This window comes from Lutra lutra, chromosome 11, assembly GCF_902655055.1.
Source record: "Lutra lutra chromosome 11, mLutLut1.2, whole genome shotgun sequence".
In the NCBI taxonomy this organism is placed as follows: Eukaryota; Metazoa; Chordata; class Mammalia; order Carnivora; family Mustelidae; genus Lutra; species Lutra lutra.
In genome coordinates, this window is record NC_062288.1 from 81222123 (window position 1) to 81366301 (window position 144179).

The 144179-nt window shown below is 37.4% G+C and overlaps 1 protein-coding gene, 1 non-coding gene and 1 pseudogene across 3 annotated transcripts; 1 reads left to right on the plus strand and 2 right to left on the minus strand.

The window, feature by feature from the left end:
- Positions 1–12522: 12522 nt before the first annotated feature.
- Positions 12523–80933, minus strand: WASL (WASP like actin nucleation promoting factor). 2 transcript variants are annotated; one of them, XM_047695162.1, is made up of 12 exons: positions 80464–80933; positions 45010–45144; positions 42786–42872; positions 41124–41220; positions 38221–38244; positions 31525–31693; positions 30423–30465; positions 28820–28973; positions 23702–24222; positions 19844–19952; positions 17221–17315; positions 12523–12746 (listed from the first exon to the last, which is right to left on the minus strand). In XM_047695162.1, the coding sequence occupies exons 1-11, from the start codon at positions 80578–80580 to the stop codon at positions 17254–17256; spliced, it is 1518 nt and encodes a 505-aa protein (XP_047551118.1). In that variant the 5' UTR covers positions 80581–80933; the 3' UTR covers positions 12523–12746; positions 17221–17253. The 2 variants fall into 2 exon arrangements, with proteins under 2 accessions (XP_047551118.1, XP_047551117.1); XM_047695161.1 differs by lacking the exon at positions 12523–12746 and having other exon boundaries at positions 14691–17315; positions 80464–80932.
- LOC125081565 (uncharacterized) lies at positions 36453–36564 on the plus strand (annotated as a pseudogene).
- A 55175-nt stretch (positions 80934–136108) lies between the features above and the next one.
- On the minus strand, positions 136109–136323 carry LOC125081584 (small nucleolar RNA U3). Its single transcript, XR_007121761.1, has one exon. It is a non-coding gene; the product is annotated as a small nucleolar RNA U3 (small nucleolar RNA).
- Between the last annotated feature and the right edge of the window lie 7856 nt (positions 136324–144179).

The window sequence follows — 144179 nt, forward strand, 5'->3', positions numbered from 1 at the left end:
AAGATTCATCACTCTCATCTCCCTTTGAACTCTCCTTAGATGAACCTTAGTCCAGTGGGCATCAACCTCTTTGTGCCCTACACAAATGGTGACGTGGACGTCCTCAGCACACATCCTAGGACGAAGGCACATGTATTTCTAATCCACAAATACTATTCAATCCCACCTCCCTCTCACATAAGGAAGGTCTGAATTCAAATAAGAGAAAGACATTTCCAAGATTACCTTCATCCCACTCCAGTGCTCTACTCCAATTTATGAAAGCTATAAATCTCTTCTAAAGTCTTTTGTATTAACTATGATTAGCAATGTTTCCTCTGTATCCTGCAGAGTCTAACAGTGGTCCTGGCAAGCTCTCTGGGCCACCCATTCAATGATTGTTTGCTCTACGTACAAAGCTTTGGATTATCTCCAATCAAGAGGATTATGTTTCACTAGGAAATTAGTCCAGTAGTTCTTGAGTCTGTTTCTTTTAATCTGTTTCTATTGTTCTCTTACTCGGTGAGGACCATCTATATAATCTCAGAAGCAGGGGGCCAGAGGCCTTGAACTAAGTCAGTGCCCTGCCTCCATGTGGGGAGTGACTAATGCTTTCTGAACTGTCTGTATTGTCTCAGGTGTATTTCCCCCTACCCCCCACCCCCACCAATTGTTGAAAGGCACAAAACACAACAAAGTATTATAAAGCCCATCATAAGACAGGTATGATGTGATCAGAGACTGATTAGGTACATTTATCATTCAGGAAAGACACTGCTAGAAGGTTATTGTAGAACACAGTGCTGTAAACATTCGAGGGGCTATGACTCTACTCAGCAAAGGACAGGGATGAGTTCATCCTGCCTGCAAACTCATAGAGTTTGTATGGAAACTAATTCGTTCATCCTCTATAAAGAGCTTTCAGCTCACTGGGAGAAGAGCGTCCAAGAGCAGATGAAGTGTTTAGGCTGTGATTTATACTTGCACATTAATCTCTTCAAGTACACATCATCCGGCTTTGAAACGAGGCCAGGATGCTGAGTCTCGCGGCGGGTCAGGAGCCCGGCTGCCCCAGGCATTTATAACTCAGTGTCAGCAGGATGTTGATTTAATACCTGCCCTGAGGTAGTTGCTCCAAGCGAGGGAAAGGAAGAGGTACTAACAGGCTGCAAGGCCTAGACTGAGCCGTACTGAGCACGGCAGCAAATCCGTAGGTTCTTGAAAAGGCCTCCCAACCACTTCCTTTCATGTCAGAGTTTACACTATCTTTTCTTGTTTTCTCTGAGGTTTGAAAGGTGGAGTCTTATTTTTATTAATCATCAAATAGCGTGGCCTAAAAGACTAAGAATTGACTTAAGAATTACAAAACTCAGAAATATGGTACAACATTAGTACCCTTGACAACTTCCACAAAGACAGATTTCTAAGTGCCTGCTGGGTTCCAGGCACTTTTCTGGATGCTGAGGACACACAGTCAATGAAGGAGATACAATCCCTGTCCTGTAATGGACATTCTCACTGAGGGAGCTTCCACCAGCCCTCAAACATCATGCATTCACTTACCAAGTGCCTCCCGTGTACTAGACCCTCTGCTCCTTGCTGGGGAGACCAAGTTAAACTAGAGAGTGTCTTCCACCCCAGAGCAGTGGGAATCCTGAGAAAACCATCCCTTCCTGAATATGTGGTACGAATTGACTTAGAGAAAGATTTAAGGTCGTACGTGGGCACTGAAGAAGCCTCATCATCTAAAGTTGGGTCAGGAAACTTTTTTCTGTAAAGAATTAAGGAGTAAATTCTTTAGACTTTGTGGGCCATTTGGTCTCTGCCGAAACGATTCCACTTTGCCCCTGCAGGGCAAAAACAGCCATAGGAAATATGTAACTGAGAGAGCATGTGTGTGTTCTAATGGAACTTTATAGATGTTCAAATTTGAATTTTATATAACCTCCCTGAATTGTTAACTTTCCTCTTTCGATTTTTTCAGCCATTTAAAAATGTAAATGCTCTTAGTTCACAGGCTGTTGGATAGATTTGACTTGGGAGTCATAGTTTGCCATAGACCCTTGACCAAAAGCAGATAGGGGTCAAGGAAAGCTTTGAGGGGGCGGAGTGTGACTGGGTGGCTCAGTGGATTAAGCATCTGACTTGATTTTTGGCTCAGGTCATGATCTCAGGGTTGTGAGATTGAGCCCCATTTCTGGCTCCACGCTGGGTGTGGAGCCTGCTTGGGATTCTCTCTGCCCTTCCCCCATCTCTCTCTCTCTCTCCCTCTCTCTAAAAAAGAAGGCAAGAAAAGAAAGGCTCCTCAGGAATAGTAACACATGATTTTTTTAGCCAGTCAAATGATGGGGCTAGGGAATAAGGAAGGATATTTAAGTTTGAGGAACAGGGCAATATAGAATAGTTGAAAATCAGAGGGTTTAATGTAATTCTGTAAGAAGGATTTGGTAAAAAGTTAATAGTTCAGTCTTTTTTTCCAGTATTGATAATTTTGGTGAACTAAAATTACCACTTATATTTTCTCTATGGGCTTCCTTTTTACAAAAATAGTATGTGATCATTAAGAAAAATCAGAATATACAGGAAGCAAAAGAACCTAATGAATTCCCATATCCCCACCCACACAGACCAACCACTGATGACCCTTTAGTGTATATCCTTTTAGATTCATTCTTCTTAATGCATACTTAAATATACATATTACTATGTTTTCTAGAAAAAAGGGAAGATAGCGTATATACCATTATACAACCCATCATATTTTATTTAAGAAAGTTCAATAACTGTTGGTTATTTAAGTTATTTTGATTAGTCCTCTGATGTTGGATATATTGTTTGTGTCAACCATCCCTTTGAGTTATTCTGACTTGAAACTCTTCCAGAAAGCCCTTAGAAAAACTGATTGATGAAAGACCACTATAAAGCCATTTCCCAGATAGACAAGGGTTGTGAGCCATCATTGTGGTACACCAAAACTGGAAATTAGGTTTCAACCAAATTGTCATGTTTACCAACTTTCTCACAGCCAAATTATATGCCTATCTGAACCACAGAGGCATGCATTAGTAGGATGCTTTCAAAAAGTTCATGCAATTTTCTGCTTCTGAATAAAAAAGGCTGGGATGAATTGAGCTTACAGAAACCCAACCTGAACAATTTAGTGCAAGCTAAGGAATGTGGACTTAATTAATGAAAGTCCTGGGAGCATCAAAGAATTTCAAGAGGAGGAGTGATGTGATGTTTATATGGGTTTTAAAAATATGACCTGTGTAACCAAGAGAAGGATGGATTCTGTGAGGGCCAGGCTGGTGGCAGGAAGACCAGACGGGAGACCATTATAATCACTTAAGAAGGAAGTGATACACATTTGAACTGTGAACACTGCATAAGTGTAAAGGGGTCTGAACAGACAGAGCAGAGAGAAAGTACCTACTCCACAGAATTTAGTAACTGGGTAGGTGTAGGGGGCAGGAGGCAATGAAAGAGAGGAGTCTATGTTGACACTTGTGTTCCTGGCTGGGCCTTCTGGGTGGATAGTGGTGCCAAAAGTGGGATAGGAGCAGGTGTTGGAGGAAGAAGATGACTTTGGTTTTAAATACATTGTGTCTGAGGTGCCTGTCCATTTGAATGTGTGGGTGGGTCTAGAATGATGGGGGTGGGATTCCTGCTGCAAATAAGGGTTTGGGGGTCACATGGCATGAGTGGCATTCAAAGATACAGGGTTGGAGAGCAGTGTCCCCAAATCTCAGAATAAAGAAGGCACATCCTCCTGGTATGTCATTTTTACTTGACATGAGAAAAAGAAGTTGTATTTTATACTCACACATATACACATATAATCATTTTTACCTGACATTAGGAAAAGTTATATTATATACTTACGTATAAATTTATATATATATTTTTATGTCAAGTAAAAATGACATATGTGTGTGCACATCTATATATATCTCCTGATTTTGTAAAGTTTGCATTATGCCACTTCGGTTTTATGGAAGACATATACTAGTACCTGTTTTCACTGACCAAAAGGAATCCAAAAAGGATTTTCACCTTTACAAAAAAGTGAGAATAACGTTCAGTATTGGTTTGGTTGCAGGCCGTTACAGAGGTAGCATGCACCTCAAGCAGTGAGAGGGCTCCCCAAGTCCCCTCCCCAGGACCTGCCCTTGGGATCTTAGCATCAAGCCTCCATAGCTTTGAAACATGTCTGTAAGCATCTGTGCTTTATCTCAATTTATTCTGTACATCTCTCAGGAGGAGAGACGTACATGTTTCACATTAGATATTTCACAGAAAAGTCGAATAGAGGTGATTTTGGGGTGTCTGGGAATACTTGCAAGTTTTTCCATGTAAATTAAATCATTGCTACTTTGCCTTAAGCCATTTCTGCATATGGAAGTTTTTATGGGAACACTAGGAGAGTGGGGAACTCTGTGTGTATGTTCTAGATAAAGTCAACTGGAAATTTCACTCCATCCCCATGACAGGCCATGGTCTTCTGCAAGATTTCTGAGAATTCCTGGGATGGAGGAGAATTCCTGCTCCTAGTTGTCTCTGGGTCCCTGGTTCTAAGCCCGCACCTTAAAAACCTATGATTTAATGGCCCTGTTTCAAATTATATTGACCTGTGGCAATTAGCTCTCTTTCTCCATTTCCACAGCCTCAGCATTGCATGAAAATTTGGGAAACGAAGGAAGGGTTGGCATTACAGCAACACAAACAACTTCCAATCAAACACAAGATGTTATTGTTGTGAGAAGTCCTCTGCCTAACCATCAGAGATTCCCACCTGCGCCCCCCCCCACCCCGCTCTCCACCCTCCAGCTTGGCTATTTCATCCCACTTCCTTGTCTGTATTTTCTTGCTAGTGTATCACTTCCTTCCTCTCCCTTCATGCTTCTACATCACCACTGTCCTCATATGTTACCCTTGGGAATTCCAGATCTGTTTCTCTCGGTTAGGCACTAATTCAGCTGTCTCTGGCCTCCTCCCAAGGTGCAGTTCCTGTCTACCTTTGCACCCCCAAACTCATTAGTGTGGTGCAGATGCTCAGGGTACTTTTATGTAACAGGAGCAACCCCTAGTCTTATAGCTCTGAATAGAACTTCTTCCTCCCTGGAAGATGGTATACGCTCTCCTTGAACACCACAAAAAACCCTCATAGTCCCTTCACAGTCTATTAGCTGGACGGTTGCCTCTGAGCTCGTTTCTTTCGAACTGGCTTCTCCACTTCCGTTCTCACTACCCCCAACTTGTCTTTAACATGCTAGAGGGATATTCTTTCCAAAACACAATTCTCATCACAGCAATCACCTGCCTGAAATTCTTCAGGGGTAGCCCATATTCTCCAGAATAAAGTTCAAATCGCTTAGCATGGCAAACATGGCCCTGATTATCTTTCTGCCTCAGTTTCCACCTCTTGTCCCCATGTACCCTGTGCTTAAGCCGGACTGAGTGACCTGTAGCTCACTGGACAAGCGGTGTCCCCTCTTGACACACAGCCTTTCATACCCCGTCTTACCTGCCTGGAGTTCCCCTCACTCTCTTTATTAGCACCTAATTCCTCCTTCCAAAGAGGCATTGAAAGACAAGTAGCTTATTGACCCAACTTGATGTGGACAAGAGTATCCTTCAAAAGAGCCTCTGTTCTTCACATTCCCCCAGATGAACTCATCCAAAGTGCTATCTTTAACTACTACTCATACTACAGGTCCCCCGAATCCAGCACAAATGAATGCCCCCACGATTTTGAATGCACCCATCCACATTCAGACACAATGTACTGAAAACTGAACTCATCTTCCTCCTTCAATATCTGCCCTTGTTATAATCAGTTTTCCACAGTCTCACGATACATTTTGCCTTGCATTATATACTATTTGCGTACATGTCTTAGTCTCCCCACTATCTTTACTGGACTATATATCTAGGAGCTTAGGGATTTTATCTTATCTTTATGCCCAATAAACACCAAGCACTCAATACATGTATTTTAATAGATGTATTAGCTACTCAACAACAATGAAGAGACAACATGACAGTATCTTCTCATCAGTCCTCGTGGAGTGCCAACAGTAGTCTGGGATCAAAAAGGACCATAGTTGAGAAATGATGTTCTAGAGGCAAGATTGGTCCCAGGTCCTGCATGTGGAGGCTAAGAGGCTCCAATGAGCACCCAATGCTACCATTTCCTTTGTGTACATAGTAGGGCCAGAGTTCTAAGAATATTAGCATCCACTCTTGCTGTGCCTCCTCCCTCAGAACCTCCACACTTTTTCTGTGTGTGGTCTGGGAGCAGTGGTCAGGCGATCTTCAGGAGTGGCTATGCAAGCTATGGTCAGGACAACATTTGAGCAAGTCAGAGACTGACAACTGGAAAATCAAAGTCCTGTTCTCTAAATGATGATCCTGAGGGAAAATTAGTCTGATCTTTAAAACCCTTAGGACAAATTTGCACTCTAAAGTGGAAGTTTTTACTTGGATACATAATCTGTTTGTATATTAGCTATGTTGCGCTAATTTTCAGACAACTAATCACTTGTTCCAGATTGAAACATTGTGTAATTAGCTATATAAGCTTTATTACAAATTGAATAGATTCCTAACAACACAACTTTTGTGGGGTTATATATTTTGAATTTTTAAAAATTAGACATGTAACGGAAAAACATACCAATCTGTGGTCAAACTAGTGTTGACACTAGCACAAACTGTTAAACTTTCTCTCTTCCTGAATGGAATCTCAGGTGACCCATCTGAGTGATCACTGTCACAAAAACACAGAAACAGGTGATCAAAAGTCAGGCTCAGTTCACAGTTTGCAAGTTGACCTCCCTGAATTTATCCTGTATTAAATCCTTTTCAAGCCAGTGGGGCGGGGGCAGCACCCCAGATTAAAAACCAGTGCATCCATGTGAACATAATCCAACAAATGGTGGCTCAGAGGAACTCTTTACAAACTCTTCAGCAAAAGTGGACAAATTAAAGGACATTTTTTTGGAAACAGTTTTTGGACTTTGGAAGGAGGAGTCAGAGGGAAAAGTACATGTATTTTATATATATTTATGACTGTCTTTTTAAAAGTTACACTTTAGTCTTCTCTGGCTTTACTTTTTGCCCACATGGTACCAGCTGGGAGTTGTGGAGCCTACCCAGGAGACCGGCAGAAAGCTGAAAATATCACATTCAGGAAGAGCAAGGTAATACTAACACCCTCATTTATTTTTCTCTAAATGCTGCCAAGAAATTTTTTGGGACTCTTTTCAGAGACACTCATAGGAAGTTGAACAGGAATCTTGACTTGTTAGGATAGATAATTATGCTTTTACCTCAGAGGCTATTAGTGGTCAATGTTGGTTTTAAAGAAAAGTGAATTTTTTAAACATAAGCAAAAAAAAATAGGCAAAACAAATCCAATTTTGTCTCCACATATGATATTCATAAATTAAAAGTCCCCATTGGGGGGATAAGAATATGAAATAAATGGAAAATGCTTAAGGAAAGGAGACACACTGGCAGAGATTACTTCGAGTTTAGAGAGAGGACTCTGAGGTAATTCCAAATAAATTCTTGTGTCATCATTTATTACACATTTGGGATTACTCAAACATGTTAGTTACCTAATCTAATATTTCAAATGGGGTAAAAAAAACTTTAACGCTGATGGAGGGGGAAGTGGGAGTTGGGGATGAGCAAACCAAAGACAAATTATAAAAATACTATATTCTATTCCCTGAATACTCCCAAAATATGAGCCTGTACTAATCTCACAACTTGCCTTGGGCCTTGGCGTGCTTCAGTGGCTGCTGGTTCAGCTGCATGACTATAACTTATTTTCCTTTCTGTCGAACTTTTTTTTTTTTTCTGGAAAACAGAGAATGACAGAATTTCCCTTTGGGCCTTTGCACATGCGTAAGCAGAACAATCCCAAGCCTTCTACATTTGAAGTAAAGCTGTTGGAGTAGTATTTTTATTTTTTAACCAGACTATCACTGATGACTTAATGCACCTGGGAGGCAGGGAATTGTAGTGATTAAAGGCACATCCTCTGTATTAAGACAGACCTAAGTCTGAAGCTCAGCTCTGTCAGATATCAGCTATCTAACTTTGTGCAAATTGTTTAACCTGTTTTATTTGCCTTGGCTGAAAAATTGTGACAAGTTCCTCATGTAAAATATTTCATGTAGTGTCCAACTGCATGTTAATAAGTGCTCTAAAAAATACTGGCTAGTATTAAAATGGATACTTTCAAATACTACTTTCCTCAAAGGAAAAGTAAATGGTCACGGAGTATGCATGGCCATGGGGCTTTGAAGACCCCTTAAATGGCTTCATCATTATCATCAAAAAGTAGCCCAGTCTGAAACTGGCTGAGTGTCCACATTACAGTTCCCCCTGCAGAAGGGAGACAGGGTTGGGAGTGTCTCCCTGAAGAAGTCAGAGAGAAGTGGACACTTTGGGAATTGCAAATTAATTGGGAAGGTACTGACTGTGTCCTCTGAGAAAAGTGTTTATTAGAAAAACACTTGTAGCTATACTATAATTTAAATTAAAACTTAATTTTTTTTTAAAAAAAGTGAAAGCAAAACCAAACCAAAACAAAACAAAACAAAAACCCAACCAAAACAAACCCAAAAACACTGGTACAGGTTGGTAAATGTATTGCCGGTATTTCTTCCTATTACTTACATGAAGTCCATGGGATCTTCACTGTGCTACTTCCCAGTATGAACTCGCAAGTTTCAAGAATACATATGTGAACCCAATCCTCTCCTGAGCATCTTATATTCCCAGCCCTCTTAATTACCTGACAGTTACTGTTCATTTCTGTGATGGGGGAAGGAAATAGAAGGGAATGACAGGAACCATACAACAAAAAATGGTATTAGATAATTTCTAGGAGGGGTAAGCACAAGGGAAGTTATTGCTACCTTATTAAGAGAAAGAGTAATCCTGGAGAGTGATTTAATGCTTTCAAGAGAAACAGTAACTTAGACAGGAAAGCAATCCCCATAATTTTCTGAAACCTGTTGTTTCTTCTGATTTCTTATTCAACATGGTGCAATAGTTTCTATCTTTGGGGGAGATGCTGTGAAAAATTGCCAATTGGAATTTAAGTCTGGAAACCAAACGACTTGAGAAAAAATTTTCCATATTTTGAACTTTACACAATATCACTTTTCCTTCTCCAAAAGATTTGCCAGAACAGCTCTGGTAAGTCAGTTAATAGCATTGTCAAGGTCACATTAATTCAGGCCCATTATTTTAAGAAATAGATCTCAGTCTACATGTTGCCAGCACCCACTCTTCAATGGACAGTATGTTGGATATTGAGAGCCTGCATGCCCAAAGTGCCATGCCTAAAGGTTGCTCCTTTTCCCCAATTTTAAGAGAAAAACCAGCCATGCAGAAATCCTGACTTAGCATTGATAACCCCTAAAGGATATATGTATATTTCCTAGATTACATTAGCGACTTTAGACTTTAAGAGTTTCTTTTTTTTTTTTTTAAAGATTTCATTTATTTATTTGACAGAGAGAGATCACAAGTAGATGGAGAGGCAGGCAGAGAGAGAGAGAGGGAAGCAGGATCTCTGCCGAGCAGAGAACCTGATGCGGGACTCGATTCCAGGACCCCGAGATCATGACCTGAGCCGAAGGCAGCGGCTTAACCCACTGAGCCACCCAGGCGCCCAAGACAGTTTCTTAAATAACGTAAGTGGCGCCAAGGCCCCATCTCCAGTGACCTGCTAGAGCAGAGCTTGTATTTTGAGACAGGCTTGGAAGGGGCTCACACAGGTAGCCACACAAGAGTATCACCAGCGTTCAGTGTCAAGGGTTTTTCCAGCCTCCTTTCCTGTTTCACCGATGCATGCCTTTCAACCATTCTTTCATGATGGGTCATGAGTAAACCTTCTATTCAAACTACAACAAGGTGATTTAATAAATTACCTGTTACCAAGCTGGCAGGGGAGGTGAGGAGTCTGACTTCTCAGTGGGTCTTGGCATTATGTGGCCACATGAATTTCTATTTTCCTGATCTAGAGATATGTTAGTACAGGACAACAGATTTGTTTTTTTCTGGGGCCTACTTCCAATTTACAGTAACAATAATTCATTTTAAGTAGTTTGGTTAAGTACAGGACATTAGGATAACACACCCACATCTAAGTGCACTCACCTAGTTGGTCTGAAAATAAGAAGTTGGAATTTTTGAAGCCTCAGGAACTTCATACAGGAGAACATTTCCTTACATTTCCATTCCTTCTTGCTTTAGCCACCAGTTCCTAGTAATATTTAAAAAAAACTTGTATATTTGAAAGCTTTTTTGGGAAAAACTCTGAAAAAATTCCTTCATAGTTTTCACACTGCCCATCCCTATCCTCAATTTTGTGGCGTATCTTGTCCACATGAAGATAGAGCAATGGCTTCCAAGTGTTGAAAGATACTTGCTTTATTATGTCAAACTGTTTTGTGTGTGGAGTCACTACTGCAATTCTAACTGACCACACATCACAAACCAAGACCCAGATACAAAGAAAATGCTACCTCTGAGTGTTAACCGGCCATGCGGTGGAAAGAATACAAACATGTTTCCCCCCTACAAGTTATCCTATCTTTTCCAATGACCCACCAAATCCCATTTGAATTCAACCGTCCATAATGATAAGAGAAGCAAGCTCAACAGAGTCAAGACTGAACTCAAATGCACAACGTCCTTGTTTCTCCCTGCCCGTCTTCTCAGAGGCATGATGCTTGGCTTAATACTTAAAGCGTTGGGAAAGGAAGAAGCATCTATAAAAAATAACACAATGACTTCCCATCAAAGCAGGTTTTCTATTGTTCTGGAAAACCAAGTAATGTAAGTGGAGAGTAACAGGAGGATGCTGAGCTGGCTCAAGGACTCACAGAGCTTTCCGCACACAGTCTCAAGACATAAACCACATCAGACTGACCCAGGCACGGTGGCTATGTGGACCCAAAGCAATCATTTGGCTCAGAATCAACTCAAACTTTCTAGACATTTTTAGGCAGCAGATCCTTACAAACATGTTCAACAGCATCCAAACATTCAATCAGGGACAAAGCAAGGTCACTTAAATAGAATCATAAAATGCTCCATTTACCCATGGCTTGGGAAGAAAATGGTTGCAGTGCTAGGCCTACACTTACTAAATCAGACTCCCTCATAATTACTTAACTGTTCGTGTTAAATACATCACAACCTTTGTCAAGTATCCACAGCAAAGTTTAAAAAAACCTGAAAGGACTGGTATAGATTTTTAGTCGACTATACAATAAAGAAGCTGGCCTCTCTACATTTATAAGCTTTTTATTTTTTTAGAATTTTTAAAAATTTTAAGATTTTATTTTAGGAAGAGAGAGAACGAGAAAGAGGACACATGAGGGGGAGGGGCAGAGGGAAAGAGAGAGAGAGAAAGAGCGCGCGAGAGAATCTCAAGCAGATTCCACGCTGAGAGCCCGAGGAAGGGCTCCATTCCACGACCCTGAAATCATGACATGAGCCAAAATCAAGGGTCCCATGCTTACCCAACTGAGCCACCCAAGTACCCCTACATCCTTGCTTAGTAAGCAAAACATAAACCAAATACCTGATTTCATCAGCTTCTTCTCAACTAGTCATCACCCTTCAAAATGGGGATTTTAACACACTTTTAATTTTACTTTCTGAATATTCTCCCAATCCCAATCTTAAAACATAAATCTGCTTGCAAACACATATTCTCCTTTCTATTCTCTATCTCCTTAGACTCCCACCCTAACTAAAAAAGTAAATAAATAAATAGAAGTTGTTTCTTTTTAGGCTCAAAAGCTGATTTAAGGAACTAACTTCTCTTAACAGATTACTACAGAATTGAGACATTATGAACAGCTTTGTTTCCCTGTAGTTAACTGGATCTGATGATGCCTTTTCCTTTCACTTAATTTCTTTCTTTCAACACCACGTGGCAACACTGGAATACAAGCTTTATTTTCCTGCATCTTTTCCAGTTAAGGGTGAAATACAAGCCACTAAATTAGAATCTCCCCTCTCTCACTAATAAGAAAACCAGGAAGTTGGATTTAAAGTGTTTGGTTTGTCCTTGTCCTCCTGGAAGAACTCCCGGTTTTTAAATTGACAGTGCAGCTGTTGCCTGAAAATTATACAGAAAGATTAATATATTCTCAAAATGATTTTCTGTCAGGCAAGTTGAGTTTTAAGGGCTTACAAAATACTTACATCTAAATAAAGGCAATGCTCTTTGTATCTATAGGAAACTAACAAAAATTATGTGGATGTCGATTATAAAGCTCAATTTTATTTTAACCCAGCACTAAATGACAAGAGTGTCCTGTGATGACCGACTGCTTGGACAATGTAGGGTGTCTGCCATCACTGAGCCAAAATACGATCACATGCTTCAGAGTCAGAGGTCGGGTCCTCAAAGCAAGCCAGCTCTCCCAGGCAGAGATGAGAACAGGATGCCGGTGGCTTCTATCAACACCCAGATGACAAGTGAGGAATAGTGAAATTTATAGCCATAAATCTTTCAGAGGCAAAATTAAGTCAGCAATTTATTGGTAATTTATGAAAATACAGAAAACAAGGATAAAACAGCATTATGGTGCATAAAGACGCAACTGAACTAGTAGTCAAGGCTGAATTCTAGTCTTAGCTCCTTCTAACAGAACTCAGGTGAGCCCCTCTACCACTCCGATGAGAGTTGTCTTGATGGAACTTGATGATCTGCAGCAGTCTTTCCACTGTGAAATAAGCATTTTAGATGTAAAGAGGGAGGGGATCTACCTTATTGCAATTATATTTTAATGTCCACCACCTATTTAGTCCTAATAAACAATTGTTTAAATATGGTGATATTGATGTTTAAAAATTCTTAGACTTGGGTTTGGATGAAAATCCTCACACATCTAGCCATAACCAAGATAAAACTGAATTTAGGTCAAGACATGCCCATCAGTCCAAGACAGAAAGTGATGTCAATATGACACCTGGAACTTCCAGTTCTGGAATGTAACTTAATACTGTTAAAATGGAATTTCCTCTAGAATAGAAAATTTAAAGAAAACCTTTACTAAAGTAAGTATAAAAATATTTTGTGGTTGCTAAAAAAAAATTAAGGGACCTTAAATTTACTAGAAATTTCCCAATACACAAATACCTAAAAACCACTCACCTATAAGCTACCATCTGTTAAATTTTACTCAAAATAATTGTGTGCTATTCACATCTTGATTTGTCAGTTCTGATGGTGGTACAAACCAGTTTAAATTTACACTGGACTTGGGGCGCCTGGGTGGCTCAGTGGGTTAAAGCCTCTGCCTTCGGCTCAGGTCATGATCTCAGGGTTCTGGGATTGAGCCCCGCATCGGGCTCTCTGCTTGGCAGGGAGCCTGCTTCCTCCTTTCTCTCTGCCTGCCTCTCTGCTTACTTGTAATCTCTCTTTCTGTCAAATAAATAAATAAAATCTTTAAAAGTAAATAAATAAATAAATAAATTTACACTGGACTTGAGTAAAATTAAATACTGCATCAATAGTTAGGATGACCACTGATGTAGATTTAAAAAAAAAAAAAAGCTATGGTTAATTTATGTAGACATTTTCTTATAAAGCCAAAATTTTCAACAGACTCCTTCATGTAATGGAGGATACATGTATCACATGTAGACAATCTTAGCACTAACTGCAAAGTATGTTCCCCATCATATTCATAAGAGCCCATATACTATACCTTTTCCAAGTGGCTTAACTAAAAAGAAAGCAAAGGTTAAAAAAAAAAAAATCCATCAATGAAAGACCAAGAGATTATAAGAGAATGCTGTATTTTGGAGGTAAGATATAAAAATGTCAATAAAATAAGTGTGCAAAGCAAAAATTTCTCTTTTCTTTTCCATAAAGAATTTTCTATTGTATATAAATAGACCTTATGTCTACACTTGTCCTTTAAGAACTCCATTTCTAAAGGACAGTAAGTTATTTCAGGAATTTCTCCTTTGATTAGATAAATATAATGTGACAAGAGCAATTCGGAGGCATTTGTATCACAAAAAAGTTTTTTTCTAAGTTTGGTTAATACATTCTTAAGTGCTCACATTTGTACAACAGAAACAATTTTTTAATGGAACATATTATTGAAATGTTTAAATTTGGCTAAAGCTTTTAGAAGGCATTTTGTAGCATCCTACACACTAGATTCCCTAACTTGGTCTAATCTTCAGACACCCACTTGTGCCAAAGTCAGCAGCACAGAAAATTCTATTTATCAAAATGGAGGTTCCTGTTTAAAGAACCATCTTTGATACCATTGATTAAGAACTACTTAAGTCCCACATGAACTCCTGTATCTGGCTTACTGAAATGACCAGTAAACTGCATTATCATTCTGATTTTAGGGAACCTCAATGTTTCTGGAATGCCAAGAGCTCCAGTTTGACCTTGCAATGTGAATATTCTGTGGCTTCCAGGGAGCTGCTGAGCAGCTGTCACATTTCCCAGCGGAACAGGGTGTAACATTCTTTCTGCTCACCGTGTTTATTTAATGGCACACTCTCTCAGGGCATGCAGTCTGCTGAGAACTTCAACCATCATCATTCACTGTTCTGTACCCTTTACTACTATCTGTAGTCAAAAAAATTGTTTTTATCCATTTTAATCTCTCCACAATAAAGAAAAACACAGTATTTTAGCCTATTTGGGTCAAATTAATTTTATTATGCTCCATGATGAATTGCCACCAGTGCAACATCCTATCACTATACATTTCAAAAAAATTCACATACTAAACAAAATTTCAGTTGATAAATGGAAATGAATGATTGAAAAATCTTTATGAATCTCACACATACAATATGTGGCTAGCTGAAATTGTCTATCACGTAGCATATAAAAAGCCTCATGCTAGTCTGTTAAATGCGAAGGCTATCAGACAATCATTTAGCTGCAGTATATATGGGAGGCTTTCAGACAACGCACAGCAATAGTGCTGCCCACGGTGCAAGGTGGTAGAGGACTGAAACATGCAACCTTTACATCTACAGTGGCTTTAGTCTTCATGCCTGGACTGAACTCCACAGCTGCTGTGTTTCAACCAATAGTAATTTAGACTTTGTGCAATAACGGTAACAGAAAGCCTGTTTTTCTTTTCTTCAAGAAAAATAAACTCAAGTACCTTTGGCAAATTTTGTTTAAAATTGTTTCCAACTCAAAGAATTGATATCCTTTTACTCAGAGCAGCTCCTGATAATACTTATCACACTGAAGTTAGCTGGAAAACCCTGAATTCCTTGGCCAAAAGTTAAGAGAGATCTTAAGTTGGCATTACCTTAAAGACATTTCTAGGATATTTAAAATGTTTTTTAAAATGCCAAAATGAAAAAAAAGAAGGATGTTTAATATTACTTAAAATAATTATAATGTTCTATTTACCATTTGCACAAATTCCTAACTCTATTGGTTAATAGCTGTCCAGCCTCATCCACACCAGACTCAGCGTCACTGAGCGCAAGCCATGATAAAAATGAGAATAAGCAGAAAAAGGTTTCTAGCAGCAGAGGGCACTGTTTTTGCAAGAAACAAAAAGTCGACTCTTCCCCTTGTGTTTAAATTACTCTTGCAAGAAAGGTAACATTCTTTGAATAACTTAACTATCTCACTGCACCACTTACTGCTTTCAGCAACAAAACCTTTTAAATTATTTCTTATGATAACTAGATGCATGATCACTAGAGGTTATGTGATAAATGGTTAAAATTCAAGCTGTATCTTGCAGGTCCAGCCTGTCAAGATCATGCCAATACTAGATTTTGGTCGGTACAATTCTAGAGAGCTTAATTTTTAGTTGGATATTGTGATTATAGTACTGAAATACATTTGGAACTACATTCTGCATATGACTCAATGTGAGAAAAATACGTGTCTGTATTTAAATCAGATCGTTTTCTACCTAAAATTTAAAGTAGGTAGGTATGATAATTAGCACTATAAATATGAAAACAACCACCTTTAGGCAGATTAGTGTACTGCAGAGAGGCAAGGAAACCCTAATTTTAACACATCATTTAGTATACATAACAAATGTGCAGGTTGTAAAGTTTTATTTAAAAAAAAAAAAAGAATCTATCATTCAGTTATGTGGTTCAAGAAATATAACGCTGGGGCCACCAATCTTTTAAGAAAAATGTAACCCTTCACCTGACATTTGACAAAAACCTTGAGAAATTATATAAAAAAATTTTAAATAGTGTAATTGGTTCAGCATTACAGTGTTTACCTTTGCCAGCTAGATTCAATTTGTATGGTGGATATTTCTGAATACCTCAATCCATATAGAGTACACAATAAAAACAATTCCACATCATTTTTAGAAATGTTCTGATTTTTATAGTGCATTTAACCAGATACTGAGGTAACCATAATGTATAGTCTCCTTCAGTTTATGTAGAGTATTACCCCTAAAATCCCCTGAACTGCAAAAAAACAACTGTTTAAGAGTAATACCAAAAATATGTTTAAATTTTTGCTAAAAAGAGCCTGCCACATTTGCTATAGCATAAAAATAATCTCAGTCAAGTACAGGTATGCAAGGTCTCCTTGTGATTCCAGCCTCCATATACCACTTCTGTCCAAGAACAGGCAATATTGTTTTAAGAGGTGTGTTACTAATTTTCCCAACTAGTGTCTCTGTAGTGACATTATGCAGGGCATATTGCTACAACTTGAGAAACTGCATCAGTGTAGTGATGTCTAGAGAACTGTGCAATGTGTCAGCTTCAACATTCATGTAGCATGGTGTTCAAAATGAAGGGGCTAAATAAACTAAGGTCTGTATCACTTAAAAAAGAATGTAGTGCTATACTAGATTTTAATAAGAAAATTTAGGTACAGAAAAAGTAGGGTATGAAAATAGTGTTTTCCTTCTGGCATTATAACTAAATTACATTAAGGTTTTTGTCAGTCTCACATATAATATTTAAACTCCCTTGTTGATGGAATGAAAAATATTCACAAATTAAGTGAGCATCCTGGTGTAAACTTGCACACAATAACAGGGAGTAGCTTTGTAGAGGATTTTGACAAACCTTTACAGATTAAATGAGGTATTGCACAGATTAATTAAAAAAAAAGCAAAAAAGGCAACAAAAATATACAGCAAATTGGTAGAACATTTACATGATAATTTTACAGAATCCATAGACAGAAAGTAGTGTTTAGTATTTCACCTTAAAAATATATATATATATATAATATATAGATCAGTCTTCCCATTCATCATCATCCTCAAAATCTTCTTCCTCATCTTCATCCTCATCTTCATCTAAAAGAAAATCATCAAGGCAAACATTCAAAATATATGTATAAATAAAATAACATTACATGATTCTTGGATGAATTCTCCAATTAACTTCTGAAACAAAACCATTCGATTCTGGAGAAATCTGGTAACAAAGACAATTTAAAATGAATCAAATAAAATATATTTAAAGAGTATAATGGTCAGTTGAAGATTAGACCAGGAGTCAGAAGACTTGGGTTCTAGTTCCTTAGTATCTATGTAGAGAATTTCAACCAGTGTTTGTTTATATGTAAACCTACATTTGGGTTTGTCTCTCAATTTTCACACATCTCAAATCCAAGAGAGGCCTCTTTAATGACTATTTTTAAAGAAAAGTTGTAAAAAATACACCTGACAGATTGTTCTACCACCAATTCCAGGTACAACTCCAGTGATAGGCAGGAAACTCATTGACACTGAGGACACTGAGCCACTAAGGAAACAGAGCAGGCAGACCAAATACCTAGCCTCCCTTCCTACCCTCCTATTCTATTCTGAACCCAATGACATTGCTCTTTCCAGGTCACCAATCACCTACTGTTCCTAAAGCTAAAGCTCAATTTCCTTTTCTCACTTTCTTGACCGATCACACAGATCTAACCCAGATCGTCACTCCATCCTACTTCAAACGCTTCATGTGGCTTCTGACATACTGTACTCTCCAGCCTTCAGACCTTATTACGCCTCTTCTCTGTTTACATCCACTTCCTTCATGATCCCATCCCATTCTGTAACTTTAAATACCACGCCTATTTTAATGACATGCAAATTTATTTTAACAGTCCAGACCTTGCCCCTCAACTCCAGGCTCATAACCAAATACATAACATCTACATTTGAATTTTTAGTAAGTATCTCAAATTTAATATTTACAAAAACCAAACTGCTGATCTTCCCTCTCAAACCTGCTCCTCCTAAATCTTATCCTACTCTGTTAATGAAAATTTTACCCCTTTCATGCTCAAGTCAAAAACCCTGGGAGTCATCTTTCACTCCTTTCTTTTTTCCAAACCTCACTCCTAATCCATCAGCAAAATCAAGGATCTCCACAGTCAAAATATACCTAGTATCCAACCCCCAGCTCAGTGGTGCTACCAATCTGATTCAAATCTTTTCTATCTCTTGCTTGGATCATTGCCATTCCTCTGCTAGGGGCCTTCCATGGCTTCCCATCATATTCATGGCCTCCAGAGTCTTAACCACTGGCCTCCTACTATCTCTCCTACTTCATTACCTTACTGTTCTTTCCCCTCCCTTCCTTACTCAGCCATACTGGCCTCACTGGTGTTCCTCAACCTCAGGGACTTTGCACTTGCTGTTCTTTCCACCCAAATGAACACATTTTCCCCCATCTTCTATATGGTTTACTCCCTGAACTCCTTCTGGTCTTTTTTCAAATGTCACCTCAGTTAGGCCGCATCTTATTTCAAAATGAACTTCCCTCCCACATCCTGTAAGTCCCTGTATCTCCCTTTTCTGCTTATTTTTTGTCCTTAGTGCATATCACCACTTAACATATTATATATTTTTCTAACGTAGTTTGTTTACTGTTTGTCATTCACCAGAATGCATGCTCCATGGAGGCAGGGATTTTTTTTTTTTTTTTAATTCCACAATAAATATCTGCAGAATGAAACAGCCTATTTTCTCTTTATCACACAGTATGAGAATAAATATGTCTATTTAAGGAAAATAAATATTGGTAATAGATCCTAGATAGCCACATCCTCACAGAGAAACAAAGAGAAGAAAAATGACATTTCTTGAGTACTTACTATGTGCTAGGTAATCTGCTGGTTAGTTACATATTATTTTATTTATTCTTCATATCGATCATGATTCATGAATTCTCTTCACATAGCAAGTAAGAAAACTGAGGTCCACAGAGAGTAAATAATAGATTCAAAAAGAATAAAAATCTGATTCTGGTACATCATGCCAGGAAGCTTTAGTAAACCTCAAGCATTGTATCAGCAAGACCCACTGTTTTTTCTCTTTTGAAAGTAATACCCACTTATATGGTGGCCACTTTTAATAATGGCCTCAGAATAGAGACTAGTTTTTTTCATATAAACCTTTCAGAAAGTCACAAAAAGAGGGACACAGAAAACTTCAAGATTCTTTAGCAAATCCCAGAAAACCCAATTTCTCAGCCCCGATTCTCACAAACCAGGGAAACCTGAATTTCTTATGTCACAGGAATGTGATCCAGAATCTCAAGCCTCATTTAGAGATTTGCCAGGCATTCTATTAGTATTTTCAGTATGGGAAATCAAATTGCTATTTTTCTGAAGCTGTTCTTCTAATTTATGGTTATGGCTATGGTCCTGGAATCCATTAAGCTTCAGACAGACTAGTCACAGTGGCAGTAACTTTTAAATATTGGCCCTAAAATCCACATCAGTGTTACTCAACAGCAGAGGAAAAGCTAGCAAAGACTATCATAAAATCAAAAGAAAACAGAACTTCAAATATTAAAATTAAATATACATATGTACATGTAAATATACCTGAAGAATGAATGGCTTTGCTCCTTTTCTGCATCACCTCCATTAATGCACCCACAATTCCTGAAGTGGGTGCAGGTGTTGGTGGTGTAGACTCTTGGCCATCAGATACCTTGGAAAAGAAAGTCAGCAAAATTTAGAAATAAATTTTTAGTAAAAAATGTTTATCTCCAGAAAGTCTTACTTTTTTAGAATCACTTCCTATTTAAAAAAAAAAAGGAAAGGGGAAAAAAAAAAAAGAGCACACGTGCCCAGGACAGGGTTAACTAAGAAGTTATGGTTGCCTTAAAATTATTCTTATACTCCCTAATGTATAAAGCCATCAACACATTTCCAAATTTAGAATAACAAACCTTTCCCTAAATAATACCCAGGCAGATGGATTACTTCTGTCCATTTTCATTCTAGTACACAATGCCTTAGCTGATAAAACTTTGAAACTATTATCAAGGAACATTATTTTAACAAAACTTAAGTAATATCCAGATTCCTAGAGGTATTAGGTGAAAAGGACACTTAAGATACCTAAGAGCAACTGAAGAGACTTCTGCTCTCCTACAAAAACTCAGCTTTACAAACAAGCTTTATAACTTTACATACTATATGTATAATTATACATTATATATAATTTTAACTCAAAATGAACCTTCATTCTTATAGCATATTTCTCTGCAAAGAGATTAGTTAGGTAGCTTTCAAAATGTACCTATCTCACAAGGCAATCAATTATCCCTAACTGAAGTACTTCTATCTAGTATAAACTACATTCAAGGGGGGAAAAAAAAAATCAACCTCAAGGGGTCTCATTAAAATCTAATTTCTATGCAAAATACTCTGATTTCAACTCTCATTAAAAAAGAGAGAATACAGGAAATCTGTAGAGATTCAGGGGAAAAAAAATTTAGAAACTACCTCCCTAAGTGTACTTTGGCTAAAATGAGCAGTCATTTATACAAAATACTGATTTTGTTAATTTTGTCTCTGGAATTATATTACCTATGTAAAGGTAGAATATTGGTATAATTAAAAATGAAATCACACAGCTGCTTTATTTCTAAGTCATTTCCCCCCCAGAAATTACTTTGTTAGGGCAAACGTCTTCCTTTGGTCTTAACAATTCTTCTTCTAATACTACTTGTCTTTCCGGACTTACAGATCTTTTTCTTTTAAAAATATTCAAAGTAATTCCCCATAAGATACTGACTCATTCATTGGTATTTAGGTTTTTGGAGACCAGATGTTAACTATTACTGGTATAGAAATACCATAAATGAAAAAGACAACAGAAATAGTTTCAGAGCTTTGAATGTCATCATGAGGCTCTCAAAGAACTGTAGCAGCAATAAGGAGAAAGAGACTCCCTTTAAGCAATCTGGTAAAACGAGGCAGGAAACACCGCAGGAGCACGGCAGCAGCACAAAAATGCTGTAAACACGTTTTCTAAAGCACTGACTTGGACATGCTGCTGTCTGAGGTACTATGAACACGGAATTCAAAATATATGTAAGTGAATACTTATACCCTTACCGCCAGTTCTTTAAAGTAAATCTGTGATCTTATGTTAGTCATTTTCATCACTGAATAATAAAGTAAATCTGTGATCTTATGTTAGTCATTTTCATCACTGAATAAATGATTTATATAGATTTAAAAAAAAAAAAAAAACAGAAATTTCAGCCACAGAAAGGTTTTCTTCTTTTTTTTCCACAGAAAGGTTTCTTAAAAAGGAAATAAAATTATGGACTCAAATCACACATATAACATGCTAATAATTCACTGACTTATGCACTCTAGGATAGCACTCTGTAGTTAATTTTTTTTTAAGTGATTATTTAGGGTAAGGATGGCCTACTCTTATAATGGAACACATTTTTCTCTCTAAAAGAAATGCAGAGATCAGTTAACAAGGTTTTTTTGGGCAGGGAGAGAGTTGGGATGGGATGGGAAGATGTAATGATGGGGAAAATAAATATGGTATTTAATTCAGCAACTTTTTAAATTAAGAAAAGAGGACACAATTTAATTCATTAAAAATAACACCTTATAAGTATCAGCAACTGAGAAAGAATCAAAAGTTGATTGTGGAAGAGAGAGGAAATATGAAAGAGAAACAAAAAGTAAGAGTGGCAGATGTGGGAATGAGTGACACAGAGATGGCACAGATTCTAAGCTACAAGCTTGAAAATGACTCCATTAAAACCTGTTATTCACCTCAGTTGTGGTCATTTTGACACTAATTCTTCCCACTAACAACTGTTTAAAATTCTTCAACTGCTCCTGAGAAACCTTTAGTACAAGCTAAAGGGGGAGAGGGAGCAGAGACGACTGCTCACAGGTTGATCATGTAGCAAGAAAAAACTCTAGATACATAGTAAAGATGAGAGTTTTTAAAACTGTGCTATGCCAATGTTTAGATGTTTTCATTCAGTTAGTTGTGTTCCCTATCCATCATTCTCTTCCTAGCCAAAGCTTTGGAGATTTAGAAAGTTACCCTAAATCCCTATGACACAAAATAATTTTCAATTAAAATCCCCTTCTTTCATCTTTATTTACTGCATAGAAAAATCTACCATCCATTACCCATCTGAAGCCCTACAGAGCAAATGTTTCTCTTTGGAACTGACAGACTACATGTGCTATCAGAAGGAAGTATGTAAATGCAAGCAGTTTAGGTTCTAGAAAAGGGGTCAGCAAACTATTGCCCATGGGCCAAATCTAATGTGTCTTATTTATGTAGAACCTTTTAAAGTGAAAAATGAGTTTTACATTTTTAAATGGCTGGAAGAAAATCAAAAGAAAAATATGTGTGACATGTAAGAATTATATGAAAATCAAATTTCAATGTCCCTCAATAAAGCTTTATAGAACACAATCATGCCCTTCAATTATGCATCATCAGTACTGCTGCTTTTGTGGCACAACAGTAGAACTGAGTTTTTGGGACAGAGACCACATAGCCTGTGAGCCTAAAACATTTACTATGTGGTCCTTTAAAAGAAAAAAAAAGTTGCCAACTTCTGCCTCATCCATTAAAGAGATTCCAAAATTATCTATCACCACTATCCAAAATTCTATTAGAACTCTTTCCATTATCGGGCACCTGGGTGGCTCAGTTGGTTAAGCGACTGCCCCCAGCTCAGGTCATGATTCTGGAGTCCTGGGATCAAGTCCCACATTGGGCTTCCAGGTCCATGGGGAGTCTGCTTCTCCCTCTGACCTCCCCTCTCATGCTCTCTCTCACTCTCTCTCTCAAATAAATAAAATCTTTAAAAAAATTAAAAACAAAAAACAAAAAACAAAAAAACTCTTTCCATTTTCTGCAGAGTCAGATTCTCTACTAATGTAAATTTCAGAACACAGGAACTTTAGAATACAGTTTAGTTTTCATAAAGGTAATGGTTTGAACTTACCAAGGTGATTATAAATGGTTATAAGTAGGGTTACTTCTCCATAGTTTGAAGATTTTTCTTTAAATTTAAGGTAAATTTTATTCAGAGGTGAAGTCTAGAATAACAGCCAACATGTTGTAATACTCCACTTACATGAAGTTCTAGAAGAGGCAAAACTAATCTACAGTGACAGAAATCAGATTAGTGATTTTTCTGAGAGGGGGACTAACTGGAAAGAGGCATGAGGGAACTTTCTGGGGTGATATTTCGTTTACAGAAGTATGGGTTACACTGGGATAGGTATAAATGTGTGTGTTTTACAGTATCTAAAAATAACAGAAAAAAGGGTTAAAAATATGAATACCAAGACAAAGTACAAAAAGTGAAATATAGACTTTCCAAGTTGTCTTATAAATTACTTTAAAATTCCATTACGACAGATAGTCTAAACAGAAAAGAACGGCTTACTTACAGATTTCAGCTGAATACCCTGTCTTATCTGGTCTAAAAGTGCATCCCTTCCGGAGCAGGATACTGGTCGACTGTTTTGTTCCACTTTTTTGAGCTGAGCACCCTCTCTAATCTGATCTAAAAGAGCGGCTTTGTTTCCTGCAGGAGTTGGGACTTGATGGTCACCATCGGAAGGGAGGCCAGGGGGAGGCGGCGGCCCGGGTGGAGGTGGAGGTGGCGGCGGCGGGGGTGGCGCCGCGGACCCCGCCAACGACAGAGGTGGAGGTGGTGGCGGAGGCCCTGCCGGTGCCGATGAGGGAAGGGCTGGAGGTGGAGGCGGGTACAGCCTATTTGGTGGCGGTGGAGGGACTCCTACACCTGGCCTGGACGGAGGCGGTGGTGGAGGTGCAGCTGTGGGAGCTCTTGACGGTGGCGGAGGAGGAGCGCCTCTCCCCCTGGCAGGAGGGGGCGGAGGGCCCGAGCTATGTGGAGGTGGGGGAGGAGGAGGCGGCCCTCCCCGGGACGGTGGCGGAGGAGGCGGTGCTGAAATACAAACAGAAAGAGCGTGCTTTTCCCCCCGCAAACGTCAGACTGAAAACAAACTTACTTCGACCGACATTAAAAAGAACGACACGAGGAAAAAAAAGGCCTCATCTCTGTTATTCTATTTTACAAAGGTACGCGAGCACAGATGATATCTTATCGTTCTATTTGGGAACACTCAAGATCACCTTCTTGCTGTTTCTTGAAAAATATTAGCTAAAGCTGTTGAATTTAGTTTTTAGGAATCAGCATCATTTTGAGAATACACACTTTCTTATATAATAACAAATATATCACAACAGAATTTGGTCAATTAGCATTATTTAACATTTTAATAAAAATTAATGGATACCTTCCCTCTTTAAAGAATTGAGTTTATTTAGTTACTTTATAAAATTAATTTACATTCAGAATTATATAGCTGGCGTAGCATAACCTATCCCCGTTTACTCAAGTTAATCTGAGCTAAACCCAAATTGAATACTTTTTCTTTTAAAATTTAAACCTTGCCACCTTACATTTATATTTTATGTCTTTACTTTCTAAAGAATATAGAATATATTAAAACATGTATGCTATAATATATAATAATATATGTAATATTCCATATTTCTCTAAGATGGTCAATAATTCTAGTGACGGCAGTAAGGGAGGCTTGCTCAGGTGAAATATTCAACTACTTATTCAGAAGACACAACTAACTATTAATAAATTAACTGAGAATTTCTTGGGGTACCTGGGTGGCTCAGTTAAATTAACTGAGAATTTCTATTCTGAAAAACTGAACAAAAGTTATTAATGAAATATTAAAACTATTTTGGTATTAATGATATTCATATTCTTTTTCTACTTAAGTAAAAGTGTAAGGTATAACGAAGAAACAAATTCAAAATACACATTTATTACATTTCTGAAGGCATGATTTTACCAACAGTATAAACAAATTTACATAATAATGAACTTCATCACTTCTCCATTCATTTAGAGACTGGAGAGAAAAATTTACTATTTTTAGAAGTAGAGAAATCCTAGAATTCATAAAAACTATTTGTATTTACTGATATAAATTATCTTATTGATGGATAGTTCTATAATCTTATGAAATACTAATGCCAACCCTAACTACAAATAACAACAAGCACCTTTCGATGTTCAACAATACAATGATACTGGGGATGGGGGGGAACCCTCATTTCAAAGGAGATAAAATGGAATCTTCCAATTTGGGAGGATCATGGGAAATAGGCTACCATATATAAATATTAAATAAAATATGCAGAAAGACCAATACTCATAGGGTATTGTCTCCTTGCATTCAAACTTTTATTTTTTATTTATTTTTTAAATTAAGATTTTATTTATTTATTTGACAGACAGAGATGACAAGCAGGCAGAGAGGCAGGCAGGGGGCGGGGCGGGGGGGGGGGGGAAGCAGACTCCCTGCTGAGCAGAGAACCCGATGCGGAGCTTGATCCCAGGACCCTGGGATCATGACCTAAGCCGAAGGCAGAGGCTTTAACCCACTGAGCCACCTAGGCACCCGCATTCAAACTTTTAAAGGTGAAAATATATCTGCAAATGGTAGAGTTACCCCACTTATATGTCAGCTATCACAGAGAATAGAGACAGTAAGTACATCAAATCCTTCCAGCAATTTTAATCACTCTGAGGTTTATATTTCAAAGAGTTATGATTTACTTGTTTGTTAATCAAGAGGAAAATATCCACCTCATTCTACTATAAAAAGTACTAGTAAATCATTTCTCATGGTCTCACTGAGCACTCTGAATCCACAATTTTTTATATGTAAAATGATGCACTTCTTCAGTAGAGAGAATAAAAGTTCTTTTGAACTTGTAGGTAAGTACCTTTATTGGAGTAATTTGTACTCTAGCTATTATTCATTGGAACAGTTAAGTCATTGCCAAGGGGAAAGGGAAGCCTTAACTGATTGTGAGTAAATTATTAACTGCATCCAGTTTGGGTACAGCAGAAGTTCAGCATTTCTATGATCTTGAAAAGTGACTGGAAATGTCTCTATATTTTTATGAGGAAAATCTCTATTACCAACTTTCTATTTTTTTATAGTCCATATTATTTCTACATAAAATAAGTATGTAAAAAACATGCCATATCCCAACGTAAAAATGTGAAAGAATTAAAAAAAAAAGAGGAAAGGGCACACTGGGAGTTAGAATGTTTCCATGCACAAATATGCCTGTTAAGCAGATACCACACACATCAAGAGAAAATCTGATGGTCTAGAGACTTGCAAAACTCAAATACCAGAATCAGAATGACAATAGTTCTTAGAGTTCTAAAAAAGAAATAAAGTCAAAGTTATGACAAAAGTCCCCACAAATAAAACTTCTTACTATCAAAGTTTAGTTAAAAAGGAAGAAAAACTGGCATTTACAGAAACTTGTCTTGAGGTTATACTACAAAAAAAGCTCATATACTTAAGAATTATTATTATTGCAGATCAACATTAAGAGTAATAGATAACTAATCTCTAGGTACTTGACATTTATAGGTATTATATGCAAAAAATATAAAGCAATAGAAATATAACTACATTAAAGAACTGCTCTCATGTACTCTCATCAAAATAAAGCAACAGAAAAATACTATTCAAGACAAATTTAAATTTATGGGAATAATGACAACTCCCAGAGTAGGCATGTATAGAGCTGTGTATTTATATTAAATTATATTAAATTTATGGGAATACTGACAACTCCCAGAGTAGGCATTTATAGAGATGTGTGTGTATTTATATTAAGTACCCCCTCCCTGACCCAATTTATATATATGTATATAATATATATATATATGATATATATATATAATATTGTATATTTTATGTAGGTTACTGAAATAACACCAAGTGTGAAAAGCAATCACTAGGAATAAGTATAATAAGCAACAATAAAAACAGTGGGGCTATGGGTAAGAGGTGTTTTTAAAATATCCACAGAATTTCATTACAATCATCTAAAGTATAGATGAAATATGAGCTCAGACTCATACAGAAATAAATTAGTTTGAGTAGAGGGCAAATAATCTTACTAATGTTAGATTTGGAAGCAGGATAAATGAACTCCAGCTTCTTTGACAATAAACATATCAAAGCATGCATAATTTAAAGCACTGGGTCAAATGACATCCCACATACATACCACTCCATTGTGGTGGACCTACACAGATTATTGAGTTAATGGCCTTCGAACAATTGCATAGACACACAAAAAATATGTTGAAAATCACAAGTCTACTACTTTTAAAAACCTGATTATATAATTTTGAAAAACAAATTTCAAGAGATTAGATTCAGTAGATTTTATATATATATATATATATATATATATATATATATATATATATTTTAACAAAATATATTTTAAGAAAACTTCATAAGCTGCTCTAATTTTTTTATACTTTTGAACACATATATGTTCTCCCTGGAAAACATTTCCTTAGTAAGTCATTAGTCTTTTTATTCTTCCTTTGAACAAATTTACCTTCTATAAAATCATTCTTTGGTGTCTAAAAGATTCCACACTGGGAGTTAGGTTCTTGAGTATGACAAGAATTTAAACTTGTTCCCAAAGCATGTTTTTTAATGCCTGTATATTGTTTTGTTTTAGGTAATTCAACTGAGCAAAGACTTTGCCTAATTTGATGCTTTAAAAGCAGCTAGAATAAAGAGCAATCACAACAAATTTTAAAAACCAAACCCAATCAAATTAATATAGTCAGCTCTTCTGTCAAAGGAATTCAGGTGTGAAGGCAGATGCATCAATGGCCTAGTAAATGTCAAGAGTGATTCATAAACTTATAAATTCAGAGAGCTCAGAGAGATGGCAGGCGACATCCGATAGAATAAAGCCAAAGTGTGTGGTAACAGTGGACAAAAAAAGAGTCAAGGAACATAATACTAGTAAATGTGAATTACTCTGGGAGCATTTAAAAACAAAAACGGTGCTATGCCCAAGATGTTTTTATCAAAAATCCATAGAATCTGGAAATATAATTTTTTCAAAAAATAAATTAGCATTCTAGTTTCATTAAAACTAACACTATGTTTCTACAATTGCAATTATTGACTGTATACTTGTTAAGTATCTGTTTCCACACTAGACTGTAAGATTTCCGAGGACAGAAACTGCTTATTTACATCTAAATATCCTGAGTTGAAATGAGTGCAGACATAATAATGTTTACGAATATATGAATGAATGAAAGACTGAATGAATATCAGTAGTGAAAAAGATACAGATAAGTCAAATATCAAATTTAAAATGACAGTTAAATTCCTCAGAAGAATGCTTTAACTGGAGTACACAAAAACTAGGAAGAAGCAAGCCCAAATGAGTAAGGTGGCAAAGAAGACTTTTTAATAAGAAAAACCTTATCAAATTATTAAGTTATATAAAAATAATGCAAAGCAGCCAGGCCAAGCTACTTAATCTATAATTTCAAATATTCTGTTTATGGAAAGTCCATATGAATGTGTGTAGTTGTTTCCAGGAAACTGACCTCAAAAGATTCACAAGGAAAAAAAGATTAGAATGCCTGAGTAGAAAAAAAAAGTTACCTTGCCTTCGTAGTTCATTTTTAACAGCTTCTACACCTCCTGTTTTTTCAATGAAGTCATATATAACTTTTGATGTTTCTCGGTCTTTCAGTTGTGCCTCTGAGATTCCACACATATCGAAAAGATTCTTCAATTCTGGATCCAAATTATTCAGCTATAACATATAAAGTAACTGTTAACTATAAAATCTATCCCAATTTCTAAAAATAAGCATAATCAAATTCAAATTTAGTTTTCACCTGTGCCCATTATGAAATTATTTTAAATTTATACACTTTTTAACATGGTTAGATTATTTATAAGCCAATGAAACTTTCTTATTTAAAAGAAATAGAAAAGATAAGAAAAAAGAATAAAATTTTCTTATTTTTTTTGTTCTCTCTTCAAAAAGAAGGCATCTCATTAGAGCTTTACTAACCCATTCATGATTCAGACATCTCCAACCTATTCGCCTATTACTAAATTTAGATATAATCACAAAGAAACGAGGAAACTCTGTCAATTTGAAAATCTGAAGCACCTCCTTATAACCTCAGCGTCCTGGACAGACCCCAGATCAAGGAAGCATTCAATAAATGTTGTGGAGTTAACACTGTAGTCAATAACAAAAAAATTTCTGACCCCAATCATAAATATTTCTCTTCAAAATAATTTTTCCAAACCCTGATTATCTGTTAAATGTGAAATACATATTACTTAAGCAACCAAAACAGATAAAATGTTAAAAACACTTATTTTTCCTAGCAGTTTCACTTACTTGCTCATAGGGCTAAAAATAAATGACAAAAATGCCAAAAAGAATGGAATGAAAAGATCTAGCTAATTTAAAAACTGGATATTCAGAATTTGATTATAATACTTTTCAGTACTATTACTTTCCAGTAATTTGGCATACATTCCCCTAAAATATCAGTTAGCAGAAATAATTTTCTTCTCTTGGCTGTCAACACACAAGAATTTTATATTATAGTATATAAGATTTTATTTATATATTTATTTATTTGAGAGAGACAGAGAGAGAGTGTGTGCGCTAGCAGGGGAGGAACAGAGGGAGAGGGAGAGAGAGAATCTCAAGCAGACTTGAGCACAGCTCTGATGCAGGGTTCAATCTCACAACCCTGAGATTATGACCTGAGTAGAAATCAAGAGTCAGACTGAACCACCCAGGCACCCCAGTATTACAGTATATCAATTCAAGGAGTATAAAACCTTTGCCTTATAGACATAGCCATAAATAACAGAACAATACTGAGGTTTCCAACCTCAGTGGTGTATGTACATAAACACATTCAAATAAATGCTAGAATTCACTAAAATGAATAATAAAAATCTACACACAGGCCACAGCATTACCACATATTTATTTATTTTTAAAGATTTTATTTATTTATTTGATAGAGAGAGAGAGAGAACACAAGCAAGGGAGTGTGAGAGAGAGAAGCAGGGTTCCCGCTGAGCAGGGAGCCTGATGTGGGGCTTGATCCCAGGACCCCGAGATCATGCCCTAAGCTGAAAGCAGACACTTAACCGGCTGAGCCACCCAGGTGCCCTGCATTACCACATATTTACAGCAATAATATTTATGGCTTGAAAAGACACTTACATCAAAGCCAGTATTCGGATCCCAACCAACATGTCCAATGTGCCTAAAGAAGTAGACCAAAAATATGTATAAATAAAAAACAGAAAATACATAAACAGCATTTAAAACATAAAATACATGAAATCCAATCCAACCAATAAATTTTGGGCCTGAGCTAATAATTCTCACAGACATACCCATATTCAGGGAAAAACTGTGTGAGGGGTCAGGAGGCCAGGACTGGCCTCAGTTAAACTGAGTTTTAATAATTTTGCATAATCTTTCTGAGTATCCATTTCCTCAATGGTCAAACTAGCAGAAGAATACAAGCATTATATATATATATTATATATATAATATATATATATATAAATGAATAGGAATTTTGTAATGAGCTAATGAAATGATGTATATGAAAATGCTTAAAATATGTCAAATAAATACCAAAGGTTTGATGCCTACTATAGACTAAATGTTTGTGTCCCCCCAAAATTCCTATGTTGAGACCTAATACCCAGTATGATGATAATATCTGGAGGTAAGGATTTGGGGAGGTGATTAGGTTTTGAGGGTGGATCCCTCAAAAACAGGATTAGTACCCTTAACAAAAAGGCCCCAGAGAGTTCTCTTGCCCTCTTCCAACATGTGAGGAAGACAGCTAGAAGACAGCTGTTAACCAGTGGAACCTCACCAGACACCAAATTTTGCCTGCTTCTTCCCAATCTCCAGAACTGTAGAAATAAATCTCTGTTGTTTAAAAGCCATTCAGTCTATAGTATTCCTGTTATAGTAGCCCAAATGGGATAAGACAGTGCCTCTAGGCAATTTCCAAATACCATTTATAAGGGAAAGTGAGAAATCATCTCCAACAATTAAAGAAACAACTTAATTTAGTTTTTCTTTCCTGATGAATAGAAAGGTAAATAAACTGTAGGATTCACAGAAAGTCTACTGAACAACAGCCTTAAACACACACACACACACACAAACAATTCCAACAAAATCTATAGAGAAAAAAGTATGCAAATGATAAATGTAGAAGAAAACAAAATTTCCTAACAAGGTAAAAATCAAGAGCAGGAGTAAGTTAATTGAAAGATAAGAAAAACAAAAGAACTCTTACTGGAAATTGCTTGGTGTTCCGATATCTGCCTTGGTTAATCTCTTCTTTTTAGCTTTTCCTTTTTTCTTTTCTTTGGTATGGGAGATGTTGTTGACCTGTGGACCATAAAATCTATTGGTTGTGATTTCCGGATTTTTTATATCAACTGTTGCCATGGGTAGATTAGGACCTGCAAAACAATATGAAAGGGATATAATTTAAGATAACAATTATTACATTCATAATTTGTAATTTAAATATCTTTCTCTGAAGTAGGACCGCTTCACTAATATAAATTATTTAAATTTTAAAGTTGCATGTTAATTTTTTATAAATAATGGATAAAGTACTACCGAAATTTCAAAAGCATATAATAAATTCTTAAGTACATAAGCATAGATGTTACTTCAAAGAGAATTTGTATTTTTATAACATTAAATCTCATGAAAAAAAATTTTCAGTAAAAATTTAAATTTAATTGGTTTAATCCCTTAAATTTTTATTATAATAGCCTCACATACACAACCCATTACTTGTTGGTAAAGTGCTATATATGGCATAATAAGAATAAAAATTAAAAGGAGCATATACTTTTAAAAAAAATCTGACAAAAAAATCTAGTATTACTTCTTTGTTTCAACTTTATTAGTCCATGAGGGAAAAAAAGTACTTACACAATTATTACTATTATTATTTCCAAAATACCGTATGTAAGTCCAATAATGTTTTCTCTATTGGTATACATAACACTTTGACTATTGGAAGTATAGGGCTCAAAAATGAGATGGAAAAATTCTCAAAACATTCATCTTCCACAATAATCAATAGTGAAACTATCTCTGGCATCTTCAGATACTATCAATAGCACCTTTAAGAGTGACCTTAAATATAATATACAAAACCTGTTTTATAATTCACAAACATATTCTTGGCTTTAAAAGCACGAGTCTAAATGAAATGTATTCAATTTAAAAATGCCTTATAAATTTAACTAAATGGCATCACATGTTCCTTAGAGAGTCCATTTTAATATAGGGTTCTCTGACAAAACCACTTATTAGACTAAATTCCTATGAGATAAGTACATTAATGATAACTTTCAAATGCTGTATAAAATGGAACCACTACTGCGCAGAGAAACAGTTAACATAGCAGGCCCAAGACTGCCATCCTTAGAAAGGGCTGCTTGTAAGGTTATTAGCTCTGAGCTGGCATCTGGAAACGGGGATTCCAAGAGGGTTTTTATCATTCCCTGATAAGATGGGCCCATTGTGCCTCAACTATTTGTGCTAACAATGTGCTGATGCTAAACACCTGCTTTCCTTCTAGGAGTCTAGTACCTTGGTATGTGCTAGACATAGAAGGCCTATGTGAGTAGCCCCCAATAAACTCTGGGCACTGAGTGCCTAGTGAGTTTCTCCTTTAGACAACATTTACCATGTGTTGTAACAACTTATCAAAGGAATTACGTGCATTCCCTTTGAGTCCAATGGGAGAAGACTATGGCAAAGTTGTATGTAATTTCCCTCAGACCTAAACCCTTGTGTCTCTCCCTTTGATTTTGTTTTATATCATTCCACTGTCATAAATCTTTGCCATGAGTACCCCAATACAATGGAATACAGAAATCCCAAGAAATTACAGGCTAACGTAAACTGGTGATAACTAAATGTCAATTTGACTATATTTCTTCAATTGCACTAAAACCTCAAATGTAGCCTATTCATTGAAGTTACCTGAAAGTACGTTTATCTAAATGGATAAATTATATATAACCCATGTTCTCTCTTTCAACTCTACTATTCAAGATGAAATAGAGCTAAAATAATTTACAAAAGCCATCTAACACCTTATCGGACGAGTAAACAATTTGGAAAAAGATTTGTATTTTTAGTATCACCAAAATTCAGCTCTTTTCCCTTCATAATCCAAGTCTACTTACATGTAAGCATCTAAAAGTTCTATTTGTATTTCATATAAAATTTTTTCATGTAAATTTCTAAAGGAAGTTGCTCACATTGGCAAGAAATAAAGAAATTGTTATCTGAAAAAAATGGAACCTAGTGAATAATATGGGTAAGACCATTAAAACAAGCTGATTCAGTGTCAAGGAATAATAAAAATAACCGGATTAAAAATTAAAGGTTAGTTATGCAATACAGAAGGCTGAAGAAATAGTAGATAAAGACTAGGATTTTCAAATTTGTTCACATACCAGATTTCAGTGTTTACTGTAGTTTCACAAAGTAAAGGACTTATTGAGAATACCCGGAATCCAAGTGTTAGAGGGTCAAATCTCTGTTATACTCAAAGGTTTATCTACTGATCTGTTTCTCCTTCTCATCCTTCCTTTTCTGCCTTCCCTCTTTTATTTATAACTTTAAAAATCAGTATCAGCTACACCATCCATGGTAAGATGCCACAAATCACTACTTACTCTTTTCTTCATATTTAATAGAATTTAAGGATTAACTTAAGACTGATTTAGGAGTATCAGAATGAGACACTCTCCTTGTACCTTACCACCCCTCCTGAAATAGATGTTCAAAGAGCAACTATAAAGGAGCAACCAGATTCACCATAAAAAAAAAAACAAACCAAACTATTAGTTTTTAGAAAAAAACAAAAATGAAAATATTCTGCTGCTTTAGGTTATATGAAAGTTATTATTATACCATGGATATTTTAAAGGGTAATAGAGTTGGGTAAAGTGAAGAAGCGTAATAGTTTTAATTATCCAAGTTAACAAATTCTTTCCTGGGAAATTTAATAAAGTTAAGATTCTTATAAGCCTGATACATATCTCACTAAAGAAAATAATTCAGCCATCTCTGAAGAAAGTTTAAGAATAAAGAAGACAGGAACAAAATACAAGGGGTATGTGGAATGAATAACAAAGTTTAATTCATACTGTAGTCAGACTGGGTTTCCCCTCCTCCCTCTACCCCAAGAGGAAGTGTGGATATACTATTACTGTCAAGCAGTTTATAAAGCCTTTGAATTAGCTATTTAGTGTCATTACACATGAATTTTTTCAGTACTGGTTAAAACATTATTTAATTAAGTCTATAGGAAGTCTAAGGAAAATTCAAATTATAGAGATAAACAGAAAATTAGTATTAGCTGCGTTAGCTGGGAAATTAGAGAGTTTTTCCACACTTTTCATCTTACAGTTGAAAACTAAGGATGAGAAGTGTCAGGTGACCTGTCTAAAGTCACACAATTAGGGACAAAAAGCAAAGGTGAACTCTGCTTTCTTGATTCCTAATCCATTAACTACTACTGTACTTTTTACACTAATGTCAAACCACAAGGTGACTGATAATGCTAACTTTACCAATGTTGTCATATATTATTTCCTTATCAATTAGTTCTCTCAATTTATATAGTTTAACAGTTTATCATTCAATAAATATTTACTAGTAACTTTCAAAATTTAGGGAAAAAAATTCCTACATAATCATGAGATTAGGTACTTGGTTACCTCTGTTGATAATAGTCATTTACTTTAGAGTTTGAAGGTGTTTGGAAATTAGTTTAAAACGATGTTGTAAAGCCCAATTAAATATTTGTTTCCAAAAGTGACAACTGGTGTAAGGCACAGTCATTTTTAAATGAAGTTTATGGAAGATCTGGTAATGGAGATACACCTAAATCACTTCTAGTAAAAATTAAGTATTCCATTTATAAAATTATACTCATCCTAAGAACATACACTAAGGGGATTGTTTCCCTTCTTTAAAAAAAAAAACAAAAACTAGTCAAATGACAAATTACCATTTTCTGATTAAAGACAACTGTTACAGAAAAGGCTTTTTAATATTCTCACTGAACAGCATTTCTAGTTAATTTTAAAACTGAAAGAACAAACTAAAGTCTTCCCCTTTATTACATAAAAAGCAGAGAACTCTCACCAAGGTAAAATAGTTGAGAAACAGGTGGCCCAGAGGCCTCTGATGTCAAGCAGTCATGAAGCTGAGAACAAATCATTGGAAAGCGTCTAAGCTAAAAGGTGAGACTGACCGATAAAGAAAAAAGAAAGATGTATGGATTAGGAGTTAGTGAGGAAGACACTGAATTGCATTTCAGGAATATATGCTACTCCTACATAAAGTGTCTTTTCAATAGTTACAATTTGAAAATGTCTACTAAACTGATCATCCATATGGGGATTTAAGACGAAGCACCTGCAGGGACACAGCAAGGTGGATAAGGTGTCCAGTGCACCTGGTAGTAGTGTACCAAATGCAAAAAAGTAATATGCTGCCTTCAAAACAGTGGTCTCCACATAGTGGGGAGTGACTGCACTGCAGGAAAAAAATATTAAATCTTCTTTTTAATAATTATTTTATCCTTTACTGTGTATGCAGTATGTTAATACCATATTATATGTATATTTTATAAGAAAATATACAAATTCTGGCAATACATGCCATATATTTTTGCCTTTTCGTGATACTTTTTAAACTCTCATTTAATGAAAAGACATTTGGGATCACTACACCAAAAGGGTTAAAACTACAGAACTAAATATTTAAAACCAAGAGCTATCACAGAGAAAGAAAGTCTTATTATGAGTACCTCTCCTACCAGGAGTAATAAAATTGCAAGACACCACTGTCACATAAAGAATATCCAAATTCATGGGGTGCCTGCGTGGCTCAGTCAATTAAGTGTTAGACTCTTGGTCTTGGCTCAGGTCATAATCTCAGTACAGAATCTACTTGTCCCTCTTCCTCCCCCTCTGCTCTCTGCTCCTCCTCCCACTCAGAGCTCTCTCTTAAATAAAAACATAAACAAATAAATAAAATCTTAAAAAACAAACAAAAAAAGAATATCCAAATTCCTTGTATTCATGGATTAGTACCTCTTCAGAAATACATTTTATATGTACTGAAAAGATTAAAATTTTGAAAACTCCATAAAATATTTATACTGTTAACTTTATTATCGCTTCTCGGCCTTTTGGCTAAGATCAAGTGTAGTATCTGTTTTTATCAGGTTAATATACTGTTAACTTTAATTGCAACATCTATACTTTAATATCTCAGGTTACTTTTCCCAAAGATGCCACTTCCAGGAAGCCTTCCCCATTGGTACTCAATACATGCTTACAGAATTCAAAAGGATTAAAATATTGAGCATGCAACAGGGAGAAAATTCTAACACTGCTGTAAGAGTTCATAGATGAATGACTTCTGAGTCAGTTGCTTCTGCTTCCTTTGCCTCTACCACGTTAACAATGGCGTTACTTAAGGCATGTTATTTACCCTGTCTAGGTCTCAGTTTCTCCTTCAAAATCTTATGGATGTAGCATAGTGATAAAGGGGCTAGGCTATGGAGTTAAGACTGCTTGAGACTGAATCCTTCTGTACCACTTACTAGATTTGTGACCCTGAGCAAGATACTCATCTGTGTCCCTGTTTGCTCTTCTATAAAATGGGGATAATAGCAGCCACTTCATAAGACTCCTGGACAGTGCCTGGCTGGTAGTAAATTATCATTAAATAGTAGCTGCTGTAATTATTGTTGTTACTGTCTTCATCATGATAGCTAGGTTTTAGTAAGTGCTATGCTAAGTACTTTGATTACTTCATTTAATCTCCACAGCAGTTCTATAAAATAAGTATTAAAATTTCTACTTAAAAGACAAAGCCAAAGTATACATTACTTGGCAGAGGGTAAGCCTTACTGAACGTAGGTTTTTTTTTTTTTAATTATAATAAGGTAAATAATCCAAAATTTACTACAGCAGTATTTGGTTCATGTTTTTGTATCAGGAAAAAAACTTAAGGACAAATCAGAAAGCAATGTATCTGTTTAAAAGAAACAAACCCTAACAATCCCCAACAGCTATCATATATTATTTGTTTCCCAGAATAAGCTATCTAAATTCTGATGAGAGGATGTGAGATGCTTTAAAAAAAAAAAAAAAAAAAAGGCCATACCCTCCATTATAATGAAGGTTCCTGGAGCAATAGTTCCATACCTCCACAGGGTCAGCGACCCAATTTAAATGTGATGCAATTTCTGCATCCTCTGTCCCCAAAGAAAATATATACACTTAAGAATTTAGTGCACTATATTTCAAGGAGTGTTTACAGAGTCCAAGATGCGAATCTCTGCCCTAAAGATCTGGGACTTTGTCCTTTTCATTTTGGAATTCCATTTTATTTTGGAATATATACTTTTCTGGTATACTTTTTTTTTCTTTTAAAGAATTCTCAATACTTCAAGTGCTCATCATGAAATTAAGGAGGATAATATAAAGCTACTATTATTAGTTCTATGCACTCCATTAAAGTCAGTGCTCATTCTCACAGGGGCTAGTTTTGTATTACCAGTGTGAAATAGTATTTGGAAATAAGAAACATAAATCTTAAAGAAAGAAATGAACAAATATGCTATACAAAATTTACTACCTTTAAGGAAGATATTAAGTCAAGATCATACAGTTTATAAACTTAATTGTCAATACAGAATGAAGATATAAGTAATAGTGATCTTCACCCTACATAGTCCTCCTTCATCCTATAAAAAAGCCAAAAAATAGTACATTTCTAAGACTCACCTTTGTTATTTTAAAATGACAATATAAACTACAGTATTTGATCACAGATATTAAATATTTAAGTATTAATGTATGATACGTGTTTCTAAAGGATAAAACAACAACCTAAAATCTTTTAGATCAATAATTTGTATCAAAGAGCTTACCATTTGGGGGGTCTCGTCTTTTCTCTGTTAGAAAATAAATCAAAATAATATTATCAGACATATGCAATACAAAAATCAACATAAAGAATTAATCTACCCAAACTCTGTCTTATTCTTAAGTCAATGTATAAGTGGCTAAAAAAGGTTTCTCTGAGGAACTGACATCTGAATAAAATAAGGAACAACATATTTAAAGGCCCTAAGGAGGGAACAGCATGAAGGAACATCATGAAGCTTGGACTAGAGTGAGCCAACAGAAGAGTAAAAGGAGGCAGTCAGGAGGAGACCCAGGGACTGGATCATATAGGTCCCACAGGCCATGGTAAGGAATACAGATTGTATTCTATATAAGATAGGAAGCTCTTTTAGGGTTTAATAGGGCCAACATAATCTAATGTTTTTAAAAGATAACTTAGGCTACTATGTAGAAAAGAGATCATAGGGGGCACTGAGTGGCAGCAGGGAGACTAGTGAGGGAGTTATGGTAGTCCAGATGACAGATAATGGGGGCTTCGATTAGAGGGGTAGCAGAGGTGATGAGAAATAGATCCAGGATATGTTTCTGAAGAGACAACAGACTCACTGATGGAATTTATAAGAGACCATGGTGAGCCAGAGTGGAGCCTTTTACCAAGTTGGGGAATACATGGGGAAGAGTAGGAATGGGTCTAACTGAGGTTAGGGAACATAGATCAGATGTTCTGCTCAGACAAGTTAAGTTTAAGGTTATCCTGATGCTCAGTTGAAGTAAACAAGTTTGAAGGTTGGGGGAAAGGTCAACAATGAGGACAAAACTTTGGGAGGCATCAGTGTATGGAGTTTTCAAAGCTATGGGACACAATGAAAGCACAAGAGTAATGAGAATACTCAGAAACATCTGATCACTAAAGCAGACCAAAAATAAAAAGCTATAGCAGATCAGAAAGGAGTAAAACCAGGAGAGCCATCAATCCTTTGTACTCAGACTCTTATATACGAATTTGATATCATTTTGGCTTTAAGAAATTCAAAAGTGGTTGAATAATTTTAAACAAATGTAATTTCCAGATTTTCTAATACAAAATTGCCCCAAATTATAAGAGAAATACCCATAAATAACGATATAATAATCAGTTTATAACAGTTTATAAAACAGTTTATAAAATAATCAATTTTATAAACTAAAATTAATAGGATTTAACTGGGGAATAAGTTAAAAAATCCTGGCAATAGGAAATACCAATTTATTACTCCATCTGGTGGTCTGATGAAGTAACTTTCTGAAACACTGGACATAAGGAAGTCCCATCTATGTGAATGAATGTCAATCTCCCATTTCCCAGGTGATGTTATCTCTGCAACCAGAGAGGAAATACTTTAACTGATAACACAGATATGGAAATACACTGACATAAATATAAAGTTCAGAGGATAAGTTCTAAAAAGTAATTTACAAATAAGATGCTAACCGGGCTTGAGAGCCATTCACATGAAAAAAAGGGAGGGTTTGGTTGAACAAAGAAGAATGGGAGCTGCTGGTATGAGGTATCTGCTAAAAACATTTGCAGAACAGTGCTTTAATCATATCAAGAGGTATTTTAGTACCAACTAGTAAAACTACTTGTGGAGTACTGTGTTCAAATATGACTACTATTTGAAGCTGGATCATTTCTTCAAATCTGGACCTTCTGAAGAAGACATAAAAATATACAGTGGCTTCAGAGTACAGTATTTGGGATGATGCATCTATAAAGTACATCATGAGAGGAGTAAGAAACTGAAACCGGTTAAGGTAAAGAAGTAAAGGCATGAGAACATGATAGATGGCTTCCAATATTAAATGGCTGCTGGGAGGAAAAGAAAATAGACTAATTTTTTATTGCTCCAGAAGTCGGATTCCATGCATCTAAGTTAAAGAGAAGAGAGGCTGGAGTTTGACTTAGCAGAAGTAGAATAGATCCCTACCCAGGTATCTATCAGCTGCCTCCCTAAGATGACCTTTCTGCTTCTGAAACACCATGCTTAAAAGTTTAGGAACTACATAAAACAAAATTCCTATACCAGCTGAAAGATGCCTTTAGGGACCTTCCTATTTCAAAGTCAATTAGTCTATACTTTAAGAAATATTTTTTACTTGTTTGATTTGGAAATGTCACATATATTGACTATAAGGAGCCCCAGAGAGCCCCTGGCCTAGCACCTGATTATGTCACAGAAAACTGATGTCTCTGAAACTGATCTTAAGATGATGGTTTTAGAGAGGTTCACCTTTCCTAATCACCCTTCTCCCACTTGACAACAGAAAGGCCTAGTATACTGTTGTCAAGTATTTCTATATCAATAAATTTAAAATTCTATACTAGACTAGAGCATTCTCTATTTTATATGTATTATAGTCTTATACATTAAGTTCCTTGTGGATTTATGATAGACAACATTAGGGACAAAATAGAGACAAAACAATGTTTACAGATTTTGTTTGCAACTTTGCTTATTTGCTTCTAGGCTTGCCTAAAAAGTCTTTGTCACAAAGTATTAAATATGCTAAGAATGTAAGTTAAGAACAAAGCCATAAAAATGCAAGTTTAAGAGTCAGTATATATGGCATGTTATCAACAAGACAGGTTATCAGAATGAATTCTTCAGTAAATCTGAAAAAAAAATAGTTCTTAATAAAAATAGTTCTTAAGTAAGTACTAGTGAATTTTTTTTTTTTTTTTTTGGTAAGGGGCCAGAGAATAAATATTTTAGGCTTTGTGTACCATACAGTCTTTGTTGTAACTACCCAACTGTTGTGTGGCAACAGACAAAATGTAAACCAATGAGCGTAGGTTTGTCTCACTAAAACTTTATTCATAAAAACAGGTGTGGGCCCGTTCTGTCCCATGAGCCAGCTCCTGTTTAAAAAAAAGAAAAAAGTTTACCAGATTTCCTTTGTCGCCGGCCCAACAAGTCTGTAACTGCTTTCCGGAATTTTTTTGCTTCTTCTTCATTGGCAAAATTAAGAGCAACTTGACAAGTCTGAAATATTTTTATTTAAAAAGGTAAACAACAGAAAACATGAATCTAGCTTTAATGAAAAAATCGATAACCAACAAAGTACATTTCTGAAGAAGGAAAGCTGAGTTTACCAGCAACAAGAGCTTAGTTTAAGCTTAGTTTTAATTTTATCTGAATAACTTAAGAATACTGAAAGCATGGAGAAGGCAAAGTAAAAGACTACTAATAGATAAGTTGCCTCTCATAACGGACATTCAAATATTAAATGGAATACTCCATCTTCAATGACGACAACAAAAATAGCAAATTGAATTTGATTTTTCAATAGAACTCTACAAAATAATACGGATTTTAGAAAAGGCAAACACTGGAAAAGTTGGTCAAATGCAGGTCAGCTCTATCTTTACTAGGTTATGTTTTTATTTTACAGCTCAACTGTAGGTATTATTTATATGATAACCTTAATTCAGATAAAGTGTTGAAAATACGAAAAGACTGACATTGATAATGGCATTTTATGCACACTTTTATGTATGTACATATATTTATATTTTATTAAGAAAAATGTGAAAAATAACAGCTAGAGAAGAAAATTTTTTTGAAATGATATATCATCTAATCTAACCTTTTTTCCTCATTATATAAAAATTTAGGAAATAAAAATATGAAAATAAAAAATTAAAATCACCTATAACCTAGTCACTCAGACAATCCTTGTCAGCATATGGTATGGAAATCCTTCTAACATCCTCCTCAAGTATATGCAATAAATTTTTTTATATTCTATTCTCCCCCTACACGCATTTAATGTATTTTAGCACTCTTCTAGGCCACGAACTATTCTTTCACAAAATAATTTGAATGGCAATATAACATCAATATTTAAAACATACCATGGATTAGTAGGCAATTAAGACTTCATTTTTATATATAAGAACACTAAATCCCAGAAAGATAAAGCTCTCTGTCCAAAGACAAAGATGACGAAAAAACAAATTTCTTTTCTACACAGCAAAAAACTTTTTTTTTTTTTTTTGGCCCCTTAAAATCTAAGCCATTTCTTCCTATTCAGCTATACTGTGAAAAAGCTTATTTTTTTTAAAAAGATTTTATTTATTTATTTGACGGAGAAAGAGAGACAGCGAGAGAGAACACAAAGCAGAGGGAGTGAGAGAGGGAGAAAAGGTTTCCAGCAGGGAGCCCGATGCGGGGCTCGATCCCAGGACTCCAGGATCATTATCTGAGCAGAAGGCAGATGCTTAACTGACTGAGCCACCCAGGTGCCCCTATGAAGAACCTTTTAAAGGTAAAATAATTATTTTTACTTTATATAGTGTTTACATGGAAAGCTCATAAATGCTTTCCACAAACAAGTATTAAAACAATTATGGGATCGAGCTCCACATCGGGCTCCCTGCTCAGCAGGAGGCCTGTTCTCCCTCTCCTGCTCTCCCTACCTGTGTTTCCTCTCTCACTGTCTCTCTCTCTCTGTCGAATAAATAAATAAAATCTTAAAGAAAACAAAAACCAGATGAACAAATTAAAAAAAACTACATTAAACAGGGCAATAAAAAAATATGACTTACATCTCCAGCAAAGGTATGAAAATATCCTCTAGGACTATTATATACAAAGTTATTGTATAGCTCTTGTTCCCACAATAGTTTCCCATCCTAGAAAAAGGTTAAAATAAGAGTTACCAAAAAGATAATCTCCAGGAATAAAACAAGATAGATGACTCATATTCAGGGAATTGTTTACATTAACAATAGCTTATACCTGCACAGAAAACACACACGTATAAAATATAAATAACATATAATTTAATCAGTAATTTCTTAACAAAAGAGTAAATTTTGGATTTTTCTTTCAAAAAAACTACATATCAAATGAGTTTAAGTCAGTATGCTAAGACACTATCTCATTAGTCTTGTATTCCCAAATATAGTTACTCAGTCAAACACTAACCTAGAACAATTACTAGATCATCAATGTTAGACAGAAGGCTAGAATACTGTTGTGCATGCACTGATTATCAATGCATAGTTCCATCAGTAATAGACTATGTGCCATCAAATATTACAGGAACATTTCATGTTCTTTTCCTCAATTTTGTAGATGCTGAGAGGGTCAAATATGCCCTCTCTGTACTATTCATTAACAATTTTTGAATTCCTAACTTTTACATAGTGGCCCTCTCATTAAATACTGGTAAGAGTAGTTAGTGTCAATCATGTGCAGAAAGAGACTGATAATTAAAGTGCACCAAGGTTAAAGTATGGTTGAGAGAACCATAGATGAATGGGTTGTCTTATCTATGGCTACAGTAGAAGAAATAAAATTAACCTACTACCAAAGGTGGCTAAGTGAAAGTATTCAGCAATGGTTATCTAAAATTAGAAGTAAATGGTTAGAGAAATTTAAGTATTATCCTATTTCAAAAGCAAGGTTCTACCTACACCATGACTTAAAAATATTTAGAAAACACTATATACATATACAATGCAATTCCTTTCTTCTCAGTGAAGCTTTATGTGCACTTGATTTCTGAATAGTGCTTCTCACTGGTGATGAGAAATATGTTAAAAAAAATAAAAATAAAAAACTAAAAACTAAACAGTTTCTTCCAAACTCTGCATGTGTTCCCTATCCCCCAGAATCACTGCCACAGTCAGCCACTGCTCATGGGAGTATGCCACATCTTGTGGTATGGAGAAGTAGATGTTAAGAAGCACAAAGCTACAAAGCACAGTAACTTAAATCTTATTTAATCTCAGGGAAACACTTTGCAATAGACCCAAATGGTTCTCCCATTTTACAAATAAATAAGCCAAGGCCCAGAGAAGTAAAACAGTTTAATTACAATCTATCTATTCTTAAGTATCATCCAGGAGAGTTCAAGAAAATTTTTTTGGTAATTATTCCATTATACTTATTGCCACATACAAATATTACAGAAGCCTACTTATAGAAAAGGGTCTTTTTTTTTTTTAAACTTATTTGTTAGAGAGAGAAAGAGGCAGGCAGAGGGAGAAGCAGGCTCCCTGCTGAGCAAGGAGCCCAATGCGTGACTTGATCCCAGGAAACTGGGATCATGACCTGAGCCAAAGGCAGACGCTTAACTGACTGAGCCACCCGGGGGGTCCCCTATAGAAAAGGTTTCAAAAGACAAATGGAGACTTCATCTCTGCACAAAGGTAATTACTTCTACAGTAACTGTAAGAGGGTGAATACCTGAGAATGGGCATCCAATCTAGAACAATGTGGATTTGTGTTTGAATGTGTGAGGTACAAAGCTGTGAAAATCTGAACATTGTTACTGTTGTCTCAACATAGGTATAAGTTGCAAATACATTATTATAGGTAGTATATCATGCTTTAAACCTAGACTGAAGTAATTAACAGTATATACTAAACTAAAATATACTTTTATAGTTCCCTGAAAGGATTATATATGTTTGGAATAAAGGAGTACCAGTAGAAAAAGAGAGAATACAGAGAAAGCTCAAGATGTAAAGGTATTAAAAGCAAAAACAAAAACAGAAAAATCCTTTAATGTGTAGTGGCTGTAGAAAGATAAAACAGGGAACTATTCACGTTCTGGCTTACAACCTATTCCTGTTTGGTTGCAATGCCCATGTTTCATTTTCTAAAAGCAAGCCTCACTCTTCAAATATTAAGTATAATTTTAAAAATACACACAAGATGAACAAAAATTATATATATAATAATATATTTAAATATATAAATAATTATAACTGAGGTTAAAAAACCTATTTACCTACAGTTTAAAGTGGAAATAAAACTCACCTTAATATCAAATATTCTTAAAAAATAAGATCTCTGTGGATTGTCCTTAACAAGACAAGCGACACCGCTGCACTTCTTTGACCACATACAGTTACGATCTGCTGCATATAACTGTACCACTGCTGAAGACATAGTCTGGAAAATATAAAATGTATAGCCATTAGGTTCAAAATAACATTCAGATGACCACAGCACCTCTGACATCTTCACTGAAACTTCTTAAGAGACATCCAACCAGAATCACCCAGCTAGGCCGCTCCTGATTCCCTGTCCCACAGAAACAAGGAGATGATAAACATTTGTTGTTACTTTAAGCCATTACTTTTTGAAGTAATTTCTCAAACAGTAGTAAACAACATAATAACTGCACTAAACGTAACTATAGAAAGCAAACATTTACTGATGCTTAGAATGTGACAAAAATTGTATTAGGTACTTTTAAATACAACTCCATTTAAATGTATTACTATTATAATCTCATTTAATGCTTGCAAAACCCAACATTAAAGGGATAAATAATCTGCCTCAAATCACACAGCAAAGTGGCAGAGTTCCAATGCAGGCAATTTATGACTTCAGATCCTGTAGTCCCCCTCTATCGATGGGGCGTACATTCCAAGACTCCCCAGTGGATGCCTGAAACTGCAGACACTACAAATCCCATATATACTATGTTTTTTCCTACGTATCTATGATGAAGTTTAATTTACAAATTAGGCAAAGAGATTAAAAATAACAAAAAGTAAAACAATTGTTATAACTATTGTAATAAAAGTCATGTGAATGTGGGATCTCTCTGAAAATATCTTATTGTACTATACTCATCCTTCTTGTGATGATGTTAGAGGATAAAACACACCTATGTGAGTGGATGAAGTGAGGTGAATGGAGTAGGCATTATAACGTAGTGTTAGGCTACTACTAACCTTCCGACAATATGTCAGAAGGAGGATCATCTGCTTCCAAACAGCAGTTGACTGATCGTGCGTAACTGAAACTGTGGAGAGCAAAACCATGCATGAGGGAGGACTACTATACCACCTTCCAATACTGTGAACACTTAAGTATATGAAGTAGTAGTGTTAGTAAAGGCTGACATCCATATAGCAGTTAATTACTTTAGTATGGTACTAAATCACACTTGAAAGCAAGATTTGAAGGTGCTAATTATAGTGCTAGACATTCTGAACTTATCATTATCCTAGAAGGCAGATTCTAAAATCATTTTTAAAAATTTTTTTTGAAGATTTTATTTATTTGACAAAGAGAGAGAAAGAACACAAGCAAGGGAGCGGCAGGCAGAGGGAGAGGGAGAAACAGGCTCCCCACTCAGCAGGAAGCCCAAAGCAAGCTCAATCCCAAGACGCTGGGATCATGACCTGAGCCAAAGGCAGGTGCTTAACCAACTGAGCCACCCAGGCACCCGTCTAATATCATCTTTTTTAAAGAGGGCAAAACTGAGGGAAAAAAGATATTAAGTGACTTGCACATGGCCATGCTTGAGAGCTATACTGAAGATATAAAGAATTATCAGTTATTATTGTACTAATTTTCCCAAGGATATACCTAACTAGTACCCTTTTAGATGTATAAGCGAAAAGCTAATTGCTACAAGCAAGGAACATGGCACATTAAGTTTTACCATGTTGCCACCTCCCTCATGACAGTGTCATGAAAAAATGGAAACTCCAGTTTACTTCTAAAGTTGTTTTTTTTTTTTTTAATGTTATAATCTTGGATGTAACTATTCGATTTTAGTTTCCATTAAGAGTGATACAAAGCAGTTACAAATCCTCTGAAAATAATAATCATGTTTTCTGGCCTAAATCTAGTGCTTTCACTCCAAAACCACAAATCAAGGAAATAATTTCAAATACAACAAAAATTTATTATTTATAATATGAATATGAAACAACATATCTATATAAATACATTAGAAAAGGAATTTAAATAACCAGATGATGGATAATTTAAATAAGAACAGTACAATGAATAGTGGGCAGTTCAATAAATAGTGGGCATTGTTAAAAAAATAGACTACATTAAGATTTAGAGATAAAGCTGTTTTGGGTTCCTTAACTATGGCTGGGGATTGCCCTCCTTTAATAAGAGGATTCCAAAGAGCTAATAAATAAATAAATAAAGATATATATATATATATATATATATATATATATATATATATGTCTTTTATAATAATAAAGTCGAAAATGTAAGATCAGTGTACTTTTGGGGACCAAAATTCTATGTATAAAAACTTTCCTAAGTAACACTACTCCAAGTTTTTAACTTTTTGTAGACCAAACTCATCTTTGAATTTCAGAGTCATGAATAGGACACAAAGCAGCAGGAAAATTTCCACAAGAGCCATTTAAAAAATTATGAAGATTGCTTAGAAACATAAAAAATGAATATAGTAGGACACTGGGCTTAAAAAAGGATATTGAAGACTGCTGAGTAAGCCTTTGGCCTGCTCAAAACATATTTTGTTCTTCTGCAGTTGTAATACATATCATCATCTGCTTGGGCTCCCTGACCCCAAACTCTAACACTATAACCTCAAAAAAGAAAAAAAAAAGGGGGGGGGATTTTGCAAATATTATCCAAAGGTATTAAAGAGTAGGCTGAAGGATTCAAAACTGGAGGAGTTAATTCATTTTCTAAGTCAAATTCATATAAATTACAGCTCTTTTAGTATGAATGATGCTGTCAAAATGTATTCATTTCTAAAAAGAAAAACAACTAGGAAACTAGATACCAAGGGAAAAAAAAAAACATCAAAAAGTCCTTTTAGGGGCACTTGGGTGGCTCAGTTGGTTGGGCATCCAAATCTTGATTTCAGCTCAGGTCATGATCTACGGGATCATCAGATAGAACCTGTGTCTGTTTCCCACTCTGCAGGGAGTCTGCCGGTCCCCCTCTCCCCCTGCTCCTCCCCTACCTTACTCATGCAGTAAGCCCATGTATGCTCTCTCTCAAATAAATAAATCTTTTTTTTTAATCCTTTTTTTTTTTTAAACTGAAAAACAAGAAGCGATAGCTTGCGAAAGAAACAACATATTATCAAATAGAGTCTAAAATTCCATTATGGAAATTCCCTTGCAAATGACCAAATATTAACATGTAAAATACTGAATGTATATGTGAACTTAAGAAAAAAAGTAACAAAAAACTAAAAATCCACATCTAAATATTTATATAAATTTAAAACAAATTCTTTTAACATATGCTTAAGAAATAAAGACACACGAAACAGTTCAATAACATTCCACTTAAATGTGGTTGGCACTATAAACCTTATTCTAAAACAACTTATAAAATTTTAATACTGAAGAAACCACCTAACCATAAGCTATTTTCAGTTACTGGATTTTCAAAATTTTGCTACAATCATATATCAGTCTAAGTATGTAACTTTCACTCCCTTTTATCTTAAACTAGCAAAGTCTGAAAAATATACAAAGCTCTTTCTGATTAACTTAGGAAAATTATAGTGAATGCAAGAATAGCTTATACACATAAAAGTTAATATATAAATGCTAGAAATATAAAAACAGTGACTATCTCTTAAGCTCTAGGTTGACGGCGGCTTAATTAAGTCTTTAAAAACATTCCTTCCATTCCTTTAAAGTAATTACAGCTAATCAACTCCATTACTTCTTGTCTTTCATAACTGAGAAGGTACTATTAAAAAAACAACTGAGGGACAAGTGCCAAGGAAGGGAAATCTAAGCCTAATAATGTTAGGTTTAAAATTTGTTAATTAAAGGGAAAAAGTACTATAGCAACTTTGTAGAAAAAAGAACCTATCCTATCTTACACATCCCTGATATTTCAGTACAAAGTTACTGCCATATCATATTCATCCTCAGAACTTTGTCAAAGGTGGAAATAAGATAAAGGATGAATTGTGGGATGTAAATCCCTCCCACTGCCCTTCAACAGGGCATTAGTATTACCTCTCAGGCTTGTTCTGCACTGTCAGGAATGACTTCCCTGATTTCCTATGTTAAATGACTGCTTTCTTTCTAGAGTAACTTTTTTTTTTTTAGTAACTTTTTGAATACCTTGTGTAAATCTTAATACCTCACAGCCCTTACTCTAAAATAGAATAATTTTCTATATTGATTTATTACCCATTAAGTAGGCTGTAATTCTCTTAAGCACCTAGTCTCTATATCATAGTATAGAAAGTATAGTTTCTAGACTATACTTTTCTTTCTTTCTTTTTTTTTTAAATTTATTTATTTACTTTTAAAGATTTTATTTATTTGACAGAGAGAGAGAGAGAGAGATCACAAGTAGGCAGAAAGGCAGGCAGAGAGAGGAGGAAGCAGGCTCACTGCTGAGCAGAGAGCCCGATCCGGGGCTCAATTCCAGGACCCTGAGATCATGACCTGAGCCAAAGGCAGAGGCTTAACCCACTGAGCCAGCCAGGCGCCCCTAGACTATACTTTTTCACCTATACTTTGCTCCAAGCAAACATTTACTAAATTAAAAATTACATATTCTGATTTTGATAATAATACTATGATAATGCCCTTGATTTTGGATCCACATTGTGGGGACGTCTGGGTGGCCCAGTTGAGTTGGTTGAGCATCCGACTCTTGGTTTCGGCTCAGGTCCTGATCTCAGGTTCGTGAGATGCAGCCCGGCAGGCAGAGCCTGGCATCAGGCTCTGTGCTCAGTGGGGAGTCTGTTAAAGTTTCTCTCTCCCTCTCCCACTGTCCCTCCCCTCTGCTTGCTCATATACACTCTTTCTCCCTCTCACATAAATAAATAAAATTTTTAAAGGATATGAATCTTGAAGTATTATTATAAAGGGGCATCATATTGGCAACTTACTCTCAAGTGATTCTGAAAATTATGTGTATATACATAGAAAGAAGAAACCCTGGTAAAATGTTATAAATGCTTTACAAATCTGGATGAAAGATATGCAGGAATTCTTTGTACTGTATTTGCAACTTTTCTGTAAGTATGAAATTATTTTGAAATTAAAAAAATTTTAAAGCCCAAATGACTCATAAAAGTGTAAGACTCAGCTTCCTTCCATGGCCATGTAAGTCTTGGGAAGGTGATTCTCTTCTCAGAGCCACTGCTATCTGTCCATATACAAAGCACCACCTACACTGATCCAAAACTAAGACAACTACCACTTCTTCAAATTCCTTCTATACTGACACCAACTTTGTTAAAAGAAACTTTATCCTGAGTAAGACTTAAATCACAAATATCCGCCACTTCTATAGTTTAAATTTTTTTTTTTAAAGATTTTATTCACTTATTGGACAGAGAGAGACACAGTAAGATAGGGAACACAAGCAGGGGAGTGGGAGAGAGAGAAGCGGGCTTTCCGCTGAGCAGGGAGCCTGATGTGGGGCTCAAGTCACCCAGGCGCCCCTATAGTTTAAATTCTTTTCACATTATCAGAACAATCATGTTATATAACAGGTCAGAGCAAGAATTTTAGATATGGAAAATAGATGTTTCTTTTATTACAGAATCAGTTAATAACAGGGAAAAGACTGGAAAATACTAGGTCTTATAGATTCTTGACAACCAACTGCCTATAAGTACTAATGGGACTTAATAGTGAATAATTGTCTACAACTATTATTATTTTAATAATCCAATAAATACACAATGCTGTTAAAGGAAATAATTTTTAAAGATATATATTTAATTAATATCCAAAATAAACAGTGTGGGGGGAAAAATCACATGATTGAATAACTAAGTTTTTTCAGTGGTCACAATAGCCTAGATTAATAGTCAAAATACTCCTCCAGCTTTTATGTGTGTGTGTGTGTACCCAAGTTCCTAAAAACTAATCCAGGAAAATCCATCCCAAGTTTTCTTATTATATAAAGCTATTTTAAATATTTTCCTAAATACTCTGATGATATATTCATGTGAAATGTCCCACTAGTATCACGAATATGAAATTTCAATATGTAGCTTTTATATAAAAGGAATTACAAAAGTAAAGGAAAATAATTTCTTTTTACTTCAATTAAAAATTAAAAAAATATTTAAACAAGGAATCTGGATGAATTCTTATAATTACTTTAACCATACAATGATCTCAAGGACCCATTTTCTAAATAATTAAAGTATAAAAACACCTCAGTTACATGGCCACCTAAAAAACCCAACACAGAAACCAGCAATTTAAAAAACAGAAGCAAGAGTCCTGATTGGTGAATACCAGAGAAAATTATCCAGGAAAAGAAAACACAAATAATTTGCTCTGGAAAGGAGAGATTTTATCACCTAGTAATTTCCACAATGTGAACCAGAAAAAGAAAGAAAAAACAATAGAAAAAGGTAAAGATTAAAAAAGAATACATCAAAGATAGAACACTCCACAAGAAACAGTGATTTTTAAAAAAGCAAAGTTGGGGATGCCTGTGTGGCTTAGTGGGTTAAAGCCTCTGCCTTCAGCTCAGGTTATGATCTCAGGGTCCTGGTATTGAGCCCCACACAGGGCTCTCTGCTCAGCAGGGAGCCTGCTTCCCTTCCTCTCTCTCTGCCTGCCTCTCTGCCTACTCGTGATCTCTTTCTGTCAAATAAGTAAATAAAATCCTTAAAAAAATAAAAATAAATAAAAAAGGAAAGTTGAAGGACTAGAAGAAAACGAAAGCAGTAACAGAATCTCAACATTGAAAAAAGTGGAGTCACATGAGAACAGCTGCTGTCTTACGGATCAAGCAGAAATAGTCTTTTAAGGCCTTAGTAGCTGTTTAAGAAAACAACCATGTTAAGCATCATTTACCAAATGTTTACTGAATACCTACTGAGTACATGGAACTGTGATAAATGGGGGTGGGTGGGAATGAAAGTGAGGTTGAGTAAAAAAATTTATTACACAGGCATGGTCCTCATGAAATGTGCTCTAATGGGCACACAGACATTAGTAACTGTTACAAATGCTATAAAGGAAAAATTCAGTATGCAGGAAAAATGCAAAACCTACCCAGCATGGAAAGGTTTCCTCAAAGTGACAATCTACCTAAAGGATAGAACTGAACCAGTCAGGTGAGCAAAGGGGTGAAGGGAAGAGGAGAGGGAACAGCATTCTATGCAGACTTTTCAACAAAGATCCTACCATGGGAAAGTGCTAAGGGGGTTTGGGGAACTGAGGAAGAGAAGAGTGGCAGGCAATGAAGTTACAGACTTCTTATTAAAGTAGTATCAAAAAACAGCTCACCTCTGTGGTTTAGAGAGATAAACGGCCACCTGTAGTTTGGAAACCTTATCTGGAGATGTGGTACAGTGGTTTATCGTTTCTATAATGTCTTTTGATGCCTCTTAGTATCCCAGTTCTGGTATACCCTCATCCCCCACTGACCCGGGGTTTGTCCGTATCACTTGCTTTGACCAACAGGACGTCTGCAGATTAAGTAGAAGCTTGAAAAATACTTGTGCAACGTGGCTTACCCTCTTGGAACTGCTGCCCTAAAATCTTGGCAAAAAGGGCATATGGAGAGCAAGGCCCCTGTCCTATTACTTGACTTTGCTGAGCCCAGTTCCCATTAGACCTGCCAGCTGAATGCCACTGCATGAGTGAGCACAGGTGACAAAGTAACCACCCCACCAAGCCACAGAATCATAAAAAATAAATCGATACTGCTTTAAGTCACAATGTTTTTAGGTGGTTTGTTTGAGGCAATACACATATTTTTTTTAATATAATAATAACCTGTAATAGATGGTGCTAGCTCCTTCTTCCCATTCATTCGTATTGAACATGTGTTTAAAATTACCAGTAAAGTCACCAAAATCTACAAATCGTAAAAGTTCTAGAGCTCACTCTCACTATCAAATGCATTTTCTTTTTGGGGATAATTTTTATTTTATTTTATTTTGGATTTTATTTATTTGAGAGAGAGAGCACGCACGCACGTGTGCATGAGAAGGGTAAGGTCAGAGGGAGAAGCAGACCCTCCCTGACGTGGGACTAGATCTGGACTCTAGGATCATGACACAAAGCACTTTATATCCAAAAGCCTTACTAAAAAATATGTACTGAACAAGAGACTAGGCTCACTCACTAAACCACTTATCGCCACACATCAATCTCATATGGTGCCTGTGATTTAAATTCATACATCAAAAAACTGTAAATTATGTGGCAAAGACCTTTAGCATTACCTACAATCAAAATTATAGATGCTACAAACCACAAATGGCACGGTTTACTGTACTCTTAATTTTCTACTTGAAGGATAACCATATATAGATAAAGGTGAGAGTCAAACTGATCTCATTACAGACTGAGTTATGTTTGCAAATAGGTGAGGACACTGTGTTAAAAGGGCAGCAAACAGGTGTTGGCTTGCTCTCCTCTGCCTCTCCCTCCCCTGCAGGGTAAGCGGACCTGCTTAAAGTTTTTCCTCCTTCCTCTTCTGTCTCCTCTTCCCTATGTCTGTCTCTCTCTTACAAGGTCAGTAAAACCTATGGTAAAACGTGAAGTGTGGGTTTCAATTTTCAGGGAATGAATGTGGAGGTGGGAAAGAAGCTCCCTAGGATTACCACCTCAGCTGATCAAAGGCTAACATTTACCAGCTGAGACCCAAGCCCTGGTACCAATATGTAAGTGTATAAAATGTATTATAAAATTATAAAATACAGAGAGTAAATTACATATACAGTATATTATGCCTCATAAAATATATATTACATACTAATTAGTGGTATATATATTTCATGTGTAAAAACATAAGTATATTATATATTTATGTTTATTATAAAACATACAGATTTATTTATTATAAAAATATATATTTTATTATGCTACCACTTTCCTGTCCAAGTAACAGTTTGGGAAGGGAAGGTGGAAAGGTAAGGTACTTTGGGTCATTGATAGGATTTCACTGTTCCCGAACCCAATATCATTTCACCATAAATTTATCCAGAGTATAATCCAATCCCCTCATTTTACAGAAGAGGTCAATTTATTTGCCAAAGGTCATCTTGGTCAGCTCTGGACAAATTTCACAATCAGATGCTCATTTTATATTTATCATACACTACCCACTGATTCATCTCAGTTCCGAATTTATTTTTGCTCTATCCCATCTAAATGATTCTCAAAGAACTATATATCCTTAATATAATTTTATTCCTCTACTGATCCCATTTGGTTTACCTTATTTTGGGGAAGAGTAGGGGGAGGTTAGTGGTGGTAGAAAACAGGATTCCTAGTGCATGAGAAGAAAGGATCTTTATGAAAAGAAAAATTTCAAACAGATGTAAGTTACATGTCCTGGGGACATAGGTAGATTTATGAAGTCAATGATGAAGTCGCTTAGTTTAGGCTTCAGGATCCTTTACTTGGAAGAGCCCCTTACAAGGTTTGGTTCATTCTCCTTTGGGGAGCACATGAGGTAGCAGCAACTCCACTTCCTGCTTAGGGACTCCCTCTCTAGCTACCCTTGTAGGTGATGCTGGTACTTCCAACAAGGATGTACTATCTCAACACCTGCCCAGCCCCAGCAAATAACCTGTCCCCCTCTTGGACCACAATATGCATCCAGACCCAATCTTTTTTTTTTTTTTTTTAAGATTTTATTTATTTATTTGACAGAGATCACAAGTAGGCAGAGAGGCAGGCAAAGAGGAAGGGAAGGCTCGCTGCTTTGCAGAGAGCCTGATGTGGGGCTCAATCCCAGGACCCTGGGATCATGACCTGAGCCGAAGGCAGAGGCTTTAACCCACTGAGCCACCCAGGCACCCCCCAGACCCAATCTTTAACCCCAAGGAAAAGGTCTGAATGAGTGCTGTCTAGCTCTGCTGGGGAAGGCATGCTAAAGCCAAACTTCACAAACACTTCTAGGCATTGGGGAATGGTCCAGCTAACTGAGCTCAAAGAGCTAGAGTTTTCCCCAGCAAAGAAGCACCCTCTCAACAAACTAAAGGAAATTAAAGATGTATTATTACCAGTAATTGGTTTTAGGAAATTTCTTTCAGCTTCACAACTATCAACATTTTGAGCAAACATACTAGAGAAAGCTTCTTTTAATGTAAAGTGCCAGACAATTAATATTTTAGGCTTCAAGGGGTATCTGGTCTTTTACCTCTGCCACTATGTGTTTGAAAAGCAGCCATAGATAATTTGGAGATGCATATGTTCCAACAAAACATCATTTACAAACACAAGCACGCTAGATTTAGTATGCAGGCTACAGTTCACAAAGCCGTGTGCAAAAGGAAAGGTTCCCTTGACAAGAAAAAGAAATTGTTGTCAAGTAAAGATGTTCCATGGGTATGCAGCCAAAGTAGAAGGAAATAAGTATCAAGGTGTATCAGTCAATTAATAATAACAGAAATAAATTATAATAATAAGTTATTGTTCTGGATTCTGTGATGGTTATGGTATTTTTTTGTGGGGGATCTTTTCTCATACTAAATAACTATTTGTTTTTGTATTTAATTTTGGATTCCTTTTTTGAAGAGTCCCTCCAAATTGTCTACATTTCAGGCCACAAAACCCAGATCAGCCTTATTTGGGGTAAGAATATGATGCATCAATTAAAGGAAAGGACTCTGTACCTAAAGAAAAATGAATTATCTAAGTCAAGATATTCCTTTTGCCTAACTAAACTTAGTGTAGTATCTTTTTAACATACAATGACCTTACTCACATAAGAAAACTGTGGCCATGCAACTTCAAAAAGTCACTCAATTAAAAAACGTGTGAAAGGCCAATGGGTATGTTATGTGTGTATATGGATGGGTTGCAAGTCATTTATAGTCAACCTTCTATCCAAAGTAAAAATCCTTCATATAATATTCCTAATAGATGATTAAATAACATTTGCTTGAATGTTTGCTGTAATGTAGAGTTCGAAACTTGAGGGGAAAAAATAAACTCTTATTGTTGAGCAACTCAGGAAAGTAATACTGAACCTAAACCTGTTTTCCTAGCAATTCCTACTCACAGGTATTTAAATTTTTAGTCATTCATTTAAGTATCTGTTGAACATGAACATGTGCTATGTGATAAGCACAGGGCTAGTTACTGTAACTATGATGCTACAAAACTAGAGATGCAAACTGTTCCCCACTAACTGCAGCATACTTTTACTGCATACAGTATACCATTTAATGGTAATAACATCTTCACTTTCATGAAGATGTGCTCTAACAACCCAACCTCTCAGGTCATCTCTTTTTCAGCAAGAATTTATTTTGATTATCTTCATCTGACCTGACTTACGGATTCCTTATCAGTCTGGTAAAATGAAATAGATAACATTTACATGTGATCTGAACACTGCAGAACTTTAACAAAATAATGGAGGAAATCATTTGTTAACAATTACAGAAAGAAATCCATGTGCAGCCTCATTCTCCTCGTGCAGCCTCATTCTCCTTATCACATGGTATACAGAAGACACATGGGACTTTCTCTAAATCATTACCCACTCTCATCCCGATCTTCCATTTCAATTCTGTGCTCTCCAAAACACCCTCTCTGACCCTCCATTTACCTGGCTAATTCTGTTCACCTTTCAAACCTCAGTTCAGATGTCATCTACCATATCCCTTCCCTGACTTCCTCAAAAAGTGTTATAACTTAACCAACTGTTAGTATCCCACTATTTATTAGAATAAGCAACATGAGCTTGCCTAACAAGACACTTTAGTTAGCTTCAGTCATCAAAACTCAGAAGAAGGGTGCCTCGGTGGCCCGGTGGGTTAAGCCTCTGCCTTCGGCTCAGGTCATGATCTCAGGGTTCTAGAATCGAGCCCCGCATTGGGCTCTATTTCAGGGTCCTGGGATCGAGCCCCACATTGGGCTCTATCTCAGGGTCCTGGGATTGAGCCCCACATTGGGCTCTATCTCAGGGTCCTGGGATTGAGCCCCACATTGGGCTCAATCTCAGGGTCCTGGATTGAGCCCTGCATTGGGCTCTCTGCTTGGTGGGGAACCTTCCTCTCTGCCTGCCTTTCTTTCTGCCTACCTCTCTGCCTACTTGTGATCTCTCTCTATCAAATAAATAAATAAAATCTTAAAAAAAAACCCACAAAAACCTCAGGAAGAAGTAATAAGCAGTTTTTCCTTTCACTGGGCCTTACCAAGAAGATTCTCATCAAAAGTCAGTGGACTGCTTAGGTCATTAATCCTCTCAAACTACACTAATGGTCAGGTTAAACATTTTTTAGTGGACAGGAAATGCTAGAGAATAAAATGAAATACAGACTTTAAAAGTCTGTAAGAAGCAAACATGTTGAAAAACAAAGCTCATTAAAAAAGAATATAGTCAATAGTACTGGGAATATAGTCAATAATATTGTAATAATGTTGCATGGTGATAGATGGTAACTACACTTTTGGTGGTGAGCATATATATGTTGTACACCTGAACCTAATATAAGATTGTATGTCAACTATACTTCAACATAAATAAAGAAATGAACACACACTTGGAATAGGAAAAATTATGATCTCTGATGTAGTTAATTCAAGAGTTTTCCCACAAGCATATATAGGTACTAATAATAATTCTCTGAAAGGAAGTCTAGTTGAGTGCTACTGGACAGCAGATCTACCACAAATCCTCTGCAACTGAGCCCACATGCTCAGAAAATACAGGCAAGCATTACTCAAACAATCTTGATTATACAAAACAGTAACAGATCTACAAAATACTGAGATAAAAGTATGTAATTTAACAGGAATGAGAAATTACATAAACAAAGATAATATACACTGTGAAAGAAGAGCTATAACTGGCAATAACACTAAAAAAGTTGTCTTAACCATAGGCAAAATGAATAAATTCATAAGATAAACCATGATACGACAACTTGTATCCTACAATAATGATGTATTTCCTTTGGAGCAAGGAAACATAGCATAATAAAATATATGGAACCCAAACTGTTAACATAGATGACCTGATTTATCATACAGAAGTTAAAATAAGTTTAGTTTAATAATGTGTTTGGTCTATTTACTAAACCATACTAAAAGAGTAACACATTTAGAAAGCCTCCCATCAAAATCACTGGAATACTTCAAATCTTACATTTGTTAATTCAGATATTCAGAACCTTAATATTATCCAAAATTATTCAAGCAACTGGAATTTTCTAGGTCATCAAGAAAAATAACCACTCAACTCATTAAATTCAGCTACACAATGAGATACTATACAGCTGCTAAAAAAAAAATGAAGAGGCTCTAAGTAATGAAAAAATTCTCAAGCAATATTGGTACATGAGAAGAAAGCAAGCTATAAAATGAAAGATACAGTATGTTAACATTTGTGCACAACAGCAGGAGCAAGATTCAATATTTGCCTCAGTATGCATAAAACTGGAAAGGGACACAGTTGCTAGCTGTTTTGTGTACGTACAGGTGTTTTGCAAGGGAAGAAAGGATAGGCAAATGCAAGATCGGATGGAAAATAAACTTTTACTATCATAGATTTTGATTTTAAACTATGTGACTCTTTTAGCCTTTCAAAAAACTAAATACTGATTTGAAAATACAAAAAAGAAAGAAAAAGACCTGTTCAAGTCATATCATGGTATAAGTATGGGGATAGTTAAAAAGGTCTTTGAGAACTGTAATTCAGGAGAATTTCTAGTAGCTTTTTAAAAAGCCTTCCCCTTAAAACTTAAAAGTGAATACTGCTAAAAATAACATATTATACTAACATAACATAGCATCTGAAAGCATAAAGTAATAAAAAAGCAAAGGCTTTGGCTACTGTAAAGAGATAGCCTATGACTGTAATGAAGGCCAAAGTCTACGATTTCTTTCACAAACTTTCCCTGAGTCTTCTGAACTCTTAAAGATGATTACTCAGGAGAAACAAGTTTAAATAAAATTCAATTGGCTTTGTTTTCCCTATTTGTTATTCTATATGCAGCAACTCATGATTATCCCAACTTTTATTGTCACAAGGATGTGTGTACATATTATATATACATACATATATATGTGTATGTACATATATACATGCACTTTTGTACACATTATATATTATATACATACACACATTTAATTTGCTTGACTTTCATATGTACAATCAAGGTGGGGGGAAAGACATGCAAAGAGAAGGTTAATCTGAGAGTAAACCAGCAGTTTAAATTCAACATACAACCTAAAGACTTTAAATTCAACATTTGAGACTCTCTCATACATTATGAGTAAGAATTAGAAAAGAAAAAAAAGGAAAGACAAAAACCTTCCTAAAGTTGTTTTTAAGATTTATACTTTATGTAACCAGACTTACTATGGTGATCCCTTTGCAATGTATATAAATACTGAGTTACTATGCTGTATGCTGAAACTAATATGAAATTGTATTTCAATTATTCTTCAATTAAAAATTTTATATTTATTAACAATTTCAGACTTAAAATTATAATGCAAAAACATTAATAATAATCTACTCAATAATTTGAAAAATCATTTATTTAATAAACTAGGTTTGGGGGCGCCTGGGTGGCTGTGGGTTAAAGCCTCTGCCTTCAGCTCAGGTCGTGATCTTGGGGTCCTGGGATCGAGCCCCACATCGGGCTCTCTGCTCAGTGGGGAGCCTGCTTCCTCCTCTCTCTTTCTGCCTGCCTCTCTGCCTACTTGTAATCTCTGTCAAATGAATAAATAAAAAAAAAAAATCTTTAAAACAAAACAAAAAACTAGGTTTTATATACTTCCTCAGAAAGCTCAATATTGCTAGTTTCAAAAGGCATTTTTTACTCAAATGCATGAACCAATATTTCTAACTCCAGTTACCATCACTGAAACTGAATGAACATGCCTAACTAGATGCTTGACTGCCATTAGCAGGAGTCAGGAGCAGACTATATTAAAATAAAAGGAGGATCATGTTATTTTTTCTTTTAAAACATCTTTACTATTAATAAACCATAAACTTGGGGGGCAGGGAAAAATGTTAGGATTTTATATAATTCTACTCTCTAATATTACACTAAGTGCAGCTATAAAGGCAAAAACAACAAGCTAATGATTTTCTCTCTAAATGGAATGGGTGGCCTGGATCCCATGTAAATATTTAATAACTTGAATGGTTTACTTTTTTAATGCTTAAGTTATTTGGGAACTAATTAACTTTGAGCCAAACAGATTTTACAATGTTACTGACCTCTCCAGGTGAGTGCCTTATCTGGTGGCTAGGCAGAAAAGGTGGAAGGGTGCTATTAGGTTCTAGATTCCTTTCTGCTCTTTGGAGCTGCACTAATAAGGAGGTCAATAGCCACATGTAGCTATTTCAAGTTGGAAACTCAGGTCCTTGGTCATACTCTAGCCACGTTTCAAATGCTCAGCAGCCATCGGTAACCACTTAATAAATGGTACAGAATATGCCCTTATTTTTTAAAAAAGGTTTCCTTTTTTCTTTAAACATTTTTTTAAAAGATTATTTATTTATTTATTTATTTGACAGACAGATCACAAGTAGGCAGAGAGGCAAGCAGAGAGAGAGGGGGAAGCAGGCTTCCTGCTGAGCACAGAGCCCAATTCGGGGCTCGATCCCATGGGATCATGACCTGAGCCAAAGGCAGAGGCTTAACCCACTGAGCTACCCAGGTGCCCCTAAAAAAAAAGTTTCATTGGACAGTACTGCTCTGGAAAAACCTAAGGAAGAGATTTTATATAAATACTTTCTTAAAGTAAGACACGGAATTTATAAGATCAAGAGTAGAACAGAGTTGGGATCATTAAACAAGGAATATTCATAATAAAAAGAATAAAACCATATTTATTCACAAAATGTCTGGCTAACTTAGAGACTAAGTTTGAACAGGACATTAAATTCAATTTAACTGAAATTTATTACAATTTAATTAATATTTATTACATGCTGAAATAGAAAAACAATTAAGAGATGGTCTCTGTCTTTGATGAGACAATAATCTAGTTAGGGAGATATGTTTAAAAAAATAACAAAGTATGCTACCAAGTAAAAATGTACCACCTATAATGTACCCAAATGAAAGCAGAAATCACATGCTCTGGGAAGGCTGAAAAGCAAACCTTGAATTCTCACTGGGGACAAGGTGAGGGCAGAGAATCAGAGATGTCTGAGGGAAGAAAAATGTGAGGACTAAAGCATACATTCTGGGATAGATCCCACCACTTATTTGCTAAGTGACTTTAGGTGATTATGCACTTCTCTTCCATATCCATTTCCTGATCTGTAAAATGGGGATAATATTACTAACTTCATTTTGTGTTATAGAGTAAATCAGTTAATTCATGTAAAGTGCTCTGAACAACATCTTCATCACAGGGTGATTAAAATTAAATAAAATAATACAGAAAGTACTTAGAAAATTGCAGGTCATTGTACTTAATGTTAATTATTATGACACTGCTATTATCAGATTATTTCCAATCAGATCATTTTAAAGCTCTACTACTAGCTTATAGAAACTAGTAATTAGAGGACTAATATTTCCTGTTTTTAGCAAGTTGGTCAATTAAAATAAGGAGAAACAGAAGAACCCTAAGCTTGCAAAAATGTGAAAGACACCCTTACACCTCTACAGTCTGCAAATCTAGGATCAGAATTATAACTAAAAAAGCACCTCAGTTACAGTAAAATTTTTTTAAGATTTTATTTATTTATTTGAGAGATAGAGAGTAAGCGAGAGTGTTCATTTGAGCTGGGGAAGCAGCAGACGGACAGGGATAAGCTGACTCCGCACTATGCGCAAAGCCCAACATGGAGTTTGATCCCAGAACCCTGAAATCATGACCTGAGCCAAAATCAAGAGCCTGACACTCAAACAACTGAGCCGCCTACGCACCCCCAGTTTAAGGATGGCATCTCAAATAGGTGTAGGTCAGTGACACACCAAATAAACAACCAAGTACTACATCTCAACAGAATTTTCACTAACTTTTACACACATGGTAAACCTATCTTAAGCAGGGACTGCCTGTCCCCATCCTGAATATTTCTGAGATTAGAAACGCACTGCCTCTCCACAGTATTTTATATGCATTTGCACTCATTCATTAGCTCAACTAAATTGAAAGGGGTGTCTATCTTAGAATCATATTAATTATTGCCACATTACCAAAATTATTTTAAATACTTTTTCAGGAAGGTAGAAATTGCTAATCTGTAGTATTTATATTATTTTTAGAAGAATGACAACAGTTCTTGTCATTTCCATTAGTCATTTTAAACATCAATATGAAATGGTGAAAACCCCAATTAATGCATCCCCATTTCTAATATTCACAAACCAGAGGAATTTGCTTCCATTTCAACCTCCATTAACAGAAGAGAGAGTCAAATCTTATCCATCATCACTAAATTGACTTGGAACCTTTTTCATAATGTCAATGTACAATGATCTGATTATTGTAGTTTTATCAAAATCTTAAAAGTCAGGGGGCGCCTGCTTGGCTCAGTTGGTTAAGCAGCTGCCTTCAGCTTAGGCCATGGTTCCAGAGTCCTGGGATGGAGCCCCACATCAGGCTTCCTGCTTAGCAGGGAGCCTGCTTCTCTCTCTCCCTCTGCCTGCTGCTCTGCTTACTTGCGTTCTCTATCTCTCTGTCAAATAAATAAAATCTTAAAAAAAAAAATCTTAAAAGTCAGGTATGCTGGACGAACATTTTTCTTTTTTCAAGATTGTTTTGGCTATTCTAGGTCCTCTGAATTTCCATCTAAATTTAAAAAAAAAGTGTTTCAACTCTTTCCTTCTAGGATTTTGGTTGGGACTGTGTTAAATCTATTGATCAATTTGGGGAGAATGCGTTTTGTAACAATACTGAGTTTTTCAACCTATGAACATGTCTCAGTATTCATTTATTTCTAGATATTTTTATATGCTATTATAAATGTTGTTTAAAATTTTTATTTTCTAATTGTTAACATATACAAGTATGTAATACATTGACCTTGCATCCTGAAACCAGTTAAATCTATTAAATTCAATTATTAGTTCCAGTAGCCTTTTTTTAATAGATTCTGTATTATTTTTAGATTCTGTAATATTTTTATGCATACAACCATGTCTTCTATGAATGAATAACGGAAGTTTTATTTTTTTTCCCCTCCCTATCTTTATGCCTTTTATTATTCCTGCCTTATTTACCTAGCTTAGATTTCTAATACAATCTTGAATATTAGTGGTAAGAAAAGACATTCTATCCTTGTTCTTGATATTGGTGCAGGAAAGTATGCTTTTGTCACAGATGTCCTTTTTCAAATTTAGGAGGTTGCTGTTCATGCTTAGTTTTATGAGAACTTTTATCATGAATAGTATTCAATTTTGTCAGCTGCTTCTTCTCCATCTATTGAGATGATCTACATGATTCTTTTTTCTATTTTGTTAATGAGGTAAAGTACATTGATGACCCCTCTTGGTCATGATGATTCTTTTTTATGAATTATAATTATTAAATGAGTAACTATATGGAAAAAAATAAAACTCTAAAGAAAAAAATAGCATTCTACCCATTCTGCATTCCATATACAACAATTAATTGGAGATGAAAAAATTAGAAATGAAAACCTAAACATAAAAAGTCAGCACCACAAAACTTCTAGAAGAAGCATTTAACTATCACTGTAACCTTGGCATAGGCAAAGACTTCTTAGAACACAAAAAGCATTTTCCGGAAAAAAAAAAAAAAAGGTAAATTACTTCCTCAAAACTAAAAAATCTAACCCATCAATAGACATGACTTAGAAAATAACTAGGCAAACCACAGAAAATATTTGAGGTACATAAATGGCCTTGTGTCCAGAATATATAAAGCACTCCTAAGTCATTAATAAACAGATAACTCACTAAATATATGAATAAGAGTTGAAAAGCTACATTAAAAACCAAAGATACATAAATGGACAATAAATACATGAAAGTTACTCAACATCATTAACTGTCAGGGAAATGCAAATAAAAAACCCTCTGAGACACTATTTCACACCTACTGGGATGGCCAAAATAAAAAAGACTGACCATACCTAGTATTGACAAAGACGGGGAATAATTAGAAGTCAAAGTGTGAAATGGTCAAAGTGTGAAATGGCACTAGCCACTTAGAGAACTATCTGAAAGATTGTTATAAAAGATAAATATGGACTGCCTGGGTGGCTCAGTGGGTTAAGCCTCTGCCATGCTCAGGTCATGATCTCAGGGTCCTGGGATCGAGTCCCAAATCGGGCTCTCTGCTGGGCAGGGAGCCTGCTTCCTCCTCCCTCCCTCTCTCTCTCTACCTGACTCTCTGACTACTTGTGATCTCTCTCTGTCAAATAAATAAAAATCTAAAAAAAAAAAAAAAAGATAAATATACATCTTCCTACCACGTGATTCTTCTCCTAGATATTTACCACAAAGAAATAAAAACATGCATGACATAAGAAACTTGTACAAGAACATTCACAGAAACCTTATTTATAACTGTCCCAAATGGGAAATAACTTAAATATCCATCTATAGGAGAATGCATAAGTAAACTATGATATATTCTTCAATGGAACGCCATCGACCAATAAAAACAAATACCTATGCAATAACACAAATGAATCTCAAAAACATGCTGAGTGAAAGAAGTCAAACAGACAAAACCTAAGCCATTGTGACAGAAATCAAAAAGTGATTGCTAGGGATAGGGGGTGAAGGAGAGGTAAGAATTAGAAAGTAATTGGTTGGACAGAGACACAGAAAACTCTTTTATTTTTTTTAAAGATTTTATTTACTTATTTGACAGACAGAGATCACAAGTAGGCAGAGAGGCAGGCAGAGAGAGAGGGGGAAGCAGGCTCCCTGCCGAGCAGAGACCCATGCAGGGATGCGGGGCTCGTCCCAGGACCCTGAGATCATGACCTGAGCCGAAGGCAGAAGCTTTAACCCACTGAGCCACCCAGGCACCCCTTAAGAGATATTCTTAATCTTTGTTTTTTAGGGGGGTGCTGGATACACAAGTGTATCACATGTCAAAATTCATCAATTTTAGTATTTAGGTATATACAAATTAAGTATATAAATCTGTGTTTTATTGTTACGTAAATTATACCTCAATTGTTTTAAAAGTGAAAAATACCTTACCGTGATGAGTTTTAAAAACAAACTACCAAATTACTTCTATGTTTGACACGAAGTTGTTTGCAAGGTGACTAGACAAAATAAGGGGAAAGTTGTAACAATAAATATTAACACAACTTTCTTGCTTTATTCAAGAAAAACCCATAAAATCCTACTTTATAAGGGAGATACATAAAACTTTGTTATACTTATTTTCTCATTCATTCACTTTCATTTTATTTTTATTTGATCTTTCCCCAAGATTTTAATTAAATTCAAATTGATTAATATATAGTACAGTATTAGTTTCAGGAATAGAATCTAGTGACCCATCATATAACTCCAGTGCTCCTGACAAGTGCCCACCTTAATGCCCATCACCCATTTACCCCATCTCCCCAACCTCCTACCCTTGACCCTCAGTTTATTCTCTATAGTTAAGAGTCTCTTATGGTTTGGTCCCTCTCTACTTTTATCTTATTTTATTCTTCCTTTCCTTCCCCTATGTTTGTTTCTGAAATTCAACATGAGTGAAATCATAGGATATTTGTCTTTCTCTGACTTACTTCGCTTAGCATAATATACTCTAGTTTCATCCGTGTCATTGCAAATGGCATGATTTCATTCTTTTTTGATAGCTGAGTAACATTCCATTGTATATCTATATACCATTTCTTCTTTATCCATTTATCAGCTGAAAGATACTTGGACTCTTTCCATACTTTACTGTCGATTCATTCACTTTCACTTTAAAATTGAAAAATCTCTAATACTTAAGAAAAATCATATCCAGGACTCAGGAAAATCATATCCAGGACTCAGGAAAATTTAAGAAAACAGAACATTTTTATGGAATTAAATTTTAAAAAACTATTGCTATTTATATTTGTTTAATGTTACTTAGTATTAATGGTCCCATAGGTAGGCTTACATAGCAATTGGGCACTTTGAAGAACTACAAAGAATACACTAGATTATCCTAATAAAAGGCACAAGGACAGCGTAATTTGGCAATATAAAGTCAAATCTTAAGTATGCTTATCCCTTTAAGCAACTCTATTTCTTTGAAATTATCACAGTAAAACAACAGATCAAGACAGATGGAATATAGGTATACACACAAATATTAGGGAGAATACTAGCAGAAATAAAAAGAAAAAAGAAAAGAGAAAATTAACTATCTATTCTAGGAAGCTGGTCAATCTTCTTTAACGTGTCCCTCCACTGAAAACAGTATATTTACTGACATGAAACAATGTTAATAAAAAATTAGTATCTATATTTGTTTGGGGGGTGTTTGCTGAGAGTAAGTACACCTTTTTATTTATCATTCAGTAATTCATGAAAAACAAAACCTAGAAGGATATACACAAAAATATTAACAAGAGTTATTTCTGGGTTTATAGATGATTTTCCATTTTTATGATTACTACCTAATGAACTGCTGAAGTATGCACTCCCCAGTAGACACAGTAAGTGAATCACATAAGCAATTTCAAATTTTCTAGTAGCCAATATGTAAATAAAGAGTAGATGAAATTAATTTTAATAAATTTAACTGAAAATATTTCTTAAACTGTCATTTCAGCATGTAATCAATATTAAAATCTTTTTTTTTTTTAAGTTTATTTATTTAAGGGATGCCTGGGTGGCTCAGTGGATTAAGTATCTGCCTTCAGCTCAGGTCATGATCTCAGAGTCCTGGGATCAAGCCCCACATCAAGCTCTCTGCTCAGCAGGGAGTCTGCTTTTCTCTCTACCTCTGCCTGCCACTCCCCATGCTTGTGCTCTCTGTCAAATGAATAAATAAAATCTTTAAAAAAAAAAAGTTTATTTATTTAAGCAATCTCTATACCCAACATGGGGCTCGAACTCATGACCCCGAAATCAAAAATCACATACTGTTCTGACTGAGCTAGCCATGCATTTCAATATTAAAATCTTAGTGAAATATTTTGCATTCTTTTTTGTACTAAGTCTTAGAAATCCAGTGTGTATACCATAGTTACTGTACATATCAATTTGAACTAATAATAGTTCAAGTGCTCAACAGTCACATGTGGTTAGTGGCTACCAGGTACATTATCATACAGTGAAGGTCTTAATCTCTATAATAAACACTATATTTTTAATGAAAAGGAGAAGTCATTTTTTAAATAGTCACTTGACTGCTATCAGAGACCTTTTCCCAAAGTCTCACACCTGAATATTACATAATTTTTTGAGTTATTCATACTGTTTCCTAGCATTTTGTGGGAAAATTCTGTTTTTAGAAATGAACAGGTTGGTCTGAGCTCATGGAAGAAAGGTACAATACAAAAATTTAAAAATGTAGCACTAACAGTCTTTCAGTATAGAAGTGGGTGTATGCATAAAACCAGTTCCCTGATTTCTACATGTCCTAAATAGTAAATTCCTGATGGTTAAATTCAATACATATTAACTGCTTAGCTATATACTATGAACATTATTTCAAGGTCTTTTAATGCGATATTTAAAATTATGCACAGTATGTTTAATTGAATAAAGAATTAAAATAACTTCTGCTTCAGAAACTTCTCTGAGTTCTCCTAAAAAATAAGAAAAAGATCATAATCATTAGATGCATCAAAACAGCTTGAAAAATTAAGGATTCTTTCAGTATTTAAGTAAACCTAAGAATTCCTACCAGAGGAATCTTCTCCTCCTATCAGAAGTAAGAACTGCATCAAATGTCTCAGAAGCCATACAAACAAGAGAGTGGTGTAAAATATTTAAAGTGCTAAAAGAAAAACCCACCAATCTACAATTCTGTATTCAGCAAAATTAGCCTCAAAAGTGGTTAAGTACTTTTTAAGACAAACAGAAATTGAATTTGTTCCCACTAGACAAGAAGCCTACCTACAATAAGTACTAAAAATTCTTTAGAGGGAAGTAAGTGAAATGTCAGAAATGTGAATATACTTGTAAGAAGAAAGGGTTAGAGAAAGAATAAATGAAGATTAAATAAAATCTTTTATTTTTCTTATTTTTAATTGCTCTAACACATAACAGCAACAATGTATTTAGTGATTATGGCTTATAGATCAGTGAAATGAATGAAAGCAATGTTATAAGGGATGACATGGAAGAATTGGGAGTACTCTGTCATAAGGTACTTACACTAGTCATGAGGCAATACTGTTATTTGATACTGGACTTAGAAGACTGACTATAACTGTATACTGCAGGATGTAGGGGAGCCACTAAAAAAAATTTTTTTTAAGAAATACAATTGATATGTTGAGAGGAAAGAAAATGGAATCATATAAAATGCTCAATTAAAACCAAACAACGCTTGGGGCACCTGGGTAGCTCAGTCAGTTAAGCCCCCAACTCCTGGTTTCAGCTCAGGGCACAATCTGGCACTCCTAACATCAAGCCCCACACTGGGCTCTGAGCTGAGTGCAGAGTCTGCTTCAGATTCTCTCTCCCTATCTCCCTCCCCCCACTCACATGTACACATGCTCCCTCTCTCTCTAAAATAAATAAATATCTTTTAAAAAGACAAAGCAGAAAAAGAGCAGAAGAGGAAAAAAAGAAACAAAGAACAAGGGCAACAAACATAAAATAACAATATGGTAGACTTAATCCAATTATATCAGTAATCACTTTAAATGTAAGTGGTCTAAATATACTAATTAAAAGGGAGTGACTGTCAGAGTGGATTAAAAAGGAGAGCCAAGTGTATGTTGTTTACAAAAAAAAAAAATTTAATTATAAAGACACAGATAATTAAAAGCAAAAAGAAAAATATACCATGCCAATACTACATGAAAGAAAGCTGGAGTAGCTATATTAATTTTGGGCAAAGCATGCTTTAGAGTGGGACACTTGGGTGGCTCAGTCAGTTAAGCATCTGCCTCCCACTCAGGTCATGTCATGAGTCCTACATCGGCTCCTTGCTCAGCAGGAAGCCTGCTTCTTCCTCTCCCTCTGCCTGGTGCTCCCCCTGCTTGGGGTGGGGGGGGCATGCTTTAGAGCAAGGAAGATTATCGGGAATAAAGAGGAACATTACATAATGATAAGGAGACCAATTCTCAGGAAGATATAACAATATTTAATATGTCTGCATTTAACAACAGAGCATTAAAATACATGAGGCAAAAGCTGACAGAACTGCAAGAAAAAAGAGATGAATCCACTATTTAAGTTGGAGACTCCAACATTATTCAATCAATAACTGACAGATCTAATAGGCAGAAAATCAGTGAGGACTCAACACTATTATTCGCTGGTAAGCAGGATCTAGTTCACATTTATAGAATACTTCATTCAACAGCAAAATATACATTCCTCTCAGGTCCACAAGGAATAATCACCGAGCGAGACATGATTCTGGGCCATAAAACACAACTTAAATTTGAAAGAGTACCTGGGTGGCTCAGTCAGTTAAGCATCTGCCTTTGGCTCAGGCCATGATCCCCAGGTTCTAGGGCTGAGCCCCATGTATGGCTCCCTGCTGAGCAGGGAGTCTGCTTCTCCCTCCCTGCTCCCCCCACTCCAATCAGGATCTGTCTCTTTCAATAGTAAATAAAATCTTTTAAAAAATAAAAATTAAAAAATAACAGAAATCATGCAAAGCAGACAACAATGTAGAAATCAATAAAAGAAATTTTCAAAATATTTGGAGTTAAACATATTGCTATATAACACAGGATTTTAAAAGGCTTTGAGAAATTAATTTTTAAAAATTATTTATTTGTTTGAAAGTGAGAGAGTGGGGAGAGAGAGCGAGCGTGCACATAAATGGTGGGAAGGGGCAGAGGGAGAGGGAGAAACAGACTCCCCACTAAGCAAGGAGCCCTAAACAGGGCTCAATCCCAACCCTGGGACCACGACCTGAGCCAAAGGCAGATGCTTAAACAACTGAGGCACCCAGGTGCCCCAGGTCTTGAGAAATTTAAAAAATAATGTGGAGTTAAATGAAAATGAAAATATAACTTACCAAAATTTGTGGCATGAAGCAAAACAGCACTTAGAGAGAAATTTATAGCACTGAATGCACATAAAAGTGAAAAAAAAAAAGGGCAACAGTCACATTAAACCATTAAGGAGAGTGTTATATGAAGCCTAACTATACTGGAGGCTTAGAGGGGTAAAAGAGTATTTTAACTTTTGATGCTGTATAGTGCATTGTGTATGTGTATGTTTTAAACAATGAGTGTAAGTGGACATGACTTTTACACTCTAAAACAACTTTAAATGGCTAATACATATGGTAAGAAAATCATAAAACTACAGAATGAAATAAGAACTAAACAGTAAATAAAAGACTTGCTTTGTAATGGGAAGCCATAATATGTCAATTCTTCCTAACTTCATCTACAAATTGAATGCTATTCCAAATCAAAGCAAATATTTTCTGGTGAGGGACAGAGATGGTAGGTAAGTCTTAAAAAAATACAAAGCATAGGCACATAAAAATAGCCAGAAGATACTGAAAAGGAGAGTAATGAGGGGCTTAATGATAATCAAACTCTACCATCATTATAAAGTTACATTCATTAAAACTTCTGTAACAGGCAAAGAAATAAATAGAAGAGAATGCAAAAACACATGTAAGTACATCTGGAAATTTAGTAAATAATAAAGGTTGCATTTCAAATGGATGAAAGAAAAAATTGTTCAATAAATGGTATTGGGACAACCAGCCATTTGTAAAAATATAAAGCTGGATTTCTTCTATACTCATTTTCCAAAGTCATTTCCAGAAAGATCGAAGATAAAATGTTCAAAATATAACCACAAAGGTAAGAAAATTGAGTAAATATTTTTGAAATTCTAAGCTAGGGCAGTATTAAATGAAAGCTTGGAATAACAGAAAGATTATTATATCTAACTATACAAAACTTCAAATCCCGTGCAACGAACAGAAACACCAAATATACTTCTGTCAAAAGATAAATGACAAATTGCCAAAAAAAAAAAAATACTGTAATATACAGTAACTATCCCTAAAGAGTTCTTCAAATAACTAAGGAAAAAAAAAAACAACAGAAAAACTGGTCTAAAGACAAGAATAATTCACAGAAGAAGTATCAATATCCAGACATGAAAAAATATTTAACTTCACTAAAAACTACAAATCAAACACAATTTTTTTTTTGGCCAGTAAAACTGTCAAGATGGAAATGATTTTGAAATACTAATATTGGTAAGAATATATGGAGTTTAGAAACAACTGCTTTGGAAGACAATCCAGCAGTATGTATTAAAATATATATAATTATTTTATTTATTTTACTTTATTTATTTATTTATTTGAAAGAGAGAGAATGAGAGAGAGAGAAAAAAAACAAGAAGGGGAGGGTCAGAGGGTGAATCAGAGGCTTCTCAGAGGCTGAGCAGGGAGCCTGGATGGCGACTTGATCCTGGGACTCCAGAACCATGACCTGAGCCAAAGGCAGTCGCTTAACCAACGGAGCCACCCAGGCGCCCAATACACTTTCTAAAGATTTTATTTATTCATCTGACAAGGAGAGAGCACAAGCAAGGGGAGCAGCAGGCAGAGAGAGAGGGAGAAGCAGGCTCCCCGCTGAGCAGGGAGCCTGATGTGGGACTGATCCCAGGGCCCTGGCTGGGATCATAACCTGAGTGGACGGCAGACGCTTAACTAACTGAGACACCCAGGTGTCCCTATAGCACTTTTTCTAAAGGCAAAAACTTGGAAAGTAAAAAATACCTAATGTCCAGGACTGAATTATGTCTCCTTAAAAGATATATTGAAGTTCTAACACCTGTATCTACAAATGGACCTTACTTTCAAAGTGCAGCTTTGCAAACGTAACAACGTTAAAATGAGTTCATTAGGGCTGACATTAATCCAATGACTGGTGTCCTTGTAAGAGAAAACACAGACAGGTAGAGAACACCATGTGATTACACAGGTAGAGATTAGAGTCATGAATCTCTAAGCCAAGGAACATCAAGGATTGCCAGCAATGCCAGAAGCTAGGAGAGAGGCATGAGACAAATTCTCTCAGTGCCTCCAGAAGGAACCAACTCTGCTAACACCCTGATTTCTGACTGCTAGCCTCCAAAGTAAGCAAGAATAAATTTGCCTTTTAAGCTACCTAGTTTGTGATACTTTGTTATGGTAGCCCCAGAAAACGAATACACCTATCAATAGTTACAATAAGTTACAAGAAACTCACAAAACGGAGGAAGTAGTAATAAAAACTACACAACAGATATATATGAAGATGGAAATATATGAAAGATATATTAATATAAGTGAAAAAATTAAGTTTCAGAACAGCATATATAATACCATTTTTCAGATAAATTAAAGAGAATTTATCCCTCCAACAAGAGGGAGAATCTTTCCCTCCAACTCCTCACTGAAATCCACCCTTCTCAAATACTGGCCAAGTCAAATATGGGTTAGACTACTTCCCTCTGTGATCCTGACCTGCACTGACACCTTCATAGACTGAATTCACTCCCAAGGCCTCAATAATCAACACTGCAAAGGAATCCAAAAGCTCTAGTCCTACAGTCTCTACTATTTAACCATTACTATCAGGAGTTTCTGTTGTCATCTGGAATTTACACAGCCAACTAAACATTGCCATTTTTTTTCTTCAAAATATTTTTATTACACAGCCATGGCACGGCAACTAGATTTCATCTTTGCGAACCTGGACTGATCGGTAGTGGCTGCCTGTAGGGATATGCTAAGTATTCAGAGACCACATGTGGACAAAGTAGGAAAAAATGCCATGAGTGATAGGTGGTGTCTGCCATATGCACAAAGACAATGGATTTACTCTACCTCATAACCCTTCTTTTGTTCCAGATGCTGCTACAATTCAGGTTCGTTAGCCAGGCCAGGTCAGCTGAGATAATGAATATGAGAATATTTACTAAACTTTAAACCATTACTGAATTATTTCCACTATGAATGTAATTTCTAGTTTTCCCCATCTCTAGATCCTTCCAGCTTGATACTTTTTGAATCAAAGATCTTTTTGACCTCTTACTACTTAAGAACTGAATCTCAACATATAAGTCTGAAGGTCAAGGTCCTTCAAAATCTGGCCTCAATTTACCCTTCAAACTTATCATTCGTTGTGTTCTCAAGCAAACACCATTTTAGCCAAGCCAGTCTATTTAATATTTCCTAATATTCTTGCAAATTATAGTCTGAACTTACGTTATTTCCCTCAACTTGAACTGAGCTGCTTCCTTGTTCCTGACAATTTAAGGACATTTAAAGTCCTCATGTTCAAGCTCCACAATGATGTACCAAAACCCATGGTAATCTAACTTTCCTCTTTATTATTTAAATCTTTGTATGTGCTGGCTTGTAAAACGTACCTTTTTGTGCATGATTTTTGTCTTTCCCAGCTAAGGCATAAGGACTAAATCTTCCTTACTCCTTTCATGTATTCTAAGATACTGAGAAGATGTTATGTTCTCAGTAAGTCCTCGGTACTTGATCATGATGACATTTCATTAATAAAAAGAGAGGAAGTCATCTGGGTTTCTAACTAGCTTTATGAATTACATACAAAGCAATCAACTCCTTCACTATAAATGAAAATTTCTTAGACATTTAAGGATCCTCTAATATTTTGCGGCAACAGAATTATTCATCACAGTGGAGGAACAGTATTACTTAAAATCTTTTATTCTGGAACCAAAGACATGATAAACAAACAATTTCACCTCTATCCTAATAATTAAAAATACTAGATTTAGCTTCTCCAAATCTAATATAAAATTTAACTTTAAAATGAAACTTGGAAAACATTTCATTGTCCAAAGACTACTGTATGTTTAGCTTATAATTTTGATCGCATATCATTTTTAATAGCATTTTATATTCCTAGGTATCTCTCATATTTCCCTTTTGTTTGAATTTATTTGGTGTTCAAAGAGCACCCCTTTCACAAAGACAGATTTCTATAGTAATCTTCAGATCAAGTTAAAAATAAGTTTAAAAAATCACTATGGCAGAGGAACCAAGGGGCCAAGGAAACTGAGAAACTAAGGAAACTAACAGAAACTCATAGTAACTGAACTATTAAGTCACTACAAATCTTTCATTTAATTCCATTTTCTAAAGGTGGCTTTTCTAGATTTCCCTCTTCAATACTATTCTAAACGCAATTATTTGGTCTCTTTAAAAAAGGGTCATAACTCCTCCACAAAACATTAACTCCAAAGTGAAACTAATGTCTAATTAATTTCACTCTATATTGATATTATAGTCATTAATCCTCCACTATTAAGAATGCTGATAGAGATACGATAGATATAACAAATAAAAACAGGATATATTTCTCTTACATGTATTTATGAAGAGTTAAATACACCAAATGTCTTCTAATTACTAATACATAACCACTTAAAAGTACTAGACTGTTCATTCATACACCACTAAGAGTTACAGTTACAGTTAACAATATATATTACAGTAGACAAGAATGTATGAACTTGTTTTGCTTCCAAAACCTTTAGTGAAAGTGACCTCTATCCTGGGTTCTATAAACTCCCAGACAGATCAACTTTCAATTAATTAATAACTTCTATCTGCTCTTTTATACCTCAACTTTGAATTCGTTTCTTTAAAATGACCAAGCCACGCGTGCCCGGGTGGCTCAGTGGTTAATTGTCCACCTTTGGCTCAGGTCATGATCCCAGGGTCCTGGGATAGATGGGCTCCCTGCTCTCAGCAGGAAGCCTGTGTGTCCCTCTTCCATTCCCCCTACTTGTGTTCCCTCTCTCGCTATCTCTCTGTCAAAACATAAATAAAAATATTTAAAAATAGTAATAAAATAATAAAAATAAAATAAAATGACCAAGTCAGTTCACTATAACTGTTGAATCTAACACTTAAACAAAAACTTTTTAAACTCTTCTTTACCTTCTTTCACATGCTTCTCCAAACAGCCAGAACACTTTAGAAGTGGCAGGTACTCCAAGTGCTATACATACATTATAGCATTATTCTCTGAAATCCTTGAGTAAGCCCATTTTACAAATCTAGACATTAAGGCTCATATTGGCTAAGAAACTTGACAATAAGCTAAGAATTACAAGAAATAGGATTTATAACCCAAATCTACTAGATTCTTCTAAATCTCCTCCTATACTTAGAGTTTATCCCATATGACACACACTTTTATAATCATCTTTTCCCACCATACTAGACAAGGTTGCCTTCTCTGCCTCGTATATTCCAAATCCCATAAATATTAACCTTCTTTCTCTTCCAATACTCAAGGCGAAATACATTCTCAGCCCTAACTTCCCACCAGTGCTGCCTTAATTCAGGCCTTCATCAAAACAATGATCCTAATAGGCACCTCTTCCTATAAACCTACTGAAGAATTTAAAACAGAAACAAAGTAACTATTGGGACAGCTACCATTACCACCTGTATTCAGCATCTGACTTAAACCATTCTGTTTTTGTTTTGTTGTTTTTTTTTTAAGATTTTATTTATTTATTTGACAGACAGAGATCACAAGTAGGCAGAGAGGCAGGCAGAGAGAGAGAGGAGGAAGTGGCCTCCCTGCCAAGCAGAGAGCCTGATGTGGGACTCAATCCCAGGACCCTGAGATCATGACCTGAGCCGAAGGCAGAGGCTTAACCCACTAAGCCACCCAGGCGCCCAACCATTCTGTTCTAATAGAGGAAGATTTAAGTACAAATACAACCTGCATCAGAAACTGAAGACTTTAACAACCTGAGCAATGAGAAATACTAAATGAGCTCCTAAGGAATAAAAGAGTTAGCAAGTATAATTAATTAATAAGTGTTCAGTGATCTGTATACTAGATGTTATAAAAATTATAGAAAACTACATAGGCTTAAGGTCTAATCTCCCAGAATTACATACAGGGTGAGAAAACAAACCGAAAAACTAACAAAAGAATATAAGCAAGTTAAAACAAGTACTGAGGAATCAAGAAATGAAGATTTAAAATGGTCAATAAAAATGGCTCCTTAAGCACCACTAAATCTTGAAATAAACCAGGTCAGCATGGTAGAAACAAGCAGCAGTCAACATTACTAACCTCAACCCAAAGATGGTTGTAGAGAGCTAGTATAAGGTTTTACTTTTCCCAATCCTGAATTTCTTTTTCAGGACTACGTATATTAAACTTCACTTGGCAAGATGGCATATACTCTACAGAAAGTAAGTTAAATCACAGTACAACAGAACTAACTACAAAATAAGACCTGACAGTCCCTTTTTTTTTTTTTTACAGATTTTATTTATTTATTAATAATATCTCACACAGAGATAGTGTGAGAGCACAAATGGGGAGGAGAGGGAGCAGGAGGTCCCCTGCTGAGCAGGGAGCCCGAGGTAGAGTCCATCCCAGGACCTGAGCAGAAGGCAGAGGCTTAACCAACTGAGCCAGCCAGGTACCCCAAGACCTGATAATCTTGATGGGTTTTTTGATAACCTTGTTTTTAAACTCTTAATTGTTCTAAGAAAATACCCCAGCTAATGAATTGCATCAGAACTACTTAAGTAAAAGTACTTAACATATACTGACTTATTACATATAACTTTAAGTGAAACCTCATCTTTCACAAAATCTATTCTTTAAAACTGTGGCAAAATAAATTTAAGATTCACCTCTTCCATTAAACCAATCACCAACCTGGAGTCTAATACAAGACATATTTCCACTTAGCTAAGTATGCATGTTTCTGCATACTTTTTCTGCTGGTGGTTATACCTGACTCTAACCTAATTCTCTTCCCTCACCAACTAAATCTAAGTGGAATGAAATCCTACTAAAAGACTTTTTAATTGTCCTGGAATTCCCACCAGCAGTGCCTTAATTTAGGCCCTCAAATCTCATGTACACTACTGTTAAATACTTACCTGATCTCCTTTGTCTCCACTCTTAGAACTGTCAATCCACCTTCTATAGCACCTTCAACTTTCCCCCCAACTTTCTAACAGTCATACCTGATCTGATACTGGTGTACTAACCAGTGCAAAACTTCATCAACTGTATCTCTTACATCTATGAAATATACACTGATACCTTATTAGAGACAGTCTATACTAAAACAAACAAGACAAAACAAAACAAAAAAAATCTTTTTTAAAATTTAAACTTAACTCACAAAATATACACCCAAGAGTAAAGGGAAACAAACATTTCAAATGTGTTTCAGGATTACCCTATCAGAAAACAGTAAATTTCATATATGTTAAAGTCTCCTGTTAAGCCTGCTAAAAATAGAAATGCCCAAATTCTACCTCAGACTCACTGAATATTATCTAGGAATTCCAGCTAGCAATATTTGTAATCTCCACAATGTTTCTAATGCATACCTAAATTTGAGAACCAAGCAGAAATCCTCCTCGCTTTGTAACAAACTACTAGTAGGCCTCCAACTTTCCAAGATGTTTCATTTCTCTCATCAACCTGGGAGCATATACTAATCTTAAATAGTCAGGTATCACCCACCCTAAAAAACTTTAATCCATCCTCTTTTAAACTCCTAAACTTTTGCAAAAAACAAACAAACAAACAAAAAACCACCAACCATCCATATATTTACATAGGTCCTCCTAATCCGCAAAGTCATCCCATCAGACAGTATCCCTATTTTAGAAATGAGAAAATCAATTCTACCACAGGAAGTTAAAAGAAAAAAAAAAAAAAAAGAAAGAAAGAAACAAGAACAAAACTTGTCCTAAGTGACCAAATGAGTTTGAACTCTGGTGTGCTGACTACAAGCCAAGACATTCTGCATTGTGACATGCAGCATTTTACACATCATTCTGAAGTACTGACTTACTCATCAGTTTACTTACTTGTCTCCCTTTTGAGACAGTGAAGCTCCTTGAAGGCAGGCATCTACCCGGATTTTGACCTCAACATTTAGTTACTCAATATATATTTGTTGAGTCAAAGAAGGAATGCAGCTCCGCCAGAACTGGGACTATAACTACGTATGTTTCATTCCTTGAACTCTTAGATATGGCTCTGAATACACATCTTCCTTAACAAATCTGGTCTGACTTGTAAACGTTACTGCTGATTTTTTTTAAATGAGATAACCTATTGCACTATTATTTTAAGCTTAAAAAAAAAAACTGCATAGTCAGCAAAGAAGAAAAAAAAGAATCGTTAAAAATTAAAATAGTCGGGGCACCTGGGTGGCTCAGTGGGTTAAAGCCTCTGCCTTCGGCTCAGGTCATGGTCTCAAGGTCCTGGGATGGAGCCCCGCATCGGGTTCTCTCTGCTCAGCAGGGAGCCTGCTTCCCCCTCTCTCTCTGTCTGCCTCTCTACTTGTGATCTCTCTCTGTCAAATAAATAAATAAATAATCTTTTAAAAAAAATTTAAAATAGTCTTACTTTACTCAAGTAACTGGAGACTTCAAATATTAAAAGTTAATCTTCACAATAATTTCATACCACTAGAGTGTGGTTTTAAATGACAAATTCAAAAGGTAAAGGTGATGAGTAATAGATGACATAAAGATATTGAGCACTGAATACTGATGGCTCATTCTGCAATCCACTTATGCTAACCAGAAAGCAAGACTGTCTCAATGACAGTATTCTTTCACATCTTTTTTTTGAAACCAGTAAACATTACAGGTAAGCACAGAGCAATTAGTCAGTGTACTCGTGTTTAAATGTAATGTCCTTCCTGCCTAAAGTTAATGTACCTGGTATGTAAAACATAATACAACTACTTCCTTTCTGACACAGATTACATAGCAAACGAAAATAAACCAGTGAAATTTTAATCTTTTTTTCATTTGCAGGTAATGTAACATTTAAAGAGCCAGAGATTTTCCTAAACTGAAAATATACAAAAGTTAGTGCTGCTTTAAGAATCTCACACTCCAATTGTATCAAGTTCTGATGGAAAAAAAAAGAAGTGATTATTGCTTCTGCATGACTTTTTGAAATAAATCAATAACAAGTAAGAGAAAAACCCTTCCGTAACAACATGATGTAGTGGAAAGTACAACAAACTAGGCATCAGGAGTCCTGGTTTTCTAGTTCTGGTTACATTACTAAACTGCTGTGTGACTTAGGGTTCACTGCCTCAGTTTTCTCATTTGTTTAAAAGCAGTGGGGGGGGGGGGGACTTGATTATTCTTAAAGTCGTTTCCCAAAATACTGATTTTAAACCAGTCCTCTTATTTCATTCTTCTAATCAGCAAAATATAAAACACATCTAAATTAAATGTAATGATTCAATCTCCAAGAGGATACAAAAGGTTGACTCCTGTAAAGTTAACAATTAACCCATAAGGTAACTTTCCAGAAATTGTCTAATCTTAACTTCTTAAACAAGCAGACGTAGCCTAGCTTGACATATTTAACACTACTAAGAAAAGTTGTAAAATGGTACTGCTCTGTGGACATTTCAGTAGGGGTTTCCTGGGTCGCCGCGGCACAGACAGTGCAGGTGCTAACACGCAAAAGAGGGGAGAAAGAGACCCAAACAGCGTTTGAACAAACTCAACCACAGTTCAACCCAGCCACCGCAGTAAGATGCAGCCTGACAAGGCCTACACCACAGAGCAGAACCTCCCCACCCCCAGAAGTGCCAGCAGCCAATGTAATGAATGCTTCCGTCAACAACACACATTCCCCTTCCCACAGCAGAACTGCTTGCTCCCAACCGGCCATCTGGGGTTGGAACAGGCCGCACAGCACCAACCTAAGAATCACTCTCAGGCCCCCAAAGGCCAAGAACTACTAGAGATTGCGGTTCCCCTGCGCATGGTTGTGGGGAGAGCAGCACCTCCTCCCACCAATGGGGAAAAAAAAATCAGTGGGGAGGAGAGCAGAAACCAGGCCTGGGCGAGATTGCTGGAGAAATAAACGCTGGTTCTCTGCAAATGGGGATTAGTAGCATTTCCTGCCCTCATTCTGAACCGATGCACTCGACTTCATTCCCTCCTGGGATCCTAAAGGGGGATCAAACACCCCAATCTGGTCCTCTTCATTCATATCTGGGCTTCATTCCTTGACCTACCCACTCCTGAACCTCAGCCATTGTGAAAGAAGGTAACCCCAAATCAAGCAGTAGGAGGTGAGGTGAGGGCCAGTACAGAGGCCCGGTTTTTAAGACCGAGCAGCTCGTGCAAGAATAAAATCCCCTTGTGGCCTGAGAGCAAAGTTTGAACCAGCAGCAAGAGCGCAGACCCGGGCCCGGCCAGGCAGGGTTCCAGGACAGGCCTGCGGAGGTGACACTTTCCTGCTCACGGGCAGCTTCGGGAGGAGGTGTCCGGCGGCCCCGGCCCGCAGTGCCCGTACCCAGGGAGCCGGCTAGCTGGAGGCCTGGCCGGCAGCCGGACCCTCCCCGCGCCGCTCCCGCCTTCTTCCCCACTCCCACTTCCCGGGCCCGTGAGGTAACGTCGGGGAGGGGATGGCGACGCGCGGGTCTCGGCCACTGACCACACATTTCTTGCCCAGGAAGGTGAAGAGAGACTCATTCTCCTGCGGGGTGAGCAGCAAGGACCCCACATTGGTGACCCTCCGCGGTGGCGGCGGCTGCTGCTGGCCGGAGCTCATGGTTTCGCTGGCGGGGTTGCGAGTCCAGGGCCGTCTCCCGCGAGTAGGCGAGCGCTCTTTCCCCTCTCGGTGACAGGGGTAGGAGGAGGGGAATCAGAGGCGCAGCATCTCGCAGCTCCTCGGGCGCCGGGAGGAGGAGGCCACGGGAAGGAGGAGCCAACGACGAGCCGCGCAGAGAAAGGGAAGCTCCCGGCTCCCGCCTGGCTAGGCTCCGGCCGGATGGCCGTTGTCTTCGTTCTCTGGCGACTGCGCTAAACTCCCAACTCCTCCTCCAAACCTTCTTCGGCGGCAGCAGCGGCGGCCGTGGCGGCCGCACAATCCAACATGGCAGCGGGGGCGGACGAGACCACAGGACGCAGGACGCGGGGGAGCGCGCCGGAAACGCGCGGCTGCGGGCCGGGCCCCTGAGGAGCCCGCCCCCCCCCGCCGCGGCCGGCCTCACCGCGCCGGCCCGAGGCCCCGCCCCCTTCCGGCGGGGCGCGGGCTGCGAGGTGGGACGCGGAGCTGCGATCACGCGTACGGGTCCCGGCCTCTGGCCTCGCTCCTGTGGTGTTCGGGCCCGGCGGCAGCCGCCTGCAGCCGCCTGCAGGGAAGAGGGGCCGCCCGCCCCTGGGCCGCGGAAGGCACACCTTGGCTAAACGTCGGTGAAGACCCAGGTCCCCCCTCCCCAGAATAGCTCTTATTTTGGGGGCGCGGCAGCCGGACGTTAACATCGCGGGTCAAAAAGATCTGGAATCTGGAGACGTAAGACTGGAAAGAGGGGACGCGCTCCCTTGTGCTTCCTCGTCGGTTTCGGTCAGAGCCGCAGGTGCCTGGGGTTTCTCAAACTTTGTCCAAACTTCAACAGTGGGAGTGGAGGAACAAACAGGCCTCTCCCAGTATTGTGAAAGAGTGATCTTGCTGATGGATGTTAACAAAAACCAAACGCGCTTAAAAAAAAAAAAAAAAAAAAAATTTCTACCGCTTGCCTGGAGTGTTGCGTGGGATAAATGTATTTGGAACATTTAAATTCAATTTCTCTTCTCTGACGTGCCCTGAACACATTTTTCCCTGTCTTGTGAATTGGAAAATATGCTTCCTCCCCCTTCCCATCTTTTTCTTTCTCTCAACCCCCAAACACTCTTGTCTTTTTATCCAAAAGGAATGCACCCATTCGGGGATGTCACACAGGAAAATAGGTAGTCTGATTTAATCCTTAGAAGAAAGTCTCAAGAATTTTTGTTAAATTTGTATGCCTCAGAATATTGATAGTTACTTAGGATAACGTTCTTTGTTCAGTAAATTAAATACTAAACAAATATTGCTAAACGAGGTTTTGCATTTACCGAAACGTAAAGAATACCCCTGCAGCAATAAGTATCTGACTTATCCACTTTTTTTTTTTTTTACGATTTTATTTATTCATTTGAGAAAGAGATACCGGGGAGAGAAAGAAAATGATCGGGGGAGAGGGAGAGGGAGAAGCTGGCTCCCCACTGTGCCAGGAGCGGGATGCCGGGCTCAATACCAAGACCCCAGGATCATGACCTGAGCTGAGGGCATTGAACCATCTGAGCCACTGAACCATCAGGCGCCCCTGACATCTCCACTTTAAACATCATTTATTGTATAATCTTTACCATTGTGTTTGGTAATTATTCAATTTCAATAAACAAAGGAGTTGCCATATATTAAACCTGACCCCCATGTTACATCAGATAAAATTTGGTTAAACTATTTGATTTTAACATCCCTTTCGCTTCCAATGCAAGTCTCCTATGTACTAAAGAAACTGATAAGCCATGATAAATGAACTTTGAAAATATTATAAAAATTCAAAATTAAAGCTGCCCTTATGAAACTAGCTAAGATACCTAGAAAGGAAAATGAGATCATGTAGTCCTGGGAGTCCTCTTATAAAATATGGACATCTCAAAATTAAACTTGATTAGTAGTGTTAGGGGGAAAAGTGATTCAAGAAAAGCAAGCTGACTTTTTATAAAATAATTGGGTTTAGAAAGGCAGAAATGTAAACCTGCAGTTGCCTCTGAATTACGAAGCTAACAGACATTACATCAGTTTGTCTCTTAAAAGTGCGGTTCCTTTAAATTAAAACCACAGTGACAGCAGAAAGCAGTACAAATTTTTGAGAAATAATAGAAATCAGAGTCCTAATAGTGTCAAACCTGTGAACCAGGGTAGTAACAAATACACAGTTTAGATAGGCCTACGTGGAGTTCTTGTTCTGCCGTGTATTTATACAACCTTATGGACCTTGGACAAGTTGCCTGAGTCTTGATCTGAAAAATGAAAATAATTTTTATTTAATAAAGGTGTAGTATAGAGATAATTAAACCTACTTCAAAGCTGTAAAATTTACCAAGAAAATATATATAAAATATCTGACACTCAAATGTTATTTGTGCATCATTGACCATCCTTGCCTATGGTCTTCCTTGTCTTCCCTTTGCCTGTGGTCAGCTTCCCTTCCCTTAGCTAAGGATCAAAAGTTGAGTTGAAATGTGTATTTTTACCTTTGTGCTATCTAAATGTGATACTTCAAAAACTGTTTTTCGCATTTAGAACTCTGCACTTCTCCAAATATATAGTGGTGAATTATTTCTTTGTTAGCAGAATTTCGACTAAGGCTATATAGTATGTCACGTGGAGTATGTATGTCCCACTATGCCAAAATTATAAACCTTTTAAAAACTATAAATCTAGAGACAGACTCATTTGTTTCTAATATTATCTTTATAATATTAAATAATATTTTATATTGTATTTTCTAATGTTAATTTTACTCATTAATAAAAACTGAAAGGCTGCAAGTTTTATGCAGAAGGTCAGCTTTTAAAAGCTTATAGACCACCCAATTATTCTGAAGATCAGAGAGAGAGCCATGGAAGAGGGCTATGGGAAAAAGCAGGCAGCATGGAAAGCTAGTTGAAGGGACATCAGCTATGAGTTAACTGCTAGGTTCCAATCATTTCACAACCTCCTGTTAGCCCTGACTATGTACTATTTTAATTGCTTTTTTTTTTTTTTCCTTTCAGGAAATATTAAATGTCATCTATTTCTAGGTGCAATTTTCTGACTGTTTGCCCCTGTTCTTTGTTTGGAAATGATGATGGCCCAAATCATTTCTTTAACTTTGACTCAAAATTTGAAATATGGTTATTTTGTCCAAAAAATTGCAATCTAAGTTTTTATTTTCTACCCCTTCATTCTTATTTTTGCTTTTCTTTGGCCTTTGTCCAACTCCCTATTCTTAAAATGTGGAAAATGTTACCGTGAACGTTACATTGGAAATATGACTTCCTTACTCTTATGAGCATGTGAACAAGCAATATTTGGGGTTTTCCCTTCTTAGCATGCATACAAGGATTTTATTTTTCCATGTTCATCCCGAGACCAAGCAGTAGCAGCTTGGTTTGTTTCAAAGTTCTAGCAAGTCTCTTCTTCTATTCTTAATAGCATATCCTCTATTTGGCAGAACACATCTTTCTGTTTTCTTTGGCAAGTTATTTTCTTATCTCAAATTCTTTTTACCCAGTTTGAGAGATTGGATTTGGTCCAGGAAATAAGAAGGATTCTGTTTCCCTTCCACTAAGTATCTTGAAATTTATAAGCTAGGTTAAGAAGACTGTAAGGATTTTATCTTCATGTGGGTATAAAATGCATATGCTGTATTAAAATGTCTGAAAATAATTAAGAATAAGGTAATTCTTTAATTTCTTCCATTTGACTTTCCATGACTCAGAATGTATTCTAACTACTTCTATTTTCTTCTTTCTTTGCTATGATCCCTTAAGGTAAAGTCCTTATTTTAACAGAAGACATTAGGGTAGCTTATTTATGGAAATGAGGGCATAATTTCAGATGGATTCCCTGCCATTATTATATTTTGCAAATTTCTCCTTTGTTAATCCACTTTTCTTCTCACAGATATCATTGTTTGTATACTATTACAAGTCCTTTGAAACACCCTGTTCTCATTGCTAATGTTAATAATTTAAAATGCAGTGACACCCATCATTGTAGAGGAATGTGGAGGTAGCTGCACACAGGATCAATTGCATTCAGCAGCCTTTGTAGCCATAATTACCAGTACTGAGTAGCTGCTTTACTTGGCAGAACTGAGTTATAGAGACAGAACCACAGTGAACCAGGATACTGCAGGGGTGATGAATGTGACTTCTACCAACCAACCTCCAAGTGCCTTGGGTTTAAAATGTTCACATTGCAAAATGTCTCTATGCATGTTTATGTAAATGTTGCACACAGAAGTGTGCAAGAGAATTTGTCCTAGTACTTTCTCTCATTAAATGCTGAATGTTTTTTCATCAACTAAAATCTTAAAAAGCTAGCAAACTATTTTCCCTTCCCTCTTCCTTTTATTTTTATTTTATTTAGAGAGGAGGTGGGGGCAGAGGGAGAGAGAGAATCTTAAGCAGGCTCCACACCCAGCGCATAGCACAATAGGGGGCTCAATCTCACAACCCTGAGATCATGACCTGAGCCAAAATCAAGAGTCAGACGCTAACCAACTGAGCCACCCAGGTGCCCTTTCCTCTTCCTTTTAAATTCCTTTTGAGTATAAACCTCTTTGGGGCATAAAATTTTTAAGAAATAGATAGCTTATTTACAATTCGTTCTAATTTCTTATTGATGTTAGTAGAAAACTGAATTCTTACTCATGCTAGTGAATTATAGTGATAGTCACTACCACTATATGGCATAATCTCCAGATGCCTAATATATACCTGATGTAAGAAAGATGACATAGGGATTGTAGCCGACAGCCAAGAAAGAATTCTTGAGACATCTTTGGTGCAAAAAGGTGATTTTATTAAAGCATGGGGACAGGACCCTTGGGCAGAAAGAGTTGCACTGGGGTCATGAGGGGTGGCCCATTATATACTTTCAAGTTGGGAGGGGGTTAGGGATAGCATAAGTCTCAAAGGAATTTGGAAGCAAAGTTTTCAGGATCTTCAGGGGGCTAGCTAGCTATTGTTGGCAAAAGGTCTCATTTATTACTATCTAATAAAACCTTAGTCATGAGATCCTTCAGATGGATACCGGTGGGCCATATGCTTGGGAGATGATTGCCAACACATATCTTGGTGTGTTTACAGATAAAGGAAGTTTCCAAAGGAATTTTTATACATTAAAGTAAACTTATAGGATTTCGGTTGGGGGTGGGGTGGAGGTGGGTGGTCAGGCTAGGATTGCCTTTTGCCCTTAGCAAAGTATTATTAACATTGAGGGGGCCGTTGAGTCCCTAGAGGAATGTCAGTCTGCCTGTTTCAAGGACATGTCAATGGGCTGTAGGTAGTAAGAAAATTTAACAATTTTTGTTCTGCCTTTGTTTCCCACCTCAGTACCTTTTTGAAGAAATTATTTAAACAGCTAAGTGTGTAATAGTTCCCAGGGTGCTGCTTACAGGTTTTTCTCTGCTGTTGCTCTTTAATGTTAATGAATATCAATGGCTCTCAGTTTAATTATTTCAGATGAGAGGGGGGAAAAACATCGCTTCCTTTGTTATAACGTGCTCCATGTCAGTCTACCTTGATTGAAATGGTAGGCATCTTGGATACTTGTGATCATTTGAAGACGCCACAGATCCCCATTACCTCACTAAAAGTATCAGGGTGAAGGATATGGTCATCCCTATCATCTAATATGTTGTTGCTGTTATATTGATCAGGTTTATTTGATTATCTATTTCAATAATTTTTGTGTTTTTATTGCTCTTTTCTACTTCAGGCTTAGTAATTTGTAGTTCTTTTTCCATTTCAGAGTTGAAATCTAGGCTTTTTAAAAATTGAGATATAATTGACATGTAACATTATACTAGTTTCAGGTAAACGACATAATGATTTTGTATTTGAATATATTTCAAGATGCATATAACTTTCTAAAATCAATATTTAGTTTTATAAAAGTGATACATGCGCATAATTTAAAAAATACTACAAAGTTTATAACAACAAAAACAGAATCTTCATGCTTCCTTCTCTGTTCTCACTTACTCTCCCCAGAGACATCCTCATTGTTTCTTCTGGTTTTTACATATGTATTTAAAAATAATAGGCTAAGCTGCTATATACTAACTTGGTCAATTTAAAGTATTATTATTAACTTTCTATTACAAATGGCAAGGATTTATCTCTTAAACTACCATTCCCACTTTTCTCTCCCTTCCCACATAGTTACAGCACAATTTGTGTTTAAGGCATTATCACACAGAAAGATGTGTGTTAGTCTCTAATGAGTCAAGTGTTGCACTATGATTACATTTATATCCTTAAACTACTTTAACTTTGTTGGGGTTTTTTCCCCCTCAATGATTTCCTCAAATTTTCTTTTGTTTAATTTTTGCATTTCTTCCATATTCTTTAACAACTATAAAATCCCTCCCCATACTATTTTCCAGGTAATTACATGTATCAGAAATCTATTTGATATATTTACATTGTTGTTTGTTTATTTTTAAATCAGAGACCTCTCTCCCTGAGTACACCCCATCCTTTGTTAACCTAGTCTACAGATCTCTTGACTACATGGCTGTTATCTGGGATTTCCCTTCAACCCCCTTATTCTTGGGCCCTCTGTTTCTGGATCCTGTGTTATCTAATTGGTTTATTCCCTCATTTTGGTAATCTATATCCATTAGTGACTTCCCTAGGAAAATAAACTGTAGAAAGTAAAATTTTTGACACCTTGCATATCAGATTCTGTCTTATTCTAATCCTTGGCTGATAGTTTAACAGGGTAGATAGATTTCAGAATGAAAATCAGTTTTCTTCAGAATCTGAGGGTGTTATTCCATTGATTTCTAATTTTCAACCTTACTGTTGAAATGTGGTGCTATGATTCTGATTCTGATCCTTTGTGTGACTTTTTATTATTTCTAGAAGTTCTTAGGATCTTCTCTTTGCTCATGGAATTCTACAATTTGATGATGTATCATAGTGGCATTTTTTATATATATTCAGTCTTGTACTGGGTATTCTAAAGGCTTTTTCTACCTAAAAACTCATGTTCTTTGGTACTTGAAATTTTTGTTAGGTTACTTTCTCATCATTTTCTCCACTCGGTTTTTCTCTTCTCTTTCCAGAATGTCTGTTGGTCAAACGTTAAACGTCCTGATGTATTCTTTTTTTTTTTTTAAGATTTTATTTATTTATTTGACAGAAAGAAATCATAAGTAGGCAGAGAGGCAGGCAGAGAGAGAGGAGGAAGCAGGCTCCCTGCTGAGCAGAAAGCCCGATGTGGGGCTTGAACCCAGGACCTGGGATCATGACCTGAGCCGGAGGCAGCGGCTCAACCCACTGAGCCACCCAGGCGCCCTGTCCTGATGTATTCTTTACACAACTAGAAACTACACGTAAGTTTCACTCTGGAATTGCTCCAGTGAACTCTCACCTGTCATCATCTCTGGACACAGACACTATAAATCCACCGCTAATATTGGGAACAAGAAACCAGAATCTCTTCAAGGTTTCTAAAAGCCATATATTTCTTTTATTTCTTTCTTTAAAGCTGTGTATTTCTGCTGCCACCTTTGCGGGAATGGATTCCTTTGCCACTCACTTCTTTGTGCTTTGAAATCACAGTTGCCCATGGATTTGTCTGTTTAGAGAAAAGTCACATACCTGTGCCCTTGCTGCAAGGGGGCCTGAGATTTCAGGTTCAACTTTAGGGATCTACAGATTTGTAAGGTCAGAAATTCCCTGAACCCAGGAAGAATACTTGTAGGCACTCAGCAGCAAGTTGATTCAGTTGATGAGAAGGTGGCAATCGACAGAACTTTAGAACACTTGGATGATTACAGAGGGGATCTTTTTAAAGACAAAACAATAATATTAAGTATTAAATTTAACTAGTATTTGCTTTCCAGTTTTATGAAGGTGACAGCATTTGTATATAGTACATGCATATCACACACATAAAAAATTGTAAAATTGTCTCTAGGAAGTAAGCAGTCCTTTTCATTCCTTCCTCTTTTTTTTGGGGGGGGGGGTCTTTATTTTTATTTTTTTTTTTAAGATTTTTATTTATTTATTTGTCAGAGAGAGAGAGGGAGAGAGCGCGAACACAGGCAGACAGAGTGGCAGGCAGAGGCAGAGGGAGAAGCAGGCTCCCTGCTGAGCAAGGAGCCCGATGTGGGACTCGATCCCAGGACGCTGGGATCATGACCTGAGCCGAAGGCAGCTGCTTAACCAACTGAGCCACCCAGGCGTCCCTTTTTTTTGGTCTTTAATAAGAATTAGCAGGGGCGCCTGGGTGGCTCAGTTGGTGGAGCAACTAGTTGCCTTTGGCTCCAGTCATGATCCCAGAGTACCGGGCTTGAGTCCCACATCGGGCTCCCAGCTCCACGGGCAGTCTGCTTCTCCCTCTGACCTTCTCCTCTCTCATGCTCTCTCTCACTCACTGTCTCTCTCTCAAATAAATAAATAAAATCTTTAAAAAATAAATAAATAAGAATTAACAATGTTACTCCTTCCCCCTGACCCAGGTCAACTAGGTTTGTTCTTGGAAAGTTAGTAATGGCTGAATGGATTGGAACTATAAGATTATACATTTTGATGTCATTTGTCTACAAATAGCTGCTTTGCCAGTCCATTAAAGAAAACTGTTGTGTGTCATTTTAATATATCATAATATGCTGTCAAAGCCAGTGACATACAAATTTTCTATTTGGTAAATATAATTAGTTTGTAAACGTCTGTTTCTTCCATTATTAGCCTGAAAGCTCTTATTCGTCTTGATATTTCTTTGTTCTTTTTTTTAATATTTCCTTATTCTTAATATTGAACCTATACCGTATTAAATGTATATTCCTAGATCAAATTATCACCTCTGATTCCAGGAACAGTAGTACATGAATATTTCTCATAAGGTACAAAGATGGTTATACATGCTCTAAAATCAGGAAAACTTACTGGTTTGTCCAAACTCTTCCACACAATACTAATCACATAATATTCAAAGAGTATCTGGAAAGAAAATAGAATGCACAAAAATCTGCATAAAACCTAGTGGGAGCAGGGAGAGGGGTTATAACTTAGAACAACAGACATGGATGGCTCTCACTATAGGTGGCCCAGCAAATGAATTCAAGTCCAGAGCATGAAATCACTTCTGATATGGTGTGTAGAATGCTATATATCTTATATGCTAGTAGGGGAAGGTAGTTGTTGGTGGTAGTAAATTTAACCCCCTAGATGTCCTCTTGAAAATCAGCCCATCATAATCACCAGGAAGGCTTTTTAAAATATACACTCATGAGTTCTGTCCCCACTGTTTCCGATTCAGTTTCTAATTCAAGAAAATTTCTTGGGGCACCTGGGTGGCTCAGTTGTTAAGTGTTTACCTTTGGCTCAGGTCATGATCCCAGGGTCCTGGGATTGAGCCCTGCATTGGGCTCCCTGCTTAGCAGGGTACCTACTTCTTCCTCCCCCACTCCCTGCTTGTGTTCCCTCTCTCCCTGTCTCTCTCTCTCTGTGTCAAATAAGTAAATAAAATATTTTTTAAAATGTTTTTAAAAAGAATGGGAATTTCTTAAAAGTTCCCAGGTAATTCCATTGCCCTGGGTTGGGGGAACCACATTTTGAGAACTAGTCTGTCTCACCCAGTCCCTAGGGATGGCTAGTCTATTGACTTTTTGTCCTGATCCTTGCTCTTACTCCAGTTTTTAATATGCCTGGGTACTGGATTTGCTTTCAGAGTTGCTTCCCCAGATGAGGTCGGGCCTTGATTTACTATTCTGGCAAATGATTCATGCTAAAAGCTATTATCAAAATCTCTAACAACAGATCCCACATTTCTTCTGAACTAGGCCACCATATCTGAATTCCATTCCTTTTTGGGGAGGGAACTATAAAAACCATTAGGGTGTATGAATGTTTATAGCAGCAATGTCCACAATAGCCAAACTATGGAAAGAACCCAGATGTCCATCCACAGATGAATGAATAAAGAAGATGTGATATATATATACAATGGAGTACAATGCAGCCATCAAAAGAAATGAAATCTTGCCTTTTGCGATGACGTGGATGGAACTAGAGGGTATTATGCTTAGCAAAATAAGTCAATCCGAGAAAGACAACTATCATATGATCTCCCTGATATGAGGAAGTGGAGATGCAATGTAGGGGGTCTGGGGGTAGAAAAGAATAAATGAAACAAGATAGGATCGGGAGGGAAACAAATCATAAGAGACTCTTAATTTCACAAAACAAACTGAGGGTTGCCAGGGGAGGTGGGTAGGGAGAGGGTGGTATGGACATTGGGGAGGGTATGTGCTATGGTGAGTGCTGTGAAGTGCGTAAACCTGGCGATTCACAGACCCGTACCCCTGGGGCTAATAATACATTATATGTTTATAAAAAGAATTTTAAAAATTATATAAAAAAAGGGATGGAGACTAAGGAGGGCACTTGTGGTGATAAGTGCCTGGTGATGCATGGATGGGCTGAATCACTATATTGTACACCTGAAACTAATACTACGGTGCATGTTAACTGGAATTCAAATAAAAACTTAATTTTTTTTTAAAGATTTTATTTATTTATTTGACAGACGGAGATCACAAGTAGGCAGAGAGACAGGCAGAGAGAGAGGAGGAAGCAGGCTCCCCGCTGAGCAGAGAGCCTGATGCGGGGCTCCATCCCAGGACCCTGGGATCATGACCTGAGCTAAAGGCAGAGGCTTTAACCCACTGAGCCACCCAGGCACCCAAAACTTAATTTTTTTAATTAAAAAAAAAAACCGTTAGGGTGTATTCTTGTCAGTGTAAGGCCTAGATGTAGTATCTAGGTATAGTATCTGTAGGCACAACATCTTCACTGTTCACATCTGGCAAAATAGCTGCTAGGGCAAATGGATTAGCTATTCTAACCTCAGTTCTGATATACTGTAATAAAGTCACTCAACTTCTTTATGCTTCCATTTCTGATTTCTGAAATGAAAGGAATGAATTAATAATTGCTAAGGTTTTTTATAGCTTAAAAATAATCCCATATTTTTGAATTGGAAAAACATCTAGCATTTTTAAAGTAAATGGATAAAAAGGCAGTGCATAAGAGAATATAAGCAATGCTATTTTTTGCATTATTACAAAGGCCCTTTGGTAGTATAAAAAATGAATATATGTCTAATGATAAGCCTACCTCTATTGCAGGAGGGGCTGGTAAGAATTTCTATCCCCTGAGCATAAAAATCCTACTTCTAATTACCGCAGCAGAAAGGAATGGGTAATTGGTGACTATGGTTTCATGGAAATGTCACTCTAATATGTATCATTTATATTCAAAACTAGATTATACAAAACTTGGTAATTGCTAAAACAGTCATGCTTCTCAAATTCCCATGGCTGGGAGTTAATATTATTAGTTGTTTTTTAATAGATGAGAAAAACATTGAACACTCAAGACTTTATCCAGAGTTAATGGTTATATTAGAATAAATTCCTTATTCCTTGTTTGGAAATCATTCAGCTCAAATCCTTGTGTTAGAGGTGGAAGGGACCTTAACAATTATATAGTTCAAACTCCTAGTTCATCTGTGCCTAAAAATGAAAAAAGCAAAAAAGTATAAGAGAATAGGTGGATATATTTGGTTTGCTACACAGCAACAGCTGTTGATTAAATGTATCTAAAAATTCCATTGAGAGGCAGCATAATATAACGAAAATAAGGTAGACATTATAGCAGTCAGTTAGACCTCTATTGAAAACCAGCTCTGCAGTGGTCAAATTAACTTCACCGTATCTCATTTTTCTCATCTGTAAAATGGAGATAATACTATCCTATGGGATTGTTGCAAGGAGTAAAATTGAAATTATGTATATAACAGCACCTGCTACAAACCTGACCTTTAATTGTTGTTCAGTAAATGTTAGCTATTACTACTAAATAGAAGTAAGGTGTAAGCACCTCCCACAAAAATTTTCAAGAATGTTAAGCAAACTACTCAGCCATATTTATATGTACTTTATACATAAAAACATGTGTAACCTGAAAACCTTATAGTGCACAGATCAAGTTTTAAAACTCTTCCTTGCTCTGTTTTCTCCATTCTTAAGATTCTCATCCAAGAAAAATATTTTGTCATTTCATCTATAAGTACAAATTTGCCACTTGTTTTAAGATTGAATCCTTAAACCTTAATATTAGATTACTAATTATTTCTTACTGCTTAAATCAGTACTCTTTCTCCAGAATCTATTTGTCCTTCTCTAGAGGTTAAAAAATAATAATAATAATTAGTATTTGTATTAGACTGGGTTCCCTAGAAGCAGAGCCTGAGATAGGGATTCAGGTACACATGATTTCGGGAGGGACTGTTGTTCAGGAAGCACTCAAAACGGGATGAAGGTGGGAGGAGAGATAGCCACGAGAGTGACCTCTCAGATGAGGTCTGGCCTTAGTCTGATCCAGAAGATGAGGCTCTGAAGCAGAAATGACTACACAGAAATGTCACCTTGAGTCCTTGAGGATCACCCTTTTATGTGTCACATATTACACTCTCAGCCATTGGCTTTGGGAGGAGGGAGCAGTTTGGATGGTGACGCCCACTAGCCAAAGGCAATGGCAAGTCTCTGGAGAAGGGGAGCAGCTGTGCACCCTTAGCTGGCAGCACTTTCAACACTGAGAGCTGGGTGCCTGGACTGTCAAGGGGATGGGGGAGGTACACCAACAGGATACTCTTCCAGGAAGGTTTCTGAGTCTAGGATTTTTCCTTTGCACTCACAGCATCGTGAATAATAATTTCTAGATTTCTATGAGCTGAAACCTAGTTTACGCTGTATAGCCAAGTTTACGCTCTATAGTCTAGTTTACACTCTATAGCCCTGGCACCCAGAGGAGACACTTTTTGCTAATTCCTACAAAAGCACTGAGTAGACTAGTGACAGCCCTTGAAGCATAAGCTACAAGTGAAGGGCTTCAGTACCTACTGCTCAGCAGGGCCAGGAAAGCAATACTGACAAATGTTTAAGGAAAAATAAAGCTGGATACAAATTTTCCTTTCATCAAAGCCCAATAATTATTTTTCTCTGTATGGTTATCACTTAATCTTGATTTCAACTGTTACCAGTGAAAAACAATAATTTCTTAGTCTCTAAAACATCTGGGGGCTTATATTTTGTTTGGGTTTAGACTCTTGCCTTTGGCTCTGACTCTGGAGTCCTTTGAGACTTCAGAGAAACTTCAGAGAAATCAAAAACTCGCAGAGGGGAGCCTGGGTGGCTCAGTGGTTAAGCATCTGCTTTGGGGTCAGGTCATGATCTTTGGGTCCTGGTATTGAGCCTATGTTTGGCTCTCTGCTCCATGGGGAGCCTGCTTCTCCCTCTCCCTCTGCTCCTCCCCACACCCCACTCGTGCTCTCTCTCTCTCAAATAAGTACAATAAAAAAAAAATACCCATAGTGATGCTCATATGGTCAACCACGGTCCACCTAAGCAATCATAAATGAAGTATTTAAGACAGAATGAATCTAACCTGGAATAAAGATAACATGTGGAATCTGATGATTGGTAAATGATTTAAAAGCTAGTAATGAGCAGAAACTCTGAGTGAAAGAAGTCCAGTCAAGACAAAATGAATTTGGAAATAAATATATATATATATATATATATACACACACACACACACATATATGTGTGTGTGTATGTGTGTGTGTGTGTGTGTGTGTGTGTATCTGAAGGAGACACAAGGACTGGGAACTTAGAAGGCTACAAACAACCTTCTAAGGTTATTTTAGCAAATAGTATCATACCTGTCCTTGAGAATTTGCTATCAAACCAATTTCTCACTCTTCCTCTGTTCTGTTCTGTATTGTACAGGGGTGATTCCTACAAGGGTACAATTCCCAGCTTCCAAATCAGCTGATTTCCAACTAGGTTCAGTTAATGAGAGGCCCTCTAAGGACTGGAAGACAGGAGAAAGAGAGAAGTCAGGAAACTTTGTTTTGCTTTGTATTTTGTTTTTCTGAGATGGCCTCTTTGAGAGTAGAGAGCTTCCACTGACTGGTCCAGCTGAGGATCTAGCTACTGCTAAGTATCTCCGGTTCCTCCTCCTCCCTTCGTCCTTCCAGACTCAAAATTCTAGTGACTTTCTCTTTCTGCTAATCTCTGTTTCTACTGTTCCCTATTCGGTTTTTCAGCATCCCTAGCACCAGTGAAAACAATAATCAGATTCCACATATTACCTTTACTGTTCTCTATTTTACTATAATAGATACCTGTTCTTTAACAAAAGCTCATGTCCATACTGCCAAGTAGTGGTAGCCATGTTTTATTTTGTGACCTTGCGCTTAGAAAGTCTAATCTAAGGTCTAAGACCCTCCCATAGAAAATTGGATCAGGGCTGAGCACCTAATCTCGGCTGGGCCAATCAAATTTGTTTCCTGAGATCTGGGAATCCTATGTGCTAGATGTTAGTGCATGCTAATTGCATCAACTAAGGACATATAAATGCAAGGAATGTGCGGTGGCCATTTTCTGTGTGCATGAAAGAAGAGAAAGCATTTTGCGGGGAGAAATCAGAATGAAGCAAAGATGGGAGTTCATGTGAACCCCCCCCACCCCCCCAAGAGGGAGATCCAAGGAAGAGCAGCCTGCATCCCTGCTAGTGGCCCAGTTCCTAGTTGAGACCCAGTATGACTTCCTGCTCTTAGATACTAAGGAATACTCCATAAATTCAAAAATCCTATATAAATTCCTCTCTTTTGCCTTATTCCAGGGATGGGGGAGGTTTTATTGCCTGGGACTAAAAGATCCTTGCCTAAGCTAACATTTTAACTAATTTAAATAAATAGTTTAAAAATTAAGGTACATATTTCCTTTCTCATATTTCCTTTTTCTTCTTCTTTAAGATAGTTAGGAAGATATGCACAGTGGAATACTGGTACTTTTTTTTGTTCATCTTCATACTGAAGCTACTGTATGTTTATGTTATATTCAGTTAGACTGGGACTTCAAACCACTGAAAGAGGAAAGCTCTAATAAGCATCAAAACTGACTTGGTAAAAAAAAAAAAACAAAAAAAACCTGACTTGGTGTGTTGACTCAGTTCCTACATAATGATGGTATCTACATGCATGCACATTATAGTGTTCTGACACACAAAAGGAGAATGTGTGACCCTGTCACAACCTCCTGTTTTAATGGAGTTTCACACAACATCCCAATCTTCCCCAGGCTCTCCAAGCACCATTGGATTTACTGGGCCATAAGAGATGATTGGCAGACCATCTTACCTCAGGCTGAACTTACTGGAAAGCCCTCTTTTACTCTTGGCTCCACTTCAAAATAGCAGTTTGCAAACACTGGATACATAAATTGAAATAAGGCACTCAATTGTATCTGCTGACATAACCATCCAAAGATGTCTACCAAGCCTCCTTTTTTTTACTGGAAAGACATGTTAGGAATGGCAACGTGCCCTTCATTTTGAAGAAGATATTTTTACATGTCCTCCTGAAACGTCCCTATGGTATCAGACTTCTGTATTTGGTGCTATTCATTTCCCCATCACAATCATTTATCTGGCCAAGGCACCTATGATACTTGTAACCTCCTGATCTACAGGTCAGTTTCAATGTGATGTTGTTTTATGCAGTGAACTAACACAATATCAAGTGGAATGGGAACATGGTCCAGGAGGTCTGACCTGTGCTTGAGAAATGAGCTGATCTGTGAGCCTCACAATATCCTTCCAATAAATTCCCCTTTGCTTTAGCTATTCAGGGTCAGTTTCTGTTGCTGGAACTGGAAACTCTAGGTGATTCCAACATTTCTACCATAATGCTGGTTGCAAGTAATGTATCATTAGGGAAGGTGGGTTATTTGGAATTGGTTATCTGGCTGCGAGGGGCAAGAGGCAGTGAAACTGTCATTCACATTCTAAGTTGAGAAAGTAGCAATGAAACAGTATTATACTATTGCCTATGGTTATTACAACCTAAAATTTATTGGGATTCCAGAAAGCTCTAGGGCAGGGGTCAGCAAACTAGCCAGGGCTCAATCTAGCCTGCTGCCTGTTTTTATAAATAAAGCTTTATTGGAACATAGCCATGCTCATTCTTTAAATATTGTCTATGACTACTTTCATGTTACAATAGCAGAACTGAGTAGTTGCAACAGAAACATGTATAACCCCCAAAGTTTCAAATATTTACTATCTGGCCATACACAGAAAGTTTGTTAACCCTTAATAGGTAATTAAGTATTTTTTTTGCCATCAAATAATAAAGGTATGAAGAATTCAGTAACTGTGAGACAGCACTGAATAAAAGAACCAGTGAGAATGACAAGCTCTTGTCTATAAATTCTTGCCTCAGAGCACAGCCTGATACTCAGAGACATTCTGTGATAATTCTGAAAAACAAAACAAAACAAAACAAACAAAAACAACAACATCTCTCTTGGACTGATAGGACTATAGGACTGAGATCGCCAGTGAAGTTTATAATTTTATCCATGGTTGCTGAACTAATGACTTGTGGATTAGAGTATCTTAAATATTTTGCAATGAGATAGGGATAACCATTAAAATTACTCAAAAAAAAAAAAAAAGAAAGAAAGAAAGAAAGAAAGAAGAAATTCACTGGCTATTTTACTGTAAATTTCTTTTAAGAATCATTGACCTGGGGCACCTGAGTGGCTCAGTGGGTTAAAACCTCTGCCTTCGGCTCAGGTCATGATCCCAGGGTCCTGGGATCCAGCGCATCCGCTCTCTGCTCGCTGGGAAGCCTGCTTTCCCTTCTCTCTCTCTGCCTGCCTCTCCGCCTACTTGTGATCTCTCTCTGTCAAATAAATTAGTAAAAAAACAAAACAAAAAAACTTTAAGAATCATTGACCTAAGGATGTTATACATTTTTAGGTCTTTTTTATAATATAGATAGCTCGAATTCTATCCTTCAAATGACAGCAAAGGTAACTCAGTACGCATCGTGTCTGGCATCTATCTCTATGTTTATGGAAGCATAGCATTTTGCCCTTCCTAAAGCCTTCCACCTGCTGTATTCTACACTTCTCTGTAACTTGTTCCATGGATGATTCACCTTCTTTCCTATATTTTAAGTATTTTCTTCTTCATTGGCTTTCTCTAATCTATATATAAATATGCTCAAATATCTCTCAAACTAAAATTTAAAATACTCTGATTTAGTTACTATCCTGTATCTCTCCTTTTCACAGTCAAACTTCTAGAAAGAGTCATGTCCATTCACCGTCTCCATTTTTTTCTTTTCTCTTTCACTCACCAAGCAATGTGAGCGTGTTTCCACCTGTAACATTACAGTGTCTTAAGTTCACGAGTGACTTAGTAACTACTAAATTCCCCCAAAATTCATTAGTTATGTGACATATTGGCAGAATTTGACATTTTCTCTTCTTTGCAGGCTCTGTACCGCCAGTCAATACATTATCTCTCCCACTAGTCTGATCACTCACTCTATTTTCTCTGTGGGCTCTGCATCTTAAAAATATCAATCCACCCAGAATGCTATCATTTTGTTTCTTTTCTCTGGCCTTGAATATAGCAGGAGTTCTAACAAGACCTCGTGACTAGATTAATTCTAATTTGTTAATCCTATTTGTTAGAATAATATAAGCAAGCATTTATTGAGTACTTACTACATGTCATACACCTTACTGGATATACCTTATTAGATATATTCTCATGTAATTCTTTTTTGGCTTATGGGAAATATTTTTAACATCTCTTTTCAGATTTAGACCACTTGCACAAGCCAGTGAGAGGAAAATCTGATTCAAAGCTGCTTATTTTGACAATAGCCTACACCCTTAATAGTGGCACTATTAATGTCCATGGCTTTTTACTGTCATCTCTGTGATTCCCATATATCTCTCCAGACTTCTCTGCTGAGCCCCAGATCTGTAGCTTCAACTGATAAGCTCCTCCAAGTCATCACGCATGAATCTGAACTTAAAATCTTTGTTTCCAATCTTTCTTCTTCAGGTGTTCCCTACCTTAGTGAATAGTACTGCCATATTCTCTCTCCCAATCAGAAACTTCAAAACCACTGGGTTCTCCCATCCTTCGCACTGCCCCTGTCCTCTAGACTCCAGTCACCAAGGGCGCCTGAGTGGCTCAGTCCTGAAGTGTCTTTCTTTGGCTCAGGTCATGATCCCAGAGTCCCGGGATTGAGCCCTACATCAGGCTCCCTGCTCAGCGGGAAGCCTGCTTCTCCCTCTCCCACTCCCCCTGCTTGTGTTCCCTCTCTTACTGTCTCTGTCTGTCAAATAAATAAAATCTTAAAAATAAATAAATAAATAAACTCCAGTCACCATATCATGTCCATTTTACCTCCTTTAAGATCTCCATCCATCACCTCTTATATCTCTTCTGTCTGTGCCCCAAATCAGGCTATCCTTGACTGCCTTAATAGTCTCCCTGTTTTTACTCTTACTGCCCTGCCCCCAGTTCATCCTGCACATATTGCCAGCAAGCAGATGAGATGCTCATCATGTTACCCTCCCTCCTAGAAATTCTTCAGAGGTTCCTCATTGCTTACAGGGTAAGATTTAGTTCCTTCTTGGATGTATAAGCCCTTCACTACCTGTCCCTTCTGACCGGTTCAGCCTTGTGCTCTGGTAGCTCCCCCTTCCTCACCTCTCATACTTCATGCCCCACCAGGACTTACAGTTGCCTAAACAGGCCACATTTCTTACACCTTATTCCCTCCACTTGGAATGTCCTCTCTCCTGTTCCTTGTTTGTCTGTGTCGCAAGCTTTCCTTCAACAGCCAGGTCAAGTATTTACCACTTCTGCGAAGCCTTTACCGAATTTCCCAGGGGAGGTACCCCTTTCTCCTCTGTGCCCACATTGCAGCTTGCATATAATTCCACTACAGCTTAGAATGAGTTAAACGTGTTCATACTTACCTGATTCCTCATGTGATTCTAAAGAGATGGATCCTGTAACTTCACATGCGTACGTAGATTTTTCTTACACATGATCCCCCTACTGCCTGGCAAGGATTCTCAATAAGTTTTTGTTCATTAACATTTAAAGAAACATAAAAGGGAGGGGAGGAAAGAAAGCAAGGAAGAGAGAAACAAAAGGAGGACCTTTCAGAGTTCTAAGACTCCAGATTCCTTGTAGTTCTCTATCTCCTTTTCTTTTAAATAATCTTGGCCCTCCCAGTGTTAAATGTCTGAATCATGACTAAGATTTTTGTTCTCACCCATCTGAATACAAATACGAATGCCACTCTCTGCAGTCAGATAGGTTCCTTCAAAATGTTCCTATACCTACTGGAAGATCTTTGCCCAGGTACCAGCATCTCCAATCTTACTTTCTTTTCTCTTTTTAAAAAGATTTTATTTATTTATTTGACAGTTAGAGATCACAAGTAGGCAGAGAGGCAGTCAGAGAGAGAGAGGGGGAAGCAGGCTCCCCGCTGAGCAGAGAGCCCGATGTGGGACTCAATCCCAGGACTCTGGGATCATGTCCTGAGCCAAAGGCAGAGGCTTAACCCACTGAGCCACCCAGGTGCCCTCCAGTCTTACTTCCTTTCCATTGACATTCCTGATGCATAACAAATGCATAAACAAATCTTTTGAAAGTGGCAATGACTCTTAATGACAAAAACACATTAAAAAATGGTACTGGATTGACCAGGAATCATACATTATATTTAAATAATTTATCTGAATATATTTCTACTGAAAAAAAATACAACATCAAAGACTTAGAAGCTAATAATTCTGAACACTTTATTCATCATTCAAGGTATTTATTAATCAAAAAACTTGTCAATTTCTCAAGGAAATTTTTTCATCTTCTTTTGAATTAACAAAGCTACAAGTGATAAATAAAGAAAGTGAATTGTCACCTGAAGGTGAATAAAGATGATAGCCAAGTACTGATGTTGCCTCTACAGAACAATCTTCTTGTTTTCTAATCAAGTCCGGGCAGGGCTAGAGAACAGAGACCAGGTCAGTATGGGTAAAGACAGAAATTGACAGTTTACAATTGTCAGGGATGCAGTATCTTGGGCACTTTTGCAAGTCAAGGGTTTAAAACATAAAGGATTTAAAGCATTAGTTGGAGAAATCCCTGCTCTTCACATATGACAGTATTGGGTATCTGTTAATTCTATGGGAAACATGGTAAAAAGGGATTTACAGTCTCTTTCTCTAATATTTTGCTCTTAATTCCCTTCTTAGTTTTCACATTTCTCAAAAGTAGTTTCTGCTAATGAAATGGTTTGTCTTTTCACACTTAGCCCATTAGATGGCAAATATTTATGTATGTAGAAGAAAATGTAACTTTTCGCTATTGAAATGATCAAAAACTAAGACTTAAAGGAACTGCTTTTGCAGTTCCTCTTTCTGTAGTCAGCATTTCTTCAGCTACTGCGCTACCAAAACAGTGCAGGTCTTTATCTCAGTTTTCATATTTATTTAAACCAAGGCTATGAGTGAAGCCAACAATATGCCCTTCCTGCTTCCTTAGTGTAACAAAACATTGTCCCAAGGAGGTTTAGTCTCTGGATATGTTCTCTCACTCTCTCCTGCTAGTCAGGTTTCACTTTTTATCATTCTACTCTTCCTTTAGCTTTTTCAACTTCCTTCCAAAGATATGCTTTCCAAGGCCAACTCGGGATATGTCTCTCCTGTGCCCGTTGCTATTGTTCTAGGACATTAGTTACTCTTTTTTCAATAAATAGGTTCTTAAGGTTCCCACTCTCTAGCTTCTGTTCCTATAGTTCCTGATTCACAGCGACTACTAAATTTAGATTACCAAGAACTTATATTCTGTTCTGAAGGACATTATGTTGATATCTTTCCTATTATGAAAATGTTCCTAATTGTAGTTGCTACAGAACTTTTTGTATTACAAAAAGACTTCTCTTTTTGTCATCAATAATAGTTGCCTTCTGTTCTCTTGATTTCCAAAGCATATGAGTCTGTCCTTAATTAGAAATACAGAACATCAGTACTCCAAAACCACCTCGGGCAGCATAAACCATAATTTTTCACTATTCAGCTACTCTCAAGCCCAGTAAGAAATGTGAGATTTAGAAAAGTTTTCAATGGACATACTCCCCATTGAAACCCCTAGGTGACCTAACTTTTATTTTTGTACTAAATTAGATCCCTGGAAGGCCACACAGTTGTACCACATTAACTTAAACCTCTTGTGGGATCAGAACGCACTAAGTTATACTTTCATTTCTTTTTTTTTTTTTTAAAGATTTTATTTATTTATTTGACAGAGAGAGATCACAAGCAGGCAGAGAGGCAGTCAGAGAGAGAGGAGGAAGCAGGCTCCCCGCCGAGCAGAGAGCCCGACGCGGGGCTCGATCCCAGGACCCCGAGATCATGACCCGAGCCGAAGGCAGCGGCTCAACCCACTGAGCCACCCAGGCGCCCCTAAGTTATACTTTCAAATGCACTGAGTTATAGCTTAAAAACTCTTGACTTCAATAGAAGATTATTGTAAGAAAAAATATTCACTTTTATATTGAGTATAAAATTATTGCTTGGGATATTTTTCTCAAGTAATATGAGCTAATAGGCTCTCTATAAAAGTGCTTACTGAGAAATTTCTTTTGGAATTTAGTTGCAGGGAATAGGCTTTCCGGAAGTGCTGATATATTGCTCTTTTCTGATAAGAGCTGTAAAATAATGCATTTCTACCCCATCCCCCAAAAGCCCCACCTGCCCCACCTCAGCCTAGTATGACACGCAGAGGAAAATTTGATACTCAGTCACATGAACTATTAGTGTCTTCAAAATTTCCAACATATACATACATTCTGATGTTTGCCATCTCCTCACCCTCGCACAAGAATTTATATTCCCACTCTAATCAGATCTTTTTTTTTTTTTTGGCCTTAACAAATGTATTTTAAAAGAACTCTTGGGTTTGATGTGCTAGCTATATTTTTAATTCATATTAAAATAAATATTAAGCTATTAAAATAAAAAGCTGTTATATACATCATGCTAAAATCATCTCACGTACAATCCATAGTATAATTATCATCTGTTGGAAAAACAGTGAACTGTGTTGACTTTTAGGAATGATTTATTTTGGTTCTGATTTTAAACTTAATAACTTTACTGTATAAATCTTTGGGTGCCTCAAGATAACTTGCTAAAAGGAGACTCAACTATAGGTGGTAGAATTCTGAGTATAATAAGTTCATGCAAAAAAAAAAAAAAAAAGAAAGAAAGAAAGAGGAAAGAAAAAAAAAAGATTGGGTTTATTGGTTCTCATAACTGGAAAGACCAAGATAGACTTCTCAAGGCTTAGCTGGATATCTAGGGCTCATTGATGTCCGTAGGTCCCAGCATTTCATGCTCCACATTTCAACTTTATCCTATGTAGCCACAGTTCCCTGGCAGCTTCTATCCCTGTGCTGGCTCCCTGTAGCTCCAGGACTTAGCACCTGCCAGCTTAGCACTTTGAAGAAAAGCTACACTGCTCTTACCCCACAGTCTGAGCAGGAGTCTTCAGTCTGGCTCTCCTTGCCCCCAGGGTAGGTGCTCATTACCACCTCGGCAAACAGGGTGCAGTGTTCTGACTGGTGCAGTTTGGATCAGGCACCTAGGGGAGATGGGCCAGTTCTCCCCATAGCACACATGCTTGTATAAAGGTAGAGAGTTTCTAAAGTAAAAGAGGGGTGTGGTAGAAGAGCTGGTACGGACTCAGTGTTTGTGTTGGCTCATCCCAGGAAAACCTCTGGAGCTAAAAGGGCCCTTTAAAGTATTCCCATGATGGTGTCAATTAGTCACTGGATGGAAACCACCACAAAAGGGGCATTATCTTGGGTGAGGGAGCTCTCTACAGTTGGAGCAATCCCTGTCGAGGCTGACAGCAGAAAGCTGCCTGCCAGTGGCTCTTCCAGGAACTGGGGTAACAGGTCCTCTGGGAGGAGGATCTGAGTGACTCCTCACAATGTACACCCCAGTTAACCGTCTCATGCAAAAGATTATGAGACGCAAACATCTGTCTACTTCATAATTTATACAGTCCTTTTGCAAAGAATCGCAGTATTCGTAGTATTAAAGCTACCTCAAAACCATAAGGGAAAGAGATTCGAAGGAAAAAATGTGAACACTTATAAGGTAAAATGTGATAGGCAGATTTTTAGGTCTCATAGACCAATGAAATTGCCCTTAAAAATTGAGATAACATACATAAGATTGCTGGCTTTTAAATTTATTAAGTAAGAAAAATTTTTTTTTACATTGTCATTAAAGAAACAGGTTATTTTAAACCAAAAGTTAGGATGGACACGATACCAGAATAAAGGACAACTTATGTTTAAATAAATCTACCTTCATAAAAAGGTACTGCCTAGCTATTTATCTTACTTCATCACGGACAGGAAAAAAGTATGTCACCAACAGTGTGACGGTGAACTGGTATTTAGGAATCATTACCATTACCATTAGGAATCATTACTGGTATTTAGCAATCATTGTTTGAGATTAAAACACACACACACACACACACACACACACACCAAACAATCTACTGCAGAAGTTCCCCTTAGGATACCAAGGACAATTTTGTAAGGAAGGTGATATTCAATCTGGACAGTTCTTGAAAGCTGGGTAGCAGGATGAGTCAGGGAAAAGGTTTCCGGTTATGTGAAGAATGTGGGCAAAGACACGGAGATTGAATAGGGTAGGTGTAATCACAGAATGAAATGAAGTAATCCTGCTTTGGAGGACCATTAGTCACTTAGAAGAGTGTTGAGCAATGAAAGCAAAGTACGTTGGGACTTGACTATTCAGGAAGCAATAGAGAAATATTAGAGGTTTCCGAGCTAGGAATTTTCATGATTAGGTTTGTGTTTTAGGAAAAATAAATTATTAGTAAATAGGTTTTATTCATGAAATGTGCTGAAAATGGATTATATGGTGGAGTTTTTGTGTCTTGTCATAAAGCTATTGTTGTAGTCTGTGAAAGGTAAAAGGAAGACACAGATTAGGAATGTGGCATTGAGAATATTAAGGAGGAAATGGATGTGGGAAATAGAATAGGAATGGAATCAACAGGATTTGGCCATGTATTGAATATAAGAGCTTAGCGAGAAGGAAGAGAAAGATAGTGGTAGTTCCATTAATAGAAAAAGAGAGTGAGCAAGAGATAGACTTTGAAAAAAGATAAAATGTTCAGCTGCAGGCATTATAAATTTAAATAGTGTGCCTTAAGAAGAGTAGGCTGGAGAGAAAGTCTATTTCTAAAAATGCTTTTCCTTGCTTGCTATTATATTGTGAATTGTTCCACTTCACCCAACAACTAGATGAAAGTAGTCTTTGCTCTGCATGTTCACTGATTCTTGTTTATATCAGAGCTGTTTCCTCACTCCTCACAGATCAAACCTCAGTCAACACCGTACCATGCAAAATGAGAGCTGCCTGTATGTAGATTTCAAAACCTGTCTATCAGGGTTGCTGTACCTCAGCATTTGGTGTTTTGAACTGGATAATTATTTTATTTTATTTTATTTTATTTTACTTTATTTATTTATTTGACAGACAGAGATCACAAGTAGGCAGAGAGACAGGCAGAGAGAGAGAGAGAGGAGGACGCAGGCGCCCTGCTGAGCAGGGAGCCCGATGTGGGGCTCGATCCCAGGACCCTGGGATCATGACCCGAGCCGAAGGCAGAGGCTTTAACCCACTGAGCCACCCAGGCGCCCCTGAACTGGATAATTCTTTTTTTGGAGGGCTGTCCTATGCATGTCCTGTGTACGATGTTTAGCGCATCTGTGTCCTCTACCCACTCAATGCCACTAGCATACTCCATTGTGAATATGCCTAAACATCACCAAATATCCCCCTGTTGGGGGGAAACAGCCCTAGTGGAGAATCACCGTGATATATGTACATGTAGATACAGATTTACAAATATAAATTGACCTTTATAGTGAGAGATGAACCTTATTTTTGATCCATCTCGTGGCTGATAGTAAAATGCCCAGTTGATGGTATTATGACCACTCCATGACCAAGACTTCTGTCCTCATTACATCTACACAGAGACTCAACTTTGTTGAGCAGTCACTGATGGAATGTATTGACTTTATTGCTTGTACTTCTGTGTCTTTACCTCATGTGTCTTGGTTACTTTGCTCTAAAAAGGAGAGAAACCAATGTTGCTGGACATCAGGGGAATCTGTCAGCTGCTACTCTCACACGTACTTCTACAGCCATTACTTACATGTAATTGTGTTTGATTTCAGTCTACCCAAGTTGTTACTCTCTTTACCTCATCATTCACGATGTTTGTAATCCTATATTTTTCCTCCATATAAATTCAAGTAATAGAGTTGGATTATAAAGTCTCACCTTTCTGCCAGTATAGTAGTTGCAGTCTAAAAACCTTTGGTGGTTATATTATTTTGGCATTTTTGTTATGGGTATTTTGTACATGATGCCAATTACCTGGATTTGGAGAGAAGTCACTAAGACCAGAAGCGGAGCGGTTAGTGGGTAGAATCCACGGAAACAGCAACATCCAGTCAGAGTTCAGGCAAGAGTGGGGACTGACATCTAAAAGTGGGGCACCTCGATGGTTGGCAAGGGCATCTCAGTGATAGCAAGAACATAATCAGACATGTGATAATCTGACATCTGAATCTTTCTCAGTTGCCATCTGAGAGGCTGGTGTGCAAATAATGGGCCTTCCAACCAATGCAATGATGTTTCTGGTACAAAATTTCAAACCCAGAGGCTGAAATGGTGAGACTGAGCAACTAGGCAAAACACTAGGACTGAAGCTAAGAATTCAGGACAACACAGGAGTCCAGTGATTTGAACTACATGGTAAAAATTGTGACTTAAAGAATAGTAAATGAAACCAGAAGTACGGTATATTTGGAACAAAATTATAGAAAAGTGGCTTAAAACCAAGCTTTGCGTGATGAAAATTGCTTGGTTACTTTCTGCCTGAAGTCAGAAGGAAATGCCACGGGGTGGGCAAATCCAAAGGCCCAAGGACTATTTGTCTGCTGATTGCCCACAGAAGCCAATAGCTACTGATATTACAGTTAAAAAACTAGATTTGATGGCAGGCTATCCAACACCCAAGAAAAAGAATTAATGCCAACTATTGATAACACACCATGATGTCTCCTAATATTCACTGGTTCTCTTGATTTGCCTTTCTTTTTTCTATGTCATTAGAAAGATTAGAATATTTTTATGATGGTCTATTTTTGACTATGGAAACTACTGAATGTCTTTAGTCTTTTTCCTGATTCTTGCTCAGACTTATTCTTTGCTGCTTTAGATTTTACAGTCAGTTAGGAAATCTTTTGCTGTTAATAGAACAAATTGTCCATGTGCTCTTCTCGGATGAGCTTCTGTTTGGTAACTTGCATAGGAAAGAACTATGCAAACTGTGATTTAACAGATTTGAGTCTAGTTTTACATTTAAAAATATTAGATATTTATTATTTCAGTTATTTAGTAACTGTATTGAGGAATAAGAAGTTTGCTTTGTTATTCTTTTTAATTCTTTCCCTCTTTTTAATGGAAAATTAAGATAAATATAACTTGATCACTACATGAGATTACATTATTGGTTTACAAATTTCACGTTAATTTGTGCTAGTTCAATTTTTATACTAATTCAAAAAAAGAGGATAACTACAGTGGATTTTTATGCTCTTGGGGTAAATTTCATCACACAGAATGTTTTTACTTAGCATGCATTTCTCTGATAGTATTAGCTTTCAACAACCCCAGCTTTACCAGTGTATATGTGTTCTTTGTATCAACCCACTCATCATTTGAGTCAGATCTTTATTGTTTGCTTTACTTAATCCCTCAAGCTTGTGATTCAGAGCTCATAGAAATCTCAATCTAGATAAAAACTTTTAATTATTCAAGTTGAGCTTTCTTCTTTAGCAATGTTCATTCTTTGCTTTAACCTCTCCTCTCAAGTTCTCTGCTTTTTATTAATGAATTCACCTAGTCAATCAATAAATCTAAATCCATCCATCCCTTCATCAAACACTTATTTAGCACTACGTCATGCATGGTAGTTGGCTAGGCAGAGGAGAATCAAGGGGAATAAGACACGGACTCACGAGCCAGATTCTTGCCTCTATGCTTTGCTCACTCAGTGGATTGCCTTTCAACGAGTGAGCAAATGCTGTCAATTCTGCCACTTTTTCCTGCCAAACCTGTCCCTTGCTGCTCCGACCAGTCTCCATCACCACCACCCTAGATCAGATGTCTATCTTTTGCCATTGGAATATCTGCAACTGCTAATTACTGAAACGCTCTTCCTCTGATCCATATTCAACTCTGCAGTCATAACATCTTCCTGAAGCGCAAGTCAGATCTTATCACAAGCTACTCAAAACCCCTTCAATGTCTTCCAGTCCCCTTACAATGACATCCCAGTCTTTAACATTCTTTTCCTGATCTGGCTCATGGATATCTCACCTTCCCAGTCCCTTGATACTTCCCTCCCCCAAACTCTGCAGTAACCTGAACATGTGCTATTTCACCTTTGGGTCTTTTTTTTTTTTTTTTTTAGAGAATTTATTTATTTGACAGAGAGAGATCACAAGTAGGCAGAGAGGCAGGCAGAGAGAGAGGAGGAAGCAGGCTCCCCGCCAAGAAGAGAGCCCGACTCAGGACTCGATCCCAGGACCCTGAGATCATGACCTGAGCTGAAGGCAGAGGCTTAACCCACTGAGCCACCCAGGTGCCTCACCAGGGTCTTCTGATGAGCTTTCCCTCTGACTCTTCAACTTTACGTTCTTTATCTCCCCACCTTCTTCACTACCCTTTTCATAGAGAATTCCAACTCATACTTAATGTCTCAGCTTTGGTTATCTCTACTTCCAGGTAGCTTTCTCTAGGTTAGGTATTTCTTCTATGTGTACCTTTACCATATACGATAGACAGTATTGAAATTGCTTCTCATCTGTTCCTGTTGTCCTTTGTATCCTGGTCTTCTTGTTTTTATGTCTCTTACTGTTTTTATTTTTTAAAGATTTTATTTATTTATTTGACAGACAGAGATCACAAGTAGGCAGAGAGGCAGGCAGAGAGAGAGAGGGGGAAGCAGGCTTCCTGCCGAGCGGAGAGTCCAATGCGAGGCTCGATCCCAGGACTCTGGGATCATGACCTGAGCTGAAGGCAGAGGCTTTAACCCACAGAGCCACCCAGGTGCCCCTCTTCTTGTCGTTTTTAAGAGACAGGGAAATGTCTATGTTACTTGTATACCTGGAAACTAGCTTAGTGCTTGTTACATTGTAGGTGCTAAATAAATACTTGTTGAATGAATGAAAGATTGAATAAGAGGGCACCCCGACAAATACTTCAAGTGTTTTAAGAAAATACTTACAGGGACGCTTGGGTGGCTCAGTCAGTGGAGCACACAATTCTTGATTTCAGGGTTGTGAGTTTGAGTCCCGCGTTGGGTGTAAAGATTTACTTTAAAAAAGTGTAAAGAATACTAATTTTTAAAGAAGATTTTATTTATTTATTTGTGAGAGACAGAGACAGAGGCAGTGAGAGAGCAGGAGCAGGGAGGAGAGGGCACAGGGAGGAGAGGGAGAAGCAGGATCCCCCACTGAGCAGGGAGCCCAACACAGGACTCTATCCCAGGACCCCAGGATTGTGACCTGAGCCAAAGGCAGACATTTAACTTACTGAGCCACCCGGGTGCCTCACCAGGAAACCTGCTTCTCCCCCTCCCTCTGCCCTTCCCCCTGCTCATGCTCGCTCTCTCAAGAGCTCTCTCTCTCTCTCTAATAAATATTAAAAAAAATAAAATCATGTTTCATACAAATTTTTAAAATAGCAAACTTCCCTAGGCAACTGACATAATGGAAAGCCACTCAACCAGGAGTGGAAGACCCATGGCAATATAGAAAAATAGAGGGAACCACATTTACCTCAAGTGCAGGTGCATGCTGGCCATTTTATTCATCTAGAAAATTAGAGAAGTTGGATCACCTAATACTTAATATTCTATAATATATATTTTTTTACATTTTTTTAATTAATTTTATTTTTTATAAACATATATTTTTATCCCCAGGGGTACAGGTCTGTGAATCACCAGGTTTACACACTTCACAGCACTCACCATAGCACATACCCTCCCCAGTGTCCATAATCCCACTCCTCTCCCAACCCCCCTCCCCCCATCAACCCTCAGTTTGTTTTGTGAGATTAAGAGTCACTTATGGTTTGTCTCCCTCCCAATTCTATCTTGTTTCATTTATTTAATTTATAAATTTTCAACTGACAGACAAGTTTCAGGAAAACATCTGCTTCATAAAGTAAGGTATATTTCTATATGTGTCTGCATTTGAATGACCGTAACTTGAGTATTAATCCTTCTATGACAGGAATCTCAGCTTTACACCGGACTGGGTCCACTCTTAGAACTTGGGCATACTGGGGCATCTTTTGAAAACTAGTAGGACGGGCCTAAGAAGAGCCTGATTTTTATGGGTGGACTGTCATGAGGGTTTTTGTTTCGCACTATAGGAAGTCTGAGGACGTTTTAGGCCTGGCACCTGGGAGCTAGAAACAAATGTTATGGGGGGCAACATGTCTCTTTCCTGGTCTCTTATTAATTGGAGTCTCCTGGGGAGAGGTGCTTTGGGTGGAGGCTGAAGGAACATTTTCATGAGAGAAGACAAGGTTTGGGAGAGGAACATTTTCCACATTTTGGAGCAGGACACAGTGCCACATAGGCACAATGAGTTGTTACTGGAATGTGGTACCATTTCTGATCCTTCAACTGAAGATTTGGGATGCACCGGGAGACACAGCTTTTGACAGTGATGATATGTCCCTTCAACGGGCTTCTCAAGGAAGGTTGGAAAGGGGATTGGCAAGACATCCCTGGAAACTTTGAAAAAATACGGCAGTGTAGAATTTTGTAACAGACTATTGTCCCATGAAGTGCAAAGGAAAACAACAAAGTCATTAAATTTGATTAATTGTTATTAGTAAAAACTCTTTTGTATCCCCAGGATGATGAGATTGGGGAAAACTTGGATTAAATTTACACAAGGGTCACATGGATGCAGTTTCTAAGCCATACACTGCCATAATGCTATTTTTATGAAGAAATTCTCCCATAATTCTCCCATCACCTGTGCATGCTCTGTGCAAAATTGTAGCCACAGGCCATAACGGTCTGTTGAGTACTTGAAATATGTCTGATCCGAATTGAAATGTGTTATAAATGTAAAATGCACACTGATTTCTGAGACTTCGTATGTTTCTTTTCAGTTTTTAAAATATAGCTACAGGAAAATTAAAAATTACATATATGGCTTACATTATATTTCCATTGGATAAGACTGCCCAATAATGAACATTTGGACACTATATAATATGCCATTTATTTTACTTTTTTTTTTGTTTGAAGTTTTACTTAAATTCCAGTTAATTAACATATAGTATAATATTGGTTTCAGGGGTAGAATTTAGTGATTCATCATTTACATACAATACCCAGTGCTCAATACAAGTGCCCTCCTTAATGCCCATCACCCATTACCCCACCCCCCACCCACTTTCCTTCCCTCCACCCTCACTTTGTTCTCCATAGTTAATAGTCTCTGTGGTTTGCTTCCCTCTTTTTTCTTTTTCATTATTTTGCTTTTTAAATCATTTATGCAAAATTTTTTAGCTTGATAAAATTATAAGGTCTTGGAGGATAGGTTCTAAGTTTCTATTTTTCATTTTTCTAGGTACTTAAAGCACTGATAGCATGTGATAGTTTTTACTGTCTACTTATTGATTTAAATTGATTTAAAAAGACTATTTGTCTATTCCCATAAATCTGTGTGCTACTTTTAGATTGTGTCCTAGATAAGTGTATTTTGATTATAAACAGAACTTTGTATTGTTATAAAAAGTATTCAGTTCAGAAAATGTGCTAATGAATAACAGAATTATTTTAATTCCATCATGAGCTCATTTTTCCATCTCTTGCTTTATATTTCTAAAATGAGAATTGTAAGAAAGAAATTAGGGCGCTTTTCTTTGTTAATGTGTTTATTTCTATAAGCCTTTGATAATATAGTATACGTGGGAGGAATGTTACCTGAATTTCTAAAATTGCCAATTATGGTTTTTATTTTTAACTATTCATTTGGAAATAATTTTCCTTCAAAAGACTTATAAGAATAGCACACCCTTCAATCAGATTCATCATTTATATTTTGCCACATTTGCTTTATTACTCTGTATCTATCATCAATCTCTCCATATATTTTTTATTTTTTCATGAATCATATGAGTGTTGCAGACATCATACTTCTTTACCCCCACAATACTTCAGTTACTATTTCCTAAGAACAAGGATATTCTTCTAGAAAAATCATAGCACAATGATCAAATCCATGAAATTTGACATAATTCAATGCAATTATCTATTATACAATACATATTTTTATTTTACCAATTTTCTCTATGTAATTCACTGCCCCCCCTTCCCACATCTAGGATCTGATTCAGGAACATGCATTGCCTTTAAGTGCCATGTCTTTTTTAGCAGCCTGTCATCTGGAACAATTCCCTGGCCTTTTTTTTTTTTTTTTTTAAATCTCATGACAACGATATTTTTAAGAGCCTGAGCCAATTGTTTTACACTGCCTCCTTTGCACCCTTTGATGTGAATTTCCAAGTGATTAGAAGCAGGCTGTGAATCTTTTTGATAGAAGTACAACAGAAGTGATACCATGACTTTCTCATCTCAGGTACCCCATAAGATCATGTCAGTTTCCCATTTTGGTGATATTAGCTTGGTAAATGTGGTGTCCACTAGGCTTCTCCACTGTAAAATTACACATGCAATCACAAAAAAATTACAACTTTTAAAATTAATTTGTAATTCATAAATAATTAGGACAGAGATACTTTAACTAAATATCCTACTCCTCTTCAAATGTCCACCCATATTTTTAGCCGATATTGATGATTCTTTATTTTTTTTAAAGATTTTATTTATTTTTTTGACAGAGAGAGAGAGATCACAAGTAGGCATAGCAGCAGACAGAGAGGGGTGGGGGGAAGCAGGCTCCCTGCTGAGCAGAGTGCCTGATGCTGGGCTCGATACCAGACCCTGAGACCAGGAGCTGAGCCAAAGGCAAAGGCTTAACTCACTGAGCCACCCAGGCACCCCTGATATTGATGAGTCTTATCTGAACTAACCCTACTTCATATTCAACCAAAACAATATATCTCAACAGAGTAAAGCAGAAAAAGGTATGAGAATCCAGATGAATTCTATCAAGCAGACAGTAAGGAGATTCATGAAAATATGGAATAAAGCCACTCTTCTCACTGGTTCATTAATGGTTTGGAGAATTAAGCTATTTCCATACAAATATGTTATTCATGTTAATGAGTTACAGGCTTATGATTCCACATTTCAACTAACCTTCATTGTTATTTTGAAATCAATTAATGGATATATTTTGAAGTTTCTCACTATTAATTTCTGACATAGTAAACATCAATAAATACAGCTCATATAAGCCAAAGCTCTATGAGATCCTCTACAAGTTTGAGTGTGTAAAGCTGCCTGGAGAACATAAAGCTTGAGAACCACTGTCTAAGGCCAAATGACATGCTGGTATCAGTGCTACACTCCAGAAATTTCTTAGGAAAGTGTCAACGAGGGGGAACTGAAATTCCAGGAGTAAGTTTATCTTTTGGACAACAGCATCTTCAGTATAGGCCTGAGGTTTTCCACAGAAAATTCTTACCTTTTAGAGCTATGTAATGTAATACTGAGAGGTAAAATAACACGATGGCTGAAATTGGCTTTAAAATAATACAAATGATGATAATGGGGCCGCGGTTGCGCTAATGGCGGTCGCGCTGGTGAGGAGGGTACAGATGAAAAGAAATTGAGCTGTTACCTTCGAAGTTGTGTAGTTGCTAAATGGAGGTTCATTATAAAATCCTATTTTGAGTAGGTTTGAAGATTTTCAAAACAAAAGTCTTTTTTAAAGGTTTCATCTCTAGATAAGCTTTTCAATGGTAAGGATTTAGGAGAGAATCAAGCTTAGTTCCCTGAAATGTCATAATTATTTAAATTATGTGAATTATCATGGATTCATGATAATGATGGTTTCATGGATTTATATAATATCTTTCTTCTGAAGGGTTCGAACCGACTAACCTTGGTTGGTTTTTTTAAACATGAATACTCATTATCCATTTCTTTAACATTTTGACCATCTCAAGGAAGTTTGCAAAGTAAGTTTCAACAACTGTCATTCACTAAGTAGCATTGTATATTTGGAATTAGCTGCACTAAACTAAATGTTGCTTGCATGCAGACTGTGTTGCTCTCTTGAAGAGTGTGGACCCTAAAATCAGACAGATCTGAATTTGATTCCTGGTTCTGCTACTTTATAATACAATAACATTAACAATAATAGAAAAAGTATGCTAACAAAGCCAACATTTAATGAGCTTAATATGAGACAGGTTTTGTGCTAAATCCTTACATTAGTTTATTCATTGAATACTTACAACAATACTGTAAGTTACTTTTTTTTAAAGTTTACTTATCTCTTTTTAGTAATTTCTCTACCCAAAGTGGGGCTTGAACTCATGACCCTGAGATCATGACCTGACCTGAGCTGAAACCAGGAGTCACACGCTTAACTGACTGAGCCACCCAAGCACCCCAGTTCAGTTTTTCTTTTTTTCGAAGTGTATTCCAAAACAAAACTAATCCCATAAGACTAGGGTGACCATATATCCTGGATTGCTGCATAATCCCAGTTCACAACTATTATTCTGGCATAATTAATGGCTCTCTCTTTTGCTTTCCAAATTGTCCCAGTTCAGGCAATAAATGACATGGTCACCCCTTGTGTAAGATCTTCACTAATGAAACAATTCCTTGGTCCAATATGTCTGGGAAATTAATCTATCCTCCACTTAGAAATTTATAACACACACTAGCATTTGAGAAGTCATAAAGAAAGAAAGTTGTTTAACTTTGTTTAAGTCAATGTTTGCTAAATTCACTTCATTGTGGACTTTTTTTTTCCTGTAAAACATATTAACATCCCGCAGAACACACCTGAAATAATTTAACCATATTTAGAGTTTTTCAAAGCCAGATCTTTGACTAATAGTTCCAATTATTTTTTATCATATGTAAATAAGTACAAACTTTTTTTTTAGATTTATTCCAGAGAGACAGAGAGAGAGAGAGCATGTGCGGGCAAGTGGGGAGTGGGGGTTGGGGGGGACAGAAGGAGAGGAAGACAAGCAGACTCCCCATTAAGCAGGCACCCTAAAGAAAGCAGGACTCTATCCCAGGACCCTGAGATCATGACCTGAGCTGAAACCGAGAGTCAGATGCTTAACCCACTGAGCCATCCAGATACCCATAAATATAAAATTTTATAAAATTTTAAATATAAAATGAAACCCTTTGCCTTTTTCTAGAGTATAGTAGTGACATGAACAGATACCTGCTTAAAGAAATATTTTTCTTTTATTCATGATCAGAAAATCTGAGTTTCAGCTCTGAAATTCTGGTTTTCTTCAATAAATATTTATCATGTCTTTTATCCATCAAGTGCTGGCCTACTGATGATAATCCAAAGGTGAATCAGACATGACCATTATCCCCAAACTGTGCATAAATAAATGGATTGATCTGCCTCCTCTATTTTTGGTTGGACTATTTTTGGTTGATTGGTTGTTTTTTTTTTAAATTGTATTTCTAGTTAGTTCTTTTCACATTTCCAAAATTCTATAAATGTTACTGGGGTTAATCTAGCAGTAGAGCAAGGATGATTACGTTAGGTGCTGTAACACAGGTGTTCCTTGAAAGGGGGGTATATGCAAAATGATTTCCAATGCCTGAAGGAGCTATAGGATCAAAGAAAAAGGCTGAGAAGTCCAGCTTGACAAGAAATAGTTTTTTTTTTTTAAAGATTTTATTTATTTACTTGACAGACAGAGATCACAAGTAGGCAGAGAGGAAGGCAGAGAGAGAGGAGGAAGCAGGCTCTCCGCTGAGCAGAGAGCCCGATGTGGGACTCGATCCCAGGACCCTGGGATCATGACCTGAGCTGAAGGCAGAGGCTTTAACCCGCTGAGCCACCCAGGCGCCCCAAGAAATAGTTTTTTTAAAGGGACTCATGAACCGAAGCATGTCTGTGTGGCCACAAGATGAGATCTCCACAACCCTACCTCCCCCTAAGACCTGCCTTTATAGCCCTAGAGGTTAGTGAGTACATGCTGGGAGGACCACCCTACAGGGGAATGCTTGAGAACAGGTGTGTGTCACCGTCATATCTCCAGAGGAGATCAAGGACATTATGTCTTAAGTGTGTACTTAAGGGTGTGGTTAAAAAAAAGAAAAGAATGGGGGGGGCGCTCTGCTCAGGAGGGCTTCAGGTCATGAAGCAGTCATCATGGCGGATTTGTCCAAGATGGTGTTAGTCTGGCTGACACAACATTTGTCATTAAAACACAGTGACTGTTCAACTCTACCCAACATCACTAAAAAGCATTTTACTGAGGAGGTGCTAATGTGAGCAGAAAAAATTAAAATGCTAACAGACACAAGACATAGAAGTATTTCCAGACTAAGATGATTGTTTGTACAAAGAAGCAATACCAGAAAAATCCATGATTCACACTGCTGGCAGTAGGTAAGGATGCCGGGGGGACAAATAGAAATTTGAAAACATAATTGGGAACAAAAAACAAAGGCTCTTTAAAGACTTATTAAGGATTTTGAGGAAATCACCTATGATTCTCATCACTATGACTTTATGGCACGGGTGAGTATACACTTCAGTGTTAGAGGGCCAATTCTCTAAGAGCCTAAAAAGGAACTTTTATGGGTATGTTAAAGTTCTACCAAAGAGATAGATAAAGTATGCTGAGTCACCACTGTGCACAATAGCATTTGACCATCCTCTTTCAACAAAATAATATGTTTATAAGCTAATCTTGTTATTTTAGCAAGAATTTCTGTTCCAGGTACCTGGCTGCTGTGTGTATGTGTGTGTGTCCACGTAGCAGCTGCAGCGTCTCTTTGTAATAGAGAGTTTAATTCTGTGGTTTGAATGTTATTTATTTTAAATCTCCAATCTGTATCGTAAGTAATTGTCCCGGTATTTTAAAGTATGTCCAGGCTTTATTTTATTTTTTTTCAAATTCTTTAATTTCAGTCTATTTATTAAAATAGCAAAGAAAAACTAAAAGCGCACACACACACACACAATGAAAAAATAAAATTAAAAACGTTGCCAAATGAATGATGTCAACATATTAGTCAGAAATTTAGCAGGCTTGCTGTGTACTGCATAATAGCAATGTCATAGCAGGTTTTAGAAACTCTTGGCATGTTGGTAACTGAGAATCTTACATTTTCCACCAGTTGAGAAGCTGCTTAATTCGATTAGAAAGTGTGACATAAGCCCTACACTGACCTCATTTAATGACTAGCCAAATAAAAGCAGAAGTTTAGAGGTTTCACAGCTGCTGACAGAGTCCTTGGAAAGAATTATTTTGGAATATTCTTACTGTTGCTAAAGAAGGGACTTAAAGAGGTCAGAAATAAGAAACCAGGAAGAAAACAAGCCTGTCAGCATTCAAAACTGATTACGAGGGAATTACTTTGTGGTTAAAAATCCAAAGGTTTCAGCAACTTTGTGTTGGAATGTTTATCCCAGAGGACTCTCCTTGCATATTTTGCTACAAATAAATTTGCTTACCTTAACTCTATAAAGAGCTTTATAAACCACCACTGCTTGGATCTGATTTTTCCAGTTTTCACAACAGCTACCAACTCCATTGAAAACCAGAAGACTTCCAGGATGTGGGAGGGGCCCCGGCAGTCCCTGGGTCCAGTTATGTGGTTGTCCCTTTTGTTACCCTTCACATCTTAGAAGAAGGCAGATGGTGAGCCACAGCGACCACCATTAGCAACGAGGAGCCTGTTAACTGTGTAGAGGCCCCTTAGGTTGAGTGTAACCAAAGGAAAGATGGTGTTTTCCCAACCTAACCCAGCTGGATAGTTTACTTTCATTTGCTTTAATACTTGTGGAATAAACAATTACTGAAAAATTTAATACAGTGATTTCTTTGAACAAACAAAAGAATCACTCCCTTGGATTGGAGAACCACGTGCCTGTTGCGTGGGGTAGTGGGCAGTACCTCAGTTGAGATTCTGTGGACTCACATTCCATCTTCTTTGTTGCAGATTACTCTCGTCTAAGATAGGTTAATTTCCTCAGTAACAGCTTCATAATCTTTACAGTGGAGGCGATGATAACTTATAATGATGTGGGGAAACAAAAGAGAGTGTGTATGCTGCCAAAGTAGCTCGTTAAAGCAAGAGTTTGCTATGCCTCAATTGCCCTCCCTCCCATAAACACATTTTAACTCCTCAAAGTTCCTTGAACTCAGAGTTAGATGAAGGCGTGGGCAAGGGCACCACAGCCTGGTGCCAGCATATGAAAGTGCTGCACAGCCCTGGATTACACTTCTGGAAGTCTGTTGCCAAATAATGCAGGCTTTGACCTGTCATCCTTGGCGAAATGTAAATTTTTGGTTTCCTTTCTGCCCAAAGAGGCAAGCCCTTGAGCGGAAATAAAAATATAAAACAAAACTCCCCTTGCTAGAATTAGCTATCTTTGCTGAACTTTCTTGCAAATAAGCAGTTATGAACAGCCACAATTCCAAGGTCCACAATGCAGGTCACAATGCTGCTTGATGGGGGACACAATTAACTTTTTATTTACAATTTTAATCTACGAATATGTATCCAACTAAGTGGTCACATTTTTTCAGAACAGTGACTATGCTCTGACCAGTACATGTCAATCAGCAAAGGAATTTGCTTCGATGTCAATTTTTTAAAAAGATTTTATTTATTCACTTGAGAGAGAGAGAGCGCGAGCAGAGAGGCAGAACAGAGGGAGAAGCAGACTCCCTACTGAACAGAGAGCCTGACTCAAGGCTCGATCCCAAGACCCTGAGATCATGACATGAACCAAAGGCAGATGCTTAATGATCTGAGGCACCCAGGTGCCCCTTAAATTTTTATTGATATAATTTTCTTATCCTCTAAATAAATGTTAAACAAATAGTTTTTATATATTAAAAGGGGTGCCAAATCATCCAGCTGCCAATAATACTCAGGTTTTCTTGCACTTGCTATGCTTTTCCATGTATTTCCATCTACACACGTTGTCTATACTCCACTTTGGTTGCTACTCATCTTTTGAATCAATTAATAAAATAAATTCCTGTATGATACCTTCATATCCCCCTCAGTTCCCTAGAGAGAATTTTGATATTTTTTTGATTCTAAGATATCAGGATTTTTTGGTAAATCAAAGCAAAACAAACAGAATATTAAACTTATGCCTCAGTTTATGACATGTTCCAATAGAAAAATGCTAAAGTGATTAAACAAGTTTTAAAATCTAGAAAATATTGTAGTTGGGGCACCTGGATGGCTTAGTTGGCTAAGCATATGCCTTTGTCCTGGGATTGAGCCCCAATCAGTGGGGAGCCCCAATCCCCTGCTCAGTGGGGAGCCTGCTTCTCCCTCTCCCTCTGCAGCTCCCACTGCTTGTGCTCTCTCTCTCTCTCTCACAGTCAAATAAATAGATAAAATTTTAAAAAATGCTGCAGCTGCTTACTCCTATAAGCACATAGTACACTTCCTGTTTTAGTACATATCAAACCATTTATATCATAATGGATATAAATTTGCTACATGAGACTTGGGTAAAACAAGAGTTGTATGGGGTGCCTGGGTGGCTCAGTTGTTAAGCATCTGCCTTAGGCTCAGGTCATGATTACAGGGACCTGGGATGGAGCCCCGCATCAGGTTTCCTGGTCAGTGGGAAGACAGCTTCTTCCTCTCCCACTCGCCCTGCTTGTGTTCCCTCTCTCTGTGTGTCTCTCTCTGTCAAATAAATAAATAAAATCTTTAAAAACAGAAACAAAAGTTGTATTACCTTATTTTTAAAAAAATACCAAAATAAGGGGTGCCTGGGTAGCTCAGTTGATTAAGTGTCTGACTCTTGTTATCAGCTCAGGACTTCATCTCAGGGTTGTGAGCTCAAGTCCCACATTAAAAAAAAAAAATCACAAGGGATGCCTGGGTGACTTAGTCAGTTGAGCGATTGCCTTTGGCTCAGGTCATGATCCCAGGGTCTTGGGATGGAGTCCTGAGTTGGGTTCCTTGCTTAGTGGGGAGTTTGCTTCTCCCTCTGCCCCTCCTCTGCTTGTGCTCTCTCTCTGTCTGACAGATAAATACAACCTTAAAAAAAAAATCAGAATAAATCTCACTCTGAACTTCCTTGTCAACACCTCTAATATTAATTACTAGAAAGCCCTTCTTTGAGTGTTCATGATTCCACATTATCATGGAGAAAAGGATTCTTACTTGAGTTCATTCTAGTTGTCCAGTTGTCATGTCCATTACTCAAGCATGTGGCCTACTGGAAGGTAGGCTACTCCGTTATTTGTGTAGTACCCTTCCTCTGTACTCAACTGAGACCCAAAGCTTGCAAGGCTACAGCTACAGAGACAGAACCACCAGCCACCTACACACATTCCTTACCACTGGTCATGCCACCTACTGGGATTCTGATTGGGAGTAGGACCCTTTTCCCTACCCACCTCAGGAATTCAATTCCAAATAATAATTCAATTCCTCTATCCACACTCCTTCTGAGATAATCCAGTATAATCTTCCTCAATAGGCCTGAATCCCAATTAGTTTAATTTACTGAACAGTTCTGTTTGTGTTTATTGGGTGGGGGAGGCGTAGCTGCCGTATAAAGAGAGACTAGACCTTACCTTTTTAGGTACAAGTTAGGAAAGGAGACCATTTATTTTACCATAGTGAATTGATAGGAGGGAAAACTAAAAATGATATAAACAACGATTAAGATTTACCAGTGAATTTGGTGTATATGTCCACCCCGTCCCATAAACAGTGGTCTTTTTGAGGGTAGGGGCTATGTTTTCTTCATGGATGGGTCTTTAGCATTCCCGTAGTACCACTATATGTTATCAACCAATACTGGATCAATGAACTGAGTAATAGTTTGGATTATTATTCTTATCTTCTAGAGTAATTCTGGTTTTAGGAATTTTAGATGCATTAAAATGTGAAACTAGTTGAACAGAACTCAAGAACAAGTCTCTGTAAACCATGTTTTTTAAAAAAGATTTTGTTTATTTATTTGACAGACAGAGATCACAAGTAGGCAGAAAGGCAGGCAGAGAGAGAGGGGGATGCAGGCTCCCTGCTGACCAGAGAGGCCGATGAGGGGCTTGATCCCAGGACCCTAGGATCATGATCTGAGCGGAAGGAAAAGGCTTAACCTACTGAGTCACCCAGGCGCCCCGTCTGTAAACCATTTTGATGAATTTTCTCCCAGAGGCACAAGGAATATTGGATGCCAAAACACACTGATTTAGAATTTTAAAATTCTTCGATCCAAAATAGATTTCAGCTCTGCTTTTTTCCCCTAAGAAGTCATTGTATCTCTGTGCCACTGTGTCTACTCACATAATGTGAAGTTAGTAAAGTGTTCCCACTTTGGATGGAAAGTACACGCTGTTCTTGAGGGCACAGAAATATCTTTGAAAGTGAAATATTTGATGGGTACACAGACACTTGTACTTTGCTTCCATTATAATTTTAGTAGTGAATTTATATCATTGATAAATATCAGGAATATGTCATGGGAGAACAAGGAAGTACCTTGGTTACTGTAGAGTCACCAAGCCTGTGTGATTTTATTACCTCTGCTCATAAAATTTCCTCATTTAAAATGTCATTTTAGGCCAACTTTCAAGCTCATAGCTAAAGCCCCATGCAGCTACTGTTCATTCCTATACTATGTAATAAATACTCACCACTGGACCACCACCATACATAAAACATTATAATCACTCTGAAGATGTTTCTTATAGGACTTGTTATTGCACAAATGGGAGAGAATGACTTGAAGTCCAGAGACCAAAATGACCCACAAAATTTTATTTATTCAGCATGTATTTATCAGGATACCTTAGGCAAGGACCTAGAGCAGGCTCTGATGAAAACTATGATTTATCAGTAACTGTTAACTTCAAGAAGATTGTCATTTCTAGAGGTCAGCACAACAGAAACACACATGTCACTATAATTCAGGATCTACAGTGATGAATACTAAAAGAGGAACAGAGTTCAAAGGAAGTAGTAACCACTTTCAGCTAGAAGAATTGTGCATTTCGGCACAGAAGGGTCATTGAACTGGGCTTGAAAGAATGGGTTGCATCCCATTTGCACAAAGAATGAGTGGGAAGGCAGGTCTTTCTTTCTTCCTTTTATTTATTTGAGAGAGAGACAGTGAGCACAAGCAGGTAGAGGGCCAGAGGGAGAGGGAGAAGCAGGCTCCGCACTGAGCAGGGAGCCCAGTGTAGGTCTTGATCCCAGGACTCCAGGATCATGTTCTGAGCCAAAGGCAGATGCTTAACCAACTGAGACACCCAGGCACCCTAAGGCAGGTATTTCTAATGCAGGCAATTCCTTGAGCAAAGACACACACTCAGTTCCCAAAGGCAGATCAACAGCTCAGACAATAGCAAACATTCTTGTTTCATCCTATATCCTACTTGGGTATATTAAGGGCACATATTTCATAGGAATAAGGGAAGATATCATTATGACACATACTCTATATTTCCTCTATATTCGAAAGTTGACCAACAAAAAACATGTCAAGGGTAAAATAGTACCTTCTGAAGTTGCTTTAATTGCTTTCTACATTTTTCTTATCAAAGTAAGTCCTTTATTCAGAGCAGCTATTGCATTAGTCAGCATTCTTCAGCGAAACAGAACCAACAGGATGTGTATGTGTGTGAATGTGTATCTGTGCACACACATATGTATACACACACACACACACACACATACCTCACATTGGTGGCACAGAGAGAGAGATGTATTTCAAAAAATGGGCTCATACAAATATAGGGGCTGGCAATATGAGAGTTGAAGGGCTGCCGCGTGGGCTGCCAATTCTTGCCCGAGTTGATGTTGCTGTCTTGAGTCTACAGTCAGTCAGGAGGCAGAATTCCCTTTTTTGTTGGGGTAGGGACTCCAGTTTTTTCCTTAAGTTTCAACTGATTGGAAGGCCTACCCACGTTTTGAAGGGTAATCTGCTTTATTCAAAGTCTACAGATTTAAATGACAATCACATCTAAAAACTGCCCTCAGGTATGCCTGGGTGGCTCAGTCTGCCTTTGGCTCAGGTCATGATCTCAGGGTCCTGGGATTGAGCCCCTTGTTGGGCTCCCTGCTCAGAGCAGAGTCTGCTTCTCCCTCTCCCTCTGTGCACTCTCTCTCTCAAATAAACAAAATCTTCTAAAAATTTTAATAAAAAATTAAAACTACCTTCACAGCAACATCTAGATTAATGTTTGATGAAACGGTTGAGCACAATAGCCGAGTCAAACTGACACATAAATTATCATAGTTCTCAGGAATCACAAAGCTATGGTGCTAATGAAAAGATGGAAAACAGGGGTGCCTGAGAGGCTCAGTGGGTTAAGCCTCTGCCTCCAGCTCAGGTCATGATCTCAGGGTCCTGGGTTCAAGCCCCGTATCAGGCTCTCTGCTCAGCGGGGAGCTTGCTTCCCTCCCCCCACCTCTCTGCCTACTTGTGATCTCTCTTTCTCTGTCAAATAAATAAATAAAATCTTTAAAAAAATAAGAAAAGAAAAGAGGGAAAACAGTATCTCTCATTTGTTTACGCAGTTCATTATAGTTTTATAAACATTTTTGCACATATAATTTTAAAAACCCTGTGAGGAAAGAAGGGAGCATTACTATCAACCGTTTCTAAATGACAAATCTGAAGCAGAGAGAAATTAAGAACCTTAAGGGTTAAAGAGCTAGAAGTGGTTTAGTTGGTGTCAGAACTGATGTCTTTTGACTCATTATCTAACGATTTTTTTTGTTTAATGATTTTTCCATTACACCATCTACTAGTGTCCCAATCCAAATTCCTATAGCATTTATTATCTGTAACACTCTCTCAAAACTTAAAGATACCTTCAATATAGTCTCTTTAACTAAATTCTAAGACATGCTGTTTACAAAAAACCTTGTTATATCCTATATATAATTAAATATCAATAAGTTTTTTTTTTTTTTTAAAGTAAGAGTGAACGCTCCCACACATTCTGTTTATGCTGGGTGACAATCTGTTTATTTTTTTTTCAAAGACATTATTTATTTGAGAGAGAGAGAGTGAAAGAGAAAGCACGAGTGAGGTGGCAGGGGGTAGCAGAGGGAATGGGACTCGGTCCCAGGACTCCAGGATCATAAACTGAGCCAAAGGCAGATACTTAACTGAGCCACCCAGGTACCTGACGATCTGTTTCTACAGTGCGGAAGAGACTCCTTGAATTAGTTTTCAAGTCATGCAGACGAAATTTCCACAGTGCTTTTTATAAAGCTGGCAAGTCTAAAAGGTCTAAGTTCAGGTTAAGAAATGCATTGAGCTGTGTGAACATGGGCAACTTGCTCAGCTTCTGTGGTCTGATCTCTTTATCTGTAAAAGGAGGACGGTAAGAGAACGTCAGGAATGTGTTGTGGGAATAGGAAGTGAGTTACTCTATGTATAATAGGTGTGAATAGTTCTGTGACAGTAAAGGCACAAGAAGTGCCATGGTTCTTCATTTTCTAAATTAAGCCATCTCCAAGTCACCACTTATCAATGTCAATAAGTCCAATACCAGTTATCAACTGGGCTTATCCTTATTGGAGCTTACATCTTCCTAGAAAAATGGGGGGCCCGGTTCTTGGTCATTGGATGGCTATTTTCTCCCTTGGCTCTGTGTGGTTGCCATATACAGGGCCATTGTGTATCCAGCCTTCACACATGGGGGTAGCAGCTCAGTCCCCCAACTGCTCAGCAGTAGCTGGGCACTGCTTCTGTGCCATACACAGGAGATGGCGTTTTTGGTTGGGCCAACTCATATCTATTCACAATATTTCTCTCTGCTGGTTCCTTAGCCACAAGCATCTTATTCAAGGTGCTCAAGATAGAGCATTTGAGGCCAATTCTCACATTGATTCAAACATCTGTTCTCATACAAAGACTGTTATCTCCAGAATACCAAGTCCAGGCAATTGAGAAATCCATACTCCTGCCCATGTTTCAGAACTCCAGGGTTGGACCAGCCTCCCAAAGCCTCTATTTTCACCTCCTTTGGGACCGTCAGGTTTAATCCCTTTATTGGCTGAGGGCTTTGAAATGAATCCTATTAAAACTCTCACTCTGAGGATCAGGGAAATCGAGAGTTCAAGGGTGTGGGGTCTCATCTTTCTCATCATTCTTTAGTGGAAACAATAGAAAGAAATAAAAATACTGATCAATTTCTCAGTAAATCACACAGCTGTACAGGCAAATAACAGTATATATTAGCACATGTTAATTGCTCAATATATGTTACTTTTTATCATTATTGTTTGGAATATTCTAAATGCATATTGACTGTGCTCCACTGACTCTTTCATATATTGAGAAGCTTTAAGGTATAGGGGAAAGATCCTGGCTTTTGGAGCCAAATAGCTCTGGTGTTGATTCATGGCTCTGTCGTCCATTATATCTGTGAACTTAGGTAAATGACGTCATCCAACTTCCATTTTTCTTCTCTAAAATTAATTGTACGGGCTAATTGCACAGAAACCAGATAGCCTTACGCTTCCTGCCAGGACATATACTTGACACTTAAAATAATATCCTGAATCTCAAGGCTACGAGTCCACAGCTGCCTGACCAGCAGAAAATTCAGTCTTTTGATGGCAGCCCTTCCCATTAGTTCATTCTGTCTGGGAAGCCCCATGAGTGAGATGCACCGGCAGTCACTCCATTTTCATGTGCTCTGCTCTTACCCCTAGACTGCTGATCTTACGCTTCTCTTTCCCTCTGGACAGTAGGGAAAATCCTTTAGGGTCCCATGATTTAGAGATATTGCAACAGTTATGCCCCGCAGGTCCCTGCCTTCTCATTTCACAGCATATTCAAGCTTAGGGGGAGAGGGGAAATATCAGGGGAGATCAAGCCTCCAGCTGCCACTGCTCCCTCTGACATTCAGGCAAACTACCACCCCAGGCCTGTTCTTCCGTATCTTCTCATAGGTTCTGACTTCCCTGTCTCTAGATCAGCGTCCTTTGGGGGAAATCGCACTCCCCTAGACTGATTTCTGGATGCCTGAACATAACACGTGGACCAGATCTGAGCTCTCCTATAGATATCCCGGGAGCATGCAAAATGAGATGTATGTCTGGGCATCTGTTTCCGTCCTTAGGAGCATTCAGTGATGGTCACAAACCCCCTGGAACATTCTGTCACCCGAAGCTGTTCTATCAGGGGCATACAGAGGACCTTATGCCATGCTCCAACCTTGACCTACTCCAAAAGATTCCTTAAAGTAACTAGTTTCTGCTACACAGTAAGCTCTTAGTAAACATAATTTCCCCTTTGTCTTCTTCGGCTAAGAATGATTTGATGTATTTGGTAGATAGTTGACTATAAAACATATTTTATCTTTATGCCAACCTAATTGTTTCTTTAGTGAAAAAAATCTGTGAGCCAAAGTCCTCTGGGTCATGCTGTTAAATAGAGCATTTCAGGACGTGGGAGCTTACTATCTATGTAGCCTACACGGTTTTAAGCATGACTGGCTTAATCAGAGAAAGCATTAGTAGAACATAGAAGAGCCAGCAGGGAAGAGTCGAGGCACTGTACCAAGGTGGGGGCTGTTTCAGTTTGGACCCCATCAAGCAAATGGAGAAGAATAAATGAGTTCCTCCAGTGCCATGTGACAGAGACACGTAGGGTAGGATGCTCAGGTTAAGAGTAAAGAGCCAAGCAAATAAATAAAAACCTTCTCCACAGTTTACAAGTAAAGCGGGAAGTCAACTGCTTGCAAACTATATTGCTGGGAAATGAAGCCTCTATAAACCTTGTATTTAGGTGAACTTTGAACCTTTGCCAATGCAAAGAATAAATACTACTTAAAATCTTTATAAGGCACTGAAGAAAAGAGGTAACAATTCAAACAGGGAAATGGTGTGGGGATGGACCTGAGAAAACAGAGAATGGTTGGCAGAGCTGGGACAGTTGAGGAAGAAGTGTCCAGATCTGGCCAAACCTGAGTTACTCACTCCTATGTCATTCTGGCTTAAGGAGTCTCACAAAATATTTAAGGAAGAAAATCTGGAAATTTATTTTAAAATACACTTCTATGATGTCTATGGATATATTATGAGCCTTTCACATTGTAATTTGTTTAAACCATATGGGCACTATTGGTCTCATTTTATAGATAAACAAACTGAGGCATAACTTGCCCCAAAACACACATGGCAAGAAACAGAGCCAGAATTTCAAATCAGGTAGTCTTGATTAAAGATAGAGTTATCTGGGGCACGTAGGTGGCTCAGAGGGTTAAATGTCTGCCTTCAGTTCAGGTCATGATCCCAGGGTCCTGGGGTCAAGCTTGGTGGAGCCTGGGGTCAGGCTCCCTGCTCAGAAGGAAGTCTGCTTCTCCATCTCCCTCTGCCACTCTCCTTGTTTTTGTTCTCTCGCACTCTCTGTCGAATAAATAAATAAAATTTTTTTTAAAAATTAAAAAAAAAAAAGAGTTATCATAGGATGTAGTAATTTCACTCCTAGGGCCTACTAAATCTGTTCTAAGAGAAATGAAAACATATGCCCACATAGAAATGTGTGCAGTCATTTTTATAGGAGCATTATTCATAATAGCTAAAAGGTGGAAATAATTCAGAAGTCCATTGATGGGTGTGAATGGATAAACAAAATGTGGCGTGGAATTATTGAGCATAAAAAGGTGTGAAGTGCTATAACATGGTTGCACTTTGAAAACCCAATGCTAAGTCAAAGAAGCCAGTTATAGAGATCACTAATTATATTATTCCATTTGTATGAAATGTCCAAAATACACAACTCTGTAGAGATAGAAAGTAAATTAGTAGTTACCTAGGGTGAGAGGCATGGGAATTGGAAATGATAGCTAAGGGATAAGAGAATCTTATGGAAAAAATAATCAGGTAATCTGGTTCAAGAGACTGGGCTTTCAACCCCTGGGCTATGGCTTCTCCCTTGACCACAGAAGCCTGCCAACCAGAACTTTCTGATGAACATGCTCAGATACCTTAAAATACATATAGTTTTGGGGCATCTGGGTGGGCTCACATTATATCCTGGGGTCCTATGATGGAGCCCTACATCTGGCTCCCTGTTCAGTGGAGAGCCTGCTTCTCCCTCTTTCTCTGTGCTCTCTCTCTCTCACTCTCAGTCTCTCACAAATTAATAAATAAAATCTTAAAAAATACATATGGGTTTGATATGCATGGGGGAAAAGTCAACTAAAAGAGACCTTAAAGGAGGCTGACTTCATGAGGCTCAGTCATAAATGGATGGGTAGCATGTTACACTAGGTTTTAACATCCATCTGCAGTGACTATCCTTGTACCCCTCCCTCCCTGTGGATAAAACCTACCATTCTCTTTTTGTTCCTGAACATCACAGAAAATGTGGGATAAAAATATCAGGGTAGGACTCCAGAACAGATTTGTTACATTGTTGCTCTATTTAATCAAGTTCACCTTTCAAAAAGGGCCAAATTGAATTCCAAATTTAATCTCTCAAGGAAATAACCTTCAAGTTGTGAGAAAGTGTCAGCCACATAAACTGGGCACTGATACTTCAAAAATTGAAAAGCCGAAAATTTTTATTTCTCTTGCCTTTGTCAAAACAACAACAACAACAACAACAACAAACTACTAAAACTCAACATTAATTTCTGGTACTTGCCAACAAAATAGGTGTGAAGGGCCCCCTGCTGGTCCTTTACTAATAAATACTGATGAATTGGAGGCCTAGACTCCGTGCCTCTGTCTGGCATGTGTAAACTGTCTAAAATCACTAAGATACCCGGCTCTTTGATGATAATAGCCTCAGGTTGTAAATAACCCTTTCATCATGACCAAGGCTGCTTTCATTGACCTGGGTTTCACGTGACAAATATGGTAATATGAAAAGGCACACACCTTGTATTTGTCCCTGTTTTCTCAGAGGAGGATTTCATTCCTCAGGTCTCCATTCTAAAACTCCCCAAAAGCTTTCATCTGAAAATCTGATTATATCTATGGCAATAATAATTTTTAAAAAGTGCCCACAGTTACACATTTGGTAATTTTCCACCTCCTTTCCTTCTTACCCACCAGATGGTGCTACTTCCTTACATTTTCTAAAGACATCAATTAACTCCTTACAGTAGGTTTTAGATATGCTGTGTTCATATTCAAATTTGCAAATTTCTCTTATTCAACATGCTGTAACGTAATAAGGAATTTTGTAAATGGAAACCTGTCAATCATAACTGAAAAGCAAGGTGCTTGACTTTTTAAGTCACTTTCGTGTATTTAAACCACAAGAAAGGCCAACACCATCACCAGAGACCCCACTGTGCTACCTACACGGTATCTTATTTCTAATGTAGGTAAGAGGACATGTGCTCTCATCCCATAAACACTGCTTCATTAAAAAGAAAATAGATTACCCGCAATTATCTTAGAACTGTAACTTCGTCTTTAACAAAGTGTTCCAAAGATCTTGCAATATTCTTCCTTAATCACAAGACGTAAAGCAGTCTCCAAAATAAGGATAATAGTTATTCTGAGCCTAAAAGCAACCTTGGAAATGAAAGATCTGAAATTAGAAGGGATAAGTGCTGGATGTGTGGACTGGGTTCTTAGGGCTGTGACAGAGATGGGGCAAACATTCCATTTGCTCTCCTGCATTTCCTGGCCCCCTTGCATGGGATGAGTAAAAAGGACTAGTTCTGACCAGTGAAATCTTAGTGGACGTAAGTGTATTATTTGCAGGCTGAGGTGGTCAAAAGCCCATGTGAGTTTCGCAAGTTTTTCTCTTCCCCTAACAAAATACTGAGGAAGGGGCATGCCCAGGATGGTGGAGTGAACAAGATGGCCGCAGCCCCATCTCTGTGTGGATCTCTGTGTGGAGCAGAAAGTTGGCTGACTCCTATGGGAGATGCAACGGGAACAAAAAGTAAACTTTTGTTGTATTAAGCTACCGAGATTTTGTGTTGATCATAATGCTTGAGCATATGCCCCGAACAAAGCCAGCTTGCTTTCTGCTCTGTGGCTTTCTTATAACATTCCTAAGCAATATATTACTCGATTCTGTTTCGATTATTTGCTTTTTGGGGCTTTTGTTAGAATGTAGGTTTTAAGTTTATTTGCCTTCATCTGTATCACATATGGTGCTGGAATCCTTGGCTTTTATTTTCCTCTCTTCACAAGTAATAACTACAAAATTTTCAAGAAAAGACATTTTCGCATGAGTTTTGTAGACAGAAAGGTTGGAGTCCCAATAATTTAATTTGATAATTTCTGTTTTACGTTAAAAAGCAAAAAGATCTTCCTCAGTATCAGTTTCTTCCCTAAAATGGGAGTAACAAGGTCAGTGAACTTGTAAATTTGATGTGAAGATTGATTGAACCAGATAATAATCATGAGTACTTTTTAAAAACTAATGGTATGATTTTCTTTTTTGCTTTTCTGAGCTCATGACTTTCATCTTGGTTTTAAGGAGGCTTCCCTTTGTGTAAGATGAATCTAAAATTTGTCCTAGGAGGAGTACAAATAGAATAAATTAAAATTCTGCTTTCGATATATACATTTGAATTATGCAGTCAGATAAGAGTCATGTTAGCTTGATGGACTCGGCTAGGCAGTTCTCCAGTGATGGAGACATGTCATTCCGACCGATGACCAGTGGCCCTTCTCTGAAGTAAAACATTCCTTTTTGAACTGTGGGCAATAATGAGAAGAAGAAGAAAGAGTGAGAGCGAAGGGAGCAGATGTCTCTGTACTTTTCCCTCTGTGGGTTTTGGCTCTGGCCTAGAGCAGAGCATTCCTTAAGTGAGAAGAACACTGAGAATAGAGAGGTACTCTTTCCTCCTTCCACCATTTGAGATTCTGGGAGGAAGCAGGCATGCTGGATGCCAGACACCCATTTCAAGCACAGTCACCTGAAAATGAACTGTGGTCAGGTGGCTTGCCTGGGCTGCCTCTGATCCTTTGTGGGATGCACTGACCCCAAGTTATTGAGCACCTGACTAGAGGGCTTGCCAGAAAGAGTCACCTTAGCAGAAAAAGAGGCCTAATGGCCAGGATTTTAGAAGAGACTCGGATCAAGTAGGAAACACAAACAAACCTAAGTAGTGACGACCTGGAACAGCAGGAGCTGAGAATGAGCTACCCAGGGGTCACGGCCACGAGACTAGAGCAGCCAAATCCCAGCAGTGCCCAACTTAAACCTCAGCCTTAAATACCTCCAAAGGTAAGCAATATCCTGGTGGATAAAGACTGTTACGCTACAAACCAGAAGAAGCAAAAGATATTATACTCCAGACCCTGGATTCTTCCCTGCTACCATGAGGTTGTCTGAGCCCCCTACTTTTGTACCCCCACCTGAAAGGACACCATTCTTCAAGACAGATGTAGGAGAATGAAGGAGGCCATATGAAAGACAGCACTTTTATTTTATAGACTGGAACATTATACTTCTAAAGATGTTGGATTTGGTTAAATTTAAATGGAATTAAATAGTTAATTTGCTTTTTGATTCAGAAGTAGGGGGTTCAAACTGAAGACCAAAATAGTCGTAGACAAAATAAAGTGTGTGTATATATAAACACACTACACACACACACACACACACACAATGAATGTATACATACATTTTTACATATATGCATATATATGCATATGTGTGTGTGTATATACACACGTATACATAAAATGCATATATACATAAAATGTAATTGCTTTGTTTTGTTTACAACTATTTTGGTCTCCAGTTTGAAGCTGTTACATGTGAGTAGGAAAAAAATACACAACATAGTATGATTTAAATTTATGACCCTGCTCTGTATGTTAAATAATGAGCACAGCGTTCATAATAAGTGCTTAATATATGTTGAATTAATGTCAACTTAAAACTTCCAGAAAGCACAGCATCTCTTGGATATTTAAGCAGCATATAAAATTTAATGTGTTAAATGAAGAATTGTTGATTCCCACCATTCTGATTTACTCCGCCTCTGTATTATCCATGTCAATACATGGCCTCACCTTTTAGCTGATTTCCTCAGTATTTAGATTTTCCCTTTTCTTTTATCTCCACATCCAACCCAGCAGGAAATGTTGTTGGCTTTCCTATTACATAAGTTGACTCTATTACTTTCTCTCTGTCTCTGTTATCTACATTTAATCAGATTTCTGCATTTTACTTCCTAACTCCGCTATCCATTTTTTTTTCCTTCCAGAAGCCAATGTAATTTTTTAAAAACACAGAAGAAATCCTGTCAATCTCCTGCTTAAAACCCTTTCAGACTTTTTATTACTTTCAGAATAAAATCGAAATCTACGGTCTTCGTCGACAAAGCCCTGCATGGTTCGGTCTTTGCTTGGCTCTCTAAATTTGTCTCCCACCTCTCTCTTCCTTCCTCCCCAGTGCAAACTGTACAGGACTCCTTGCAATTTCTCAGTCATGCCAGAACTTTTGCACATGTCCCATGTGTCTGGAATTCTCTTTCTCTGGATCTTTGCAAAACTAGCTCTTTCAGGGTCTATATACATCTCTTCTCAAATATCAATTTAGGAAGATTTTTCTGACTATCCCAGTTATTCTTTAGAAATGTTTACTTCCATTATAATATTTATCACCATCTATAATTATTTTGATTTTGAAATTCTGCTTATCTTTTTATTGCCAGTGTTCCCCCATAAACTCTGTGGAGGGCAAGAATCTCGTCTATCCACTGTTGTACCCCCATCACCTAGAACCAGTAACTGTACAGAGAAGGGTTCAACAAATATTTACTGAAAGAAGAAAGAGGGAAGGAAAAAAGAAAGCAAAGAAGCAAGGAAGGAAGAAAAGATGTGAGGAATGAATGAAATGCTCCCAAGTCCAAACCATCAATAAAGTTCATTATGATTAATGTAATATATCATAACCTATTTTCTGTTATATAAGTCAAGATTAAGCCATCTATTATTTATATGAAAACTGGAATTTATTTGCTTTTTAAAATCATTATATATTCTGGATTAATTTCACATGAAATGTTATTAGTCTTGGTTATTGAATTGATTTACCAAATTTGAAACACAATTCATCATGTAGTAGTGCTACTTGTCAAATAATTTCAGGTTCTTCCTTCACATAAATAGCTGGAGTGTACTTTTGGTCCCTTTTAGGTTGGGCGGGGCCATGTGACTAGTTCTAGTTAATGAGTGATGAGTGGTGATGGCAGTGGGCAGTGCTGTGTGTCATTCTCAGACTGGAGCACATAATTACCAATACAAGATGTTTCAAAGATTTCTTTTCTTTTGCCATGGGTTCACCAGATAAAGTTACCATCTTTATGATACTTTCATTATTATTTTTTCTTTAGATGTTTTTTTCCCCAATAATTTATTAAATTTTGATGAATGAATGTATTTTTGTTGCATTTTGTAAAGCCATTACTTCAATATGTCTTAGAAATATATATATTTAAAATTTTTATTATTGAAGTATACTTGACATATATTAGTTTCAGGTAGACAACATAGTGATTTGGCAATTCCATACATTATGCAATGCTCATCACAATAAGTGTATTAGAATTATTATTTTTTTTATCAACTCTTCATCATTCACTTATGCAGGAAACATCTACTATGTTATCAGGTACTCTTCTATGCTCTTGGGATAATTAGTGAACAAAACTGACTATGATGTTCATTCTTTTGCAGCTTGCATTTTAGAGTTGTAGAGATAGACAATAAATATCATATTTAAGTAAATTATATAGTGTGTTGTAAGGTAATAAATGTCATGGAAAAGAGAAAATGTAAGGGAGATTGAGAAGTCTGGGATTGGGAGGAGATGGTCGGGGTAGGCCTCGCCAGGGTAGTGAAGTATAAGCAAAGTCTTGAAGAAAGTGTAGGGCTGAGCAGGCAGATATCTAAGGCCAAGTCACTCCATACTGGAGTGAATTAGCTAGGACAATGGTTCTTAATATCTTGGTGTCAGGACTCTTTCATACTCTTAAACTATGGTAAGGAGCCCAAAGAGCTTCTTGATCATTTAGATCCCATGAAAGGATCCTGAGGACTTACAGAGATCCCTGGGTCATCCTTTGATGGCTGCTGGAACAAAGGCTGAGGGAGGTCTGGTCTGTTGTAGGGACTTCAAGAATGCTGGTGTGACCAAGAGAGATCTACAGGAAAAAGACAGGAGAGGAAATCAGAGAGGAAACTGTGACCAAATCATATAGGACCTTCTAGGATACTATAAAGCCTTAATCCATACTCTGAGGGACATGGGGATCACTTAAGAACTTTGAGCAGAAGAATGGCATGATCTGACAAGCTTTCAACAGGACATTGTGGTTGCGGTGTTGCAACTAGACTGGACAAAGCCAGAGAACAAGGTGAGGGACTTGTAAAAGGCTACTACGATAATTCAGTGGGGGTACCCTCATCAGTTGGCTCTAAATGCATCAATAGACTCATCCCAAGCTCCTTTAGTACTGTTGAAGTAATAATCTTTCCCTTTGACTGATTCACATTCAATGTACTTTTCTCTTCCTTTCCCTCACAGCCTTATGTAAAGACATTGTTATTCCCTAACTGCACATTTCCCTTAATTTTCTTGTTAAAAGGCAATAGAGAAAAAACTATTTATTTTTATAGCTCCTTTTCAGCCAATATTTCAATTCCCTACTCTTTTATCAGCAGGCTCATTTTTCTAGCTCTTTTAAAAATTACAATACTCTGAAAAGCAATTATGAGTCCTTTTGTTAACATTTTTGTTAATCATTTTTCATTTATTCATTGGGTTCCATGTTTTTTGTTCATTTTGTTCTTTTTATCAGACATATTTTTCTACTAATGAGTCTCTTGCATTTTAAACTAGGTCTGTCTTTGACGTCAATTCTAATATGATTTTTTCCCCCCAATACACTTTTTGGTACGTGAATTCATTATAAAATAAAAATAGAAGTTTCTTCTCTTTTGGTACTTAAAAAATCAAGTAAGTCTATCATCTGCTAGGATTTAATTAGAATGTAGTCACTCAATTTCTCTGTATTTAAAACATTCTTTCTAGTGTAATACTCATCCATCTTAAATGTCAATGTTATTTTGAAATATATTTGATTATGCCACATTGTTTTCTATGTTTATTTCACCCACTAGATTGTAAACTCCTTGAAAAATAGGCTTCAGTAATCTTCCTTCACCCACCACCTATTTCGTTATCCCTTGTTGTCTTATAAGAATATAATCAATTATGGCATTTACTCATATTATTTCTTATTCATTTTGGTTTCCATACTGAGGCACTTGAAAAAAAAAATTTAAGTAATCTCTAGGCTCAGTGTGGGGTTTTAACTCACAACCCCAAGATCAAGAGTTGCATTCTCCACTGACTGACCCAGCCAGGTAACGCTGTACTTTAAAAAAAATCATAAAACATATTAAAATTTTCTAAAACTTAATTTTTAGAACTCTTTTTCAAATTTAAGTGGAATTGAGTGGAGGTGAGAGTAGTACTGGGAGTTATTAATCCAGAAAAGGAGTTCTGGTCTATTTTCTGTCTGTGGACCTTAACAGTCTTTCAAAAATAGATGAAATATTTTAGTGCACTCATTAGCTTGATCTAATGATTATATGAGACCTTTTCCCTCATGGGAAGAAAGAGTAAAAAAGCATAAATCAGGGGCACCTGGGTGCTTCAGTCATTAAGCTGCTGCCTTCGGCTCAGGTCCCAATTCCAACATCCTGGAATGGAGCCCTGCATGGGGCTCCCTGCTCAGTGGGGCGTCTGCTTCTCCCTTTCCCTGCTGCTCCGCCTACTTGTGCTCTCTGTCTCTCTCAAATAAATAAAATCTTCAAAAAAAAGGTACAAATCAGTTTATTGAAGATGGCTAACAATTCTACAGTTAAATTTAAAAATTTATAAAAACTGCTTATTTCTAAGCAGTTTAAACTAACTCATATATAAAGTATCATATCTAATTGATATTATCAGCTTAAAATTATTTTTTCTTTTCTTTTTTTTTAGATTTTATTTATTTATTTATGAGGGAGAGAGAGATTGAGCACAAGCAGGGGGAGCAGCAGCCAGAGGGAGAAGCTGGTTCCCCGCTGAGCAAGGACCCCCCCTTGTGGGACTCTATCCAAGGGCTCTGGGGTCATGACCTGAGCCAGCTGAAGGCAGACACGCAACCAACTGAGCCACCCAGGCATCCCGATTTCATCAATTTTATTGTATGTTTGATTTTATAATTTTTTTTTTTTGCAATTTCATAATCCTCCACTTAGTAGGCTAAGTAAAAAGTTTTATAATTTCTTCCTTCCTTTCTTCCTTCCTTCCTTTCACTTAGACTGCATCTTCTCCCTCTTATTCTTTCAAAGGAAGAGAAGAACCAACCAATATCAAGGGTGAATGTCATTTGCAGAAGCAACAAGAACCAGCTTCGCGCTCAGGAGAGCATGCCATGCCTCCTCCTGGTAATTTCCAGTGCACCACATATTCAGAGAAATTTCTCTAGTAACAAACTGTAGAAATGATCCTTGAAACTATGGTCTTTGAAATGTTTATTTTTGGTATTATGTATCCCCTGAGTATACACAGGGCAACTGCTACACATGTAGGGTATCCATATAATTTATTGTCTGAATTGGGGCAGTTTTGAGAATTAAAAGGCGGCACTACCAATAATCACTTGAGGACAAAATGTAGAAACTGACTGTTCCCAGCAGACCACAGTGTCTGGTCAACTTATAGTCAAAGTTCTAGGGGAACACTTTTCTCTGCCAGGATTTTGTGTCCTAGAGAGGAAGGAACTTCTAGAATAGTATGGAAAAAAACCACTTTTATCTTTTCTCTGCCTTTTCTCGTATCCGTCCCTAAGAGAGGAGGAGTGATTTTGCTGATTGATGAGTTTGGGAGAAGAAATGGAGCATTTAATCTCCAAGTATAACCACTGCCAAAGCAGCCAATGTAATACTTGATACTTCTAAAAATAAAGATTTCTCCAGATGCTTGTTGCAGAAGTTTCTGACATTATATAAAATATTTTTTTTTTGCTTGATAATTCTAATTTTAAATGTCCATATGGACTTCTGGAAAACTAAATTTAAGCATATCCCTCTCTTTACCACAACTCCTCTACCATAAATCTTTTCATATGTTCAGGTAATATGTTCTTTAGGGAAGCTTTCCTATTTTTGCACATCACCCAAAGATGCCTTCTCTGTTTCAGAGAATCCTCTGTTTAATTAAATTTAAATTGAACTCTTATCTTTTTGCATCAACCAGCTTTTTGATTTAGGTAATAAATCAGGTTTTATCTACTTTATTATGTGTATTATTGAGCTACATTTATTAGTAATCTAAGATTTTTTTAAAGATTTTTTTAAAGTACTCTCTATACTCAGCTTGGGGCTTGAACTTACAACTCCGAGATGACTCACACCAACTAAGCCAGCCAAACACTCCACATTATTAATCTGAATTTTTAAAAGATTTTTAAAAAAATTTATTTGAGAGAGAGAGTGAGCGAGCAAGCATGAGAGACAGAGAGAGAGAACACCATCAGGGGAATGAGCAAAGAGAGAGGGAGAAGTAGACTCCCTGCTGAGAAGGGAGACCAACCCTGGGACTCCAGGATCACCGCCCTAGCCAAAGGCAGACGCTTAAATGACTGAGCCACCCAGGTGCCCCTATTATTCTAAATTTTAAAATTGAACCCAAATCACAGAGACCAAGTTTGGACAATTTCTTTTTCTTTTTTAAAGGCTTCCCTGCAAGAGAGTACAGCTTAAGTTTGTTACTTTTGAGAACACTATAGATCTTTCTATGATACTGAATCTTTAATGTTAAAGACAGAATCACAAGATACTAAAGGCAAAACTAAATATTTTTTTAAAAAATTTTATTTATTTATTTGACAGACAGAGATCACAAGTAGGCAGAGAGGCAGAGAGAGAGAGAGGGAAGCAGGCTCCCCGCTGAGCAGAGAGCCCTGTGCAGGACTTGATCCCAGGACCCTGAGACCATGACCTGAGCCAAAGGCAGAGGCTTCAATCCACTGAGCCACCCAGGTACCCCAACAAAACTAAATGTTAACAAATACCTAGTAGTATTTGACATATGACATATGAGAATGGCTTAATAATCATAAAAGAGGCAATACTATTTCATATATAATATATCTTTTAGATTAGGAAACATCTACAATTGTTTACTGCTGTATTATGCCTCTCTCTTAAATCTCTCAAAGCCAAACTTGCTATTATTTCAGGACTAAAAGACACCAAGCTCTAAGTACCTGACTACTTACTAGGATGCTGAATTGAGTGCCAGTCTCTTCCTTAGCTCTTTAGGAGTAAATTCAGTTGAGTATCCCAAAATTGAGAGGCCTGCACCATTCAGGCATTCCTTCTTGAGATGGGATCCTCCCTCCACTCCAGCTGAAGGAGCTCGAGTGAGAGATATCAAGAGGTCACAGGGAGACTGCACTCGAGTCTAAGGAACCATACTGCCTTCACTCAGTTGACTTCCTCATAAACCCCTTCAAAGTTTGAGACCAGTCAACATCTATCTCAGCAAGTTGCCTTTTCTTGGTGTTCATCTTCCACAGCTCATCACCTTCCTTAAATACTGTGGTCCCTCATCTTTAGGTACACTGTACTGTCTTCCCAATTCTCTCATGACTTGTGTTTTTTCTTTTTTTGTTGAGTATTTTCTCTCCTTTGATTTTTGAGGTGATCCTCAAAATTCCATCTTCAGGTCTCATCTTTTTTCTGTAGATGTTTCCCTCCTTTGTGTCAACCACCACCTCAGCACAGAAGAATCCCAATTCTACACCCCTAGAGAAATTCCTAACTACCTTCTAGATGTCACCACCTTGAGATCTCTATACCTCAAAAAGCAATGTCTGTTACCATTTGTACGTGCCCTTTGTCTTCCTTCCTCTGTATCTTTCCTCTTGCCATTCCCTCCATCTGGAGTCCCTCTGCAATTTCAGCCTGTTCAAATTCTGCTGGTAAGTTAAGCCTTAAATATCATCTCCAGCTCAAAGCTTATCCAGATTTTCTTCCTTTTTTTTTTTTTTTAAGGATTATGTTTATTTATTTATTTTAGACAGAGAGAGTGAACATGAGTGGTGAGGGGCAAAGCGGGGAGAGAGAGGGACAAGCAGACTCCACGCTGATCATGAAGCCTGATTCTGGGCTCAATCCTAAGACTCTGAGTTCAGGACCTGAGCTGAAACCAAGAATCAGATGCTTAACGGATCGTGCCACCCAGGTGCCCCTTAGCCAGATTTCCTCAACCACATTTGATGTCTTTGTGTTTCAAACTCACATGGCATTCCAGGTATATCTAACTTACAGAAAGAGCTTTATTCCACATAATTTATAGGTTGTTTATATAATCATCTTATCCTTATACTATAGTTCATAAATTATTCCTACTATACACTATTTACATGTTAAGCAAATGTAGCTTTTCCTCCTCTGTGACTGAGCTGATTATTCTCACAAACCACCACCTGCCTGGTGTGAATAAAGCACAGAAGTTAATGGCATACATGACATGACATTGTTTTTCTAAAGAAATGTACAATGAGGAGGGTTAGGACATATTTTTCCTGACTTCATCCACCAGGGAGCACCATGTTTCACTAGGGAAATAATTCACAAAACCCCCAGTGCTCTGAGAGCCTCATGTGGATGATCAACATTTCGCTCTGATTACTCTCTCCAATTTTTACCTTGTGGGTTCCTAGAGGAAGGGAGAAGAAAGATTCTCATTTAATCAGCCTTTCACACTCCTTCTGCTCAAGCATCATCTGCTTTTACTTTGTGACCTATTGTCATTGTTCTCAAGGGTCTGGTCCCTGCCCTTTCCTCTGTGGCCACCAGTATATCCAGACCACTATATACAGATTCTTTCCTCTCTCCCTGATACGTGAGAAATTTGTCTGAATTCTACAGGAGAACTGTAGGTCCCTACAGCAGTAGAAAACAGTACTTTTGAGTAAGGGACTGGGTGGGGTGAGCGGCTAGGTAGGGAAAGAAAGCTTAGGGGTTTATGGGATCAGGCTCACAGAAATCCCCAAATTGTGGAGGTGTAAGGAAATTAGATATAGGAGAACACACCAGACCACCCTGCCCCATGTTGGGGGGGGGGTGTCTTTTTTAGGACAGTCACCTGTGACCAACAAAGAATAACCAGACCCTAAAAAGAAGTAAGTCATTAAAGATGTCATTGCTAGTCCTTACTCAAGGCAAGACATCATAAGAATAAGGCCACAAGCTCCCTAGTCAATTCTAAATAAAAGACGGTCAGTGGAGGCCCATGTTGGCAACTCTGTCCAGACCCCTCTCAGTCCCGAGAGCCTTTTCTATACCCTTGCTTAATAAAACTCTATTGCCTTATTCACCCTCCTTCATCCACGAGATTCATTCTTCAACTCCATGAGACAAGAACCTTGCTCTCCCACCTCACTTTCTTCTATCTCACAGCTCTCGTATCCAGAGCATGCAAGCTCCTGAGGGAAGGAGATGGTTAAGCCCATCTTGACCATCACACAGTCCTTGTACCTGTTCCGTCCAATCTTTGGATACTAGAGATCAATTTCTCCACCCCTCAAGACTATTACGCCTTCTGTGGTGCATGGCTGGTTCAGTCAGAAGAACATGAGATTCCTGTTCTTAGGGTCTTGAGTTTAAAACCCATATTGGACTGGTGCTTACAGAAAAAAAGAAGAAGGAAAGGTGGAAGAGAGAGAGAAAGAAAGAGAGAGAGAGAAAGAAGAAAGACTACTGTACCCCCTTGTATTCTCCTCCAGAACTCCTCCTCCAGCCATCTCTTTCAGGGAGCCTGAATTCATCTTACTGAACTTACAAACTAGAAGCCCATCTCAGGGGAGAGTCATGTTTTCTTCTACTTCTTTATGAAGTTCTGGGCTTCATGAAGATCGGAAAACATGTCTGGAATTCTATTCCAGCCTCCCTATCTCTGATATTAAGTGTCTACTCTACCAGGAATTCACAGACAGCCTAGGTGTCTGGACTGCCTGATGCCACACTCTGGTGGAACAGAGTCTCTGCCCACACAAACCTGGATTTGTCTTTACAGAAATCTCTGTAAAGGGGCACAGAAAATATTACTCTGAGGGTAATGAGAATATAATCAATCTGAATTTTTTTTTTAAGATTTTATTTAGTTATTTATTTGACAGACAGAGATCACAAGTAGGCAGAGAGGCAGGCAGAGAGAGAGAGAGGAGGAAGCAGGCTCCCTGCTGAACAGAGAGCCTGATGTGGGGCTCGATCCCAGGACCCTGGGATCATGACCGGAGCCGAAGGCAGAGGCTTTAACCCACTGAGCCACCCAGGCGCCCCTCAATCTGAATTTTTAAAAATATTTTTCCATATTCAGTATAATAACCATTAATTTTATAATAAAACAGCATTGTTTTTTTTTTAAAGTTAGCACTTGCATCTTTCCTCCTGGTTTTTTAATCTTATTTTTTTTTTTAAATTTTATTTATTTATTTGACAGAGAGATAGAGAGAGAGCACACGTAGGCAGAGAGGCAGGCAGAGGGAGAGGGAGAAGCAGGCCCTCCACTGTGCAGGGACCCAGATGTGGGGCTCAATCCCAGTACACTGGGATCATGACCTGAGCTGAAGGCAGTGTCTTAACCAACTGTGTCACCCAGGTGCCCCTCTGCCTGGTATTTTAATTGGGATGTATACTTCCCTGGCCTCCCCCTTTCCATTCTACGCACACACGTATGTTCATACAAGCCCCCATACATTAGCTTGAGCTTCTTGGACATAAGACATTTTGAATCCACCTTTAACAGCAAGCACGGTGTTGTGAACGTGGTAAACTGTTAAAATTCATCTAATCCAAGGGTTAGGAGCTCTATAAACCTTGGTACAATGAACCAAATGCTTGTGTCCCCCTAAAATTCACGTATTGAAATCCTAATCCTTAACGTGATGGTATTTGTAGGTGGGACCTGCTAATTCATGGGCTCATGAGCTCTCATGAATGGGATTAGTGCCCTTACAAAAGGGACTCCAGAGAGTTTCCTTGCCTTCTTTTTGTCATGTGAGGATAAAATGAGAAACTGGCATTCCACAGCCTGGGAAAGGGACCTCCTGCAACCTGACAGGGCTAGCATCCTAATCTCAGACTTACAGCCTCCAGAAGTGTGAGAAAGATATCTCTGTTTATAAACCACCCACTCTGTGATATTTTGTTATTGCAGCCAGAACTCACTAAGCTATTTGGCCATACCTGAGACATAATTGATCTCTTTACGTTAGTGAACTTTTACCAGCCCTTTATTTTTTTATTTTTTATTTTTTAAAGATTTTATTTATTTATTTGACAGAAATCACAAGTAGGCAGAGAGGCAGGCAGAGAGAGAGGAGGAAGCAGGCTCCCGCTGAGCAGAGAGCCCGATGTGGGACTTGATCCCAGGACCCTGAGATCATGACCTGAGCCGAAGGCAGCGGCTTAACCCACTGAGCCACCCAGGCACCCCTTTACCAGCCCTTTAAAATTTTTTTGCCTTAAGCATACATTATGAATGTAATCTATTATCATGTCCAGAGGTGAGGGTGGGTTTTCCTAACTAGGATCTCAGAGACAAGTTCCCCCACCCCTTTTTAAAAATTATTTATTTATTTGAGAGAGAGAGAAAGCGCAGGCAGGAGAGAGGGGCAGGGCGAGAGGCAGACACAACTCCCTAATGAGCAGGCAGCCCAACTCCAGGCTCCATCCCAGGATCACGACCCAGAGCCAAAGGCAAACTCTTAATTAACCAACTGAGCCACCCAGGTACTATGAGACAAGTCCTTCTTAATCTCTGGCCTCTCTTCCCCAGGTTATTTTGGGAAGGTGGAGACAGCATGAGGCAGTAGATGCACTGCTATGTAGTAAATAGCAAGGGTAGAGAAATCACAAGTCCATTTATTTGGGTCTCTGATAATCTCTAAATCTTGCACAAGTTTCGAATCTTCTCTTTAATTACGTTTTCAAGCTGTTATCTGCTGGTGAATAGAGATACATCCGACTTATATATTAATCTTATATCCAGCTACCTGTTAAACTGCCATTTTTTCAGTTCTTTGTGGACCTTTTTGAGTTTTCTATGTAAGCAATAATGGTATTTTTTTTCCTTTCCACTTATTAGGTCTGTAAAAGCAGGGGAGTGAGTAAATGGAATTATACTGCTGTAAGGTTATTACATTTGTGAGGTGTGGGGTGTAAGATGCCAAGTGGAAAGTGAGAACTGAAAAATGGAAAATAGAAACTGTCAAGTATAAAAGATAAACTGTGAATATGGACAATATTGACAGGAAATGGAAATTGATGAGTTAAGTAATCCTATTGTTAGCTGTAGAACAAACATTAGCAACATAATAAAGAGAGATATAGCTAAGAAGCCAGTAGATAAAATGAACCCACACACACAAAAAATTCAAATAACCCAAAAGAAGGCAAGAAAGGCATAATGGATTAACAAAAAAGAGAAGATATAAAATGAAAATAAGTAGCAATATTAGAGACTTAAGTTAACTATACTGATAATTACATTATGTGCAAATGGACTAAATACACCAGTTAAAAGGCAGAAATTGTCAGACTGGGTTAAAAAAGGCAAGTTCTTATATATTTCTGGAGAAATTATAAACCCCATAAGCTTTTCAGGGAATTTTTGTTGCTTCCCTTTTTTTGGTACAGAAATTTGCATAATTTGCGGGCACCTGGGTGGCTTAGTGGGTTAAGCCTCTGCCTTGGGCTAGGGTCATGATCTCAGGGTCCTGGCATTGAGCCCCCCATCGTGTTCTCTGCTCAGCGGGGAGCCTGCTTCCTCCTCCCCTCTCTCTCTCTCTCTCTGCCTGCCTCTCTGCCTACTTGTGATCTCTCTCTCTTTCAAATAAATAAATAAAATTGTTCAAAAAAGTTAGGAATTTGCATAATTTGAATTTGATCTAGTTTATCATTTCATTAGAAATTGGAAATATGGCTGAATTTGAATGAAATACTGAGTTGAATCAAATCTGCTTTACTCACGGGGCTCCTGGGTGGCTCAGTGGGTTAAGCCTCTGCCTTCGGCTCAGGTTATGATCTCAGGGTTCTGAGATCAAGCCCCGCATCAGGCTCTCTGCTTGGCAGGGAGCCTGCTTCCCCACCTGTCTCTGCCTGCCTCTCTGCCTCTTTGTGATATCTCTCTCTGTCAAATAAATAAAATCTTTAAAAAAAAATCTGCTTTACTCACTCTTTTCTTTTTAGAAAACTTTTTATATTCTCAGACAAAATAAAAGAATAATAAAATAAATAATCGGTAGGTAAAAAAAACAAAAACAAAAAAACAAAACCTATTCTGAATGCCTTTCATAGTTCATGCAAACA

Coding starts and splice junctions, on each gene's coding strand:
- WASL (XM_047695162.1), bottom strand. CDS start 80,580: ATGAGCTCCGGCCAGCAGCAGCCGCCGCCACCGCGGAGGGTCACCAAT. Junction 45,145..80,463: donor TCCTGGGCAAGAAATGTGTG/GTCAGTGGCCGA, acceptor TATATTTTCCAG/ACTATGTCTTCAGCAGTGGT. Junction 42,873..45,009: donor TAAGAATATTTGATATTAAG/GTGAGTTTTATT, acceptor ACCTTTTTCTAG/GATGGGAAACTATTGTGGGA.